Source organism: Trachypithecus francoisi, unplaced genomic scaffold (assembly GCF_009764315.1).
Source record: "Trachypithecus francoisi isolate TF-2019V2 unplaced genomic scaffold, Tfra_2.0 Lachesis_group2, whole genome shotgun sequence".
Lineage (NCBI taxonomy): Eukaryota > Metazoa > Chordata > Mammalia > Primates > Cercopithecidae > Trachypithecus > Trachypithecus francoisi.
The window spans coordinates 116111261-116252623 of NW_022681465.1; the positions used below are offsets into that span (position 1 = coordinate 116111261).

The following is a 141363-nucleotide window of genomic DNA, read 5'->3' on the forward strand; positions in this document are numbered from 1 at the left end:
GCTGGGACTATAGGTGCATGCCACCACACTCAGCTAATTTTTGTATCTTCAGAAGAGACGGGGTTTCACCATGTTGGCCGGGCTGGTCTTGAACTCCTGACTTCAAGTGATCTGCCCACCTTGGCCTCCCACAGTGCTGGGATTCCAGGTGTGAGCCGCGGCGCCTGGCCCTTGGTCCATGGTTTTAAATACACCAATGACACCTATAAATTGATGATTCCTACATTACATCTCTAGCCAAAACTGTTGGCCGATTTCTAGATTGTTCCCGTGCTTCCACAGCTTCTAATGCCACTGGTATGTCTGATGCCATCTGACATTTAAGGTCAAAAGGTTTCTGAAGCCACCACACAACTCACACCCAGATCCTCCCCCCGTGTTTTCCATCTCAGTCAAAGTAATATCCTTCCCGCCCTTCCCCACCCACCCCGCAATTTACCTGTTTCCCTGGCCCCAGTTTTTCTCAGTGTTCACATGAGCAAGACCAGCTGGTTTCATCTTCAAAATATATCCCGAACCTGTCTACAGTATTACCACCCTAGTCCAAGCAACCTGCAACCATTCCTATCTGGATTCTTCTAACTTTCTAACTGCTTCCTACCTGGCATCTCTGCTTCCACTCTTGCCCCTGCTCCCCCCATAACCTTTTTTTTTTTTTTTTTTTTTTTTTTTTTTTTTTTTTTTTTGAGACGGAGTCTCGGTCTGTCGCCCAGGCTGGAGTGCAGTGGCCGGATCTCAGCTCACTGCAAGCTCCGCCTCCCGGGTTTATGCCATTCTCTCGCCTCAGCCTCCCGCGTAGCTGGGACTACAGGCGCCCGCCACCTCGCCCGGCTAGTTTTTTGTATTTTTTTAGTAGAGACGGGGTTTCACCGTGTTAGCCAGGATGGTCTCGATCTCCTGACCTCGTGATCCGCCCGTCTCGGCCTCCCAAAGTGCTGGGATTACAGGCTTGAGCCACCGCGCCCGGCCTTTTTTTTTTTTTTTGAGACGGAGTCTTGCTTTGTCTCCCAGGCTGGAGTGCAGTGGCGCAATCTCTGCTCACTGCAAGCTCCGCCTCCCGGGTTCACGCCATTCTCCTGCCTCAGCCTCCTGAGAAGCTGGGACTACAGGCGCCCGCCACCATGCCCGGCTAATTTTTTTGTATTTTTAGTAGAGAAGGGGTTTCACCGTGTTCGCCAAGATGGTTTTCGATCTCCTGACCTCATGATCCACCTGCCTTGGCCTCCCAAAGTGCTGGGATTACAGGCTTGAGCCACCGCGCCCGGCCCCTGACTTCCTTTTCTAATGGTGGAGGCAGTTAGAGGTGAGCACCCTGTGGAGACTTGGGCCTTCTCTTATGTGGAGGGGAGGGGAGGAAAAGAGGGAGGGAGAGAGGGAAGAAAGGGAGAAAACACCAACAACTCAAAGAAGAATCACCATAGAAACAACCTGTGCCTGTCAGGAACATGCATCTTGCCTGCTATTATCTAACAGTTGAGATGTGAAGTGGACCCTCAAATTTGTGGGTTCTTGTTATGGAGAACTGACCTAGGTTGATCCTCATTCCTAGGTTGATATTAATTCCCTAGGTTGATACTCATTCTGCCGGATCCACTGGAATTTGTAGTTTCTGAAAAGACTTGTGTTATTTGGGCATCACTTACGTTCATGTACTTAGCCAAAGCCCTAGAAAAACTTTTTTAAGGCCGGGCGCGGTGGCTCATGCCTGTAATCCTGGCACTTTGGGAGGCCAAGGCAGGCAGATCACAACGTCAGAGGATGGAGACCATCTTGGCTAACACGGTGAAACCCCGTCTCTACTAAAAATACAAAAAAATTAGCCGGGCGTGGTGGCGGGCGCCTGTAGTCCCAGCAACTCTGGAGGCTGAGGCAGGAGAATGGCGTGAACCCGGGAGGCGGAGCTTGCAGTGAGCTGAGACTGCGCCACTGCACTCCAGCCTGGGAGACAGAGCGAGACTCCATCTCAAAAAAACCCCTGGGAGTCGGAGGTTGCAGTGAGCAGTCAGAGGAGACCCTAGAACAATAATTCCTGGAAATAACGGAAATTTCAGGGACAAATCCAGATCCTCAAAAACTGTGAAATTGAGGGAGCCTGAGCAGAGATCTCCAAGGAGCCAGTTGCCATCCGTGTGCCAGAGTGAGAGGACAGAAAACGGACCAGGTCTGTCTCTGACAGGTTGAGCAGGTGGAGTGGGAAGGAGGGATCTAGAAGGCCAGGAGGGTGAAGGGAACTGCAGGGGTGGGTGGTGGTGGGCAGGGCTGGGCTTTAGCCTCCTCCTCCCACTGCCCACCCACCCTTAGGAGCCCTTTGTGAGGGGGAGGCCCCAGCTCTGTGATGTGGGCCTGGGCCCCAATAAATACTTCCAGAGGGGATGCCCAGGGCTCAGTAGCCTGAGGACAGCAGTGCAGCTGACATGGATATTCTCTTTCCTCTGAGTGTTATTGATACAGAGCTGTGCCCCAGCCCCGTTCCCCAGATCATCCATCTCATCCTCTTCGTTGGGTTTAGCCTGGTGTTCCTCATCATCTTAAGCCCCTACTTTCCCAGGGAGCCATCCTCAGTGCCTCCCAGAGAGGAGAACAGCGAGAACGTAAGGAGCCCTCAGCCCACACCCAGCACAGAATGATTGTATTTTTCCTGCTCTCTTTTCCACTTTTCCAAATCAAGCAGAGGCGCTCATGTGATGGGAAGTCTCATCATCCCTCTAAGGACAGCAGGGCAGGCAGGGGTTGGAGTGGGCACAGGATTTCCATCCCAAGCTCCCAGACCATCTGTGGGGGTGCACGGGAGGCATCACAGCAAAAAGAAACCCCGGGACTCAGCGGCGAGGACCCGGTCATGAGGGGGGTGAGGTCGTTGTGGGAGGACAGGCCCTGAGCCCGGGCTCATCAGCCGCCTTCCCGGGCAGGTGCCTCGGGTTCCAGCCTCTGTGTGCGGTGCTCTGGGGCTGTGCTGAGCCCCTGAGAGCCCCCACCTGAGACTGGAGTTGCCTCTGGCCTCCTCGGAAGCAGAATCCTCCCTGCCAGCTCAGAGGCACCTGCAGACCCAAGTGTGTGTGTTTTACAAGCAGCGAAACAGGGACTAAGGATGCCCAGGACAGGCCTCACATAGAAAACCCCTCCATGCTTTTCAAAGAAGGAAACCAGAAAAGGTTATTATGCAGTTTAGAAACGAGTGAAAGGAAAGAGAAGCACGCAGGGCTCCGTGAGCTGAGTGGAGAAAGTGTGTCATTCACGAGCACTGTGGGTCTGCAGCTGTGGGGACAGGAGACTGAGACCTGGCCTGTGCCCTCACTCTTTCTTGTCTCTCAGGACCACGCTGAAGTGGGGGAATGGATAAGGATCAGAAATAGGTATATCACTTCGAAAGGTAAGGCTCTGAGGGTCCCCGAAGCCCCAGAGATCACAGCTTCACCTGTTCCTAGGGACAAGCACCAAATCTCCTAGGAAGTCATTTGCAGAGGCCTGATGGGGAAGCTCCTGCTAGGGCAATTGGAACCCAGGATCCATCTCTGATTCCCTGCTAGGATGAAGTCATAGGGTCCAGGGAGTGGGTATTGGCCAGGAGGGGACTATGTTGGGGAGGGGACCAGTGACTGCGTGGACCTGCAGGAGGGACCCCAGGTCCATGTGGGCAACTGTTTAACATGGCTGAGTCCTCTTTGAGACTCAGGAAGTACTTTGTAAATGACAAAGTGCTGCCTCCCGGGCACCTGGCTGTCACTCTTGGGGCCATGTGGCCTTGGACAGGGATGCTGGGGCTCCAGAGTCTAATCCCCGATCCTGGGGTCTCTCCTAAGGGTACATGGACTCAGCCTCCTATAAATCCCAGTTCCCTCCCTCACCACCATAACCCATCTCCTGCTTTCCAGATTACAGAATTCTCTTGAAAGAAGTGGAGAACCTTGAGATCTATGCTTTCCTGCTGAAAAAGTGAGGCTCTTTCCCCTTCTCTCCCATGTGCTTCTTCTACCAGGGCCTAGGATGCTGCCCCAGGGCCTGGGGCTAATCTGGGAGGGGAGATCACAGCTATGATGTCACTAAAGCCCCGTGGCAGGGGTAGGCAGAGTTTTGTGAAATCAGCATGGGGGACCCTGGAGGGGCCTGGACCACAGGTGTCCAGTGCTCCCAGCTGCAGTTTGTGCTCCTGTCTCCTGCAGGTGCCTGAAGGAGCTCCCTAGGGAGGGCAGCTCCCATCACCTGCCATGCCAAGACCACCTGGGGCCAGTGCACAAACAAGCAGCTGCTAGGAACCACCGTCCACGTGGGGGGCGTGGGAAAGCTTCTCCCACCAGCTTCCATGTGTCCCCACGGGCTCCCCCGGCTCCTCTGGCCTCCATGCCATCATCAGTCCCGAAGACCTCCGTAGGATGCTTTGAGTCTCTGTCATCCCTGAGCTCCTCCAAGCCACCAGAGCCTTTGCGTCCCCTGAAGCACCCTTCACACCGGCCATCTGCCAGCACCCTGTCACCAAACCCGACCACCTCCGTAGAATCCTTGGGGTCTCTGTCATCCCTGAGCTCCTCCCAGCGACCACAGCCCTTGCGTCCCCTGGAGCGTCCTTCATACAATCCATGTGGGCATTCCCCTCCCCGACGACAGAATCCTGGCTGGGTGTCCAGGACTGACTCCTCGCAGGCTGATTCCAAAACTGATGTGACAATATGCCCAATGTGCAACGCCCCTGAGTGCTCCTGTCTACACAGTTGGTGGGTGCCTTCTAGCCCTCGAGTGATCCAAGGCGTTGGTCGCTGCAGTGATCCTGACCTGGGCCTCTCCAGGAGGCAGGAGGTTGCTAGAGCCTGGTGCCTCTGCACCTCCACACAGTACCCATTCGGGCACCCTAATCTTCCCACCCACCCACTAAATGCTTCCTTCTAGGGATACCCCACATGCAGGCAGCTGGAGGCAGGGGTCCCACTTTCCTCAGCTTGGACGTGGCAATGCTGCTGGACGCACAAGACACCAAAATCCATGGACACAGCACATCCAACATCCACGAACAATTGGGAATCTCTTGAGGACAACTTGGAGGCACATTCCCTCATCCGGGCACCCCACAGATGCTGGAAACGCGTGTTCTAATGGATTGGGAGAGGCGGAGATGGAGCCCGTAAATCTCCTTGGGAGGCTTGGCCCCCACAGAGACCTTTTCCCACGAACAATTGGGAATCTCTTGAGGACAACTTGGAGGCACATTCCCTCATCCGGGCACCCCACAGATGCTGGAAACGCGTGTTCTAATGGATTGGGAGAGGCGGAGATGGAGCCCGTAAATCTCCTTGGGAGGCTTGGCCCCCACAGAGACCTTTTCCACAGTGCTGCACAGAGACCTCCCACTGCAAAGATCTCCCACCGACACCTCATGTCCATTCTTCCTAGAGGATCTGAACTCACTTAGAAAACTGCCAGCACAGGCCGGGCGCGGTGGCTCAAGCCTGTAATCCCAGCACTTTGGGAGGCCGAGACGGGCGGATCACGAGGTCAGGAGATCGAGACCATCCTGGCTAATACTGTGAAACCCCGTTTCTACTAAAAATACAAAAAAACTAGCCGGGCGACGTGGCGGGCGCCTATAGTCCCAGCCACTCGGAGGCTGAGGCAGGAGAATGTCGTGAACCCGGAAGGCGGAGCTTGCAGTGAGCTGAGATCCGGCCACTGCACTCCAGCCCGGGCGACAGAGCGAGACTCCGTCTCAAAACAAAAAACAAAAAACAAAAAACAAAAAAAACAAATGCCCTAAATACACAGTGCTAATCATTACAACACTAAATTTTTCATTTTTTCTTTTATTTTTTTGAGACAGGGTCTCACTCTGTCACACAGGCTCGAGTACAGTGGCAGAATCTTGGCTCACTGCAGCCTCAACCTCCCAAAAAGAAAAAAAAAAAAAAAAAAAGAAAACTGCCAGCACAGGAGGGATAACATCAGCTGTGCCCCCTACCGGACAACCCAGAAACTTTGGGTCATTGTCAACGTTGCAGGAAGATGCTCAGGATTGTTGCTCTTTTGCACTGCCATTCTCTCCTAACAGAACTGCAGATTCCATGTGTAGACCTGCAAACTTCTGTTCTCTACAGTTCCCTGATCCACAGTTTAGAGAATCATAATTTTTTTTTTTTTTTTTTTGAGACGGAGTCTCGCTCTGTCGCCGGGCTGGAGTGCAGTGGCCGGATCTCAGCTCACTGCAAGCTCCGCCTCCCGGGTTCACGCCATTCTCCTGCCTCAGCCTCCCGAGTAGCTGGGACTACAGGCCCCGCCACCTCGCCCGGCTAGTTTTTTGTATTTTTTAGTAGAGATGAGGTTTCACCATGTTAGCCAGGATGGTCTCGATCTTCTGACCTCGTGATCCGCCCGTCTCGGCCTCCCAAAGTGCTGGGATTACAGGCTTGAGCCACCGCGCCCAGCCAATTTTTTTTTTTTTTTTAATGGAATCTCACTCTTGCTCAGGCTGGACCGCAGTGGCACCATCTCGGCTCACTTCCGCCTCCCAGATTCAAGTCATTCTCCTGCCTCAGCTTCCCAAGTAGCTGTGATACACGCACGTGCCACCACACCCAGCTAATTTTTATAATTTTAGTTGAGAGAGGGTTTCACCATGTTGGCCAGGCTTGTCTTGGACTCCTGACCTTAAGATATCCGCCTGCCTCAGCCTCTCAAAAGTGCCGGGATTATAGGCCTGAGCCACCGCACCCAGCTGAATCATAAATTTTAAACCTGAATAAAATGCTGCCAACCTCCAATGAGAGTAAAATATCTCCTTTGTCCAATTTTAGTTATCGTCTAGTCAAATGCTATCAATGTCGTATTTTAAAATTTCATTGGCAACAAGGCCTGAACTAGAGATGGGTGACTTCCTTATTTTGGAAACATGATAAAGACCCATGGCAAATGGACTCTAGAAATAAACCACCAGAGGCATGTGGGCTCACACTGGCCTCCAGGAGCTGTGTAACTGGCACATTATTTTGCACATAACTTGTGTCAGATTTGTGAGGTCTGATTTTTAAAATGAAGCAACAATCTGAAAATATGTTTTTCAGTCATACAAATGAGTCAAATGTATGGCAGTATTTCTATATTATCCTATGGCAAAATAATCCTAATTTTAATATTATTTTGTTCCTTAAAATGTAATACCTTCGGCCGGGCGCGGTGGCTCAAGCCTGTAATCCCAGCACTTTGGGAGGCCGAGACGGGTGGATCACGAGGTCAGGAGATCGAGACCATCCTGGCTAACACGGTGAAAACCCGTCTCTACTAAAAATACAAAAAAACTAGCCGGGCGAGGTGGCGGGCGCCTGTAGTCCCAGCTACTCTGGAGGCTGAGGCAGGAGAATGGCGTAAACCCAGGAGGCGGAGCTTGCAGTGAGCTGAGATTCAGCCACTGCACTCCAGCCTGGGCGACAGAGCAAGACTCTGTCTCAAAAAAAAAAAAAAAAGTAATACCTTCAAATGATATTATCCATGTTTCCAAGATTTGACAAAGTCTTCATGTTCAGCCAACATGGCTTAAGCTGATGAACTACCTAGAAGGATTCTTTTTTTTTTTTTTGGAGACAGAGTCTCGCTCTGTCACCCAAACTGGAGTGCAGTGGCATGATCTTGGCTCACTGCAAACTCCACCTCCCGGGTTCAAGCAATTCTCCTGCCTCAGTCTCCCAAGTACCTGGGATTACTGACCTTGTGATCCGCCTGCCTCGGCCTCCCAAAGTGCCGGGATTACAGGCGTGAGCCACCATGCCGGCCAAAGGATTCATTTTTTAAATAATCCTAAGAAATGCACATTTTCCAAGACTCTTGGAGGTCAGGCTTCATTTTATATTCAGTAAAGGGTTAAAGGATGTGATACTTCAGATATTTGGAATCTTAGTAAATTTCTCACTGAATGTATGCTTGACATAGATACACAGCCCATTCAAGTACTGGGACGAAGCGTCTTAATATCTGAATTGAAGAAAGTGTCCATTTAGTCAACATGTATATTAGAATAACGAAAGTCCTCAGTACTTATATGCCCAGCACTTTCTGAAGGGTGCACTTTGGTGAGACTGTATATTTCTTGCTGCTCATAAGTAACACATTGTCGTTGGCTTGTTAAAGTCTGCTTTAATATCATCTGTTAAGCATGTGTCACTGGTGAAGTCTCTCAGACTATCCCTCAGGGTGAAAGCATCACACTCCTTTCTTCAAAAGGAGCAGAGTCAACACGAGGGCCTTGAAGCCCATTTGTTCCAAGAAGAATTTCCCTCCTATTCCTTATAATTACACGCTTATACCTATTATATTTTCTACTTTACTCCCTTTAATGTCATTGCATCATAAAATGATGAAATAGTGAGTATCCTCTAGTACACTATTGGCTTGTATTCTTTTTACGGTGCAACAGATGTTTAATCATCGAACAATGGACCAACTAGGAAAGATTTCCATACAGAAAATGCATTACAGAGTAGTGTACCCTTTTAAACTGACTTTTAAAACAGGGTTAAACTAAATGATCATATATTTTGACTTAAAGTTGTTTGGGGTAGCCACAATGTCTGAAAACAGACAACTGTCTATAACAGTTTATTGTTATGACATGTTTAATGTGCTGTCCCTCACTAGGTTGTGCAAAACTGCAATGCACAGTGTGCATTAAAGCAACGTTCCCATCATCTGCTGCACCTGCGTCCACCCCTATATTGCTGCAGATAATTTATGTGTCCAACTTCCAGGGTGTAAATTTATGCCTTTACCCCAGAAGAACTAAACAAGTGGGTTCAATCTATTACAAAAATACTGTCAATGTTTCCAGACTTCTTTTTTTTGGAGACAGGGCCTCACACCCAGGCTGGAGTGCAGTGGTGCGTCACAGCTCATTGTAGCCTTGACCTCTTGGGCTCAAACGATCCTCCTGCCTCAGTCTCCCAAGGAGCTGGGACAGACAGGTCTGTGCCACCAGGCCTGGCTAATTGCTCCCCCTCCTTTTTTTTTTTTTTTTTTTTTTGGTGAAGACTGTATTGCCAAGGTTGGTCTTGAACTCCCGGCCTCAAGTGATCCTCCCACCTCAGCCTCCCAGAGTGTGGGATTACAGGCATGAGCCACCATGTCTGGCCTTGGTTTTGAACTAGATTTTTATTTAAAATAGGTTTCACACCGGCCAGGTGCAGTGGCTCATGCCTATAATCCCAGCACTTTGAGAGGCCGAGGCGGGAGGATCACAAGGTCAGGAGATCGAGACCATCCTGGCTAACACGGTGAAACCCCTTCTCTACTAAAAATACAAAAAATTAGTCGGGCATGGTGGCGAGCACCTGTAGTCCCAGCTACTCAGGAGGCTGAGGCAGGAGAATGGCGTGAACTCGGGAGGCGGAGATTGCAGTGAGCTGAGATGGCGGCACTGCACTCCAGCCTGGGCAACAGAGCGACACTTCATCTGAAAAAAAAAAAAAAGGTTTCACACTGATTTCAATAAATCAGGCATTCCAGAACACAATGTTTAGGGTGGCAATTATATGTTGACTTCTTAATACTCACAAGAGATAAAGATCTTTTCCAAATAAGCAAAAAAAATAGTCATTGCGCAATATTAGCCTCTAAGAGCAATTTCCCTTTATAGACTACAATATTACTGACAGTTTCACGCATTCTTGCTTTATAAAGAACTCCACAGGAAGAAATCTCCCCCGTCTTTCCCAGTAGACACAGCTACGTTTTCTGTCACCTGCAAACCATTGTCGCAGTACAGCGTGTCCAGAGCCTGAGAACGAAGGGGTTTCACCATTGCTTCCCCATGTGTGCCATGAGCTTGGTCAGATTTGAAATCATTCCCGTGACAGGATCAAGCTTTATAATTGTGGCCCTGCCAGATGGATGGTTTGCATTTCCCAAACAGGAGAGAGTGTCCTGGGTTACTCAGAGATGTGCCATGGCGCCCTCCCTTGGCCGTTTTATAATAACCAGAACAGTCCATCTGCCCATGGACACACATTCCAAGCTCTCCACAGCCCGGTACCATCATTATGCAAAGGATATGGATGGAACTTACATTCAGAAAGCTAGAAAATAAGGCTGTGCCTGGCACAGCAGATGAGCAATGAGAAGATGCTAATGTCTTTTCTAGAAGCATGAGTGATCCAGCTCTTTGGTTCTGATCATTTCTGCGCTTTAGCGTTTCTCTCCCTCATTCACAGTAAAGACATCGGCAGTTCTTCCCTCCTCCTGAGATCAGAAACTGGAACGGCCACCACCTGCTCCCTGATGTTTTCATGATCTCTGCCGTTTGTTACAATGACCACTTAGCCAGACATCTCAGTGCACGGATCCCCCTTAACTGCAGAAACAAGACCAGCCCACCACCCTTTCTTTATATTCCTGCCATAATTTGATGCTAGTAACACTTTGCCTACCTACTTCCAATGGTAACAAATATTTTGTAGAATGTGCAAGTTTATTCTGTAGATTGTGGTCCCTGAAGTGAGAGAAACTCTCCACCTACCAGATCTGTGACTTAGGTGAGTCACTCAGTGTCTCCAAACTTAATTTCCTTGATGTGGAAAATGGGGATGGAAGTTAATAACATTGCAGGAAAGGGGACATGAGTTATAATATAAACTCTTTGCATGGTTCCTATTGGATCATTTTGCTATTATTATGGCTTGGATTTTTGTCACATTATAGCCAACTTAGTTTTACTTGTTAAAGTACACACAATGGGGTTTTCTTAAAGAATTAATCAATTTAGGCCGGGCGCGGTGGCTCAAGCCTGTAATCCCAGCACTTTGGGAGGCCGAGACGGGTGGATCACGAGGTCAGGAGATCGAGACCATCCTGGCTAACACTGTGAAACCCCGTCTCTACTAAAATATACAAAAAACTAGCCAGGTGAGGTGGCGGGCGCCTGGAGGCTGAGGCAGGAGAATGGCGTAAACCCGGGAGGCGGAGCTTGCAGTGAGATGAGATCCGGCCACTGCACTCCAGCCTCCGCGACAGAGCGAGACTCCGTCTCAAAAAAAAAAAAAAAAAAAAATAATTAATCAATTTAATTATTAGCACAAAAGCTAGTGTTAAAAATTGAGTCCAGGCGGGGCACGGTGGCTCACGCCTGTAATTGCAGCCCTTCGGGAGGCCGAGGCGGGCAGATCACTTGAGATCAGGAGTTTGAGACCAGCCTGGCCAACATGGTGAAACCGTTTCTACTTAAAATACAAAAAATAGCCGGGTGTGGTGGCTCGTGCCTGTAGTCCCAGCTACTCAGGAGGCTGAGACAGGAAAATTGCTTGAACTGGGAGGCAGGGTTGCAGTGAGCCAAGATGGCGCCACTGCATTCCAGCCTGGGCAACAGAGTGAGACTCTGTCTAAAAAAAAAAAAAAAAAAAAGGGTCCCATCTGAGAAAATAAACTGAATATTTAAGTAAATTTCAAATCTTTTTTGCCACGTGATATTTAGGGGTTTCTACTAACTGACTTGGATGTTAAAGGGCTGTTTTTGTGATCCCAAAGCCATTGCCACTTACTTTGAACAAGCTGGACTTCTGGGGTACTTCAGAGCCAACTGTTTTCTCCATGCAGCCTGCTCCTTGCTGCTGGTTCCAAGTCCCTGAATGAAATCTGGGATCTTCATGGCTTACCTACTTAACGTTCAGGAAAAAAAAGAAAAAAGAAAAAAAAAATCCTCCAGTCATCTCCAACAACAAGAGGTCTGATTTCAGTCATTAAACTGTGCAGTGTGATATCATAGCCAAATGGCCACACTGCATTGGAGAGCCAAGCTTCCTCTTCCAGAACAGCCTGCCTGGCCGTGGGCCACCATGCCCAGCTAATTTTTGTATTTGTAGTAGAGACGGGATTTCACCATGCTGGCCAGGCTGGTCTCAAACTCCTGACCTCATGATCCGCCTGCCTCGGCCTCCCAAAGTGCTGGGATTACAGGCATGAGCCATCCTGCCGGGCTGCTTTTCTTTTTCAAAAAAGGTTTTCTTTATTTTTGCAGTATCATTACTTGCGCTATTGACAAGTACCAAATGCACACTGTATAACTACATCAAATCCATCCACCTAACAGCCCAATTCAACGTATTCGACTGTTCAGAGCCCTGAATGACATCTTGATAAAGCACCAAAAGTTGTTTCCATAAAGATCTTCAAGGTGTTTGACTCTGAGCACATCTTGTCAGACGCCCATAAAGGAAGCTGACTCTCACCGGGTTCCAGGAATTACGTGGTTACATCCAGAACAGCCCATCTGACAAGTGGCAAACACCTGTGGAAAACCAATTAACCATGCTCCTCAGTTTACCCTGGAGGATGGTGGGGGATGACGCAATAAGTTTGCTTGGAGCCTGCTTCAAATTCCAACTTCCTTGGAGTTAGTCCTATTTACAATTTAAAACACGCAAAAATCCACGCTTGTGCATGAAATATGTGTTTCTTCGGACAATGAGGCTAAGATAACATGCATATGATGGGATGATGGGCTGTTCGCAGAGAAATCCCCGTCCAGGGCACACTCAGGCCTGGCGCCCGGCCTGCGCCTCACCTGACAGGAGGAAGGTTTCTCTGGGTGGTCCCAGGCGGCACAGGTGACCCACGGCGAGGAGCCTCTGGGGGGCTCAGCGAACCCAGCGTCCACTCAAGCTCGTCCTGCGCCTGCAATCCACGCGGTGCCGGGTGGGTGCGCGGGAGCCACATCACAGTACCCCCACCCCGCCAAGTCCCTGGGGCTCCCCGCTGCTTTCGAGGTCTACAGAGTGGGTTTCTTGCAAATCACATCCTTCAGCTGGAGGACCCCAGAAAGGCAGAGCTCCCTCCCGTCCGGAGTGTGCTGGTCCCGGACGCAGACCTGCTCCCAAATGCCCTGGGGTCGGGGCTTAAGGCCTGGGGATCGCAGGAGCCTGGTTTCCTCACCGCGGTGCTCACAGCCGCTGCCTCTTCCCCGTGCGCCCAGTCTGAGGCCGCCGGGTCTGTGGACGCGGATCCGAGGCGGAGCTTCCCGTGGGTGGTCTCCGCTCCAAAGTCACTCCTGAGGAGTCTTCTGCATCCTGCCCTTTGTCAGCGCCGGTCCTCATTCCACCGGCCCAGGGCCTTCAGGAGGGGCGGCACTCCCCGGCTGCGGGCGGCCCGGCGCTCGCCCCCCTTGGCCCCAAGTCCCCACTCGCCCCACTCGCCCCGCCTCGTCCCGCCTCGCCCCCATCGCGGTCCTCGGCCCCCTCGCAGTCCTCCGGCTTCCCGCCCCTCCCCGGGGCTCTGCGCTTGCGTCCGAGGCGCCCTCTCCGGGGACAACGGGCGGGTGCTCCGCAGGCCGCAGTCAGGGCTGACTTCACCGGGCGAGGACGGGCGAGCCGCTGGGCCGAGAGGTATGTTTGAAACGATTCGCGTATGTGAATCTACTTTTTGAATTGTAAATTGTATGAAACCTAAATACAAATTACGTATTTCTTATGAAAATTTCGTGTCTGAATTAGGAAGTGCTATCAATATAAAATATCAGATTTCAAAAACGTAGTGCAAAAATAGAAGGTGAAATATTTCATTAATGTTTATGTTGATAACATGACACTACTTTGGACATACTGAATTAAATATATTAAAATTCATTTCATTTATTTATTTATTTTGAGACGGAGTCTCGCTCTGTCGCCCAGGCTGGAGTGCAGTGGCCGGATCTCAGCTCACTGCAAGCTCCGCCTCCCGGGTTCCCGCCATTCTCCTGCCTCAGCCTCCCAGTAGCTGGGACTACAGGCGCCCGCCACAACGCCCGGCTCATTTTTGTGTTTTTAGTAGAGACGGGGTTTCACCGTGTTAGCCAGGATGGTCTCGATCTCCTGACCTCGTGACCCGCCCGTCTCGGCCTCCCAAAGTGCTGGTTCACATATTTATTTTTACTTTTTTAAGTGGCTACTACAAACATTAAGTCATATGTGTTCTTGCATTATATTTCTACTGGACAGTGTGCTCTACAAGAAAATAGAAAAAGTATAAAAATTATCCAGTTCAGGCCGGGCAGGGTGGCTCATGCCTGTAATCCCAGCACTTTGGGAGGCCAAGGCAGGTGGATGAGCTGGTCAGGAGATGGAGACTATCCTGGCTAATAGCGTGAAACTCCATCTCTACCAAAAATACAAAAAATTAACCGGGCATGGTGGCGGGCGCCTGTAGTCCCAGCTACTCAGGAGGCTGAGGCAGGGGAATGGCATGAACCCGGGAGAGTGGGAGCTTGCAGTGAGCCGAAATTGTTGCCACTGTACTCCAGCCTGGACAACAGAGCAAAACTCCGTCTCAAAAAAAAAAAAAAAAAATTATCCAGTTCATTTTATTAAAGTAGAATTTTTAATTCTCAAATCGGATAAGGTTAACATAAAAATAAAATTATAAAACCATTTTTTACTTATGATCACTGATATAAAACAAAATATAGCTAACAGAATCAAATAGTATATACATTAATTTATCATACTGTATTTAAGATTTTATTTCTCTAACATTCTTGGTCCTATCAAAGGACTTCAGTATACAAAATCAGAGAAAAACCATCATAATCTGTTTGCCAGTCATCACAATCGACATGATATAATTTTAAAAAATAAACTATCTTGCCCTGTAGATGTATATATACAGCAGTCCGTCTGTATCCACAGGGAATTAGTTCCAGGACTCTCCCCCCAAAATCCACAATGCTCAAGTCCCTTATATAAAATACAATTGTACAGTCAGTCCCCAATTTATGATGGCTTCCACTGGAATTTTTTGACTTGCCAATGGTGTGAAAGCAATGGGCATTCAGAACGCTTCTCATCTTACAACGGGGTCACATCTGGATAAACCCATTGTAAATTCAACTTGCCGTATCGTCAATCTGTATGATGGATGCATTTGGTTATAACCCCATCGTAAGTCAAGGAGCATCTGTATTTGGGTATAACCTATGTACATCCTCTGTATAATTTAAATCACCTCTAAATTATTTACACTACTACTTAATACAGTGTAAATGCTATGTAAATAGTTGCTGGGGCCGAGCACAGTGGCTTACTCCTGTAATCCCAACACTTTGGGAGGCTGAGGCTGGAGGATCACTGGAGCCCAGGAGTTCGAGACCAGCCTGTGGTCCCAGCTACTCAGGAGGCTGAAGTGGGAGACTCACTTGAGCTTGGGAGGTCGTGGCTGCACTGAACTATGATGGTGCCGCTGCACTCAGGCCTAGGCAACAAAGCAAGACTGTCTCAAAAAAAGTTGTTGTGGCCGGGCGCGGTGGCTCATGCCTGTAATCCCAGCACTTTGGGAGGCCGAGGTGGGCGGATCACAAGGTCAGGAGATCGAGACCACAGTGAAACCCCGTCTCTACTAAAAATACAAAAAATTAGCCGGGCGCGGTGGCAGGCGCCTGTAGTCCCAGCTACTCAGGAGGCTGAGGCAGGAGAATGGCGTGAACCCAGGAGGCGGAGCTTGCAGTGAGCCGAGATCGCGCCACTGCACTCCAGCCAGGGGGACAGAGCGAGACTCCGTCTCAAAAAAAAAAAAAAAAAAAAAGTTGTTGTATTGATTTTTTATTTGTGTAATTTTTTCTTGTCATCTTTTACTGCTTTTGTTTTTCAAATATTTTTGATCCGCGGTTGGTTGAAACCACAGATGTAAAACCCCAGGATACAAGGGGCCAACTGTATATAAAATCAAGTAAAACTTAGCTTAGGAATGTAAGAATTTTTCTTTTATATTATATGTGTATATATACATGTATATGTGTGTCTATATTGGTATATATGTGTGTATATATGTATATACACACATATATTTTCTTTTATTTTAATAGGGATGAGATCTCACTATGTTGCCCAGGCTGGTCTCCAACTCCTGAACTCAAGCGATCCTCCTGCTTCAGACTCTCAAAGTCCTGGGAAGAATTTTTCAACATCAAAAAAATCTATTAACGTGAGCTACCACATTAAAAAGAAAAAAATCATATAATTATCTCAGTCTATTCAGAAATAAATTGGATAGGATTCAAAGCCTACTTATGATTTTTTCCCTCTTAGCCAATTAAGCCTGGAAGAAACTTTCACAACTAGTAAATTTCATATACCAAAACCTTACATCAAAATTTTACTTGATAAAGAAAATTGCAGGCCGGGCGCGGTGGCTCAAGCCTGTAATCCCAGCACTTTGGGAGGCCGAGACGGGCGGATCACGAGGTCAGGAGATCGAGACCATCCTGGCTAACACGGTGAAACCCTGTCTCTACTAAAAATACAAAAAATTAGCTGGGCAAGGTGGCGGGCGCCTGTGGTCCCAGCTACTCAGGAGGCTGAGGCGGGAGAATGGTGAGAACCCGGGAGGCAGAGGTTGCAGTGAGCTGAGATCCGGCCACTGCACTCCAGCCTGGGTGACAGAGCAAGACTCCGTCTCAAAAAAAAAAAAAAAAAAGAAAATTGCAAAGATCCTTAATTAATTAATCTTTTAAGGTCATTATTAATTAGCACAAAAATACTCAGTAATCTCCTATGGTTTAACACAGAACTACATTGTCCTAGTCAATGCCCTAGGAAAGAAAGAGAAAGAAAAGATGTAAAGATTGGAAGGTGAGAATAAATTGCCATAATTTGAAGATGATATCACCATCTACCTAGAAAGAAACCGCTGGCTGGGCACGGTGGCTCATGCCTCTAATCCCAGCACTTTGGGAGGCAGAGGTGGAGGTCAGAAGTTTGAGATCAGCCTGGCCAACATAGTGAAACCCAGTCTCTTGCTACTAAAAATACAAAAATTAGCTGGGTGTGGTGCCGCATGCCTATAATCTCAGCTATTCAAGAGATGAGGCAGGAGAATCACTTGAACCTGGGAGGCAGAGGTTGCAGTGAGCTGAGATCATGCCACTGCACTCCAATCTGGGGGACAGAGTGAGACTCTCTCTCAAAAAAAAAAAAAGAGAAAGAAAGAAAGAAAAAAAGAAATGCCTGTAACCCCAGCACTTTGGGAGGCCGAGGTGGGCAGATCACTTGATGTCAGAAGTTCAAAACCAGCCTGGCCAACATGGTGAAATTCCGTCTCTACTAAAAATATTGTGAAAACTAGCTGGGCATGGCGGCAGGTGCCTGTAGTCCCAGCTACTCGGACGCTGAGGCAGGAGAATCGCTTGAACCGGGGAGGCGGAGGTTGCAGTGAGCCGAGATCAAGCCATTGCCCTCCAGCCTGGGCGACGAAGCGAGATTCTGTCTAAAAAAATTAATTAATTAATTAATTAAAACAAAATAGTCAAACTCACAGAAGCAGAAAGTACAATGTTGGTTTCCAGGGCTGAGGGGAGGAGGAGGTGGGGAGTTGCTGTTCAGTGGGTTGAAAGTTTCAGCTATGTGGCCGGGCGCGGTGGCTCAAGCCTGTAATCCCAGCACTTTGGGAGGCCGAGATGGGCGGATCACGAGGTCAGGAGATGGAGACCATAATGGCTAACCGGGTGAAACCCCGTCTCTACTGAAAAATACAAAAAAAAAAACTAGCCGGGAGAGGTGGCGAGCGCTTGTAGTCCCAGCTACTCGGGAGGCTGAGGCAGGAGAATGGCGTAACCCCGGGAGGCGGAGCTTGCAGTGAGCTGAGGTGCGGCCACTGCACTCCAGCTTGGGCGACAAAGCGAGACCCCGTCTCAACAAAAAAAAAAAAAAAAAAAAGAGAAAGTGTCAGCTATGCAGGATGAACGTATTCTAGAGATCTGCTGCACAACGTTGTGCCTGGAGTTCATAATACTGCATTGCATGCTTAATTTGTGAAGAGGGTAGATCCCATGTTAAATGTCCTTAGCACAAACTAAAAACAAAAAGAATCAGCCAATTAGAAATCCTTAATTTCAGTAATTTTTTATTTGAGATAAGTTATCTTCTGAGGTTTTAAAGTAAAGAAATAGGCCAGGTCCAGTGGCTCACACCTGTAATCCCAGCACTGTGGGAGGCCTGGGTGGGCAGACAGCTTGAGCTCAGGAGTTCAAGACCAGCCTGGGCCACATGGCAAAACCCCATCTCTACAAAAAATAAAAAAATTAGCCAAGCGTGGTGGTGTGCACCTGTGGTCCTAGCTACTTAGAAGGCTGAGGCGGGAGGATCTCTTGAGCCCAGGAGGCAGGGGTTACAGTGAGCCAAGATCATGTGTGCCAGTGCACTCCATCCTGGGAGACAGAGCAAGACCCTATCTCTAACAACAACAACAACAACAACAACAACAACAAAACAAAAAAACCCTTACACAATGTTGACTCCAGATTGGTGCAACTCACTGCATGCTAAAGTGAAAGCATGAAAGGATGGATGGAGGAAAGGAAGCGTGGGTAAATGAGGAGGGGCATGATAATGCAGTATAGCAAAGTGTTTACTCTAAAGCCTAGGTGGTTATAAGGGTGTTCATTCTGTAATTCTTTCAACTTTTCTGTATATTTTTCTGGACAAAATGTTAGAGGAAACACCAAAAACAAAACTATTTGTCATATAAGTCTGTGTCTGTAAGTAAATGCGAAGGAAACTGTCTATACGGATACCCAGAAAGGGAAGGGAAGGAATTGGGCAGGTGGGGGTGGGGCAGGTAAGGAGGTTTGGAGAACAGAAACTTGGACTTTTCCTTTTCCGTGTTTTGATTTTTTGCAATGAGAATATACTCATGTAGTTGCCAGGCATGGTGGTTCACACTTGTGATCCCAGCACTTTGGGAGGCCAAGGCAGGCGAATCAGGAGGTCAGGAGATGGAGAGAGACCATCCTGGCTAACATGGTGAAACCCCATCTCTACTAAAAATACAAAACAGTTAGCCGGGCGTGGTGGCGGGCGCCTGTGATCCCAGCTACTCGGGAAGCTGAGGCAGGAGAATGGCCTGAAGCCGGGAGGCGGAGCTTGCAGTGAGGGGAGATTGTGCCACAGCACTGGAGCCTGGGCGGCAGAGCAATACTCCAACTCAAAAAATTTAAAAAACATTAAAAAAAAAAAAAAAACTAAAAAAAAAGAGAATATACTCATGCAGTCATGTGCTATTTTTTTAGGTAAAAAGCTCAGCATGTGAGAGTCCCCACAAGCTCACAAGGCAGCATCACTCTTGTGCAGGAGAGGAATCCTAGAGCCAGACAGTCACAGGGGTCCACCAAGGTTACCCAGAGTCAGGAGCGACAGGGAGGACAGGAACGAGAGCCCAGCCTGTGCTCCTCTGGGGAAAGTGCCCTTCTCCAGCATCTGTGGTCTTCGACTACTTTGTGAAATCCCTGCTGCTTCTGCCTCCGTTCAGTCCTCATCTCTCACCCAGATGACTGTGGATAGTTTCCCAACCGTCTACAGGCCCTTGATTTCACCTGCCCTCGATCACCCCATCTGCCTCCAGATTCTCATTTCTGAAGCACAATTCTGAGCACATCCCTCCCCTACTTTGCAAGCTACACTGTCCCTGTTACTTATGAAGAATCAAGTCCACATGGGACACTCTAAGACCTGCACCCAGACCACTTTTCCAGATTCACCACCACCTACTGCGTCACTCAAAGCCATACACACCCCTTCCCCACAAGCACAGGTCCTGGCGCAGCTGCAGGGCTCCATGCCTTTTCTCTGGCTGGCTCCTCTGCCCAGTGCCCGCCCCCGCCCCAGCTCCACCATACAGGTGAGCAGCCGCTGCTCTTTCCAGGCTCAAGCCGTGTTAGCTTCTCTGTGAATCCTTTCCTACACCACCCACCACCACTGGAGAACTGACCCTGGCTCCTTCATGCATCAGGAGGGTCTATACTCAGCTGCCCCTTCCAACAAAGCCCCTCAGGGCACTCATTGCGTGTGGCTGCCTCACCAAGGTGGAAGTCATGAGCCTTGGTCACCTCTGGGTCTGGTTCCTCTTCTAGGTACATGGTGGGACTGCAGTTCCCCACACCTTTGAAGTTAGGTACGGCCATGTGTCCACTCTGACAACTGAAACATGAGCAAAAAGTAGCCCAGGTCACTTTGTGCCTTTTGGGACACGTCACTATCCCCTGTTCCCTTCCCCCTGCAGGGGGCATGAAGGAAGTTCCAGAGTGGGGAGGCTTGGCCAGCCAGGTCTCTAAATGAGAGAGATGTGGGGCAACAATGCTAAGCCACGGCGGCTGTGCAGGGTGAACATGTGATATGGTTTGGCTGTGTCCCCACCCAATTCTCACCTTGAGCTCCCACCTGTTGTGGGAGGGACCCAGTGGGAGGTAATTGAATAATGGGGGCAGGTCTTTCCTGTGCTATTCTCTTCATAGTTGATAAATCCCACTATCAAGATCTGATGGTTTTAAAAAGGGGAGTTTCCCTGCAAAAACACTCCTCTCTGGTCTGCCACCATGTGAGACTTGCCTTTAACCTTCTGCCATGATTGTGAGGCCTCCCCAGCCACGTGGAACTGTAAGTCCAAGAGACCTCCTTCTTTTGTAAATTGCCCAGTCTCAGGTATGTCTTTATCAGCAGCATAAAAACAGGCTAATACAACATGAAATGAATTTTTTTTGTTTAAAGTCACTAACATTAAGGGCAGTTTGTTATGAGCACTGGGATCCAGCTGTGAGCAACCCAGACAAGCTTTCTAGAGGAAATGTAGTTTTCTAGCTACATTCTGGGAGGGGAGGCAGACAATACCAAATAAAACTCCAACAGGAAAATACTGGGAAGTGATAAGAACGGCAAACAAATGAAAACTGTGCAAAATGGCACAGGGACTTGAGGTTGGGAGGGATGCCTATTTTAGAATGGCTAGAAAAAGTGTGTCTGAAAAGTTTAATTGAGCTTGGATATGAATGATGATGATAAAAAGCCAGACATGCCAAGACTAGGACAAAATCAGTCCAGAAAAAACAGTCCAGTTCTTTGCACATGCAAAGAACAGAGTTGGTGCGTTTAAGGAACAGAAAGAAATCATGGGAGGCTTAAATCCACAGATAATGATACAAAACGGGATCAGAAAGACTGGCAGGGGCCAGATCACTTAAGGCATGTAGGCCAGAACGGATGGATAGATGGGAGAATGGATATGGATGATGGATGTATTGAAAGATGCATAAACAGGCCGGGCACGGTGGCTCACACCTGTAATCCCAGCACTTTGGGAGGCCGAGGCAGGCGGATCACGAGGTCAGGAGATCGAGACCATCTTGGCTAACACGGTGAAACCCCGTCTCTACTAAAAATACAAAAATTAGCTGGGCGTGGTGGCAGGCGCCTGTAGTCCCAGCTACTCAGGAGGCTGAGGCAGGAGAATGGCGTGAACCCAGGAGGCGGAGCTTGCAGTGAGCTGAGATCGGGCCACTGCACTCTAGCCTGGGCGACAGAGCGAGACTCCGTCTCAAAAAAAAAAAAAAAAAAGAGATGCATAAACATAAGGGTGGAGGGTGGGAGGAGGGAGAGGATCAGGAAAAACAACTAATGGGTACTAGGCTTAATATCTGGGTGATGAAATAATATGTACAACACCCCCCCACCCCATGATACACGTTTACCCATGTAACAAACCTGCACATGTACCCCTGAACTTAAATAAAGGGTTTAAAAAGAAAAAAAGTGGATAAAGATAAATGGATGGAAGAATGGGAAGGTGGGTGGGTGGGTGGGTGGATGGATGGGTGGGTGTGTGGGTGGATGGATGGGTGGGTGTGTGGGTGGATGGTTGGGTGGGTGATGGGTGGGTGGGTGGATGATGGGTGGGTGGATGGGTGGATGGGAGGGTGGATAAGTGGGTGGAAGGGCAGATGGATGGATGGATGAATGGATACTGTCAAATTCCAGATAATTAGAAACCCAAATCCATTTTCGATCACTAGGTGGCAGCCAAACATTTAGAACTGTTAGGTAGTTGTGTCCGTCTTTATATTGGCTTTTTTTTTTTTTTTTTTTTTTGAAACAGAGTCTTGCTCTGTTGCCCAGGCTGGAGTGCAGGGGCTTCCCGGTTCAAGCAATTCTCCTGCCTCAGCCTCCTGAGTATCTGGGATTGCAGGCACCTGCCACCGTGCCTGGCTAATTTTTGTATTTTTAGTAGAGATGGGGTTTCACCATGTTGTCTAGGCTGGTCTGAACTCCTGACCTCAAATGATCTGCCTGCCTTGGCCTCACAAAGTGCTGGGATTACAGACATGAGCCACCTCACCCGGCCTGTACTGGCATAAATTTTAAAGAACTCATGATATTCGTCACTGAGAAGTCGATGAACTTTCATCTCTGTGCAGAGCAGAGCGGAGCATCTGGACTAGTGTGGCCACTGGGTTCTTAGCTATGCAGAGATACTATGCCCTTGGCCCAGAGATGAGCAGGTAAAATTCGGGGGAGCCAGACTTCCCAAGGGTTACCTCTGCAGCAAGCATTTACAATGCTGTGTTATACAACAAATAGTACCATGTGCCAGGTGGATCATAATGTGAAAAAGATTAGGAGGCACAGCTTCAGCGAGTGAGAATTTCTGGTCCTAATAAAGGAGTAAAAAGACCATAAAGTTTGAGAATATTGATTCAAGAAATGACTAGGAAGAGCCACCTACCCTAGAAAAGTAAAGAATCCTCCTGGACTCTCCAGTGGAAAAACAGTTTGCATATGGAATTAAATCATATCACTCTTTCCTTCAAAACAGACTTAATGAGTGCAATGCTTTGAATATGGTTTGAGTAGGGTTTGCACAGGGTTTGCATAGGGTTTGAATATGGTTTGAATAAGGTTGGAATGTGGTTGGAATAGGGTTTGAAGATGGTTTGCATATGGTTTGCATAGGGCTTGAATAGGGTTGGAATAGGGTTGGAATATGGTTGAAATAGGGTTTGAATTGGGTTAGAAGATGGTTTGCATAAGGTTTGAATAGGGTTGGAATAGCGTTTGAAGATGGTTTGCATATGGTTTGCATAGGGCTTGAATATGGTTTGAAGATGGTTTGCATATGGTTTGAATAGGGTTGGAATAGGATTGGAATAGGGTTTGAAGATGGTTTGCATATGTTTTGCATAGGGCTTGAATAGGATCGGAATAGGGTTGGAATAGGGTTTGCGTAGGATTTATATAGTGCTTGAATGTGGTTTGAATAGGGTTTGAATAGGGCACGAAGATGGTTTGAATATGTTTTCCACGTGATTTGAATAAGCTTTGAATAGGGTTGAAATAGGGTTGGAATAGGGTTTCAAGAGGGTTTGAATAGGGTTGGAATAGGGTAGGAAAAGGGTTTGAATAGGGTTTGAAGATGATTTGAATGGGTTTGAATAGGGTTGGAATAGGGTTCCCGCCAAAGGTCATGTTGAAACTCAGTCCCCAAGGTGACAGTATTGAGAGGTGGGGCCTTTAAGGGGTGATTGGATCACGAGGGCTCTATTCCCACAGATGAATGGATTCCTGGAAAATTAACTGCTTTTTTTTTTTTTACAACCTTGCTCTGTTACCCAGGCTGGAGTGTGGTGGCACGATCTTGGCTCACTGTAACCTCCACAATTCTCGTGCCTCAGCCTCCCAAGTGGCTGGGATTACAGGCATTCACCAAGCCCAGCTAATTGTTGTAGTTTTAGTAGAGACAGGGCTTCACCATGTTGGCCAGGTTGGCGTCGAACTCCTGACCTCAAGTGATCCACCCACCTCAGCTTCCCAAAGTGTTGGGAAGACAGGTGTGAGCCACGGAGCCCGGCCAGAACTGGCCGCTTTATATGAAGAGGAAGAGAGGTCAGAACTGGCGGCTATATAAGAAGAGGAAGAGAGAGCTAAGCGAGCATGTGAGCACGCTCAGCTCCTTACCATGTGATGCCCTGCATCACCCTCTGAACTCTGCAGAGTTCCCGCCAGCAAGAAGGTCCTCATCAGATGTGGCCTCTCAATCTTGGACTTCCTAATTGAAATACATAAATTCCTTTTCTTTATAAATTAGGTATATCTAGTTTCAGTTTCAGGTATTCTCTCATAAGCAATAGAAACCAGACTCAGGTCGTGAGCACTCACTCTGTATTCATTCTGCAACACAGAAGTGGGAGTAATCGTCAGGTGGTTCCTTATCCCAGGGAGCTCCCCCTATAGAGAGGAGTCAGAGATACAAACGAAGGACTATCATACGGCATCCAAACTGATGCTCAGCCAGCCTGGTTCATCATTCAGGAGCACTTTCAGCGGCAACTAGGAGAGTTACTGTGGCTTAAATAGGGTCATTTACCTTGACCATTCCCTCATGCTTGTCATCTTATGATGGCAGAAAGGCTGCCCTAGCTCCAGCTATCACATGTACAGTCAAAACAGGAAGAAAAGAAAAAGGACATGGATCATTAGCTATATTTTTCCATATACTGAGGAAAGCAAAAGACTTCCCAGAAGCACCAACACATTTGGTTACAGCGCATTGGTTAGAACTATGCCACATGGCACCCCAGGCTGCCAGGGAGGTTGCAAACATGGGTATCTCACCTAGGCTAAGCCAACGAACAAAATCAAGGTTCCATTAGTACAACAGGTACTGGATATTGAGTATGCAGTTAACAGTGTGTCAAAGAAATGCAAATGTGGCCAGGTACATTGGCTTATGCCTGTGATCCCAGTGCTTTGGGAGGCTGATGCAGGAGGATCACTTGAGGCCAGGAGTTGACGAGCCTGGGCAATGTACCAAGACCCCCATCTCCACAAAAAAATTTTAAGAAATAAAAACATAGCCAGCACTTTGGGAGGCCGAGGCGGGTGGATCACCTGAGGTCAGGAGTTTGAGACCAGCCTGGCCAACATGGTGAAACCCCGTCTCTGCTAAAACTACAAAAATTAGCCAGGCATGGTGGCAGGCACCTGTAATCCCAGCTACTCAGGAGGCTGAGACAGGAGAATCACTTGAACCAAGGAGGTGGAGGTTGAAATGAGCCGAGATTGCACCAGTGCACCCCAGCCTGACGACAGAGCGAAACTCCGTCTCAAAAAAAAAAAAAAAGAAAAGAAAAGAAAAGAATATCACCCCACTCCGCGCCTGGGACGATTTCTTCCCGAGCTCTGATCGCTTTGCCTGGCCGGACTTCAGGGACATTTGCAAACGGAACAACCACGTGGTGAGCAACCTGCTCTATTGCCAGACCAACTACCTGGTAGTGGCTGCCATGGTGATTTCCGTCGTGGGGTTTCTGAATCCCTTCAACATGATCCTGGGAGGAATCGTGGTGGTGCTGGTGTTCACAGTGCTTGTGTGAGCAGCCAACAATAAAGACGTCCTTCGCTGGATGAAGAAGCGCCACCCCACGACGTTCCTTATGGTGGTCATGTTCACCAGCTATTTCCTTATATCCAAGTTTGGAGGAGTCATGGTCTTTGTGTTTGGCATCACTTCTTTTGGTTGTTGATGTTTATCCGTGCATCGTTGAGACTGTGGAACCTCAGGAACGCACTGGAGAATAAAATGGAAGGAATATGTTTGAAGAGGACACCAATGGGCATTGTCCTGGATGCCCTGCAACCGCAGGAGGAAGGCCTCAACAGACTCACTGACTATCAGCAAAGTGAAGGAAGAAACATAACTGAGCTGAGATGGGGTTGCAGCAGAAATTGAGTTGCAGTTTGCCCTTGTCCGGACCCTACTTTCTGCTTGTGTTTTTGAAATAGGAGGTGCAGGTACCACCCAATTATCTATGGCAGCATGCGTGTATAGGCCGAATGCTCTGATGTTTCAGAGAGAAGGCCTCAGAAACTGAAAAAAAAACCGCCATCCACCTATTACGTCTGAAGTTTCACGTGTGTTTATGAAATCTAATGGGAAATGGATCACACTATTTCTTTAAGGGAATACAAAATAAATAAATAAATAAATAAAAGAAGTACGGCTTTTACAGCAACAATACTGTTATAGGAATAAAAAAATCATTGTAAAGTATCAAGACAATACAAGTAAATGAAAAGGCTGTTAAAGTAGATGACATTATGTATTATTCTGTTCCTAATCCCCTAGAATTGTAATGTGTGGGATATAAATTAGTTTTTATTATTCTCCTTTAAAAATCAAAGATGATCTCTATCACTTTGCCACCTGTTTGATGAGGCGTGGAAACTGGTTAAGCCAGTTGTTTATACTTCATTTACAAATATAAAGATAGCTGTTTAGGATATTTTGTTAAATTTTTGAAATGATAGTAATGTGTTTCCACCAGCAAGTATTTGTTGCAAACCTAATGTCATTTTCCTTAAGATGGTTATAGCTATTTAACCTGTAGTATTCTGGACAAACTTGTTAAAAAATAAACAGACAAAAAGAAAAATAAAACTTGAGTTATGTTTATCTTGCACATTTTTTGTTGTTACAGTGAAAACAAAAATGGCCCAAGAAAATGTTTCCCTTTTTTTTATTTTTTAGTTTATAACTGGAACATTTAGAAAGAAGGAAATGAATGTGCATTTTATCAATTTCGTAGGGGCACAAGGAGGACGATAATAGTAGATCTTTTGAAATTTGAACAACATCTTTAGATAACCAAGCAAATACTTTAAAAAATTGTAATGAAAATGGAATACAGCTACTGTAGCTCATAAAAATTTTAGATAGCGAGTTGGATCGGTAGCGGGAGCGGAGAGCGGACCCCAGAGAGCCCTGAGCAGCCCCACCGCCGCCGCTGGCCTACTTACCATGACACCCCGGGAGGAGCCGCAGCTGCCGCAGCCGGCCCCAGTCACCATCACCGCAACCATGAGCAGCGAGGCCAAGACCCAGCAGCCGCCCGCCGCCCCCGCCCTCAGCGCCGCCGACACCAAGCCCGGCACTAACTGGCAGCAGCGCAGGGAGCGGTGGCCCCGGCGGCCTCACATCGGAGGTGCCTGCCGGCGGGGACAAGAAGGTCATCGCAACGAAGGTTTTGGGAACAGTAAAATGGTTCAATGTAAGGAATGGATATGGTTTCATCAACAGGAATGACACCAAGGAAGATGTATTTGTACTCCAGACTGCCATAAAGAAGAATAACCCCAGGAAGTACCTTAGCAGTGTAGGAGATGGAGAGACTGTGGAGTTTGATGTTGTTGAAGGAGAAAAGGGTGCGGAGGCAGCAAATGTTACAGGTCCTGGTGGTGTTCCAGTTCAAGGCAGTAAATATGCAGCAGACCTTAACCATTATAGACGCTATCCACGTCGTAGGGGGTCCTCCACGCAATTACCAGCAAAATTACCAGAATAGTGAGAGTGGGGAAAAGAACGAGGGATCGGAGAGTGCTCCCGACGGCCAAGCCCAACAACGCCCGCCCTACCGCAGGCGAAGGTTCCCACCTTACTACATGCGGAGACCCTATGGGCGTGGACCACAGTATTCCAACCCTCCTGTGCAGGGAGAAGTGATGGAGGGTGCTGACAACCAGGGTGCAGGAGAACAAGGTAGACCAGTGAGGCAGAATATGTATAGGGGATATAGACCACGATTCCGCAGGGGCCCTCCTCGCCAAAGACAACCTAGAGAGGACGGCAATGAAGAAGATAAAGAAAATCAAGGAGATGAGACCCAAGGTCAGCAGCCACCTCAACGTTGGTCGGTACCGCCGCAACTTCAATTACCGACGCAGACGCCCAGAAAACCCTAAACCACAAGATGGCAAAGAGACAAAAGCAGCCCATCCACCAGCTGAGAATTCGTCCGCTCCCGAGGCTGAGCAGGGCTGGCTGAGTAAATGCCGGCTTACCATCTCTACCATCATCCGGTTTAGTCATCCAACAAGAAGAAATACGAAATTCCAGCAATAAGAAATGAACAAAAGATTGGAGCTGAAGACCTTAAGTGCTTGCTTTTTGCCCGTTGACCAGATAACTAGAACTATCTGCATTATCTATGCAGCATGGGGTTTTTATTATTTTTACCTAGAGACGTCTCTTTTTGGTAATAACAAACGTGTTTTTTAAAAAAGCCTGGTGGTTTTTTTAAATACGCCTTTAAAGGTTTTTAAATTTTTTCATATCTGGTCAAGTTGAGATTTTTAAGAACTTCATTTTTAATTTGTAATAAAAGTTTACAACTTGATTTTTTCAAAAAAGTCATCAAACTGCAAGCACCTGTTAATAAAGGTCTTGAATAATTGTCAAAAAATAATTTAGATAGCTATTGCTACAACCATATGCTTTTATAGCTAGACATTAAAATTATGATAGCATGAGTTCATACATTCGATTACTTTTCCTCCCTTTCTCTTGTTTTTTTTTTGAGACAGAGTCTCGCTCTGTTGCCCAGGCTGGAGTGCAGTGGCATGATCTCATCTCACTGCAACCTCCATCTCCCGGGTTCAAGCAATTCTCCCACCTCAGCCTCCCCAGTAGCTGGGACTACAGGTGCTCACCACCATGCCTGGCTAATTTTGTTTTTTTATTTTTAGTAGAGATGGCATTTCACCGTGTTAGCCAGGATGGTCTTGATCTTCTGACCTTATGATCCGCCCGCCTCAGCCTCCCAAAGTGCTGTGATTACAGGCGTAAGCCACCACGCCCGGCCTTTTTGTTTGTTTTTTTGAGACAGAGTCTCACTTTATCGCCCAAGCTGGAGTGCAGTGGCGTGATCTCGGCTCACTGCAACCTCCACCTCCTGGGTTCAAGTGATTATCCTACCTCAGCCTGCCGGGTAACTGGGAGTACAGGCGCTCACTACCACTGCTTAGGCTGGTCTCGAACTCCTGGCCTCAAGTGATCCCTTGGCCCCGGCCTCCCAAAATGCTGGGATTACAGGCATGAGCCACTGGCTAATTTTTTTTTTTTTCCTGTCAGGCTCAAGCAGTCCTTCTGCCTCAATCTCCCTGTAGCTGGGACCACAGACATACACCACCATGCCTGACTAATTTTTGTATTTTCTGTAGAGATGGGGTTTGCTGTGTTGCCCAGGCTGGTCTCGGACTCTTGGCCTCAAGTGATCCACCTGCCTTAGCCCCCATCCTTAAAAAAATAAAATAAAGGACATGAATTCGATTGTGTCACTGTGCTGCTTGAGCCTTCAGTGGTTGTCCTCCAAGTAGAATCTGCTCCCTGCCTGTCCAGCCTGGAGGCTACTGCTCCAGGCCCTTGGCCTCTTAGCCTCAAAGCCTGCTTCCCTCTGCCTGACCAGGCCCTATCACCTGCCAAATCCCAGGTTATGCATCACTTTCTCAGCAACTCTCCCCAACTCCCAAATAGTTCCCAGTTAGGGGCTCTCACTGTAGTGCATAGCACTTGCTGAAACTTGTAGCTGTGGACTGTATTGTAAAATTATTCATTTTTCTTCATCTCCCTGCTAGATTCGAAGCTTCTCCAGGAAAGGGATCTTTTCTCCTCTGGTCATCCCAGGACAAGGCAAATGGAATGTACTTGAACATTCACCGGATGGACAAATGCGTGAAATGAAGACACAAATGTGGAGCTGGTAAGCAGTGGGCCAAGCATCCTTCCAAACGGAGAATGAAATTATGAAGACTCGGGCTGGGCACGGTGGCTCACACCTGTAATCCCAGCACTTAGGGACGCTGATGTGGGCGGATCACGAGGTCAGGAGTTCGAAACCAGCGTGGCCAACATGGTGAAACCCAGTCACTGAGAAAAATACAAAAATTAGCTGGGCGTGGTGGGGCAGTAATCCCAGTTACTTGGGAAGCTGAGGTGGGAGAATCACTTGAACGCTGGAGGCAGAGGCTGTAGTAAGCCGAGATTGTGCCACTGCACTCCAGCCTGGGCAACAGAGCAAGACTCTGTCTCAAAAAAAAAAAAAAAAAAGCCGGGCGTGGTGGCTCATGCCTGTAATCCCAACACTTTGGGAGGCTGAGGCGGGCGGATTACCTGATATCAGGAGTTCAAGACCAGCCTGGCCAACATGGTGAAACCCCATCTCTACTAAAAAGACAAAATTTAGCCGGCGCGGTGGCTCACGCCTGTAATCCCAGCACTTTGGGAGGCCGAGGTGGGCGGATCACGAGGTCAAGAGATTGAGATCATCCTGGTCAACATGGTGAAACCCTGTCTCTACTAAAAATACAAAAAATTAGCCGGGCTTGGTGGCGGGAGCCTGTAGTCCCAGCTACTCGGGAGGCTGAGGCAGGAGAATCGCTTGAACCCGGGAGGTGGAGATTGCAGTGAGCCAAGATCGTGCCACTGCACTCCAGCCTGGAGACAGAGCGAGACTCGGTCTCAAACAAACAAACAAACAAAAAATTAGCCGGGTGTGGTGGGGCGGTAATCCCACCTACTCGGGAAGCTGAGGTGGGAGAATCACTGGAACCTGGAGGCGGAGGCTGCAGTGAGCGAGATCGCGCCACTGCCCTCTAGCCCGGGCAACAAGAGCGAGACTCCGTATCAAAAAAAAAAAAAAAAAATTAGCCGGCAGTACGTTTTGAAGATTTGATTTGGCTGAAGACAGTGAGTGACTTGGCTGAAGCCTTGGGAGGTTCGCACCCAGAAAGTTCAAAACAGACCGTCAGTTGTCGGCCTGCAGGAGGCGCGCGGCGTGAGCGGGAGGGCGCGCGCTCGGTCCCTCCCCGGCTCTGCGTCGGGCGGACCCTTCTCCTCAGCGGGCGGCGGGACACTGTGGGGACGCCTTTGTTTCTGCCGCTCGTGGTGTCTGAACCCACAATTTGTTTACGGGGTTGTGGAGCCGGACTCCGCGTCGGAAGGGCGGTCTCTTTCAACACAACAGTGGGGCTCCAGGAAAGGCCGAGAGACGCGGGGATCCCCGCCGGAAGGGCGGCCCGCGCTGCCTGGCCATGGCGGGGGAGAGGGTGGTACCCCATACCCGGGCTCCAACCGAGATGCCCTTTTCTTTTTTTTTTTTTTTTTTTTTTTTTGTTGAGACGGAGTCTCGCTCTAGCCCGGGCTGGAGTGCAGTGGCCGGATCTCAGCTCACTGCAAGCTCCGCCTCCCGGGTTTACGCCATTCTCCTGCCTCAGCCTCCCGAGTAGCTGGGACTACAGGCGCCCGCCACCTCGCCCGGCTAGCTTTTTTGTATTTTTTAGTAGAGACGGGGTTTCACCGTGTTAGCCAGGATGGTCTCGATCTCCTGACCTCGTGATCCGCCCGTCTCGGCCTCCCAAAGTACTGGGATTACAGGCTTGAGCCACCGCGCCCGGCCTGAGATGCCCTTTTCTTAAGGGCAGCTTGGAGTGTACCACCCGAGCAGGTCCCGGAGGCGGCCGATGCTGTTTATCACTCAGAAATTTAAAGTTTGTTTGTTTTGAGACAGGTCTCCCCACTTTGCCTAGGTTGGAGTTAAGGGGCGCGATCTCAGCTCAGTGCAGCCTTCACCTCCTGGGCTCAAGCGATTCTCCCACCTCAGTCTCCTGAGTAGCTGGAACTACAGGCATGTGCCACCAGGCCTGGCTAATATTTAAATTTTTTTTTCTTTTTGAGACTGAAGTCTCGCCCTTGTTGCCCAGGCTGGAGTGCAGTGGCGCGATCTCGGCTCACCGCAACATCCGCCTTTTGACTTCAAGCAATTCTCCTGCCTCAGCCTCCCGAGTAGCTGGGATTACAACCCTGCGCCACTGCACCCAGCTAATTTTTTGTATTTTTAGTAGAGGTGGGGTTTCACCATGTTGGCCAGGCTGGTCTTGAACTCCCGATCTCAGGTAATTTGCCTGCCTGGGCCTCCCAAAGTGCTGGGATTACAGGCGTGAGCCACCGCGCCCAGCATGTTTTTAAATGTTTGTAGAAATAGGGTCTCAATATGTTGTCCAGGATGGTCTGGAACTCCTGACCTCAGGTGATGTGCCTGCCTTGGCCTCCCAAAGTACTGGGATCATTGGCGTGAGCTATCACACGGAACCTAGATCATTTTTTCTCAACTTTTTTTTCATGATCACCATCTTAAAGATCCTTTCTAGATCTTTTTTCCTAGTTCCCCACCACATGACATTTTAATAACATAGAGATACTGTAACGTATGTCTTTTTATGTCCTGTGGCCCTTTGGAAGGCAACAAACCATTGTGTTACCTAAGATTTGTTTCCTTCCCCCTCATAGCCTCCCCATCCCACTACCCCATGCACTCGTACCACAATTTATTCCATACTTCATTAGACATTAAGCTGTTTTCTAAAGCTTCCCTATTTCATGCTGCCATGAACAATCTTGTAATTAAATCAGTGCAAAAGTAGGAATGGAATGAATGTTTTAATGAAGTGTATGTATTTATACTGCAAATAGCCCTAAGCGAGAGGATGTACCAATTTACACTCCAACCACAATGTACCTCGATGACATCTCCCTGCATCCTTTCCAGCTGTCTTAATTACTCTTTTAAATGATCACTAATTTGAAAATTAGTTGCAAAGGCTTTGCGTTATTTTATTTAATTAGCATTTCTTTGGTTACCACTCAAAGGGACACCTCTCAAGCCTATGGATCATCTGCATATTTTCTTTTCTTTTTCTTTTTTTTGAGACGGAGTCTCACTCTGTAGCCCAGGCTGGAGTGCAGTGGCTGGATCTCAGCTCACTGAAAGCTCCACCTCCCAGGTTCAGGCCATTCTCCTGCCTCAGCCTCCCTAGTAGCTGGGACTACAGGCGCCCGCCACCTCGCCCTGGCTAGTTTTTTGTATTTTTAGTAGAGACGGGGTTTCAACGTGTTGGCCACGATGGTCTCGATCTCCCGACCTCGTGATCCGCCCGTCTTGGTCTCCCAAAGTGCTGGGATTACAGGCTTGAGCCACCGCGCCCGGCCTCTTTTTCTTTTATTTATTTTTTTGAGACAGAAATTCGCTCTTGTTGCCCAGGCTGGAGTGCAATGGTGTGATCTCGGTTCAACACAACCTCCGCCTCCCAGGTTCAAGCAATTATCTTGCCTCAGCCGCCCGAGTAGCTGGGATTACAGGCATGTGCCACCATGCCCCACTAATTTTGTATTTTTAGTAGAGATGGGGTCTCTTCATATTGGTCAGGCTGGTCTTGAACTCCCCACCTTGGGTGATCCGCCCACCTCAGCCTCCTAAGGTGCTGGGATTATGGGAGTGAACCACTGCGCCCAGCTGTTTTTTTTTTTTTTTTTTTTTTGAGAAGGAGTTTTGCTCTTGTTGCCCAGGCTGGAGTGCAATGACATGATCTCAGCTCACCACAACTGCCACCTCCTAGGTTCAAGCGATTCTCCTGCCTCAGCCTCTTGAGTAGCTGGGATTACAGGCATGTGCTACCACGGCCGGTTAATTTTTTGTATTTTCAGTAGAGACAGGGTTTCTCTATGTTGGTCAAGCTGGTCTTGAACTCCTGACCTCAGGTAATCCACGACCTTGGCCTCCCAAAGTGTTGAGATTACAGGCGTCAGCCTGGTCATCTGCATATTTTCTTTTGCAAACCTCAGGGTTCTGTTTTTCTGTTTGTTTTGTTTTGTTTTGAGACAGAGGCTCGTTCTGTCACCCAGGCTCGAGTGCAGTGGCGTGATCTAGGCTCACCACAACCTCCGCCTCCCAGGTTCAAGTGATTCTCCTGCCTCAACCTCCAAGTAGCTGGGATTACAGGCACGTGCCACCATGCCTGGCTAATTTTTATATATTTTTTAGGAGAGACGGAGTTTCACCATGTTGGCCAGGCTGGTCTCCAACTCTTGATATCAGGTGATCCGCCTGCTTTGGCCTCCAAAAGTGCTGGGATTACAGGTGTAGCCACCACCACGCCTGGCTTTTTTTTTTTTTTTTGAGACCGAGTCTTGCTCTGTCATCCAGGTTGGAGTGCAGTGGCAAAATCTAGGCTCACTGCAAGCTCTGCCTTCTGGGTTCTCGCCATTCTCTTGCCTCAGCCTCCCGAGTAGCTGGGACTATAGGTGCCTGCCACCATGCCCGGCTAATTTTTTGTCTTTTTAGTAGAGACGGGGTATCACCATGTTAGCCAGGATGGTCTCGATCTCCTGACCTCGTGATCCGCCCACCTCGGCCTCCCAAAGTGCTGGAATTACAGGCATGAGCTACCGTGCCCAGCCCAAGGTTCTGTTTCTTGAGGGCTGTATGGTGAGTGGTGGTTTCCGGATCCTAGCCGACTAGCAGGTCAATCATGGCAGTGTTTACCAGTTGTGCACCTACCTGGAGCAAATAATTACTCTAACCTCTCTTTGTAAAATTTGCAAAATGTACTAAATAATAGTACTCATCTCCCATTGGGTTATTTTGGGAATTAGCTGAGATACCAGTAAGCATTTTATTTTTTTTGAGACAGAGTCTGGCTCTGTCACCTAGGCTGGACTGCAGTGGTGCGATCTTGGCTCACTGCAACCTCTGCCTCCCGGGTTTAAGTGATTCTCCTGCCTCAGCCTCCCGAGTAACTGGGATTACAGGTGCCTACCACCACACCTGGCCAATTTTTGTATTTTAGTGGAGACAGGGTTTCACCATGTTGACCAGGTCTTTTTTTTTTTTTTTTTTTTGAGATCGAGTCTTGCTCTATTGCCCAGGCTGGAGTGCAGTGGCGCAATCTTGGCTCACTGCAACCTCTGCCTCCCAGGTTCAAGTGATTCTCTTGCCTCAGCCTCCCAAGTAGCTAGGATTACAGGTACCTGCCAGCACACCTGACTAATTTTTGTATTTTTAGTAGAAATAGGGTTTCACTATGTTGGCCAGGCTGGTTTTGAACTCCTGACCTCAGGTGATCTGCCCACCTCGGCCTCCTAAAGTGCTGGGATTACAGGCGTGAGCCACTGTGCCCAGCCTACTTCACATTATTAAGAAATCCATGAAAATATAATTTTTTTTTTTTTGAGGCGGAGTCTCGCTCTGTCGTCTGGACTGGAGTGCAGTGGCCGGATCTCAGCTCACTGCAAGCTCTGCCTCCCGGGATTATGCCATTCTCCTGCCTCAGCCTCCCGAGTAGCTGGGACTACAGGCGCCCGCCACCTCGCCCGGCTAGTTTTTTTTTTTGTATTGTTTTTAGTAGAGACGGGGCTCCTGACCTCGTGATCCGCCCGTCTCGGCCTCCCAAAGTGCTGGGATTACAGGCTTGAGCCACCACGCCTGGCCGAAAATGTAACTTTAATGGCTGTAACATGTCATCACACAAAATAATTGGAGTATAACAGTTTCCATCAAATCTAAAATATCATCAATTTTAAGTCCCACCATTATTTTCTGCACTACTACAAACAAATTCTGGCCTGGCATGGTGGCTTGTAATCCCAGCGCTTTGGGAGGCCGAGGCAGTCAGATCACCTGAGTTCAGGAGTTCCAGACCAGCCTGGTCAACCTGTCTCTACTAAAAATACAAAAATTAGCCTGGCGTAGTGGCATGTGCCTAGAGTCCCAGCTACTTGTTGGGAGGCTGAGGCAGGAGGATCACCTGAGCCTGGGTGGGGGAGGTTGCAGTGAGCCAAGATCGTGCCACTGCACTCCAGCCTGAGCGACAGAGCAAGACTCCATCTCAAAATAATAATAATAATAATAATACTATGTCGCCCTTATGTATATAATAATATTATTATTATTATTATTACATACATATTAGTAGAGACGGGGTTTCACCGTGTTAGCCAGGATGGTCTCTATCTCCTGACCTCGTGATCCGCCCGCCTCGGCCTCCCAAAGTCCTGGGATTACAGGCGTGAGCCACTGCGCCTGACTGTATTATTATTTTTTGAGATGGTCTCACTTTGTCACTGTGCCCGGCTAATTTTTGTATTTTTGTAGAGATGGGTTTTGACCATGTTGCCCAGGCTTGCTTCAAACGCCTCAACTGAAGCAATCTGCCTTCCTCGGCCGCGCAAAGTGCTAGCATTACACATGTGAGCCACCACGCCCAGCCGTGTTATTTATGATTGCATTTCTTTTCTTTTCTTTGAGGCAGAGTCTCGCTCTGTCACCTAGTCTGGAGTGCAGTGGTGTGATCTTGGCTCACTGCAACCTCTGCCTCCGGGGTTCAAGCCATCCTCCCACCTCAGGCTCTTGTGTAGCTGGGATTACAGGTGTGTGCCACCACACCCGGTTAATTTATCTTTTTTACTACACTTGATCTTTGCTCAAAGGATGAGATGTGACAATTTAGTAGAGATGGGGTTTCACCATGTTGGCCAGGTGGGTCTGGAATGCTTGACCTCAAGTGATCAGCCCACCATGGCCTCCCAAAGAGCTAGGATTACAGGGTGAGCCACCACGCCCAGCTGATATCATTGGTTTTTTAAAATTTTTTTTTAATTTTTGAGGCGGAGTCTCGCTCTGTCGCCCAGACTGGAGTGCAGTGGCGCAATCTCGGCTCACTGCAAGCTCCGCCTCCCGGGTTCACGCCATTCTCCTGCCTCAGCCTCCCAAGTAGCTGGGACTACAGGCGCCCGCCACCTCGCCCGGCTAGTTTTTTGTATTTTTAGTAGAGACGGGGTTTCACCATGTTAGCCAGGATGGTCTCGATCTCCTGACCTCGTGATCCGCCCGTCTCGGCCTCCCAAAGTGCTGGGATTACAGGCTTGAGCCACCGCGCCCGGCAATATCATTGGTTTTAAAACACATTCCTGGCCAGGTGAGGTGATTCATGCCTATAATCCCAGCAATTTGGGAGGCTGAGGTGGGTGGATCACCTGAGGTCAACATGGCGATACCCTGTCTCTACTAAAAACACAAAAATTAGCTGGGCGTGATGGCGGACGCCTATAATCCCAGCTACTCTGGAGGCTGAGGTAGGAGAATTGCTTGGATCTGGGAGGTGGAGGTTGCAGTGAGCCGAGATTACGCCATTGCACTCCAGCCTGGGTGACAAAGCAAGACTCCATCCCCCCCCAACAAAAAAAAGCAAAAGAAAATAAATAAAGCACATTCCTATCTCATTAAGGCTAAGCTGTACAAAATGTGTCTTATAAATGATACCAAAGATAACAAATATGTGTTTAATCTCTGGATGGGAAAAGGCTTTCTAAACTTAAAGACAAACCTCAAAGGAACATATCCATGGCTTTGACATCAAGAAATGTAAACATTTTATATGTCCAAATATTAAAAAGCAATCATAGGCTGGGTGCAGTGGCTCACACCTGTAATTCCAGCACTTTGGGAGGCTGAGGTGGGTGGATCACTTGAGGTCTGGAGTTCCAGACCAGCCTGGCCAACATGGTGAAACCCCATCTCTACTAAAAATACAAAAATTAGCTGGGTGTGATGGTGCATGCCTGTAATCCCAGCGATTTGGTACTTTTTTCCTTCTTTTTCTGAGATGGAGTCTCCCTCTCTTGCCCAGGTTGGAGTACACTGGCAGGATCTCTGCTCACTGCAACCTCCACCTCCTGGGTTCAAGTGATTCTCCTGCCTCAGCCTCCCAAGTAGCTGGGATTACAGGAGCCCGCCACCACGCCTGGCTAATTTTGTATTTTTAGTAGAGACAGGGTTTCACCATTTTGGCCAAGCTGTCTCAAACTCCTGACATCAGGAGATCCACCCACCTCGGCCTCCCAAAGTGCTGGGATTACAAGTGTGAGCCAGTGAGCCACTGCGCCTGGCGTATCCCAGCAACTTGGGAGGTTGAGGCACAAAAATTGCTTGAACCCGGGAGGTGGAAGTTGCAGTGAGCCGAGATCACATACCTGCACTCCAACCTGAGTGACAAAGTGAGATCCTGTCTTTAAAAAAAAAAAGCAATCATAAATCAGGGCCGAGCATCATGGCTCACATGTAGAATAATTCCAGTGCTTTGAGAGGCCAAGGTGGGAGAATTGCTTGACGCCAGGAATTCAGGACTAGCCTGGGCAACATAGTGAGACCCCCATCACCACGAAACAATACAATTAGTCAGGCCTGGTTGAAAGTGCCTGTAGCCCCAGCTACTCAGGAGGCTGAGTGTGGAGGATGGCTTGAGCCCAGGAGTTCAAGGCTGCAGTGAGCTATGATTGTGTCACGGCACAGAACAAGACATTGTCTGTAAAACAAACAAAAAATACCACCACAAAACCACAAAAATAATTAAAAGGTAGGCAAACTGAGAAGAATGTTTGGGGCAACTATCCTAAGGGCTAACAGCCTTAACAAAGAGCTCTGTAAACTATAACAAGTATACCAAGACATAAAGACCACTGAGGCAAGATGGTGAATTTTTTTTGTTTTTTTCAGATGGAGTCTCGCTCTGTGGCCCAGGCTGGAGTGCAGTGGTACAATCTCTGCTCACTGCAACCTCCACTTCCCAGGTTCAAGTGAGTCTCCTGCCTCAGCCTCCTGAGTAGCTGGGATTACAGGCGCCTGCCACCACACCCGGCTACGTTTTGTATTTTTAGTAGAGACGGAGTTTCACCATGTTGGTCAGGCTGGTCTCGAACTCCTGACCTCGTGATCCACTGGCCTTGGCCTCCCAAAGTGGTGGGATTACAGGCATGAGCCACCTCGCCTGGGCTGATGATGAACTTTTTATTTTAAAAAACCTTTGGCTGAGCGTGGTGGCTCATGCTTGTAATCTCAGTACTTTGGGAGGCTGAGGCAGGCAGGTCACTTGAGGTCAGGAGTTCCAGACCAGGCCAACGTGGCAAAACCCCATCTCAACTAAAAATTAAAAAAAAGTAGGTGTGGTGGCACACACCTGTAATCCCTCTAGACTTGGGAAGCTGAGGCACGAGAATTCCTTGAACCTGGAAGGCAGAGGTTGCAGTGAGCCAGATTGCACCACTGTACTCCAGCCTGGGTGACAGAGTGAGACTGTCTCAAAAACAAAACCAAACAAAAAAACCTTCTTTCATTGCCAGACATGGTGGCTGACACCTGTAATCCCAGCACTTTCTCTGGGCGGCTGAGGTGGGATGATTCCTTGAGTGCAGGAATTCAAGACCAGCTTGGGCAACAAAATAAGACCCCATTGCTACAAAAAGAAAAATAAAAAAGTTATCTGAGCAAGGTGGCACATGCCTGTGGTCCTACCTACTCAGGAGGTTGAGGCAGGAGGATTGTTTGAGCCCAGGAGGTACAGGCTGTGGTGAGCCATGTTTGCACCACTGCACTCCAGCCTGGGTGACAGTGAGGCCGTTTCTCAAAAGTAAATAAATAAATAAATAATAAATATTTAAAAACCTTGTTTTAATATAAGTTGGACAATTTATATATAAGAGCATTGGCTATAAATGTATGAAATTTATTCTACCTCACTACTATTCTTTTCTTTTTGAGATGGAGTTTCGCTCTTGTTGCCCAGGCTGGAGTGCAATGGCATGATCTCAGCTGACTGCAACCGCTGCCTCCTGGGTTTAAGCAATTCTCCTGCCTCAGTCTCGCCAAGTGGTTGGGATTACATGTATATGCCACCATGTCTGGCTAATTTTTTTTTTTTTTTGAGAGGGAGTCTTTCTCTGTTGCCCAGGCTGGAGGACAGTGGTGTGATCTCCGCTCACTGCTTCCTCTGCCTCCTGGGTTCAGGCGATTCTCCTGCTTCAGCTTCCAGAATAGCTGGGGTTACAGGCGTGCGCCACCATGCCCAGCTAATTTTTGTACCTTTAGTAGAGATGGTGTTTCACCATGTTGGCCAAGTTGGTCTCAAACTCCTGACCTCAAGTGATCTGCCTGCCTCGGCCTCCCAAAGTGCTGGTATTAGAGGCGTGAACCACCGCACCTGGCCAGTCTCTCTTCTTGATTACCATCGCCAAAGTGTTTTCTGAAATGGTACCACAGCTGTGTGCTTCCAGTCCCGTTTGTAGTAGAGGGCATGGCATGTACCGTCATTCACCCTGCCTGCTCCATCTGCATCCCCTTCACATCCAGCAAGCTTTCCTTTACATAGGGCTTATTGCTCCCCTGCTGATCACCTGCCAAAGCCTTCTCTTGGAGTTAACATCCTTGCCAAGGCCTAAGTGGCTTTTGAAGATCAGGCCCTGCTTAGCTCTGGGCTCCTGTCTTTCTTTTGATGTCCTCTCTACTTTTCTCAAACCTGTCAAAACTGGATTCGGACTCCGTGGCCCTGGGGTTGGAAACATGCTTTGTCTGCATCTTCCCAGGGTGGCACTTAGGCCTGCACTAGCTAAGGTAGCCCTGCGGCAGGGTCCAACACTACCTTATTGTTAATTTGTTTATTGTCTGTGTCCACTAGAGCTGGGGTGAGGAGGGCAGCCAGATCAGACCTGGGGAGGCCTGGGAGGCTACGGCATCTTCGGTGTTGGGCAGTGCTGTTAGAAACCACGAACATTACTCATCTGGCAGCATGTGTGCACATGGGGTGAGCCGGGGGCCTCCTCGAATGCGGCGTCTCCGCCTGGGGATTGGACGCACTGTTACCAATTCTGTCCTGGGAGATTCAGCGGTAACCTACCCAGCAGAGGCCGGCGCGCACCCGTGGAGGAGCCCGCGCTCGCGATTCCTCCTCGTGCCAGGGCCCCAGGGCATGCAAGGCCCGCCGACCGTGCGGCGGGTCAAGGGGTACACAGGGTGCGAGTTCGTTAGGCAAAAACTCGGTACAGGCGCGAGCCACAGGCACGGGAACCTCGCGCCGACCGGGGCCCTAGGCCCGACGACCGCAGGTAAGGGGAAGTGGAGGCACACATGGCTGGGACGTGCCCCAGGCACCATCCGGGTGGCTTCGGGCGCGGGACGTCCGCAGCCCCGCAGCTCCCAGGAGGCTCGACCATCTGCGGCTGATCAGCTTCGGCCGGTTTGGGGATAAAGGGGAGACAGGCGGCGCGGGGAGTGGGAACGCCTGAAGGCCGCGCCCCTCCTTTCAGGTCGGCCAGGAGCGGAACGGTAAGAGCCAGGGGGCAAGGGGTAGAAAGACGCCCACCTCTTCAACCCAGAGCTCGGGACTCCTATACAGTCCCATAGGGAACAGGAGGCCGCCATTCCCCTCCCCCACGCTGGCGGGTAAGGCTAGAGCATGGTTTCGAGGAAGACGCATGCGCATGAAACAATTATAAACCGCTAAGACTCCCCAAGTTCAATATTCGCGGGAAGGCGCATGCGCAATAAAAAGCCCGGCGGGTTTATGGGTGGGGGTGCTGCGCCCAAAACCCAAGCGTGTAATAATCCGCCGGCGGACGGTGGGCTGGCTCTTGAAACTACGCATGCGCTAGAGCTCTTTGTGACGCAACGGGGCGGTGCGGGCACCTGGCTGCGCGTGCGCAGAACTCGCACAAAGGGCCTTATTTAGGTTGCGCAGGCGCCCGCTGGCCATTTCGTCTTAGCCACGCAGGAGTCAGGTTTCTCGGTGACTCTTGGTGAGTCCTCGCTTGCAGTTCAGCGACCACCGTGGGTGCCGTTTTTGCGAGGATTGTTCGTCCTCATACCTCTGGGAGGGCCACGGGGATCTTGGCGAGCTGCGGGCTGCCATGGAGAGCCGCGAGTGGTTCGCTGAATGTCGGCACCGCAGCTGAGGCCTGCAGGCCGCGCCGACTCTATTGTGTGAGAAGTCGGAGGAGGCGGAGCGGAAGCGGCCGCCGCCATTTCCTTTTCTCCACGCTGGCTTTCGGCCCGGGTCCCCACGGTTCGGGGCGCCGAGAGTTGCTGGTCAGAACAGCTTTTGGGGGTCTGGCTGCCGGACGAGGAGGTGTTGGGTATTGGAGCCGCCGGGGTGGGTGCATCCGCCCGGTTTTTGCTTCGTCGGGGGGCCGGTGCGGGCCCGGGGGCGCCTCGGAGGCGGAGGACGGCTTAATTGGCGCTCTCAGGTCTGGTTCTCCTCCCTGCCTTGCAGTTTGTTTCGACGCCGGACCGCGTAAGAGACGATGATGTTGGGCACCGAAGGCGGAGAGGGATTCGTGGTGAAGGTCCGAGGCTTGCCCTGGTCTTGCTCGGCCGATGAAGTGCAGAGGTTTTTTTCTGGTGAGTTAGAACTAGGACGCGGGAGTTCGAGTTCGAGGCCGGGCCGGCGGGCGGGCTGGCGGGCAGCCGGGCTGGGGCGGGGCGGGCCGGGCGGGACCCGGGGCGCCCCCTGGCGAGGCGCGGGCGACTACACTCACCGCTGTGTGGCTCGCGCCCGGCCGGCCGCTGTTACGCAGTGGAATTTTCGAAAGCCCCGCCCGTCCTCCTGGCCCTTGGGGGTGTGCGACAGATCTGGCAGACTTGTTGATTTCTTTACTACCTTTGAACACCAACTTTTCTTTTATGGGTGTCGTTTTCTCTCTTTCCTTTGTGTTGGGAGTCTCTGTCACCCAGGCTGGAGTGCAGTGGCGCGATCTCGGCTCACTGCAACCTCCGCCTACTGGGTTCAAGCGAGTCTCCTGCCTCGGTCTCCCGAGTAGCTGGGACTAGAGGCGCGCACCACCACGTCCGGCTAATTTTTGTTTTTTTAGTAGAGACGGGCTGGTCTCGAACTTCTGACCTCAGGTGATCAGCCCATCTCGGTTTCCCAAAATCCTGGGATTACAGGCGTGAGCCACCGCGCCTGGCCCGAGTGTCTTTTTGCGAAAAGATAAATTGGCAAAAGTGGGTTTCCGCCTCAATCTCGAGAAAATCGCCGAGTAATTAGACAAATAATAGTAATGTTTTTCAATATCTTGAAGTGTAACCTCTTGTTTCCAGTTTTGGTGTTTCCTTGAAAAGGAACATTCTTCGGAAAGTTAAAATGTCATGTCTTAATTTCAGTTTTCCTAATCAAGATTTGGTAATTGAAGAGTGTTTGCTCATCTAGTTCTTAATTTGGCTCACTATACAATTGAAAACACTGAAATCCAGGGAAGTGTTTTTGCAGTCCCTAGGTTTCCTGAATATTTTCTATCAGAATGTCCTTGTTCCCATTATTAGACTGGGAAAAATTAAGAGTGATAAAATTCTATTTGTATGAAATTGACAGCTTTTGGCAAGACGTTTGTAGTGTTGACTTACTATTTGAATTTAGCATTGGTAACGGAAAACGACCTGTAAAACAAGAACCAAGTACACTGGAAGCCACCTTGCAGGGGGCAACACTGGGTTTGGCTTCAGCTGTGCAACTTGGAGCATTTTAGCTTGGTAACACTGATCCCCTTTCAGGTGAGTATTGGGCCTGTAATTTGGGTTTGAATCAGAAACCATAATGTGGCTGCTGGTAAGGTAAAACTGACAAATGCGCCAGACCAAAACAACTCGCAAGGAAGTATGTTTGCCATAAAGTCACAAAGTCCAGGCTTGATAATTGATAAAATTATCAAGAAATTGATTAAAGATGTGTGATGTGGACATAAGTAGTAGGGACTTGAGAGAAATTCATTCTGAAACTGCTTTGAATATTGTATGTTGTTGATGGGTTGGAAATACATCACCTTGGGAATGAGGTTTTTTTTTATTGGAGTTCCAGGAGTTGGTAATATCGTCATTATATGAAGGCTTCACAAGTTATGTAATTTGTAGTGGGGACATGGAATAGACGTTTCATCTGTGTCACCCAGAGGTGGTTTTAGGTTTTAAATTCCATATTAACGGTTGTTTTCTTTCCAGACTGCAAAATTCAAAATGGGGCTCAAGGTATTCGTTTCATCTACACCAGAGAAGGCAGACCAAGTGGCGAGGCTTTTGTTGAACTTGAATCAGAAGATGAAGTCAAATTGGCCCTGAAAAAAGACAGAGAAACTATGGGACACAGATATGTTGAAGGTTTGATTTACATTGCCCTAGTTCCAGTAAATAAAGCATTAAACAATAGAGGTCTTACCCCTTCTGAATTTTAGGTATTTGACTGCATGGAAATGGTCATCTAAGGGAGTTTGTGGCAGCTCTTCCTAGCTTATCTAAAGACCCAGGAAGTCTGAACTTTGTTACCTAGTTTTCCAAAAGTGACTAATTCTAAGCACCTTTTTCAGTATTCAAGTCAAACAACGTTGAAATGGATTGGGTGTTGAAGCATACTGGTCCAAATAGTCCTGACACGGCCAATGATGGCTTTGTACGGCTTAGAGGACTTCCCTTTGGATGTAGCAAGGAAGAAATTGTTCAGTTCTTCTCAGGTATGTAGTCATGTTTGTTGATGAGCAGTGAGTTTTGGCTAGCTTCTGCAAGGTGATTTAATAGACTTTAAAGTTGAGTAGCTTAGGTATTTGAATAGGTTGTAAATTGCCAATGAATTAATGTTTTCTTCCTAGAGACCTTCAAATAATTTAAGCCCATCTTAAAGGTGGAAATGAAGTACTTCCAAAATGTTAACTTTGCCTGTATTTAGTATTATAGTTCAGAGTAGATCTTTCATTGAGGATTGCCCTCAACAGCTTAACTGCTTTTCCTCACATTGGTGTCCAGCTAAGTACCTCACGTTAAAGGTAAGATCCCTTAACATCAGATTAGTGTGATGAATTAGGTTGTTGTAAATTATGGAAAGTGTCTGTATTGTTGCAAGAGACACATATTTGGGTCATGTGACCAGAATGGTCTAATTCTCTTTAATACAGAAGTCGATTTATGAAAGACTTGGTTTTACCAGTGTGATATAAACTTACTGAAAATCAGATGTAGTGAGAGTAGTTTGAATGCTTTGTAGTCTCAGTATCTGAAATAACGTGTTTTGAAATTGTTCCTGGGCCTAAAGTATTTGAATGTTTTTATGCTGAAGAGCTGATAAGATTGCATGTTCAACAATGTTAGATATCGTATATTTTAAATATTAATATTTATGATGTGATACACTGGAAGCAAGAAATCCTTTCATGGTTTAGTGTAGTATGTTAAAAATTTATATATGTATCAAGTCCTAATGTCAGAATTCTAAAAATCAAGTCTTGTTTTGTTTTCACTCTAAATTGGTGAGAATTGAATGCTATCTGTCAACGTTAAATATGAACATAATTTCATATCTTCTAGGAAAGTGCTTTAAGTCCTTTTTGTAAGCTTGGGAATGTATCCACGGAAAGGATTTTTCATAGACGGAATTTCCAGAAGTGAATCATAACTACTGTTAGAGCATAAGCATGCATAATTGTGCTGTGTAGATCAGTTTTGTTGAAAGTTTAGATTGTTGTTTGTCAATTATAATTTAATGTTTTAGTTTTTATATGAAATGTTTAAATGTATACCTTTTTAAAGACTTGAAGTTCCAATAACTTAAAGCATTGAAATATAAAATGAGGTAAAAGGTGTTTTGAATTTAGTAAAACTGTTATTTAATGCTTAAAACTTAATTGAATTCTTGTATAATTCTCAACATTAAGTTGCATAGATATGTGTTCTTAAGTTGTTGAATTCTTAATGCATCCTGTGTTCAGCAAGTTTTTTGTTTTAATATATACTGTACCACGGGTGTGTTAAGAATAGTTACACTTCGTAATAATGGAACTTCATATTATTGCAATGCATATTTAAAGAGTACTTGTTGAAAGCATACCATTCACCTAAAGTTAAAAATTCTGGTTTATTTAAAGCTATAAGAAGAATCATTTCTGGGCTTGTGATGTTAATATTGCCCCCCTACTGGGGTTATTTGTCCTTGGGTTGAAGGGTTGGAAATCGTGCCAAATGGGATAACATTGCCGGTGGACTTCCAGGGGAGGAGTACGGGGGAGGCCTTCGTGCAGTTTGCTTCACAGGAAATAGCTGAAAAGGCTCTAAAGAAACACAAGGAAAGAATAGGGCACAGGTGGGGATGGATGGTTGGTTGGATATGTCACTTTTCTTATGGTAAACAGTTAAATCCATATTCTCTCTGCTTAAAAGAAGAAATTAATGTTTTGTAGTCCTAGGTAATTGATGTTTTGCCATGATTTCCAAACTTTTCTTGTGTCAGTCCCATGTTACACGCAAACCAAATTTTAGGTTTAAAATTTGTCCCTAGTTAATTGGTCTACTTGACAATTTTGTGAGTCTTATTAACCCCAATCAATAGAGTTGAGAGACTATGGCTTTAAAAAATTAATGCAAACCTGGCTTTAGCTGTAATAACACCTACCTAGAGTAAATTAATATTACCATAAGAAAATGTGATACTTTCTGATCTTGTTTTTAAAGTTGAAATGCAACAAACTTTTTCTTGCTGTATATAAATATTCTGCATAGTATTAATAAGCATAGCTTTCAAGAAATTGTCACAAAAGGTTTTATTCTCTTTGCTTGTGACTATTTTTCATTGAAGCATGCGCTTACCTATGCTGATTCTTACTAAAAGCATAGGCTGGGGTATTTATTGGCGAAAGGAAATGTGTAGTGTGGGCTAGACTGTTGGTGGAGGCTGGCTTTTTAGCCCACTTGCTATACATGCTGCCAATGGATTTAAGACTTGAAATGTTGAAAGTTGAGTGGAATTATTTCCCTCCTAAAACATTTATTTACAGTACTCCTCTCTACCCCTAAGGTTGGGCTCTGCCTCAAGAGGAGTGAGTGTTTTTTTCTGTAAAGTTTACATTGTCTTACTGTTTATTGAGTGAATTTCTGGTCATTGCCTATGCAAATATAAGAAATCTGGCTTTAAATATTAGTCAGTTTCATGGCTATGACTAGATTGTATTTCTTGTATAACTAAATACCTGTATAAAATGAACTAATGTTTTCTCTCCCCTCCCTACCCCTTCCTTACGAACGATGCTTTAGGTATATTGAGATCTTTAAGAGCAGTAGAGCTGAAGTTAGAACTCATTATGATCCACCACGAAAGCTTATGGCCATGCAGCGGCCAGGTCCCTATGACAGACCTGGGGCTGGCAGAGGGTATAACAGCATTGGCAGAGGAGCTGGCTTTGAGAGGATGAGGCGCGGTGCTTATGGTGGAGGTATGTGAGGATTTGCAAGGTTTGGCAAGTAGTCCGTTCCTTTGTTTAGGTGTTTTGTTTGATGGATTGTACTTTGTCTTTCAGGCTATGGAGGCTATGACGATTACAATGGCTATAATGATGGCTATGGATTTGGGTCAGATAGATTTGGAAGAGGTAAGGTAAGAATTGAATTTCTCAGTTGAAGGATGCTTACACTCTTGTCCATCTAGACCTCAATTACTGTTTTTCAGGAATGTCTGATCACAGATACGGGGATGGTGGCTCTACTTTCCAGAGCACAACAGGACACTGTGTACACATGCGTGGATTACCTTACAGAGCTACTGAGAATGACATTTATAATGTAAGTGTAGGATGAACTCGCAAGTCAGTATTTCAGTATGGCAGTAAAAGTCTGAGCCTTACTCTATAAATGTGAGCACTGTGTTAGAAATTGTAGTTTTATTTTGTAACATTAGAAAGTTGATTTAATTCTTTTTTTTTTTTTTTGAGACGGAGTCTCGCTCTGTCGCCCAGGCTGGAGTGCAGTGGCCAGATCTCAGCTCACTGCAAGCTCTGCCTCTCGGGTTTACGCCATTCTCCTGCCTCAGCCTCCCGAGTAGCTGGGACTACAGGCGCCCGCCACCTCGCCCGGCTAGTTTTTTGTATTTTTAATAGAGACGGGGTTTCACCATGTTAGCCAGGATGGTCTCGATCTCCTGACCTCGTGATCCGCCCGTCTCGGCCTCCCAAAGTGCTGGGATTACAGGCTTGAGCCACCGCGCCCGGCTGATTTAATTCTTTGAAATGCCTTGTGTTGTAGTTTTTTTCACCACTCAATCCTGTGAGAGTACACATTGAAATTGGTCCTGATGGCAGAGTAACTGGTGAAGCAGATGTCGAGTTTGCAACTCATGAAGATGCCGTGGCAGCTATGTCAAAAGACAAAGCAAATATGCGTAAGTGTGATGGAGCGTTTGTGGGCTCTTAACAGGTGATTGCATGACTAACATTTACAATAGAGAAATGGAAAAATAAGGATATATGAGAAGTTTCCTCTCCAGTAATAGATTAATTATTGGGGAATGGGGGGCAGTGTGTTGAAGAAGCTTTGGGTTTTAAAAATTAGTATAATGGATTTGTGATACCCACATCTTGAAGTGTATATCCTTAATTGACAATATAGATGAATGTGTAAAGGCTAGATATTGGAGTTAAAGTAGATCACCTAAGAGAAGTAGCTAGAATTTTCTTTGCCAAAGTATTTGAAGTTCACAGATCTACTTGTTTAAAAGCTTTATAAAAGTGCTTATCCTGTTTTGTTTCACCAACAAACATTTTCAAACTTTTTTTTTCTCATTTCAGAACACAGATATGTAGAACTCTTCTTGAATTCTACAGCAGGAGCAAGCGGTGGTGCTTACGGTAGCCAAATGCTAGGAGGCATGGGTTTGTGTAAATATCACTTTAGTGTCTTTTTTTTTAAGCTAACCTTGTATGCCTTTTCTCTCATTTCAGAACACAGATATGTAGAACTCTTCTTGAATTCTACAGCAGGAGCAAGCGGTGGTGCTTATGGTAGCCAAATGATGGGAGGCATGGGCTTGTGTAAATATCGTTAGTTTTTTTAAAAACCAAAACGTTTATATCTGTATAAGTCAATTATAAGTTGTTAATCTATTTAATAAGTTTAGCATAACAAACTTAGGCAAAGAAAGCAGTTTCTTGATACTTGAATTTTGTATCTGGCTTACTTAAATCCTTGTGTTACGAAGTTCCTTAGGATAGATAATTCACATTAGATTTAAGTACTCTTGGGGGAGGGGACTACGGAGTGAAACTACTTAAATTTTCTGAGTATAAAGTTTAAAGTAGCAAAATAGGATTAAGATAAATGTGGGCATAATTAGGTGTATTGACATGCCTTTGGTATATCTAAGGGGGAACCCCACTAAATCCAGTCAAGCAGTTTCATAAGATCTTCACAAAATGCCTCTACTTAGGGAATCTTGTGGATTTTAGTCCTGCTGATGTATATACCATTAGCACTTTGGTTTATAAATATTTGAGTAGCTCAGATGATGGATAGAAGGGTAGCCCGGTTATAGACAGTAGGCAGAAGGAGGCAGAGGGTTATAGTAATAAAAGATCAAGACTGGAAAATGTAGATATAGAATTACAAGCCGGGTACCACCAGGTACCACATTACATAAGGAACAAGGTTCTAAAGTTTTCTTAACTTAACAGCAAACCAGTCCAGTTACGGTGGCCCAGCCAGCCAGCAGCTGAGTGGTGGTTATGGAGGCGGCTATGGTGGCCAGAGCAGCATGAGTGGATACGGTAAGCCTGTTTTTTTAATATACTTAGAATTAAGTTTTAGGCAGGTTTCTTTAGTTGGGAAGATGGAGGCTCCTTTTTGGTGAAACTGGGTTATTAAATGTATGCTTTCAATCCAAATGTAACTGTTTTTACTAGCTTAATTTTCAGAAACAATCATTGGGAGGGGGAAGTGTTCTGTGAATAAAAAACTAGTCATTGCAACTTTGGAATACTGTCGAGCCAGAAAATATTTGCCTCCATGTATTAAAACATTAAATAAAGTTGTTCGGTTTTTTGTCTTTTGGTTAGCATTACATCAATTTTAGATGGAGGGAGAATTTGGAATAGTAGAATGGTGGTTGGGTTCAGGACCGTATTTATTAGTCAGTTAACCTAGGATTGGTTTTATTTATTTTTTTTCAATTGGTCTAAAGAATGGTGATTTTGGTATTATAGTCTTACCCTACAAAATCCTTTTGCAGACCAAGTTTTACAGGAAAACTCCAGTGATTTTCAATCAAACATTGCATAGGTAAATATTTTCTCAAAAAATATAATTTAAATTCCCAATAGCAAATACTGATACGTTGTAATAATACTTTCTATAGCAGTCAATGCTTCTGACTTAACTCCATGGAGGCTGCCATTTGGGCACAGTGAGTTGCCTTTAGTCCACCTTGGTTGTCTCACTTCCTGCCCACCATGAATAGGAAAAGCAAGAGACTTCCCCTGTGCTCCCTTTTCTCAAATGCCATTTGAGGGACACATTGTGAATGTTTATGGTAAATTTTTTTAAAAAATGCCTTGTGTAGCTTAAAAATACGAAGTAATTTTGCAATTTTTGAAAAACACTAGTTTTCCTTTAAACTTAATTTTTCATGTTGGATCCATAACGGATCCTGAAGAATCCGTTAAAATGGTAGCACAAGAGTCTGGCAAGTTGGTACTGCAGAGAAAAGGGGTTAATTGAGGCTTGTTTGGAGTCGGGATTCCCCTTTCCCAAACATGCGTCTTGCCACTTGGACAGCAGCCATTTGTACTCGTATACTTTTTAAACTATTTCTTGGAATACTATATTTTATTTGACTGGTAGTCTGACATTACTCCTAACTTGTCAAATTGATCTCTCTACAGGTAACCAAGGAGCAATGAACAGCAGCTACTACAGTAGTGGAAGCCGTGCATCTATGGGCATGAACGGAATGGGAGGGATGTCTAGCATGTCCAGTATGAGTGGTGGATGGGGAATGTAATTGATCTATCCTGATCACTGACTCTTGGTCAACTTTTTTTTTTTTTTTAAAGAAAAAAAACTTCAGTTTAACAGTTTCTGCAATACAAGCTTGTGATTTATGCTTACTCTAAGTGGAAATCAGGATTGTTATGAAGACTTAAGGCCCAGTATTTTTGAATACAATACTCAATCTAGGATGTAACAGTGAAGCTGAGTAAACTATAACTGTTAAACTTAAGTTCCAGCTTTTCTCAAGTTAGTTATAGGATGTACTTAAGCAGTAAGCGTATTTAGGTAAAAGCAGTTGAATTATGTTAAATGTTGCCCTTTGCCACGTTACATTGAACACTGTTTGGATGCATGTTGAAAGACATGCTTTTATTTTTTTGTAAAACTCAATATAGGAGCTATGTCTACAATTAAAAGTGAAACATTTTTGCATGTTCGTTAATTCTAGTTTCATTTAATAACCTGTAAGGCACGTAAGTTTAAGCTTTTCTTTCTTTCCTTTTTTTTTTTTTTAAGTTAATGGGAAAATTTTGAGACGCAATACCAGTACTTTAGGATTTTGGTCTTGGTGTTTGTATGAAATTCTGAGGCCTTGATTTAAATCTTTCATTGTATTGTGATTTCCTTTTAGGTATATTGCGCTAAGTGAAACTTGTCAAATAAATCCTCCTTTTAAAAACTGCACTCTGTCTTGTCTGTGCTTCAGTGTCATGTGGACTGAGTCTTGGTGCTCTGTGCCCACCTGGGGCCTGGGGCCACATCTCTGGCTGTGGCAGAGAGGCTTGGCAGTTGAGGCTGTTGTGTAGATGTCTTCAGACTTCCCTCCAGTGCAACTGAAGGTAAACTCGTCTTTGGGGCCCTTGTGGAAGGGCTGTATGTCATTTGGCTGCACAGGACCTGATCTGAACTTGTCTATAACTTGTTAAGCACTTGCACAAAGCAAAGGGGGAGGTGCCAGTGCCCTGACTGCATGGCCTGCATGTCTATGAGGCCTTCATGCTTGGCTGGGAAGGTGCTGGAGGCAAGGGAGGTAATGATGTGTATGTGGGTTTCTTCTAGCTCACGGGTGGGGGGGGGGGGGGGGGGTTTTTTTTTTTTTTGAGGCGGAGTCTTAGTCGTCTCAGGCTGGATTGCAGTGGTGTGATCTCGGCTCACCTGCAACCTCCACCTTGCAGACTGAAGCCATTCTCCTGCCTCAGCCTCCCAAGTAGCTGGGGTTACAGGTGCCCGCCACCACTCCAGGCTAATTTTTTTTGCATTTCTAGTAGACAACGGGGTTTCACAATGTTGGCCAGTCTGGTCTCCAACTCCTGACCTCATGTGATCTGCCCACCTCAGCCTCCCAAAGTGCTGGGATTATAGGCTTGAGCCACTGTTCCCAGCCTTCACAGATGGTTTTTCAACTTGAGGTTTTGAACTTTTATATTTTTGGCTCATTCCTAAAAATCAGTTCCACTTGGAAGCAGAATTACATGTAATTGCCTGAGATAGAGTGATAGGTAGTGATTGAGAGCTAATGTGACTAGTTTAAATGAACTCTAAATATATCCCCATTTTGGTAGTTCAGAGCTCCAACATGATGCTAGGAAGTATTCAAGCTGCTTTAAAGTGTAAGTGTACCTGAGTGCCACACTTTGAGATGAATTCAGGAGTCCTTTATTAGCCCGCGACCGGAGAGACCACTAAGGCACGAAATTCTCTCCGAAGGGGCTAGATTTTCTTTGATACTTTGTTTAGAGATGGGAGGGGGATTCTAGCTGTAGCAATCTTACAGAAGAAAAACAGACAAAAAAGTTGAAAAGACAAATGGTTACAGGAAAACAGTTCCAGGTGCAGGGGCTTTAAATTCATCACAGGGTGATAGGCGTGGGGGCTCTGGCATTACCTATGGGACAAACGGGGCTTTATGGTACCATCTCCGAGTAAATTGCTGGGAACTGCTTGCCTCAGCACCTTATCGGTTAATTGCACTCTGATATGCTGAGAGCTTGCACAAGTTAAGTCCTTGAGGAAGCGGGTGGGTGAGGAACCCTTGATATCTCGTAAATGAAGGAGCCAAATGGAGGCCGTCCGGCTTTCTCAGCTAAGGGAGAGTCTGTTCATATTAAAAACAAGATTAGGTGTCTAAGGGAGAGTCTGTTCACTCAATACAAGGTTGGGTATTAGAAAAGCAGTCCTGGAAAGGACGGTCCCAGAGTTCCTTCAGTAGATGCTTAGGGGCCCGGCAGCTACTCTCATCCCATTAGATTCAAGTCCCTGATAATGAAATGAGAATAAATGTAGCATCTGAGCTAGGCTGTCAGATAGGCTTGTGCCCTTTAAAGCAAAGTGTAGATAAGTTTTCTCTTGAGTTTGTTGTTGGGGTAGGGCTAGGTAGGTTGGACAGAGTGGCTTAGTATCGGTCATTTCTAACCATCTGCCCACAGGAGCAGTGCATGCAGGAGACATGGAGGGAGGGCTTTGCAGATCCTACCTTGCTTGCCCTACCAGGTTGCCCCATCAGGACTGGACACTAGCAGAGGGAAGGATCTGGAGTATGTATTGTTGGTTTTGTCTTCGGCAGGTCTAGAGAGAGCAGCAGTTGGCGGGGGAGGCAGTGTTGAGAGTTGCTGAGCTGTGTTCTAAGCCTGGTTACTGCCCTTGAGATCTTAATAGTTTGGTACTGAGGCCCAGTATTGAGAAGGATTGAGGGTTCCTTCTCTGGCTCCTGAGTTAACTGTGGTACATTTAGGGATAAAGCTTGCCCTGTTAGAGAAGGGGCTAGAACTAGGAACTTGGAGTAAGGTTAAACTAAATCCAGAGCCATATGGTTAGTCTAGGCCAGGGGCGGTGGCTGACGCCTGTAATTTCAACACTTTGGGAGGCTGAGGTGGGCGGATCACCTGAGGTCAGGAGTTCGAGACCAGCCTGGCCAACATGGGGAAACCCTGTCTATACTAAAAAATACAAAAATTAGCTGGGCGTGTTGGTACACACCTGCAATACTAGCTACTGAGTCAGGGGAGAATTGCTTGAACCGGGGAGGCAGAGGTTGCTGTGAGCCAAGATCACGTCGTCATACTGTAGTCTGGGTGACGAGAGAAATTCCTGTTTCAAAAAGAAGTCTACACGCATTATGGTTCTTTGGAATCTTGTGCTCCATAGCTTGTTTGCAGTGACTTAATTAACCTCCTGACATTGTCAGTTGGAATCTGCATTTTAAACAAAATCCTGACCACTCACCTCTACCTCAGTTGACTTGGGAAGTGCTGCCTTAGAACATCTGTCCTTCGCTTTTCAGGCTGGGTAAAGGTGGTATGGTACCAGACCAGGGACTGGAGATGCCAGAGTTAGGGCTTAGAATGTGTTTGAATTTGTGAGTAGGGAAGTTATCTTGACCAAATATTGCCAACTTTGAAAATGGGTGTGATAAATGTCACTTAAACACAAGTGTCAGGCACAGAGGTGGGAACCTCCTGCATGTTTTTATACTGAGCTGCCAGAACTGACTTGAAGTAGGGGAGGGATGGATTACTCTGCTTTTGTGTGTGCAGATGAAAGCTAAGACTCAAATGAACCGACTTGCCTAAGGCTGCCCAGCAAGTTAGGGGTCCACACTGGGTGTATTGAAAAGGCACAGATGTCATATATGCCAGTTAGGGGTAGTGAGTGAGAGGCAGTTTTTTTCTCAAAGTTTGGCCCTGTATGAGATGGCAGCTGCTATGGTGAGGTGAGGGAAGTGGGGGAGGGCTGCCACTGTGCTTCCCTAATAGGGTTGGAAACCTGCTAGGACATGGCTTTGGAGCAGGGCAGACCTCGTCTTGAAGTCTGGCCGCACAGTCCTAAGCTGTATAGGATGGTGGGTGAATTCTTGAGCCTTGCCCAAGCTCCCACCTTTTCCATCTTGAGAGCGGTTCGAGGGAGGGAGCGGCAGAGGAGGAAACTCAGTTGAGGGTGCCATGCAAGCATCTACCAGGGCTGACCAGGTCGGGGAGCCCAGAAGAGGGATGGGATCCTGAGGCCTGGATTTGGTGAGGGTAGGGAGCCTGTGGGAAGGGAAGGTAGGGTCCTGGACAAGGTGTATGTATAGAAAGTGAAGGATGAGGTCTGGAAGACTGACTGTTGGCTGTCTGGACTTGACCGGAAGAGAGCCCCAGGCCATTGGCTGTTTGGGGGTGGGGGCCTCCAAGGGAGGGACTGGAAGCCAGTCTTAGCACTGCATTTGAAATGTAAAAAATGACTGTCTGCCAAGTGCCTTTCCACAGGTGTCTCCATCTGTAACCTATCAAACTCCCAATTATGTATGTGAACTACTCTTGCACTTTGGTGACAGGCTTGGGGTCAATTCCTCTGCCTGTTGGTGGCAGGCTGCCCCTGCAAACTGCCCTTGGGCTCACCAGGCACAGCCCTGCAGGCTCTGGGGCAGCACCAACAGCCTCCTGCTCACACTGGGCTCGGGCACGAGGGGTGCTGAGGCCTCCTCCGGTACGGTACGGTGGGCTCTTTGGAAGTTGACATGAGCTTCTGCATGTGCCAGAGTGAAAAATAAATGATTTTATTGCTGGACCAACGATAGGTAGTCACAAGGGCATGAAATGGCAGATTTCTTGACTGAAGCAGAGAAGGCACACTGACAGACCCCATGTTTGTCAAACGCTGTACACAAGTCAGGTTTTTAGAAGGGAGGTGGGAGAGGGAAACTACTCACTAGCAGAACTGAACTGCTGTAAAACAGGTTAAATTCTTTGAAAAGTGAAAAATGATAGTAGCAAAATCACGAAGTTGTATCTGAACCAGAGCCGTGATATAACCAAGTAAGATGGACGCTTCCATCCAGAGGAGTTAATTCCGAATGAATCATGGCCAGGTGAGAGCAGCTGGTTCTGGCACGCTGTCCTCTGGAGTGCCAGTGGCCGGGCGAGAAATTGGATTCTTTCCTTCGATTCTCTTGGGAAAGAACACATTTCCCAAGCCCCTGGAGACCCACAGGGTTTGGCGCTGTCCGCGAGGCTGTGCTCATGAGGATGGACGCTCAGGAGGCCGTGGAGGAGCAGCGCTGCAGGAGCAGGGTGTGGCAGCCGTCGCACACTCGCACCGGCTTGGGGTAGGAGGGCAGGGCCAGCTCGTTGCTGGAGCAGGTGTTGCAGAAGATGTGGCCACAGTTGCGGCAGTGGTGCTAGAGGACGGGAAGAAGGCAGTCACAGGACACCCAGGGAAAAGCCATCCACACACCCTCCCTGCTTCCTAACCCAGAAGTACGTCGTTTGTTTGGAATGGGTTTTTTTTTTTTCTTGAGACGGAGTCTCGCTTTGTTGCCCAGGCTGGAGTGCAGTGGCACGATCTGGGCTCACTGCAAGCTCCGCCTCCGGGTTCACGCCATTCTCCTGCCTCGGCCTCCCGAGTAGCTGGGACTACAGGTGCCCGCCACCACGCCTGGCTAATTTTTGTATTTTTAGTAGAGACGGGGTTTCACCGTGTTAGCCAGGATGGTCTCCATCTCCTGACCTTGTGATCCGCCCGTCTCAGCCTCCCAAAGTGCTGGGATTACAGGCATGAGCCACCGTGCCCAGCCTGGAATGGGTTCTTACGTTTCTGTGGAGTGGTGAGGGCTGGGTGCAAATAGGTTTGTTTTATTTTATTTGAGACAGTCTCACTCTGTCACCCAGGCTAGAGTGCAGTGGCACGATCTGGGCTCACTGCAAGCTCCACCTCCCGGGTTCACACCATTCTCCTGCCTCAGCCTCCCGAGTAGCTGGGACTACAGGTGCCCGCCATCACGCCCGGTGCCTTTTGTATTTTTAGTAGAGACGGGGTTTCACCGTGTTAGCCAGGATGGTCTCGATCTCCTGACCTTGTGATCCGCCCACCTTGGCCTCCCAAAGTGCTGAGATTACAGGCGTGAGCCACTGCGCCCGGCTTTTTTTTTTTTTGAGTCTGTTGCCCAGGCTGGGGTGCAGTGGCATAATCTCGGCTCACTGCAACCTCTGCCTCGGGTTCAAGCGATTCTCCTGCCTCAGCCTCTCAAGTAGCTGGGATTACAGGCGTCCACCACCATGCCCAATTAGTTTTTGTATTTTTTTTAGTAGAGATGGGGTTTCACCATCTTGGCCATACTGGTCTTGAACTCCTGACCTTGTGATCCACCCGCCTCAGTCTCCCACCGTGCTGGGATTACAGGCGTTAGCCACCGTGCCCGGCCTAAGGGTCTTAAGACAAAAAGTTTACTTTTGCTGTACTTCATCATTAAGCCAGCCAGCTATGGGAAGAGTCTGGTTTGTTCTCTTTGCTGCATTCCAGGGGGTGGGAGTGGGTCTTCCCCTTTCTAAACAGGTTCCCTAGGTGCCTGATAAGACACGGAGATGAGCACCTGTGCAGCCTCTGCTTCTGTGGTTCCACAGATGGGAACAGCCAGGCCTTGTAGACACACGTGATCTCAGGCAGCCTCAGGCCGTGGTTTCTAGCTCTGAGCTCACTGCAAGGCACTGCCTGAAACTCGGGGTGGGGCGTCGGGGGTGGCTGTGGCTTCCTCTTTTCCAGAGCTAGGCTGTTGATGGAACAGACAGAACATGGCGGTGGCAGTGTTTCCTTTAGCTCCCAGTTTTGCTTACATCCAACTCTTCCCCTACCCAGCTGGTCTTGGTGAGACTATTAATAAGGCCCTGTTAACCCTAGACCCCAGGGTGAGCCTAGGACCTTGTTTCCAGAAACTAGAAGACGGGGACAAGCACCCTGCCTAGATCACCGGTGATTTTTGGTGACCTCCTGCCCTGTAGGTTCCCCATAGATTCTGTTTTTGCCTAAGTTGGGCCAGATTTTGGTCCTGCCGCACACAGAGAATTTTCAATGACAATCCCCTAGAGCAGCTTGGCACAAGGAGCCCTATCTCCCCCAAAATCATTGTCAATTACTGAAAGGATGTGCTGGAGACCAGGGGCCTCTGACTGGCCAAGGCTTCCCAGAAAGAGGGTGCCAGGATGGAAAGCCATCTGCAGAGGCAAGCAGGAGAGGCGGGGCTGCCCATCTGCCAGCCAGTGAGCACAGTCAGGTCAGTGGGCCTGGTCTGATGCAGGCTTCTGGAACCAGAGAAAGGGGAATCTCAGCGGGCAATGACCCAGGGCACTGGGAGGGTGGGTGGAGCCCCCACACACATACCTTTCTCCGGGAAATGGAGAACTCCTTCTCACACTGCCTACAGTGTGTCGCTTCGTCATCTTTCAGCCAGGCGTGGCCCTGAGGAGGAAAGGACATTCTAGAATCTACTTTCTGTCTAAGCCCCTGATGAGTGCGTAGCTGTGTTCCGGCTGCATCCATTGTCCCTCACAGCACCTGTTTCCTAGTGAGGCACTGTTTCTTCTCCATCAGATGTGGCCTCACAGGACTGTCATCAACGGGCCCTTTCCCGGTCTGGCTGCAGCCAGGATTCCTGCGTCCTAGCTCCACGCTCCACCTGGCTCTGCAGGCTGCCCTGGGGCCTCAAGGCAGTCTCCAGCATCCGCTCACTCAGGCACAACCCCACTTTCCATCAGTTCCCTTTGGCTGAAGTAAGCAGAGCGAGCTTCTGGTGCCTGCAACCCTAGACCCTGCCTGAGACACTGGTCGAAGGGACTAGCTGAACTGGCAGGCGTGGCGGAAGGGCCAAATCTGAGTGAGACTGGAACACTTGCTGACACTGATCGCTGTGGAGAGACAGAAGGTGATGGACAGCGGGCACTGCATCCCACAGGCCTGAGGAAGCGCTTCTCCTTGCGGGCCAAAGCCCTGATTCTTGAACAGCCCTGGGGAGCAGATGGACTCCATTCCACAGGGGAGGCGGCTGAGGCTTTGAAAGGTGGCTCTTGGGAGGGCTTTCTCAGGGAGAGGCAGCACCTGTGATTTATTCAGGCTTAGGGACTGGGTGTTCCAGGAGTCAAAGGCATGAGGTACTTTTCTGGCCTGTTAGCATCTGCTGGATGTGATTTTCTTGCTGACAAACAGATCCTCATAGGCCGAGCTAGAGTCACACACCCTTAGGGCTGCCAGTGTGTGCCCAGGACGTTCATCCTGACATCAAAGAGCTCTGGCGGCTCTAGAGTCCTGTTTTATGATTTTTATCCTCCCTGATACTGTGAAACTGATATTACCTAGCAGTCCAGGCTGCTGTTAATTGCTGCCCCTGACCTGACACTTGGAAGTTAGATGCCCAGAGACATTAGGGTCCCTGCTCTGCACCACGTGGGAGAGTGTGGAAAGGGACTGCTTTTGCATCGCTGCCACGGCACAGCTGAGGCCGATGGCTGGATGCTCCTGCAGGGAAGGCCATCTTGCAGGCCAGGCTGCCGTGCCCCTGAATGTCTGCCTCCTCTCCCACGCTCTCCGCCCTGCAGCTCAGCCTGGCACCTGCACCTGCACCTGCACCAGGCCACCTGCAAGCTCCTGCTCTTCAGTGGAATGTGTTATTCTGCCCTCCCCACAAGGGTGTGGAAACCTGGCCCAACTCAGGGCTTGGCTTGAGTGGTCCTTAGCAATGGCACAGGGCACTGCAGTGGGGCTGGCTGGCCTCTGGCCCTTCACTTCAACAGAAGGGCCTGTTTTTCACTGTTTAAAGATGCCCGCGGGTCTCTCCTCTCTGCCACCTGCTTCCCCCTTTAGGAAGACCCATCAGGCCTATTTTCAAAGCACAGCTGAAGGCAGAAGAACTGGAGTCAGAAGGCCTAGGTTCAGCTTTGGCCCTGCCACCTGTCAGCATCCCTCAGCTGAGGGACATGTTTCTGAGCAGCATCTGGCTTCTCTAAATACGTCATCACCACCACTGCCTCGACCACACACTTTCACCTGACTGTTGGGATACTTAAACGTACGAGCACACAGGCCATCAGCACAAGCTGATGGCGAAGAAGTGGTTCTTAGCAAGCCAGTACCTTCAGTGCCTGGTTCACTTCTTTTATATCTTCCATCTTCAGCTTGGACCTAAGGAAGAAAAGGCCATTTGACAGCAGTGAGAGAGAGGCGCTGACTCCCTAACACAGCTGGCTCTCATGACTAGCTTTGTGAAGATACCGGACTTGTGAGGAGACCCAGAACATGGGTTGTTAAAATGTCTTCTGCCTCTGTACAATCCCAGAGTCGCCTCATCACACTGGCTCCCGTCTGCTGGGGGCTGAGGCTGAGCCTGGGATTGCATCTGCTTAGCCTGCAGGGGCTCAAAACGACTTCGAGGGAGGCTGAGGCGAGAGGATGGCCTGAGGCCAGAAGTCCAAGACCTGGCCCTGTTCTGCGCTAGTCTCTACTGCTCTCCCCAGCAGGAACCTGAGTCTGCAGGCTTCTCCCTGGCCTCCAATCTGCTGCCTGCTGTCTGGAACGGGCAGGCTCAGAGGGCACAGCCATTTGTTCTTGTTCCATTCTTGTTAGTGTCAGAACAATTCCTTTGTTTATGTAAGAGACAGGACTGAACACAGATTAAATTGGCAGAACTAAACCAAATAAAATGAGGCAGTTTGTGTGATGTGGGGAAAATTTTTTTTTTTTTTTTTTTTTTTTTGAGACAGGGTCTTGCTATATTGCTCAGGCTGGAGTGCAGTGATGCAATCATGGCTCACTGCAGCCTTGACCTCCTGGGCTCAAGTGATTCTCCCAAGTAGCTGGGACTACAGGTGCAAGCCATCATGCCTGGCTAATTTTTGTATTTTTTTGTAGAGGTGGGGTTTTGCCGTGTTGCCCAGGCTGGTCTTGAACTCCTGACCTCAAGTGATCTGCCTGCCTTAGCCTCCCAAAGTGCTGGGATTATAGGCCTGAGCGTTTCTTTTTCTTTTTCTTTTTTTTTTGAGATGGAGTCTTGCTGAGTCGCCCAGGCTGCAGTGCAGTGGTGTGATCTCGGCTCACTGCAACCTCTGCTTGCTGGGTTCAAGCGATTCTCCTACCTCAGCTTCCCAAGTAAATGGGATGACAGGCGCCTGACACCATGCCCAGCTTATTTTCTTGTACTTTTACTGCAGACGGGGTTCACCATATTGGCCTGGCTGGTCTTGAACTCCTGATCTCAAGCGATCCACCTGCCTCGGCCTCCCAAAGTGCTGGGATTACAGGCGTGAGCCCCCACGCCAGCCTGGTCTGAGCCTTTCTTAAAAACTGAGAGCAGTCTGAACTATCATCAGATTAGACTAATCAAAGTGAGAAAATGGCAGGTCTCTGGGAAACACAGGCTAGACTTAGAAAACAGCATCAGGGCATTTAGAAAAATCCCTGTGGCTTTTACTAAAGATTGGGAGGCAGCTCCTTCCCTTCCTGGTCCGGCTGCAGAAACAGGAAATAGGCCAGCAGATTGACAGGATCAGAAGAGGCTGCCCAGATGGACAGACCTTAGGAAGCCAGGTCAAGATGGCAAACTGAACATACAAGAACTCTGGGAAACACAATTTAGGAAGAATCCAGATGTTCCCAAGATAATGAAACTGGAAAACTGTTCCTGTAGCTAATGTAGCGTCTGCGAAGAGGCTTTGCCATCTCTGTCATCCGGCATAGGCTTGCAAGAGGAAGAAGGGAAGAGGAGAGAGAGCACAAAAGCAACTCCTCAGGTAGCCCCGTCTGGGTTTGCATACACCTGATGCTGTCACATGCACAGCACTTGCTGGGAGGGAGTGGTGGCCAGGCAGCTCACACTGGAATTCGGAAGCTAGGGTAGCCGGTAATGCCAGGCAGCCACAAAGTGCAACAATACATTTTTTTGTTTGTTTTTGAGACAGAGTTTCACTCTTGTTGCCCAGGCTGGAGCGCAATGGTGCGATCTCGGCTCCCTGCAACCTCTGCCTCCCAGGTTCAAGCGATTCTCCTGCCTCAGCCTCCTGAGTAGCTGGGATTACAGGCACATTCCAGCACGCCTGGCTAATTTTATATTTTTAGTAGAGACGGGGCTTCTCCACGTTGGTCAGGCTGGTCTCGAACTCCCAACCTCAGGTGATACGCCCACCTCAGCCTCCCAAAATGCTGGGATTACAGGCATGAGCCACCACACCCGGCCACAAAGATACATTTTAAAGATCAGAGACCATCCACAGTTTCGAGGTCTATGGTCCACTAGGAGGGGACCTGTGACACTGCCTTGCCATCCATCCAATGTAAAGAGGAAAACACTGGCTGCAAACCCCAAAAGCCAGCTCCACGCCAGCCTCTGTTCCATGTCTGCTTCTGGTGAGTGCTCTTGGGATGCCCTCACAGCTGGCCTGTGCTCTTGAGCATAGGGATAGACACTGGGCCTTGTGTCGCTCAAGGACCTCCCTGGGGGTTGGGGAGGAACAGGGGCCAGAGCATGGCAAGTTGACAGGCCAGACGAGAGCAGCACAGGGCACTCAGCTGAGTGGGTGGCAGGCAGGGCGGAGGGTGGGAGAGGAGGGAGCAGCGGCCATGGGCTGATATAGAAAGGTAAGGGGCACAGGAGAGATGGCGAGTGGCCAACACCTGCATTTGGGAGTGGGCAGACCGCATTCCCACCACAGACATCAGATTCTTGACCAGCTATTTTTTTTTTTTTTTTTTTGAGATGGATCCTCACTTTTGTCACCCAGACTGGAGTGCAGTGGCACAATCGCGGCTTACTGCAACCTCTGCCCCCTGGGTTCAAGTGATTCTATTGTCTCGGCCTCCCGAGTAGCTGGGATTACAGGCGCCCGCCACCATGCCTGGCTAATATTTGTATTTTTAGTAGAGACGGGGTTTCACCATGTTGGCCAGGCTGGCCTCGAACTCCTGACCTCAGGTGATCTGCCCACTTTGGTCTCCCAAAGTGCTGGGATTACAGGCATGAGCCACCACACCCGGCCTATTTTCTTAATAGTACTAGACTACACATTTCCAGACTGCAAGAAAAATTCTAAGGCTGCACACATCTATACACTAGTGTGTTTCAAGCTGATTCTCATTTTGATCTCCATATTGGACCTTTTCTGGTCAAATATATGCAGTGCTGGACCTGAGCCCAGGAGAGCGCCATCTCCTTGGTCATGGTGCTTACGTCAGGCATGGGTACTTGGGAACAGAGTCAACCTTGGGTGATCTTGGGAGCTATGCAGAAAGAAGAGGGACTTTGTTCCTCTGACAGATGGCCTTGCTGAGTGCTGTTTTGCCCCTGAAGGGTCCAGACCCACCTGTGAGGTAGACAGGATAGCAGAGGTAGGAAACAGAGACCGATTCCTGATGGCTTCTTTTGCTTAAGCCACTTTGAGTTGGATTTCTGTTACTTGCAACCATGAGTCCTGACTCGAGAAGAAAAGGCTACCCACTGTGTTGAAAATGCAAAATCATCACACAAATGGACAAGTTCCACAATCCGAAGTGTGATCCACCCCAAGGCCCAGGTGTCCACAGCAACGTGTCCAGACTGGGACACCAAGGAGGGGAGCTGTCAAGTCAGAGGAGAGCAGAACTACCAAGATCTGCACCCATCAGCATCTGTAGCAGACAGACAGACTCTGTTGGATGCAGTGGCCAGTTCCCCGAAAGGAAGGGGGCTGTGCTGTGCAAGGCCGGTGAGCGCACCTCTATCGTGCCAGGCTTCCATTCTCTTTTTTTTTTTTTTTTTTTTTTTTTTTTTTTTTTTTTTTTTTTTTTTTTTGTTGAGACGGAGTCTCGCTGTGTCGCCCAGGCTGGAGTGCAGTGGCCGGATCTCAGCTCACTGCAAGCTCCGCCTCCCGGTTTTACGCCATTCTCTCGCCTCAGCCTCCCGAGTAGCTGGACTACAGGCGCCCGCCATCTCGCCCGGCTAATTTTTTGTATTTTTTTAGTAGAGACGGGGTTTCACCGTGTTAGCCAGGATGGTCTCGATCTCCTGACCTCGTGATCCGCCCGTCTCGGCCTCCCAAAGTGCTGGGATTACAGGCTTGAGCCACCGCGCCCGGCCCAGGCTTCCATTCTCAAACCCGCCACGCTCCCTCTGGCCTGACTGTAGACTGACCAAGCAATCCTCTCATTGCCCATCTGTTCCCTAAGGCCCTGGATATGAAGCTAAGGAATAAGAGTGTCCTGGTCACTAGGAATGAGTGTGCTTGATGAATTAACTAAGAGCTGACTGACATCCCCAGGGGGTTAGCAGGAATCAGTGCTTGGTCCCTCTGAGGCCTGGCTTCCTGAGAGCTCATCTGTGAACAGCAGACTGGGCTCCTAAATGGCACCCCCTCCTTTCGTCAAAAGGAAGTAGGTTTGGGGCCTGAGGGGTGTGGGGGGTAGACTGGTATGCCTGCAGCGGCAGATGAGGGGAGTGGGGTTCTTACTGGCTGAGGTGCAGGCCCATTTCCTGGAGGGCTTGTTCCTGCTCCTCGCAGATCTTCTGCAGCTCTGCCTTCTCGTCCTGAAGCTCCCGCAACTCCTAAAATGAATAAACCAACCAGACGCTGGACAGAGGATTCACGGGCCTTTTTAAAAATTTTATTATTTTTTTTGAGACAGAGTCTCGCTCTCTCGCCAGGCTGGAGTGCAGTGGCACCATCTTGGCTCACTGTAGCCTCTGCCTCCTGGGTTCAAGTGATTCTCCTGCCTCAGCCTCCCAAGTAGCTGGAACTACAGGTGCACACCACCATGCCCTGCTAATTTTTGTATTTTTAGTAGAGCTAGGGTTTCACCATGTTAGCCAGGATAGCCTTGAACTCCTGACCTTGTGATCTACCTGCCTTGGCCTCCCAAAGTGCTGGGATTACAGGTGTGAGCCACTGCACCGGCCGGTTTTTTTTTTTTTTTTTTAAAGATTTAGCAACCAGAGCAACAAGCAGATCAGAATGTTTTTCAAGAGCAAAAGGCGGCCGGGCACAGTGGCTCATGCCTGTACTTCCAGCACTTTGGGAGGCCGAGACAGGTGGATTACCTGAGGTCAGGAGTTTGAGGCCAACATGGTGCAAACCTGTCTCCACTAAAAATACAGAAATTAGCTGGGTGTGGTGGGCACCTGTAATCCCAGCTACTTGGGAGACTGAAGCAGAAGAATTGCTTGAACCTGGGAGGCGGAGGTTGTGGTGAGCCGAGATCGTGCTACTATACTCCAGCCTGGGCGACAGAGTGAGACTCCATCTCAAAAAAAAAAGCAAAATGCAGTCCTGTATTAATGTCATTCAAGATTATTTCTTGCTAGCTTACTCTCGACACTGGGCAGCTCGAAGGCAGGCACTCTACGAGGGCTCTGCAGCTGGGGACAGAGACATGGGACAGGATAGTTACATTCATCAGCCACTAAAAACAGTTTCCCTCGGCCGGGCACAGGGGCTCATACCTGTAATCCCAGCACTGGGAGGCTGAGGTGGGCGATCACCTGAGGTCAGGCAGTCAAAATCAGCCTGGCCAACATGGCGAAACCCCTCCTTTAGTAAAAACACAAAACTTAGCAGGGCATGGTGGCACATGCCTGTAATCCCAGCTAGTCGGGAGGCTGAGGCAGGAGAATCGCTTGAACTGGGGAGGCGGAGGTTGCAGTGAGCTGAGATCGCTCCACTGCACTCCAACCTGGGCAACAGAGTCTGTCTCAAAAAAAAAAGTTACCCTCATAGGACAAATGAGGCTTTGCCTATTTGAGCTTCTTTTTAAAATATAAACTTTTTACAAAACAGATTGCTGCCAGGCGCGGTGGCTCAAGCCTGTAATCCCAGCACTTTGGGAGGCCGAGACGGGCAGATCACGAGGTCAGGAGATCGAGACCATCCTGGCTAACACGGTGAAACCCCGTCTCTACTAAAAAATACAAAAAACTAGCCGGGCAAGGTGGCAGGTGCCTGTAGTCCCAGCTACTCGGGAGGCTGAGGCAGGAGAATGGCGTGAACCCAGGAGGCGGAGCTTGCAGTGAGCTGAGGTCCGGCCACTACACTCCAGCCCGGGCGACAGAGCGAGACTCCGTCTCAAAAAAAAAAAAAAAAAAAAAAAAAAAACCAGATTGCTATCTCAAAAACTCTATAGAAGAACTGTGCACAAAAATCACACTTTGCATCAGCAAAGACTAGTTTGAAAGGTGTTTCCTGTTCAACTCTGAAAAAGCTGTTTTGGAAAGCACTGGTCAAGGATGATGAAGGCAGTAACTTGGGACCTCATTTCATGGCTAGACCACCCGGAGGCTGGCTGGACCACGAGGAGCCCTGCACGGAGCAGACTTCCCAGGGGACAACGGCACTGACACCTGCGGCCAGTGCACCTTGAGCCAGTCTGGTAAGGCCAGGATGGAGACCCAGAAAGTAACTGGGGTTTCTGGGACCACAGGGAACAGCGGTGGTGCTTAGGCCCGAGTGGCGGGGTAGCTCCCCGCACACCCCGTGCTGCAGCTTCTGCTTCTGTGTACATGCTTGCAAGGCACGCTGTGGCTTAACTGGGGATACTAGACATTGTTTTGTTCCTATTGTTGGGGCGGGCTGTCATTGTGTAATTCGAATCTTTTGACCAAAGCATTTTGAAGCAGAATAAAGGAGGTATGCCCCGTGACGAGGCAGAACTTTCTACAAGTCCTCTTCTGCCCTGCACTTCCTCCCTTCCACTCTCCAAGCCTGACCTGGCTCGTGAGGAAGCTCTCCCTTCCCCAACAACTCCAGGCACTTTCCGACGGAAATCAAAAGCGCCTTTCCTGACTCCCTCGGATCGTGCAGTGGTGTCCATTACCGTGTTCAACGCCACAAAATCCAGGTCCAGAAGCCACCCCAGCCCTGAAGGCCCCTCCTGGGAAGCTGCTGAGGGAAGCCTGCTTTGGGCTCAGCTGCGCTGCAGTGCTCGGTAGTGCAGGGGCCTGAGAAGAGGGCACACCATCCCCACACGGGAGGAGCCCCTCACAGCGCCCCAGGCTGCAGTCAGCCCGTCCAGGACTGCAGAGCCTCCTCTCTGGGAAAAGTCAATGATTTTACATTAAGGCGAATGTTCCACATGGCCTCGGAGTTTCCTGGAGGTCTAGTTCCACAGCCAGACAGTGAAGGCCTGCCGGACCCCACTTCTCTCGCCCTCTGAAGCCCACTGCATCCAGGCCATGCTTCCAAGTAAGAGGGGCCTCTGGGGACTGAGGTGATGGGGAAGTGGAGGGCTGGGGTCAGTCTGCTTCCCAGGGATGACCTGACCCTGGGCACAGTGGCTGAGGTAACGACTGCCATGTGGTGGGAGATGTTGACTGGTTCCTCCCAGCTTCCTCTCCTGCAAGCCTACTACCCACTCTCCACACAAGAACCAATGACCGTCCGCAAACGAAATGGATCCTGTCCCTCCACCAGCTTCCCACTGTGCTCAAAACAAAACCCACGTTCCTTCCGCTGGCTCCCAGGGCCCATGAAGGGCTTCCTGCTGCCTGCCGCCGAGGCCTCCCCTTTGCTCCTCACACTCCTGGCTGCTCCTGCAGCCTCTGCCCAAGCGGTGCTTTGCAGGGCCTAACTCACTGGAGCCTCTGCTCACCGGTCGCTCCCTCCCCAGGCCCCTGCACACGGGTGAGGACACTGTTCTGCTTTATTCTCTTCATGGCACTCACCTTTATCTGAGCTGGCCAGCAGGCTTAGTGATTTATGATTTGTCTTTGCTCCTAAAACAGGAGCCCCCTAACAGCCTCCCCACACCCTGGAGCCGCCTGGCCCCCACACAAACGGTGCGGGGAGAGGAGCCTGCCAGGGGCTTCTGGAGGCTGCCAGAGGCTCTCCTGCCCCAGGATGGCCCACCTCACCTTTTTCAATCCTTCCACTTGTTGTAGCTCCGTCCTGAGTAGAGAGGAAGTGTCTCTTTCGTGCTGTAATTCGCACTGAAGAGCCTGTCTGTGCTCTTTTTCTGATTTCAGTTCTTTCTCTAGACTTGAGCTGTTTCCATAAAACGAACTTGAGTTAGTCTTGTGGGAGATCTTCATGGAGGACCGACAACCCTACTCACTGCCCAGGAAACGGGGAGCTCTCTGAATTGCCACTTGAGCACTGAAACCCTTCGGCAAGGCTTTCCTCTCCCCCAGGGTCACCTGCCCTTCCATAAGAAAGAGCAGGAACCAGGGGGTGAAAAGCCTGCAGGGCCATACTCGACTCTTATGCAGGAGAGAAGGGAGAGCTCTGGAACACTTAGGACCACAGAGGCAGAACGCGCCCGACACGGAGACCTGAGGAAAGGAAGTTCAAAATTCCTTCTTTTCTTTTTCTGAGACAGGGTCTAGCTCTGTCACCCCAGCTGGAGCGCAGTGGCGCAACCTCAGCTCACTGCAGCCTCAACCTCCTGGGCTCGAGTGATCCTCCCACCTCAGCTTCCCGAGGTGCAGAGATTACAGGCATGAGCCACAGCACTGGCCAATTCATTCTGCTTTCTTTTTGTTTTTTTGAGATGGAGTCTTGCTCTGTCGCCCAGGCTGGAGTACAGTGGTGTGATCTCGGCTCACTGCAATCTCTGCCTCCCAGGTTCAAGCGATTCTCCTGCCTCGGTCTCCCGAGTAGCTGGGATTATAGGCATATGCCACCATGCCCAGCTAATTTTTTGTATTTCTACTAGAGATGGCATTTCACCATGTTGGCCAGGCTGGTCTTGAACTCCTGACCTCGTGATCTCCCTGCCCCGGCCTCCCAGATGCTGGGAATACAGGCATGAGCCACCGTGCCTGGCCTCATTCTGCTTTCTATAACCTGTGGCCAGACTCACGATGGAGAACCCTGGAGGGAGAAGAGGCCAGGAGTGAGCTCCGGCCTGAACCTGACTCCTCCCTTCTGCCAGCTGAGTGGCCCTGGGGGCACTGCTGGACCCCCTGGAGTCTGCTCTCTCTCTGTAGGAATAAAGATGTCTCTTTTCTCTCTTCTCTCAACATCAGGCTTTTAATCTGGCATATATACTATCTCAAAAAATCTATAGGCCAGGCACGGTGGCTCACACTTGTAATCCCAGCACTTTGGGAGGCCGAGACGGGTGGATCACTTGAGGCCAGAAGATTGAGACCAGCCTGGCCAACATGGCAAAACCCTGTCTCTAGTAAAAATACAAAAATTAGGCCAGGTGCAGTGGCTCACGCCTGTAATCCCAACACTCTGGGAGGCTGAGGTGGGCGGATCATGAGGTCAGGAGATCGAGACCATCCTGGCTAACATGGTGAAACCCCGTCTCTATTAAAAATACAAAAAATTAGCCAGGCATGGTGGCGGGCGCCTGTCGTCCCAGCTACTCAGGGGGCTGAGACAGGAGAATAGCGTGAACCCGGGAGGCGGAGCTTGCAGTGAGCTGAGATCCGGCCACTGCACTCCAGCCTGGGCGACAGAGCGAGACTCCGTTTCAAAAATAAATAAATAAATACATAAATAAATGAAAAGTAAAAAATCTGTAGACGAACTGTGCACAAAATTATACGAAGCTTGCATCAGCAAAGGGTAGGTGAAAGGTGGCTTTCTGCTCAACACTGACACACGGTTGTTTCTTTTTAGAAAGGGTGGTTAGGGCCGGGCGCGGTGGCTCAAGCCTGTAATCCCAGCACTTTGGGAGGCCGAGACGGGCGGATCACGAGGTCAGGAGATCGAGACCATCCTGGCTAACATGGTGAAACCCCGTCTCTACTAAAATATACAAAAAATTAGCCGGGCGAGATGGCGGGCACCTGTAGTCCCAGCTACTCGGGAGGCTGAGGCGAGAGAATGGCGTAAACCCGGGAGGCGGAGCTTGCAGTGAGCTGAGATCCGGCCACTGCACTCCAGCCTGGGCGACAGAGGGAGACTCCGTCTCAAAAAAAAAAAAAAAAAAAAAAAAAGAAAGGGTGGTTAAGGGCGATAAAGGCTGTGACCTGGGACCACGGTCTGAGCGTGGCCAGACCTTCTGGGGGTGAGCTGGACCGCGTGAGTCGTCCTGCGGGGAGGGAGCTCCCTAGGGATAACATACGAACCCTGCAGGGGTGAGTGCTGAAGCAGGACACTACTTGCCCCCAGTTCTTCCCAGTCCCTCCTGAGCCACACCCAGCCCAGGCTCCCTGCAGGGCCCCTACCATTGCTCATGGAGCTGGGAGAGCTGCCGCTGCAGGGCGCTGATCCTCCCGCCCAGCTCCTGCTGTAGCTTGTGGCTCCGCTCCTCGGCCCCCTGCCTCGCCCGCTCCGAGTGCTGCAACCTGGATGCGACACCAGCAAGAGCACAAATGAAGCAAATCTTTGTAAGGAAAGGATGACTTTTGCTGGCTGAAATTCTTTCTTAAAACTAACATACAGTAAAATTAGCTCTTGTGAGTTTTAACACGTGGAGAGTCAGCTCCACCACACTCAGGATATAGGACAGTCCCACCACTCCCAAAACTCCCCAGTGCTGCCATCCGGAGCCACACGATCTCCCCACCTCAGCCCCTGGCAACCACTCATCTGTTCTGCAACAATGGCTTTGGCTTTTTGAGAATGTAATGTAAATGTGATTATACATTATATAACCTTGAGACTGGCTTTTTCTCAGAATAATGTCGTTGAGATCAATCCAAGTTTCCGTGTACGTCAGTGGTTCATTCCTTTTGTTTCCTCTCTGAACATTCTCAAAGGGCAGTGGTTCATTCCTTTGTATGGCTGAGCTGTATTTCACTGCACAGATGACGGCTGAGCTGTCTCACTGCACAGATTACCACTTTCTTTATCCATTCACCCAATGCAGAACACTGGGACTGCTTCTAGTTTTTGGCAGTTATGAACACAGCTGCTATAAATATATGTACTGGTCTTGGTGTAGACATAAGTTTCGTTTCTATTTGGATTATATGGTAAGAGGACGTTTAGCTTCTTGAGAAACTGTTTTCCTAAGTGGTTGCACCATTTTGCATTCCTACCAATAATGTATGAGAGATCCATTAACTCCGTGTCCTCATCAGCACTTGGTGTTGTCATTAAAGAAACTGTAGCTGGCCAGGCGCGGTGGCTCACGCCTGTAATCCCAGCACTTTGGGAGGCCAGGGCGGGCAGATTACCTGAGGTCGGGAGTTCGAGACCAGCCCCATCAACATGGAGAAACCCCATCTCTACAAAAATACAAAATTAGCCGGGTGTGGTGGCACATGCCTGTAATCCCAGCTACTCGGGAGGCTGAGGCAGGAGAACTGCTTGAATCTGGGAGGTGGAGACTGTGGTGAGCTGAGATCGTGCCACTGCACTCCAGCCTGGGCAACAAGAGCGAAATTCTGGCTCAAAAAAATTAAAAAAACACACACAAAACAAAACAAAACAAGAAACCACAGCTGTCCTAACAGATGTGCGGTGGGATTGTGCCACTCATTTCTCTGATGGTTCATGGTCTGAATATCATCTCATGTACTCTTCTGCTGTCCAAATGTTCTCTGTGATGAAGTATTCAAGTCTTTTGCCCCGCAATGTTTTTTGGTTTGTTTTGAGATGAAGTTTCTTTCTTGTTGCCCTGGCATGGAGTGGAGGCATGATCTTGGCTCACTGCAACTTCCGCCTCCCGGGTTCAAGCGATTCTTCTGCCACAGGCTCCCAAGCAGCTGGGATTACAGGCATGCACCACTACACCTGGCAAATGCTTGTATTTTTAGTGGAGATGGGGTTTCACCATGTTGGCCAGGCTGGTCTTGAACGCCTGGCCTCAGGCAATCCACCCGCCTCGGCCTCCCAAAGTGCTGGGATTACAGGTGTGAGCCACTGCGCCAAGCTTGTGCCCATTTTTCAATTGGATTGATTGTTTACTGCTGAGCTTTGAGAGTTTTTTTTTTTTTTTTTTTTTTGAGACAGAGTCTTGCTCTGTCGCCCAGGCTGGAGTGCAATGGCGTGATCTCGGCTCACTGCAACCTCCCCCTCCCAGGTTCAAGCAATTCTCCTGCCTCAGCCTCCCGAGTAGCTGGAACTACAGGTGCATGCCACCACACCTGGCTAATTTTTTGTATTTTTAGTAGAGACGGGGTTTAACGGTGTTAGCCAGGATGGTCTTAATCTCCTGACCTTGTGATCTGCCTGCCTCGGCCTCCCAAAGTGCTGGGATTATAGGCGTGAGCCACCGCGCCTGGCCTTTTTTTTTTTTTTTTTTTGAGACAGAGTCTCTTCCTGTTGGCCAGGCTGGAGTGCAATGGCACGATCTCAGCTCATTGCAACCTCTGCCTCCTGGGTTCAAGCAATTCTCTTGCCTCAGCCTCCCAAGAAGCTGGGATTATAGGCGTGTGCCACCAAGCCTGGCTAATTTTTTGTATTTTTAGTAGAGACAGGGTTTCACCATGTTGGCCAGCCTGGTCTTGAACTCCTGACCTCAAGTGATATACCGGCCTCGGCCTCCCAAAGTGTTGGGATTACAGGCGTGAGCCACCGCGCCCAGCCTCTGCCCTGCACTTTGGAGAGGGAGCCTGAATAAGTTTCCAGGCCCAGGGAATGCTTGGCACCTTCCAGAGAATATCTGCCAGGGGGAAGTGATTACCTTTCTTCCATTTGTTTCATGCTGGACATAACTTGGTTGGTTTTTCCTTCAAAGGATGTGATGGCTTCATTCTTCTGCTGCAAACTGCTCTCTGCATTCTACAAAAGCAAGGGAGGGGTTCATACTCTGCCTGTCCCGCATCCTTGCGCCTGCTCGGGATTACAAACGGGGCTTATTTGTTAACCTTGTACCTTTGTGACACTTTCAACAGTATTCTGCTAATTGCTGCTCGTCCCCAGAGCCCTGGAAGACAAACTGACTCAAAGGCTCTCAGCTTTGTCAGCAGAAGGAAAGGCAGAGAGGGAAGTCCTGGAGTCTTTGCTCATGTTTGACAGCGTATTCCAGAGTCGGGTCAGACTCAGTGTTCCCCAGCTGTCCCCACATGCCAGGCACATCCACTGGTTCATTTGAGCCCTGACGATTCTCAAGGAAGATGCGGTCACCCCACTTTTCCCACTGAGAAACTCAGAAGAAAGTGACTGATGAAGGTTAAGGGCAAATGAGGGGTGGAACTGGGTTCGCACCCACATCTGTGTGGTTTTCTCTAAGTACACCTTTTAGCCATGACAGACACAGAGCGGCCAGGAGCGGGCACTGTGTGTTCCTGTGTGTTTACAAGAGACACCCTTAAAAAGCCAGAAGACAGGCCGGACGTGGTGGCTCACGCCTGTAATCCCAGCACTTTGGGAGGCCAAGGAGGGCAGATTACCTGAGGTCAGGAGTTCGAGACCAGCCTGGCCAACATTGTGAAACCCCATCTCTACTAAATATACAAAACTTAGCTAGGCATGGTGGCAGATGCCTATAATCCCAGCTACTTCGGAGGCTGAGGCAGGAGAATTGCTTGAGCCCAGGAGACAGAGGTTGCAGTGAGACTAGATTGTGCCACTGCACTCCAGCCTGGCCAACAGCGTGAGACTCTGTCTCAAAAAAAAAAAAAAAAAAAGCCTGCAGACAAAAGTCCTAATAAATTCATGAAAAATAACATACAGAGGCCGGGCACATGTGGCTCACACCTGTAATCCCAGCACTTTGGGAGGCCAGGTGGGCAGATCATGAGGTCAGGAGATCGAGACCATTCTGGCTAACACAGTGAAACCCCATCTCTACTAAAAATACAAAAAATTAGCCGGGCGTGGTGGCGGGCGCCTGTAGTCCCAGCTACTCAGGAGGCTGAGGCAGGAGAATGGTGTGAACCCGGGAGGTGGAGCTTGCAGTGAGCTGAGATCGCGCCACTGCACTCCAGCCTGGGCGACAGAGCAAGGCTCCGTCTCAAAAAACAAACAAACAAACAAACAAACAAAAAACCCATACAGACTGTATTCTCTGACCTTAATGTAATAAAATCAGACAGCTAACAAAAGAACAGCTAGAAACACCTCGTATCTGGAAACTAAATAGCATATTACTAGAAACGATTGAGCTAAAAAAAGGGAAATTATGGGCCGGGTGCAGTGGCTCTCGCCTGTAATCCCAGCACTTTGGGAGGCCAAGGCAGGTAGGTGGATCACGAGTTCAGGAGATCGAGACCATCCTGACCAATGTGATGAAACTCCATCTCCACTAAAAATACAAAAATTAGCCGGGTGTGGTGGGTGGTGGCGGGCGCCTGTAGTACCAGCTACTCACAAGGCTGAGACAGGAGAATCGCCTGAACCCGGGAGGCAGAGGTTTCAGTGAGCCAAGATTGCGCCACTGCACTCCAGCCTGGCGACAGAGAGTCCGTCTCAAAAAAAAAAAAAAAAAAAGGGAAATTATGAAATACTTAGAGCTAAAAGACAATGCAAACACCATATGATATTTCACTGCACTGAACATGCCACTGAGTCTAGGAAACACCATTTCATACACCACTGAGAAAGGAAAAAGTTGCTGATTGAAACAGGATATACCATCTTGACTAAAAGCTGCATCTCAATTTCCAACACGCTAAAATGGGGAAAATGGGCTTCTGCAATGATGACATACTTCAGTCACAATTTGGGAGACGCAGCTAAACTAGTTCTTGTGGGCAATTTTCAACTTTAAATAAATTTTTTAAGGAAACGGTGACAAAACTAATGCAATAAGTATGCATTTCAGAAGCTGAAAATGAGCTACAGAGCAAACCCAAAAAAAAGCAAGTAGAACACAAAGGTGAGGGTGAGCTGTTCCAGGCACATTACTGACACCAGCTGTGTGGGTTTTCCACACCAACCAATTCTGACACTAACTGGATGTCCTACAATTCAATTCTGATACTACTGTAATTACTCAGGGTCAGTGTAGAATCCACAGTTAGGAAGGGCTCAGTCCCACAAGACTGCCCCCGCTGAGCCACCAGCTGGGAGCCTCCTCAGATGGCCACTGTATTTCTGACCAGGCAGCTATACACTGGGGCTTCCCACGAGCCCCTCCTCAGCTTTGCTAGAACGGCTTACAGAGCTCAGGAAGGCACTTGACTTACAATTACTGGTTTATTATAAAGGAATGGTTAAATGGAAGAGACGCACAGGGTAAGGGATGGGGGAAGGGGTGCAGAGCTTCCGCACCCTCTTTGGATGTACCACCCTCCCAGCACCTTGCTGGGCTTGTCAGGCCAGCAGCTCTCCGAACCCTGTGGTTTGGGGTTTTTAGGGAGGTCTCATTATGGAGTCACGACTGATGAAATCATTGATCACTGGTGATTAGCTCAGTCTCCAGTCCGTCTCCCCTACCTCCTGGGGTGGGGCTGAAAAGTTCTAGGTCTGTAATCATGCTTTGTCTTTCAGGGGACCATGACTATCCTAACGTTACCCAGAAGCCCCCAGCTACCAGCTGTCAGCATACAAAAGACAGTCTTTCACTCTAGAGCATCCAAGTGTTTAGGAAGCTGCGTACCAGGAACCAGGGGCAGAGACCAAACACGTATTTCTTGTTATGCCACAGTAGAAATCAATTAAGTATGGAACAACAGTAAAGCATATTAGAATAGGCCAGGCGCTGTGGCTCACGCCTATAATACCAGCACTTTGGGAGGGCAAGGCGGGTGGATCACCTGAGGTCAGGAGTTCAAGACTAGCCTGACCAACATGGTGAAACCCCATCTCCACTAAAATACAAAAAGTAGCCGGGTGTGGTGGTACACACCTGTAATCCCACCTACTCGGCAGGCTGAGGCAGGAGAATTGCTTGAACCCGGGGGTTGGAGGTTGCAGTGAGCTGAGATCATGCCACTGCACTCTAGCCTGGGTGACAGAGCAAGACTCTGTCTCAAAAACAAAAAACAAAAAACAAAAACAAAATCAAAAACAAAAAAACATTAGGATAAAAAAGTTGTTTTGGGGGGAAGTTTTTGTTTGTTTGTTTTTTGAGACGAAGTCTCACTCTATCGCCCAGGCTGGAGTGCAATGGCGCGATCTCGGCTGACTGTAACCTCCACCTCCCAGGTTCAAGCAATTCTCCTGCCTCGGCCTCCCGAGTAGCTGGGATTACAGACATGCAGCACCATGTCCGGCTAATTTTTGTATTTTTAGTAGAGATGGGGGTTTCACCATGTTGGCCAGGCTGGTCTCGAACTCCTGACCTCGTGATCTGCCAGCCTCGGCCTCCCAAAGTATTGGGATTACAAGCATGAGCCACCATGGCTGGCCGGGAAGATTATTAAAAGAGACATACCTTTGGTAAGACTCAGTAAGGAAGAAAGGCAGAAAATGCAACTAAAAATGCTGAATGAAAGAGATTTAAAAATTTTGTAAAAGAATGTTACAGTCTGGGCTCGGAGGCTCATGCCTTTAATCTCAGCACTTTGAGAGGACAAGGTGGGAGAATCGCTTGAGCTCAGGAGTTTGAGACCAGCCTGGGCAACATGGTGAGACTCCAGTCTCTACTGAAAAAAAGGCTGGGCACGGTGGCTCATGTCTGCAATCCCAGCACTATGGGAGACCGAGGAGGGCAGATCACCTGAGCTCAGGAGTTTGAGACCAGCCTGGGCAACACAGTGACACTCCAGTCTCTATTGGAAAAAAAAAAAAAAAAAAGGCTGGGCATGGTGGCTCATGTCTGTAATCCCAGCACTATGGGAGACCGAGGAGGGCAGATCACCTGAGGTCAGGAGTTAGAGACTAGCCTGGCTAACACAGTGAAACCCCATCTCTACCAAAAATACAAAAATTAGCTGGGCATGGTGGCGTATGCCTGTAATCCTAGCTACTCAGGAGGCTGAGGCACGAGAATCCTTCAACCTGGGAGGCGGAGGTTGCAGTGAGCCCAGATCGCACCATTGCACTCTAGCCTGGGAGACAAGAGTGAAACTCCGTCTTAAAAAAAAAAAGAGATTATGACTGACTCAATCATCTACATTGGAAGCCCAATGGGGAAAAGGGGTTTGAAGTGAAAACAAGATGATACGAGCCTAGCAGTACGAGAGGGTCTCTTGGTGTGTGGTGCTTCCCAAATGAAAACCCACCACATTGGGCCAGGTGTGGCAGTTCCCACCTGTAATCACAGTACTTTGGGAGGCTGAGGCAGGCAGACTGCATGAGCCCAGGAGTTCAAGATCAGCCCGGGAAACATGGCAAAATCCTGTCTCCACCAAAAATACAAAAATTAGCCGGGCGTGGTGGCACGTGCCTATGGTCCCAGCTACATGGGAGGCTGAAGCAGGACAACTGCTTGAACCTGGGAGGCAGAGGTTACAGTGAGTTGAGATCCCACCACTGTACTCCAGCCTGGGCGACAAAGCCAGACCCTGTCTCAAAATAAATAAATAAATAAAAAATAAAAAATAAAAAATAAAAAATAAAACTGACCATATGCGGCACTGACTTGGGAGGCAGGGGTGGGTGTTGTCAAAGTAGATACTAGCAGCTGGAAAGCTGGTGATCCCTGTTAGCTATGGCAAAGCGCTGGGTACAACTGTCACTTGCCTAAGCTTGGCAAACAGCACAGGCCAGCAGTGCCAGCAATGCATGGAAAGAGCTGCAGGAGTCAGTCTAGTGAACGTTGGCTATCCTGCTGTCCGAACAAGGCGCTGTGAGGAAGGGCCGTGCGCGGGTGGAAGTCAGCTGCCTAGCACAGAGAGACGCACAGGAATAAAGAGGCCAAAGGTAGGGACTTCACAGAACCAGAAACGTCAACTGCTTTTGGACCCTAAAATAGACAAGACTAAGAATAGCAACGAAGGTGCTACAGAACAGCCCTGCAGCGAAGATCAGATCAAAGGTGCTTCTCTCACACCTAAATCTGTTGTTTCGGATGATTGGTCATTAAAGTGACAGAGGGAGGGGGAGAAAGGAAGAGACATACATACACAGACACACACAGACACACACACACACATCCCCCCAAAGAAGCAAAAGCAGTAAGGCAGGAACAAGAACTGAGTTGAGTTCAGGGAGGAACTCTGGTCACTGACACACAGACCAAGGGGAAATAAACTGAAAAGAGACTGCGACTGAGGCAACTGCCTTGTCAAAGACATCAAGTCTGATCTGAAAAACACCTTGACCGATGCCCACTACAACCGCCAGGCTGGCCAAGAGACACCTGGAAGAAGCTGGTCGAAAAAGCTGCACAGGCTCTGAGGAGGGCATGCTCCGAGCCCCCTTCAGATGTGGCCATGGATGATGGCGGACCTCTGAGGGGCTGTGGGGTCAGCTAATCAAGAAATTCCTGCAAAGGCAGAACCAGTGTGGCCAGGCATGCTAAGAAATGGGGCCGGCGACTGCTGTGTGTCTCCCTTTTCCACACGGGCACTTCCACTATATACGTCCTGTTTTTCCTCCACCGTTTCATGCTGGGGGTGACAGGCTAATGTGAGGAAGACGCTGGCCTTCTGGGCCACAGGTCCCGTGGGCTGCTGGAGAGGGCTACACATCAGCCAGGGACTGCAGACTTGAGGAGGATGCAGGGTCCAGCCGGGATGTCACGCAGTTCCCGTGGGCCAACTCTGGTAGAGACAAAGATCTGTCTACCAACATCTCTCCTCCCCTTCAGTGGGCTTGTAGCTCCGGAAAAAAGGAGCTCCCAGGTCCCCCTCGGACCAATGTGTGCCACTGGTGACAACCCCTTCCTATGGAACTGACTGGAAGCACTGTGTGCAACTTCCGTCTCACTGCCTGAGAGGAGGTCCCGGCTCTGGACTCTGCTTTTTCCCCACCTTGCAATGGCAGGAATGGTGACAACTAGAGTAGCCTGGAGAGCTGGGGCCCTAAATGACTGCAGGGAACAAAACTGCTAGCCTGAAATGCCCATCTTGCAACCATTACATAATAGAAATACAAATTCCCATATAAATTCCCATATACATCACACACCCATATATATATATATATATATATATATGTGTGTGTGTGCGTGTGTGTGTTTTTCTTTTTTCATCGCCTTCAAGAATAGAATCAAATTCCCATACTTTTAAGCTACTCTATTTTGGGGTCTGCTAAATTCTCACAGCAGATTAGTTTCCCCTAAGGAACACATTTTTTTTTTTTTTTTTGAGACGGAGTCTCGCTCTGTCGCCTGGGATCTCAGCTCACTGCAAGCTCCACCTCCTGGGTTCACACCATTCTCCTGCCTCAGCCTCCCAAGTAGCTGGGACTACAGGCGCCCGCCACCTTGCCCGGCTAGATTTTTGTATTTTTTAGTAGAGACGGGGTTTCACTGTGTTAGGCAGGATGGTCTCGATCTCCTGACCTCGTGATCCCCCCGTCTTGGCCTCCCAAAGTGCTGGGATTACAGGCTTGAGCCACCGCACCCGGCCAACGAACACATATTTACGTTATGTCTATTTACTAACCAACATCAGAAGAAAACATTAAAAAATTAAAATAGATGGCCAGGTGTGGCGGCTCACGCCTGAAATCTCGGCACTTTGGGTGGCCGAGGTAGGCAGATCACGAGGTCAGGAGATTGAGACCAGCCTGGCCAACGCAGTGAAACTGCGTCTCTACTAAAAATACAAAAATTCAGCTGGGCGTGGTGGCTCAAGCCTGTAATCCCAGCACTTTGGGAGGCAGAGACGGGCGGATCACGAGGTCAGGAGATCGAGACCATCGTGGCTAACACGGTGAAACCATGTCTCTACTAAAAAACACAAAAAACTAGCTGGGCGAGGTGGCAGGCACCTGTAGTCCCAGCTACTTGGGAGGCTGAGGCAGGAGAATGGCATGAACCCGGGAGGCGGAGCTTGCTGTGAGCTGAGATCTGGCCACTGCACCCCAGCCTGGGTGACAGAGCGAGACTCCGTCTCAAGGAAAAAAAAACAAAAAAAAACACAAAAATTAGCTGGGCATGGTGTTGCGTGCCTGTGGTCCTAGCTACTCAGGAGGCTGAGGCAGGAGAATCGCTTGAACCTGGGACACAGAGGTTGCAGTGAGCCGAGCGCCACTGCACTCCAGCCTGGGTGACAGAGTGAGACTCCATCTCAGAAAAAAAAAAAAAAAAGATGATTTATCAGGAGGGTGAAACTATTTTCTTCCTATTTTTTCCTTGCTTTTTTTTCTTTTGAGTCTTGCTCTGTCACCAGGCTGGAGTGTAAGTAGCACAATCTCGGCTCACTGCAACCTCTGACTCCCTGGTTCAAGCGATTCCCCCACTTGGGACTCCTGAGTAGCTGGGATTGCAGGCACACGCCACCATACCCAGCTAATTTTTTGTATTTTTAATAGAGACGAGGTTTCACCATGTTGGCCAGGATGGTCTCGATCTCCCTGACCTTGTGATCTGCCTGCCTTGGCCTCCCAAAGTGCTGAGATTACAGGTGTGAGCCACCGTGCCTGGCCTTTCTTCCTTCCTTTAATTTTTTTTTGTAATTACTGGGGAAGAGATGCAAATTCTTCCTTTCTTCTTTTGTTTTACTTCAATTGTTATTGTTACTATTATAACCTTAATATTTTTTTTTTTTTTTTTTGAGCCAGAGTCTCGCTCTGTCACCCAGGCTGGAGTGCAGTGGCACGAGCCACAACCTCCACCTCCCAGGTTCAAGGGATTCTCCTGCCTCAGCCTCCTGAGTAGCTGGGATTACAGGCATGCACCACCATGCCTGGCTAAATTTTGTATTTTGAGTAGAGATGGGGTTTTTCCATGTTGGACAGGCTGGTCTCAAACTCCCAACCTCAGGTGATCCGCCCGCCTGGCCTCCCAAAGTGCTGGGATTACAGGTGTGAGCCACCACACCCGACTGATTAATAGTTTTAAAAAGATAGGAAAAAATAACAGTTTATTATTGCTGTCTCATACTATCTGTGACACAGATGTTACAGGAAGTAAGAGTGAAGCTATATCCATGGAAAATGAAATGGGACTGTTTTGGCAAGAAAATAGGAACCAGAATGTCAAAAGTTTTGAGAAAGATGCAGAATGGTCCCCTTCTGAGGAGCTTCTGGGCAATAAAAGCTTTCTAATTTTTAGATACTGTTTTTCTTTTCCTTTTTTTTTTTTTTTTTTTGAGACGGAATCTCGCTCTGTCAACCAGGCTGGAGTGCAGTGGTGCAACCTCGACTCACTGCAACCTCTGTCTCCCAGGTTTAAGGGATTCTCCTGCCTCAGCCTCCCAAGTAGCCAGGATGACAGGCACCCGCCACCACCCCCAGCTAATTTTTTGTATTTTTAGTAGAGATGGGTTTTCACTATGTTGACCAGACTGGTCTCGAACACCTGATCTCGTGATCTGCCTGCCTTGGCCTCCCAAAGTGCTGGGATTACAGGCGTGAGCCACTGTGCCTGGCCTAGATGCTGTTTTTCAAACTCTGGCATGATTGGTTCTGTCTGGGACAGTTCCCCTGGACCACCCTGAAATGACAGAGGAGAGGCAACCAGCTACCTATGTGGCCCAGAACACTCAGAAAGATTAACTTAATGGCAAAGTTTGAAAAGACAATACTAAATAACTTTTTTTTTTTTTTGAGTCGGAGTCTTGCTCTGTCATCCAGGCTGGAGTGCAATGGCATGATTTCGGCTCACTGCAACCTGTCTCCTGGGTTCAAGCAATTTTCCTGCCTCAGCATTCTGAGTGTCTGGGATTAGAGGTGCGTGCCACAATGCCTGGCTAATTTTTGTACTTTTAGTAGAGACAGGATTTCACCATGCTGGCTAGGCTGGTCTCGAACTCCTGACGTCGTGATCTGCCCGCCTCGGCCTCCCAAAGTGCTGGGATTACAGGCGTGAGCCATCGTGCCCAGCCCTAAATGACATCTTTAATTCACTCCTCCATGCTTGGTGTAAACAGTAAATCGTTGAAATAGAAGGAAACAGACAGTGTAGAGACAGTGAAGATGGATGTACAAAGTTTGGGTTTGGGTTAAAAAGACCCACGTCTCCCCTTATGAGCTGCCACCAGGGGCATGTGATTTAGTGACTTGGCTCTGCCTTGTCACTTACATTTCCCCCCATTTCTCAGGGACTGCCATGAGGATCAAAATCATCATACGAGCAGGTCTGACACATACGAGGGGCTCCATGTGTCTCCTCGCTCATTCTGTAAGAAGAATGACACAAGACTGACGAGCAGCAGAAACCAGGATGTGCTACGCACACAAAGCCAACTCCCACCTGAGCTTTGTGAAACATCTGTAAATTAATCGCTTTGACTTCTTCCAGCTGCTGGCGGAGGGCAACTAGTGTGTCCTGCTTCTCGTGGGTGTCCTTTTCCAGCAACTTCATTGCAATTTCCATTTCGGTTTTCATTCCAATTTGTAACTCCAGTTCTTTTTCCAGTTCCTTAAAAGGATATTTACAAGGAAAACATTATTAAAATAGATCACAGAAATGTATTTAACTGGGGTTGAATCTCAAGTAGTGCTTAAAATACAAACTGAAGCCTGGGCGTGGTGGCTCATGGCTGTAATCCTCAGCACTTTCGGAGGCTGAGGTGGGCGGATCATTTGAGGCCAGGAGTTCGAGAGCAGCCTGGCTAACATGGTGAAACCCCGTCTCTACTAAAAATACAAAAATTAGCTGGGTGTGGTGGCGTGCACCTGTAATCCCAGCTACTAAGGAGGCTGAGGCAGGAGGATTGCTTGAATCTGGGAGGCAGAGATTGCAGTGAGCCGAGATCACACCACCATCGTACTCCAGCCTGGGTGACAGGGTAAGATTGTCTTAAAGAAAAAAACCAAACCAAAACAAAACAAACAAGGTGAGAATAAGTTAGGGAGACTGAAAAGAGTCTGTCTGGAGCAGGATTAGATGCTGTTTCCCCTGTTCCTCACTGTACAGTTAAAGCTGGCTCCACATCAAGTCAACAGAAAGCTGGTCAGTGGCAGGATGAGCCTAGGTTCCAGCAACCATGTTTTCCATACCCACAGATCAGAATGCATGTTCTCAAAGAATATCTGTCTCATCTGAGTGCTGGAAGGGACCTGATAGTGCAATGTTAGAATTTCTAGAATGATTTGCTAGTTTATAGCAACGAAAGTGCAACCATTTTGAAATGGTTCCGTCCTGACTCAGGACATGTCTCTTTGTATTCATGCAAAAAAGCAAAGAAATAAAGCAGGCACAAGAACAGTGTTTACAAGTAACCTGGTCACTGATGCACAGGTTGAGTGGAAATAAATAGGTCAGAGGTTATGACTGAGAGAATTGTATTGTCAAATAAACCATCAATCTGGTCTCATAGCAATCCCTGTAAAAGATTCATAAAATGGCTGGGCACAGTGGCTCACACCTGTAATTCCAGCACTTTGGAAGGCTGAGGCAGGAGTTCAAGACCAGCCTGACCAAGATGGTGAAACCCCGTTTCTACTAAAAATACAAAAAACTGGCCGGGCACGGTGGCTCAGGCCTGTAATTGCAGCACTTTGGGAGGCTGAGGCTGGAGGATCACAAAGCCAGGAGATGGAGAACATCTTGGCCAACATGGTGAAATCCCGTCTCTACTAAAAATACAAATATCAGCCGGGCATGGTAGTGTGTGCCTGTAGTCCCAGCTACTCTGGAGGCCGAGGCAGGAGAATTGCTTGAACCTGGGAGGCGGAGGTTGCAGTGAGCCGAGATCGTGCCACTGCACTCTAATCTGGGTGAAAAGAGTGAAATTCTGTCTCAAAAAAAAACCAAACACCAAAAAACTAGTTGGGCGTGGTGGTAGGCGCCTGCACTCCCAGCTACTCGGGAGGCTGAGGCAGAGAACTGCGTGAACCCAGGAGGCAGAGGTTGCAGTGGGCCGAGATTGCGCCACTGCACTCCAGCGTGGGAGACACAGTGAGACTCCGTCTTGAAAAAAAACAAAAAAACAAACAAACAAAAATAAAGATTTATAAAACGGGAAAATATATGAGTGACAATGCACAACTGAGTTGTAACCATAGGCTTAAAATAACTTTTTAAAAAATGAACAGCTTCTGACTTTCCATAAGCATCAGGATGGTTAAGCATATCTTTGAAAAGTGTTGACAGAATTAACTTAGAGGGCTACTGGGAAACTCTAAAGACACTCAGTCTTGCACACTCACCAACCGGACTTTCTTCTCCTCTTTTAGCTGCTTCCACACATCACTATACATTTCATCCAGACCTTGTCGAGTTTGCTTGTAAGTGTCCAGCTCAACTTTGGTATCCTGTTTTGTTATCTGTATCAAACAAGGACACCAAGAGGAATTGTTTGCTTGTGGAAAGCAAGCTAATTATGAAGTACTTAAAAATATACCACAATTTAAAAAAATGTAAAGTAATTTTTATTTTTTAAGCAAGATAGAAAAAGGTAAAAATTTGGCCCGGCGCAGTGGCTCACGCCTGTAATCCCAGCACTGTGGGAGGCTGAGGTGGGCAAGTCACGAGCTCAGGAGATCGAGACTATCCTGGCTAACACGGTGAAACCCCATCTCTACTAAAACTACAAAAAATTAGCCTGGCATGGTGGTGGGTGCCTGCAGTCTCAGCTACTCGGGAGGCTGAGGCAGGAGAATGGCGTGAACCCAGGAGGCGGAGCTTGCAGTGAGCTGAGATTGTGCCACTGTACTCCAGCCTGGGCAACAGAGCGAGACTCCGTTTCAAAAAAAAAAAAGAATGAGAGTAAGTCCATAGATATTTGAAAGGTTAAGTTCATAGGCTGGGTGTGGTGGCTCATGCCTGTAATCTCAGCATTTTGGGAGGCTGAGGCGGGAGGATCACTTGAGGTCAGGAGTTTGATACAAGCCTGGCCAACATGGTGAAACCTCGTCTCTACCAAAAACATAAAAATTAGCTGGGCATGGTGGCATGCACCCATAATTCCAGCTACTTGGGAGGCTGAGGCAGGAAAATCGCTTGGATCTGGGAGGTGGAGGTTGCAGTGAGCTGAGATTGCACCACTGCATTCCAGCCTGGGTGACAGAGAGCAAGACTCTGTTTCCAAAAAAAAAAAGTGACTTTCATAAAGCAATTTAAATTCAGTGTTCTTTAAAACAGAACAAGACTTGGCCAGGTACAGTGGCTCATGCCTGTAATCCCAGCACTTTGGGAGGCCCAGGTGGGTGGATCACGAGGTCAGGAGATCGAGACTATCCTGGCTAACACGGTGAAACCCCGTCTCCACTAAAAATACCAAAAAAATCAGCCGGGCGAGGTGGCGGGTGCCTTTAGTTCCAGCTACTCGGGAGGCTGAGGCAGGAGAATGGTGTGAACCCGGAAGGCAGAGCTTGCAGTGAGCCGAGATCGCGCCACTCACTCCAGCCTGGGTGACAGAGCGAGACTTCGTCTCAAGAAAACAACAACAACAACAAAAAAACAGAACAAGACTTCATTAGCAGGAAAAGCCCTCATTCAGCCCATCATCCAGTACTTATGAACATGTTTTTAGCACTGAGTGAATTTATAAGTGAATCAGATATGGTCTTTTTTTTTTTTTTGAGACGGAGTCTCGCTCTGTCGCCCAGGCTGGAGTGCAGTGGCGCGATCTCAGCTCACTGCAAGCTCCGCCCCCTGGGTTCACACCATTCTCCTGCCTCATCCTCCTGGGTAGCTGGGACTACAGGCGCCCGCCACCACACCCGGCTACTTTTTGTATTTTTAGTAAGGATATGGTTTCACCGTGTTAGCCAGGATGGTCTCGATCTCCTGACCTCGTGATCTGCCTGCCTTGGCCTCCCAACATGCTGGCATTACAGGCGCCTGCCACCACGCCCGGCTAATTTTTTTGTATTTTTAGTAGAGGGGTGGTTTCACCGTGTTAGCTAGGATGGTCTCGATCTCCTGACCTCGTGATCCACCCGCCTCGGCCTCCCAAAGTGCTGGGATTACAGGCGTGAGCCACCGCGCCTGGCCCAGGCGTGGTTTCTAGCAACGGGAATGCGGGAGGATGGCCCATGACTGCCCATGGCCCCCGGGACGACATCACGGAGGACATGGCAGGTGAGTGGATGCTGAAGAACGAGTAGGAACTTTGGCATGCAAAGGCCCACAGGTCAGGCAGGGAGTCACCGTCCAAGTGATCCAGGTGGTCTTAGAGTGATGTGGGCAGGGAAGATGGTGAGAGGCACTTTCTGACATTAAGCAAGGCACCTTTGCATTCTGAAGACGGGCTTGTTCTTAAGCTATGAGCTTGAGATTGACAATGGCTGTGTCTGAGGAAGGAACACGCTGCCCAGCTGTAAGGTCAATTTCTCACCTCTACACTCTTTTCACTTCTCTCTCGAATTAATTCATTTTGTTCTCTTAACTGCTGCTGTTCTTCTTGAAGTGAACAAATTCGGTCTGTTGCAGCTGAAAGCTGATTAAGGAAAATTTTTACAGTTCTTAACATCAAAATTCATCTTATTGTTCAAATTAAAAACATTAATTTGGCATCTTCACAGTTGACAACGTTCACAGGTTTGATATTTTATTTCCTTGTTTTCAACAGGTAATAATACATGGTTCCAAATTCCAAAGACATGAAAATATATGTAGTAAAATCTCTCCTCCGCCCTTGCCCCTAGCCATCTCTGCCCTCTCCAGATTTTCTCCCTCTACAAAAATGATAGCATACTGCTTAATGTGGACAAAGATTTACAGACACAAAAAATAAGAAACAGCCTGAATGTTCACTATTAGGGAAATAGTTAAATCATAGTGGAAGCATAAAATAAATATGTCGTCAATAAAATGTTTACAAAAGCTTTTAATCACTTGAGAACATACTTAAGATATAATACTAATAGGGAAAAAAGGTCATATGGTATGCTGTCACCTGTACTAAAAAAAATCAACTAGGTTAAAAATGCTTAAGAAAAGATGGAGTGGCCGGGTACAGTGGCTCACACCTGTAATTCCAGCACTTTGGGAGGCTGAGGCTTGAACCCAGGAGTTTGAGACCAGCCTGGGCAACATGGTGAAACCCCATCTCTACAAAAAACACAAAAATCAGCCAGGCATGATGTCTCACGCCTGTAATCCCAGCTACATAGGAGGCTGAGGTGGGAGGATGGCTTGAACCCAGAAGGCAGAGGTTGCAGTGAGCTGAGATCACACCACTGCACTCCAGCCTGGGTGACCAGAGCCTGTCTCAAAAAAGAAAAAAGAAAAGATGGGAACAACACATATCAAATAATAAAATGGTAAGAACAGCTGTCACTTAGTGAAGGCCTTACGGGCTTTTGTCCTGACTCTTCTTTCTTTCCAGTTTTTCAGGCTAATGATCAGTAAAAGTATATTTCAATCACTAGAGGGAGGATTAAAGAATTTGCAGGGAGGAATAAAAAACAAATCATTGGAGTTATGCCCGAGAGGACCTCTTCTTCCCCTGGAAGGACTTCTCATGGCTGAGGGAAAAGCATAGAGAAGCAGGACGCTGTCAGGGACCTGCCTAAGGAGAGGTTGTCTCAAGAGGCAAGGCAGATGAGTAAACACACAAACCAGCCCCTCCTCATTCCAGCCTCATCACCCAGCTTGCAGAGAGGAAGGTGCAGCTGAGGAGAAAGAAGTAAGATCTCTGTCCTTGGTGCTTTGCTGGCTCTCAGCATCATTCGCTAGTGGAGGGACTCAAAGCACTAACTCCTCACCTTCTCTGTCAACAGTGTCTAAAACTCCTGAGAATTACTTTCCACTTAGACTCAGAACCCGGCCTGGGGTTTTTACACATAACTGCTGTGCCCAAAAAAACAAACATCAAGGCTTCAAAGGGCGTGTTAGTTGCTCAAAGGGAAGAAGCAGGCAAAAACCATAAGCTAATTCCCATTCTACTCTCTGGAGATGCAGAGAGCACACCCTGAAGAGGGCGATGCTTTTCACTAAGCACATTTCTTTGTTTTGTAATTGAGACAGGGTGTTACTCTGTCTCACTGCAGCCTCTAACTCCTAGGCTCAAGTGATCCTCTCATCTCAGCCTCCCGAGTAGCTGGGAGTACAGGTGTGTGTCACCACACCTAATTTTTAAATTTTTTGTAGAGACAGAGTGTTGCCACGTTGCCCAGGCTGATCTCAAACTCCTGGGCTCAAGCAAGTCTTCTACCTTGGCCTCCCAAAGAGCTGGGATTTACAGGCATGAGCCACCACACCTGGCTGAAGCACATTTTCCATTACAATCATTTGCCTTTAAAGAAAACATAACCTGGCCGGGCGCGGTGGCTCACGCCTGTAATCCCAGCACTTTGGGAGGCCGAGGCAGGCAGATCACAAGGTCAGGAGATTGAGACCATCCTGGCTAACACGGTGAAACACCATCTCTAATAAAAATACAAAAAAAAAAAAATTAGCTGGGTGTGGTGGTGGGCGTCTGTAGTCCCAGCTACGCAGGAGGCTGAGGCAGGAGAATAGCATGAACCTGGGAGGCGGAGCTTGCAGTGAGCCGAGATCATGTCACTACTGTACTCCAGCCTGGGCGACAGAGCAAGACTCTGTCTCAAAAAAGGAAAAAAAAAAAAAGAAAAAAAGAAAACATAACTGAAGCTGGGCTCAGCGACTCACGTCTGTAATCCCAGCACTTTGGGAGGCCAAGGTGGGTGGGTCACTTTAGCCTAGGAGTTTGAGACCAGCCTCAGCAACAAAGTGAGATCCTGTCTCTACAAAAAGTTAAAAAATCAGCCGGGTGTTGGTGGTATGTACCTGTAGTCCCAGCTACTGGGAGGTTGAGGCAGGAGGGTCTCTTGAGCCCAGGAGTCTGAGGTTACAGTAAGCTACGATTGCACCACTGCACTCCAGCCTGCGTGACAGAGTGAGACCCTGTCTGAAAAAGCAGAAAACCCCACATAACTCTGTTTAGTTTCAAAAGCTAAATCGGACCTTCATCAAAGCACGCCATCTTGACTGAGAAGTAGTGAATCTGCTTGTGCTAAAATCAAACAACTCGAGTGCTCCCATGTGGCAAGCGTTGCCCTAAGATATGAGTCTTAATCTTTGCAACAGTATTGTAAAGTATGTATTATTACCTAATTTGGAGGTGAGAAAAGTGAGCTCAACCACCGACCTACCTAGCCTGAGGCTCAAAGGCCTGCCTACCAAGGTGACTGTGAAGCCTCCAATCCTAAGTTCCATGAAGTTTCCCCCATGACACCCCCATCTAAGACGCTGTCTTGAATTTCCTTCTCCTCACACCAATCTGAGCTCCTTTCTTGAAAGCCTGTTAGGGCCGGTGCCTCAGGAGGGAGCAGTCAGCTTTAAGGAGCCTTACACGGCGTCCCTCATGACAGAGGTGGGCTCTGAGGCTCTCCTTTCTGCTGTGACCCACCTCCATGCCGGGGAGGTGTTCCTTCTCAAGCCCCTCTCAGCCCTCGTCCTTCTAGGTGGGAGGCCTGGGCAGCCGGGGACTGCCGCCTGTGGAGAGCCTCAGAAGGGCTGAGCACCCCCTCCTGCTAACAGGAGACAAGATGTGTCCACCAAGGAGCCTGCCGGGGAGCTGGCAGCAAGCTCTCTTCCTCGGCTCAGCCCTCCTTTGTCCTGTCCTTTCCTTCTCTCTTCCTAGTGAGAAAGCAGAGCAAGACCGCACTGTGGGGAGGCTGGCTGCATGCTCCTGAGGCCGAAGCAGAAGGGGTGGGCGAGGATACTTATTCCTTACGACAAGAGTCCGTGCTTTCTGGGGCAGCAGGGAGGCACACGGCATCACAGGAAGGGAAGAAAGAGGAAGACGCGGCTCTTCCACAACAGAAGCTGGGCTTTTCCAAAGAGCAATTTCCTTCTATGGGATGACTCTGAGGTGATAAAATCTAAGTCACTTAGAACTGGCTTGTGATCAGCTGCAGTGTCTCACTGGGAGCCTCAGACAGGGCAGAACACAGACATTCCCCTGTCCTATGTGGGGCAATTGGAGGTTAGCAAGCCCCCTTCCTACCAGCAAGAAGCTCTGCTTCCATAGACCGACTACACCATTTCTCTAACCTTGGGTCATTCTGTTTTGTCTAAAAATTTCAATAAAACTTACAAACCTCTTCTTGAAGCTTTGAATTAGTCTTTTCCAAGCCATCTATCTTGGTTTGAAGATCCCCAACTGTACAGCTGTAGAAAATAATAATATTAGGTAAACATAAACTTACAAAAGCTGACTGTTTTCTCAAACTGGAAACAGTAAGACAGATTCCTAGATTTCCTGTATGAAATGGAAAAGCAAAGGGTCTCCAATTAACTCAGAGAAGATGAGAATTCTAAATACACATTTGCAACATGTTTTTCAATAAGTTTTATCCCTAAAATTTAATCTTTCTTGGCCGGGCACGGTGGCTCACGCCTGTAATCCCAGCACGTTGGGAGGCCAAGACGGGCGGATCACAAGGTCAGGAGATCAAGACCATCCTGGCTAACACGGTGAAACCCCGTCTCTACTAAAAATACAAAAAATTAGCCAGGCGTGGTGGCGGGCACCTGTAGTCCCAGCTACTCAGGAGGCTGAGGCAAGAGAATGGCATGAACCCGGGAGGCGGAGCTTGCAGTGAGCCGAGATTGCGCCACTGCACCCCAGCCTGGGTGACACAGCGAGACTCTGTCTCAAAAAAAAAAAAAAAAAAAAAAGGAATCTTTTTTTTTGAGGCAAAGTCTCACCCTGTCACCCAGGCTGGGGTGCAGTGGCGCAATCTCGGCTCACTGCAACCTCTGCCTTCTGGGTTGAAGCGATTCTCCAGCCTCAGCGTCCCAAATAGCCTAGATTACAGGTGTGTGCCACTGTACCTGGCTAATTTTTTCATATTTTTAGTAGAGATGAGGTTTTACCATGTTGGCCAGGCTAGTCTCAAACCCCTAACCTCAGGTGAGGCTGCACACCTTGGCCTTCGAAAGTGCTGGGATTACAGGCATGAACCACTGTGACCAGCCTATTTCTTTTTTAGTCATCTGGAAAGAGAATATTTTTCTCCCAACACAAAAGGTGATAGAAACCAAAATATGTTGGCATTCATATACCTAAAGTAAAATTCATTAACATGGTATTGTTATTTTTGGGCAGAAGGATCCAAGGTGTTATTTTTGTTTGTTTGTTTTGGTTTTTTTTTTGAGAGAGTCTCGCTCTGTCGCCTAGGCTGGAGTGCAGTGGTGCGATCTCTGCTCACTGCAAGCTCCGCCTCCCGGGTTCATGCCATTCTCCTTCCTCAGCTTCCTGAGTAGTTGGGACTACAGGCACTCGCCACCATGCCTGGCTATTTTTTTGTATTTTCACTAGAGACGGGGTTTCACCGTGTTAGCTAGGATGGTCTCGATCTCCTGACCTCGTGATCCACTCGCCTTAGCCTCCCAAAGTGCAGGGATAACAGGCGTGAGCCACCACACCCGGCCCCAACATGTTTTTAAAATCCCTTTTACACATTCCCCATTTAAAAAATACTCCTTAATAATATGTACTACTTTTTTTTGTTCTTTGTTTTTGAAACAGGGTCTTGCTCTGTTGCCCAGGCTGGAGTGCAGTGGTGTGATCGTGGCTCACTGCAGCCTCGACCTCCAAGGCTCATGATCCTCCCACCTTGGCCTCTCACTGTGCCACCAGGCCCAGCTAATATTTGTATTTTTTTTTTTTTTGTAGAGGTGGGGTTTCACTATGTTGCCCAGGCTGATCTTGAACTCCTGGGCTCAGGTGATCCTCCTCCCGCCCCAGCCTCCCAACCTGCTGAGATTACAGGTGTGAGCTTCCACACCTGGCCTCTAAGCACTTTAAATGCATCAACTCATTTAATCTTCCCCACAATTCAATGAGGTAGATCCTATTGTCAGCCTGTTTGACAGACAAGGCAGCCATAATTTTATATAAAAGAATTCACTCAAGTTCACACATCTACAACGGGGTGCTGGCTTCTGAACCCAGGGAATCTGGCTTTAGAGCCTGCACGTCTGGGTGACAGGCCATGCTGCCAAACACCAGTCCCTGTTGCCAGTGAGTGGGGCACAAAGAAAGAAACTTGGCAAGGCTGATGAACCAAGGCTTAGGAACCAGGGGGCAAATATAAAAATGCAAAGACACAAAATGAAAAAGGGAAAAAAACCAAAAGATACAGAGGGAGTGAAAAGTTTAAAGAGTATATAATTGCCAATTCTGTGCCAACTTGGTAATTCAGAAAATACCCCCAAATTTTATATTTTTCTTAAAAATATAAATGACCGGCCGGGCACGGTGGCTCACACCTGTAATCCCAGCACTTTGGAAGGCTAAGGCGGGTGGATCACGAGGTCAGGAGACAGAGACCATCCTGGCTAACAGAGTGAAACCCCATCTCTACCAAAAATACAAAAAATTAGCCGGGTGTGGTGGCGGCACCTGTAGTCCCAGTTACTTGGGAGGCTGAGGCAGGAGAATGGCGTGAACCCGGGAGGAGGAGCTTGCAGTGAGCAGAGATCGCGCCACTGCACTCCAGCCTGGGTGACAGAGAGAGACTCCATCTAAAAAAATATATTTGATATATTTATATATTTTTTTGATGAACAACTAAGTAAAAACTGAAAAGCTAGCAACGTATTGCCTCATAAACACTCTGAGCTTCATAAATTCTTTTTTTTTTTTTGAGATGGAGTCTCTGTCACCCAGGATGGAGTGCAGTGGCACAATCTCGGCTCACTACAACCTCTGCCTCCCAGGTTCAAGTGATTCTCCTGCCTCAGCCTCGAGTAGCTGGGACTACCGGTGCCCGCCACCACACCTGGCTAATTTTTGTATTTTTAGTAGAGATGGCCACCATGTTGGCCAGATTGATCTTGAACTCCTGACCTCAGGTGATTCGCCTGCCTCGGCCTCCCAAAGTGCTGGGATTACAATCGCCTGGCTGCTTCATATTCGCAAGGGGCAAATAATGCCCATGATCTAGAAGCCAGCTGTTCACAGGCATGAGGAAAAGCTCACTAATTTGTTTTGCAACGCTATATAACCCTGACATGAGGGCGGAGAAAGAAAACTATGAAATTCCCAGCAAGTCAGGTTACGTTTTTTTTCTTTGAGATGGAGTTTCGCTCTTGTTGCCTAGGCTGAATGCAATGGTGCAGTCTCAGCTCACCGCAACCTCCGTCTCCTGGGTTAAAGCGATTCTCCTGCCTCAGCCTCCTGAGTAACTGGGATTACAGGCGTGTGCTACCATGCCTGCCTAATTTTGTATTTTTAGTAGAGATGGGGTTTCTCCATGTTGGTCTCGAACTCCCAACCTCAGGTGATCCACCCGCCTCGGCCTCCCAAAGTGTTGGGATTACAGGTGTGAGCCACTGCACCCAGCCAGGTTACATATGAAAAGGATAATTGAATTATTAAAACTATATCCTGGCTGGGCAAGGTGGCTCACGCCTATAACCCAGCAGTTGGGAGGCTAACCAGGGAGGATCGCTTGAGGCCAAGAGTTTGAGACCACCTTGGGCAACAAAGTGAGACCCTGTCGCTACAAAAAACACAAAAAATTAGCCAGGTGTAGTGGTGCATGCCTATGGTTCCTGCTACTTGGGAGGTTGAGGTGGGCAAATCACCTGAGCCCCGGGAGGTGGAGGCTGCAGCGAGCCATGATTATACCACTGCACTCCAGCCTGGGTGACAGAGTAAGACCTTGTCTCAAAAAATCCTAATAAAAATAATATGATCAAGTGGTGTTTATCCCTGTGACACAGGAATGGTCCAGTATGAAGAAGTCTATGAATAAAATACACCACATCAGTAGATTAAGGGATACAAACCATGATTATTTTAATGGACACTAAAAGGCATTTGATACAATTCAATATCTATTTCTTATAAATACTCTCAATAAACTAGGAATTGATCAAAAAACTTTCAAAAAACAGCCAACATCACAGTTAAGCAGAGCCCCAGGCTGGGTGTGGTGGCTCACACCTGTAATTCTAGCACTTTGGGTGGCTGAGGTGGGAGGATTGCTTGAGCCCAGGTGAGACCAGTCTGGGCAACATGGCAAAGCGCTGACTCTATAAAAAGTACAGAAACCAGCCAGGAGGGGTGGCGTGCGCCTGTAGTCCCAGCTACTTAGGAGGCTGAGGTGGGAGAATCAATTGGCCGAGCCTGGGAATTCGAGGCTCCAGTGAGCCGAGATCACGCCGCTACACTTCAGCCTGGGCAACAGAGTGAGACCCTGTCAAAAAAAAAAAAACAAAACAAAAGTGAAAAAAGCCCCAGAGCGATATGCCCCTGACTACACTGGGAGGAACATGCCAGCTTCCTCACCTGGCTTTTGGGGCCAGAGAGGATGCCCCTGTGGAGAACTGTCATGTGCAATGTACCCTCTAACATGTCTCTCCACATTCCCCACGAATACCTCCAAGGATTAGTGTTTCATGAAACACATCCACAGATCTCCAGCAAAGATAAAAAAAAAAAAAGATAAAGATGCTTGTGATCACTAGTACATTGCTCTGGAGGGCCTAGCCCAGTGGTTTTCAACTCTCTTTCCTGGCCTAACGCACTGGGTACTGTGTGCTGATTCCAGCAGCAACAGTGCTTGCCATGAAGGGATTTCCAGCCACGTGGCTGTGGGGTGAGGAGTGGAGAGTCAAGGTTTAATGTAGTTACCTCTCTGTATTATATAACTGCAGAAAGCACAGAATAAAGATTTCCCAAGAGTTTATCAAGAAGAAATCATACTTCTCCAGTTTGTACAAATAAATGTTGCCTGAATGATGACCCTTTTGTCTTGGTTTGGAAACAAGCTATTTGTAAGTATGTGGCAACTCAAAGAGGTTCCATGAAACAATGACAGGATACCACGCATGTAACTGTCACATTGAAAAAAAGGAGTCTTACCTCAAGTGCCGGTTAAGTTCTTCCACATAATTTTTTTGATCAAGGACATCAGTAATTCTTTCATGCCTTTTAAAAGGAGCATAAAAAGGGAGAACTTTTTTTTATTAATGATTAATACTTTGTAACTGTTCCCCAACCTTCCAATCACCTTGTAGAAGTACCAGTGTCTTCAAGAAACCAAGAGACAGCCAGAGCTTAGTAACATCCACAGTCTCAGAGTACAGAGAGCAAAGCTGGCCTGGGGCACGGTAGCCAGCGTCTCCAGGGCGAGGCTGCCAGGGGAGTGGGCTCCCTGCAGACCAAGGTTTCAGGATCAGCAAGCAAGGTGAAAATACCAACCTGCCACATGCAAATGGCTTTGACACAACCCTTATTATACTGAAGGAAACGAGCCCACGGGACTTACAAACAAAAGAACTGGCCGGGCGCGGTGGCTGGAACGCTGAGGGGGGTAGATCACGAAATCAGGAGATGGAGACCATCCTGGCTAACACAGTGAAACCCCGTCTCTACTAAAAATACAAAAAATTAGCCAGCGCGGTGGCGGGCGCCTGTAGTCCCAGCTACTCGGGAGGCTGAGGCAGGAGAACTGCTTGAATCTGGGAGGTGGAGGTTGCAGTGAGCCGAGATCGCACCACTGCACTCCAGCCTCGGCAACAAGAACGAAACTCTGTCTCAAAAAAAAAAAAAAAAAAGGGAATATATTTTGTTCCTTTGAAGTATTTGGTCTAATATGAAATAAAAGAATATATTTTGTTAAATTTCAAGTGGGTGAGCCCTTGTACTTAGGATGCATGAAGCTTTAGTGTGGTTCCTGCTGGTCCATTCTTTGGTAAGGTGCACTGCCAGGCACTGAGACCGGGAGAGTCCTCGGGAAGACATGGAAGGGCAGGTGACATATGTGCGAGGTGAAATATTCAAATGCAATCGCAGGTTTTACAGTGAAAAACCCCTCCCATGCCTGCCTCCACAGGCAACCACTACTGTGAGGCTGATATGCCACTCTAGAAATGTTCCATGAATACATATGGAAGTAAAACATATGTATGTATATCCTTTTTTATTATAACATAAATGGGGCCAGGCGCAGTGGCTCATGCCTGTAATCCCAGCACTTTGGGAGGCTGAGGTGGGCGGATCATCTGAGGTCAGAAGTTCGAGACCAGCCTGACCAACATGGAGAAACCCCATGTCTACTAAAAATACAAAATTAGCCTTGCATGGTGGTGCATGCCTGTAATCCCAGCTACTCAGGAAGGCTGAGGCAGGAGAATCGCTTGAACACGAGAGGTGGAGGTTGTGGTGAGCCAAGATCATGCCACCACACTCTAGCCTGGTCAACAAGAGCGAAACTCAGTCTCGGGAAAAAAAAAAAAAAAAAAAAAAAAAATATATATATATATATATATATAAAAATGGCAGTATGTTATATATAGTTGTTATTATTATTATTTTTTCTCCTGGGTAACTTATTTTAAAAGAATACCCTTGTTAACAAGGGTGAGGGAGAGCTTCATAATGGCATAAAAAGACATTTAGGCCCGGCGCGGTGGCTCACACCTGTAATCCCAGCACTTTGGGAGGCCAAGGCAGGCGGATCACCTGAGGCCAGGAGTTTGAGATCAGCCTGGCCAACATGGTGAAACCCCGTCTCTAGTAAAAATACAAAAAAAATTAGCTGGGTGTGATGGTGAATGCCTATAATCCCAGCTACTCGGGAGGCTGAGGCGGAAGAATAGCTTGAACCGGGGAGGCAGAGGTTGTAGTGAGCAGAGATTGCACCACTGCACTCCAGCCTGGGTGACAGAGCGAGACCCCGTCTCAAACAAAACAAAACAAAAATCTAAAACACTATGATTAAAGAACAAGTCCAAGGGCAACTTATATACTACTATCCCATTTATATTTGAACAAATGGTAAAGCAAAATACACGACTAACAAACAAATACCTGCAAGGCATTAAACAGTTTTCCTCTGAGGGGAAGAATGGGATTGACATGGAGGCAAGCGGACAGTGTGAATGGGGAAATTTCACCTGTACACTCTATTCTTCTGCAGAGCCAAATTCCTTAAACAATGAGAATAATGCATTGCTTCTGTACTTAAAATAACTAAACAAAATCTAAAATCTCAAAGCAAAAACAAGAAAAGTGTTCTTTGCCAAATATTTTTTTTTTTTTTTTTTTTTTGCTGCAGAGAAGAGCCTCATTACCCGTTCTGCAGGCGGGGAACACCACCCAGGGTGCACACCTCCAGCCCCAGCGCTCCTACCGCCTCCGCCGGCCCCACTGCCAGTGTGGAGAGAGGCCACACCTAACCTGCCCAGCCCACCCCCACCGGGCCCAAGAAGTTCCCCACCCCCACCCTCCCCTCCTGCCCCACCACTCCTGGCTTCGGGGCCTCCACTAGTCTTCGGCAATTTCCGTCCGGAGACCTGGTGCTCGGCTAGGCCAGAAGACGCGCCTTTGCCAGAATTTTATTAAAAATGTGACGTGGCCGAGCGCGGTGGCTCACGCCTGTAATCCCAGCACTTTGGGAGGCCTAGGCGGGCAGATCACGAGGTCAGGAGTTTGAGACCAGCCTGGCCAATACGGTGAAACCCCGTCTCTACTAAAAATACAAAAATTAGCTAGGCGTGGTGGTGCGCACCTATAGTCCCAGCTACTCAGGAGGCTGAGGCAGGAGAATCGCTTGAACCCCGGAGGTGGAGGTTGCGCTGAGTGGAGATTGTGCCACTGGACTCCAGCCTGGGCAACAGAGCCAGACTCCATCTCAAAAAAAAAAAAAAAAAAAAAAAGTGAGGTACAACGCAGTACTTACTCCTTCCCACCATCAAGATCCTGCACATCCTTAAGGTAGAGGGAAAAATCTATTACTCCAACCTAAATGAAATAAAATGCACAAGTTTAAATAAAGTGTCCTATTTTTCATAAACCTTACAACCTTTGAAATTCAGGGTATTTACATTCTTATCTCTTTCCTAGGAACATTTAATTAGGCCAACCAGCTCTATGAAGTGGCAATCAATTGAACAAACCAAAAAAACCTAACCCTACCACCTTTTAGAAGAAAAACTGACTAAGTATCAGATTTCAGAGACTATTCTGAAATTTCACGACCTAGTTTAGTTTTCTGTTTATTCAATAATCACATTGTTTACAACAATCAACAAAATTATTTGTGTACAAAGTAATTATAATAAAAAAAGATGTGGATCTCTAAACTGGTGACTTTAACTGACATTTCTGAGTCTTTCTTCCCCCAGATCTTGGTAAAATGGTCTAATCAGTATTTCAGGAAAATTCTCCACCCCTTAGGTACAAGGCAGAACCAAGACCCCTTACATATCTGAACACCAATGGCTTTGCAAAGAAATAAAGCACTTGAAAATGAATAAGTGAGGTCATTCTTATGTGAAATACAGGAAAATTGGGTGCACCCTAAATGTTCATCAATAAAGTTGAAATAAATCATGTTACAGCCATATCACAGAACCGATGCAACTATAACAAAGAATGCAGTCGATACGTTTGCAGTAATATAGAAAAGCTGGGCCCAGTGGCTCATGCCTATAATCCCAGCACTTTGGGAGTCTGAGGCAGGTGGATGGCTTGGACTCAGGAGTTCAAGACCAGCCTGGGCAACACAGTGAGACCCTGTGTCCACAAAAATACAAAAATTAGCTGGGTGGAGTGGTACATGCCTGTAGTCCCAGCTACTTGGGAGGCTGAGGTGAGAGGATTGCTTGAGCCCAGGAGGTTGAGGCTGCAGTGAGCTGAGATCATGCCACTGCACTCTAGCCTGGGTGACAGAGAGAGACAGTGCCTTAAAAAACCAACCAACCAACCAACCAACCAACCAACCAAAAAACCCAACAAAACTACATGATACAATTTCAAGTTAAAGAATAATATGTACAATCTCATTATAACAATCCTACTTATGTTGCAACCAAGGCTATGTGTAATGGTCCTAACACATGTCTGCAACCTCTGACACACCCACCAAAAGGAATCTATATTTCCAGCCTTCAACTCTGGGAGGTCTTAGTACCTGTCTTGATGAGTAAAATGCAGTAGAAATGATGCCGTGTGACTTCTGCAGGTAGGTTAAAAAGGGCAATACAGCTTCCACCCAGCTCTTTCTCGAGGCATATGCGTTTGAAGTTCTGAGCTTTCATGTAAAAAGTCTTGACTTCCCTGAAGCCACAATGCTGGAGACCATGTACACAGAGAGATGTCCAAGAAACCCCTGCCATTCCAGCCCCCAGCTCCTTGGTCTCAGCACGGCAGACAGACACGGGAGAGAGCAAGCCTTCAGGTGATTCCAGCTCCAGCCACCCCGACTGTAATCACATGCGCTCTGGAACAAGAACCAACCAGCTGAACCCAGTCCGCCCCCAGCTGTGAAAGACACCATGATTGTTACGGCTGAAGTGCTGTTGCTGACTTGTTACACAGTAACAGAAGATCAGAAAAGATTTAATTTAAAACAAAACCTATGTGAACATAAATGTGTAGAAAAAGTAGAAAAGCTTCTAGAAAAATTTCCCCCAGAATCTTTACCATTACCTGTGGGAAAGGGAGAAGGACTGGGGCTGGGATGGGGGATTGGGTGAGGAGGTCCAACATCTCTTTTCACATCATGTACTTTGGTATTGCCTAACTTTTTTCAATAAGCAAGTATTTCTTTTATAATAAAAAAAAATCATAAAAAAATGCAGCCGGAAAAAAACCAACAACAGAAAGATGAGAAAGAATTAATACCCAAAGCAAAAATTAATAGATTAGAAAGCAAATAAAGCCCTACTCCCAAAGTAGAATTGATAAATAAGAGAGCTGGTTTGTCAAAGTTCAACCAAGTAGACAAATTTCTACTAAGTGTGATCCATATTTAGAAGACACATTATAAATGAGAACAGTGAGATTTTTCAAAAGCTGTAAGAGAATACCTTCATACAACTCTAGCTTAACAGATCTGAATGAAATGGTTTCTAAAAAAATTATAAATGACTTTAAAAATTGTTTTAAGACTTAGGAAACCCATAAATTGATCAAAACTATGCTAAAAGTTAAAGTGATCAAAGAACAAAGACCAAAAAAGGCATAAGGGTGAAGTGCTCATACCAGTAAGTTCTAGCAAGCCTGCACAGAAAAAATAATTCCTGATCTAATCAACTGTGGTAGAAAACAAGAAAAGAAAGGCTATTTTCAAGTTTATTTTAGTTTTATGTTTTTTTTTTTTTTTTGAGACGGAGTTTTGCTCTGTTGCCCAGAGTGGAGTGCAATGGCGCGATCTCAGCTCACTGCAGCCTCTGCCTCCCAGGTTCCAGCGATTCTTCTGCCTCAGCCTTCTGGGTAGCCCGGATTACAGGCACACACCACCATGCCCAGCTAATTTTTGTATTTTTGGTAGAGATGGGGTTTCACCATGTTGGTCAGGGTGGTCTCGACCTCCTGATCTTGTGATCTGCCCACTTCAGCCTCCCAAAGTGCTGGGATTATAGGTGTGAGCCACTGTACCCAGCCTTCTAATTTATGAGGCTAATATAATTCTGACACCGAAAGGTGGCAAAGGCAGTATAGAAAATTCAGAATAGTTTCACTTACAAGCAGAGACACAAAAATTCCAAACAATAAACATATGAAATCCAGGAGTTTACAATGATCAAGTGGGGATTATTTTAGAAATTCAGGGATAGTATTCAATAAGAAACCTATGGATTAATTCAATTATAATTATGGGTTAAAAACAGGTATGACATGTTGATAGATCCAGAAAAAGTATTTGACCACATTTAACATTCATCTCTAATAAAAACACAAAGTAGGCCAGGCACGGTGGCTCATGCCTGTAATCCCAGCACTTTGGGAGGCTGAAGTGGGCAGATCACGAGGTCAGGAGTTCAAGACCAGCCTGGCCAACATAGTGAAACCCCATCTCTACTAAAAATACGAAAAATTAGCCGGGCGTGTTGCTAGGCACCTGTAATCCCAGCTACTCGGGAGGCTGAGGCAGGAGAATCACTTGAACGCGGGAGGCGGAGGTTGCAGTGAGTGGAGATTGCGCCATTGCACTCCAACCTGGGCAATAGAGTGAGACTCCATCCCAAAGAAAAGAAAAAACAAAACAACAACAACAAAACACAAAGTAAACTGGAGTGGAATAGCACTCTCTAAACGTGAGACATAGCATCCCTCAGACATCGGCAGCAAACATGTATACTTTATGGCAACACACTATAGGCACTGTCATTCAAGACAGCACTAGACCAGAATGCTCACCACGTCCATTAATTAATTAAAATCTCAATGGAGTTTTTATTCTGGAATTTGACAAAATGTTCAAGTTCATCTGGCAGAACGGATGGCCCAGAAATATCTGCAACAAAACTACAGTAGAGTAGGCAGGTACTTAACTACCAGAGTCTAGAATATACTATGTGGCTCCAGTCATTAAAACAATGTGCCACTGGCATAGGAACAGAGATTCAGATTTCCAACAGAAGAGTCCAGAAGTAAATGAATGCATATTATGGATATTTCACATATGATAAAAGTGGAATTTCAAATTAGTAGGAAAAAAATACATTACATGATGATATTGCGAAAACTGGTTAACTATTTATAAAAGATATTTAGATTCCTACTTCACACTATGCCAAAACAAATGGCAAAAATGTGTAAAATTTACAAATTTTTTACACATAAAGTGTGTAAAAAATTACCCAGGTGGAAGCAGAAGGCCTTGGCCTAGCCCTCCAGGGTCCCAGACTGTGGAGATTGGAGGGGCAGGTCTGGCCTTTTCTGGGTCAGCACAGGGTACCCAGGTAGAGGTACAAGCTCACTATCCATTGGCCAGCCTAGTTCCAGTATTCAAGGAATACTGAGGAAGTATCCCTGGTCATCCACATTGGGCTTCACTGTTGCTACCAGGCTTCCAGCCAGTGAGACAAACTTCCCCGTGTTCGACCACGCACTGGAAGGCCTGGCCCCGCCGCAGAGCCTCAGCCATGAAGCACCCCACAGGCAAATCAGTAGCAGTTATCTGGCAAAGGTCACCCTTGCCATCGATGATAAAAAGGCAGGGTAGGAACACCCTCATGGGTTTTCAGCACACCGTAATCCTCAGACAAGCTTCCCATCATGTCAGCAGGTGGGAGATGCTTGGGAGCCCAGGGCTGCCTACTTCTGGGGGCTGTTGATCCAAGTCAGGTGGGTGAACTAAGTCCACCGAGACACCCAGCACTTCGCAGCCCAGCTTGTGGAAATCCTCGGCAAGGTCACTGAAAGCGATGCTCTCTGTGGGCCATAGAAAAGTGAAGTCGAGAGGGCACAAAAAGAGGACGACGTACTTTCCTTCGTAGCCCACAGCTTCACCTCCTGGAAGGCGCCACCCACCAGGGCAGTGGCCTTGAAGTCAGGGGCTGGCTTTCCGAGCTGTGACTGACCGGAGGCCATGACTGAAAGCTGTGGGGGTAAAGGCTGGACAGACGGACAAACACACGCGTGGACCCGCGTTCCGGTGCCCCACATTTGATTGTAAAAGTTAGGGTAATCTTTAGATAGGGAAGGACCTTCACAGCACAATCCCTTAGAAGGTATAAAGGAAACACCTGCTCAATCTGGTTGCCAAAAATTAAAAATAAAAAATGTACAGGGCACACCACCCCTGAGAAACCAGAAAAACAAAAAATTATAACAAATAATTCTGAAGAAAGGTCAATGTGCTTAGTCTTTAATAAAGAAGCAGAGAAAGAAAACTCAAAAACGGACCAAGTATGAAAAGATGATCACAAATGCTAAACCCCCAATGGCAAATAAAACACAAAAATACTTGTAAATTCGAGATGATGAGTTGTTTCGTCCATGAGACTGAAAAAGACCAAGAATGCTCACCACATCCAGTGTCGGGAGGAAATGGGCTCCCGCGCTGCTGGTGGGTGGATATCACAAAGACCTTTCCGGAGGCCGGTTTTACATTATCCAGCAAAATGTAGGCTGTATACTTTGACACAACAACCCCAAATGTATGCTAAGGAAATAAATGGACAAGAGTACAGAGAACTTTAAGGATGTCTATAATATTGGTGGTTTTTTTTTTTCCAGACAGAGTCTGGCTCTGTTGCCCAGACTGGAGTGTACGGTAGTGGCATGATTATAGCTCACTGCAGCCTTGATCTCCCAGGCTCAAGCAATCCTCCTGCCTCAGTCTCCAGAGTAGCTGGGATGACAGGCAGCACACCACCATGCCTGGCTAATTCTTTTTATTTTTGGTAGAGACAAGATCTCACTATGTTGTCTGGGCTGGACTCAAATTCCTGGGCTCCAGTGATCCTCCTACCTTAGCCTCCCGAAGTGTTGGAATTACAGGTGTGAGCCATGTGCCCAGCAATAATACTGTCACAATAAGGAAACGATCTAAATTAATAAGGTACTGGTTACATAATGGTACATTAAAAAATGAAAACTACATAGTCATCTAAAATGGTTTATATCTCTTGTTATTGAGAACTGTGTAGAACATATTGTTACATTTTTAAAAATTACAAAATGGTGTGCTTAAAATAATCATAGTTTGGTTTCACAAAAAAAAGAAACCCTCCAAACATCTCACTCTAAAATACACAAACATACACACACACACATGCATGCACACACCTTTATTCATGTGCTGGAAGGATGTATACCACAACGTAACCCTGAATTATCTGTCTCAGAGTAATGAGAATATGTGTGATGTTTAGTGGCTTTTCAAAAATACTTCTCTGAATTCAAAAAAAGATATTTTTCAACATGCAAAGACAAACTTTTTTTTTTTTTTTAAGGGAGGAGAGGTTACAAAAAAACATTGACCTGCACACGGAGGGATCAGGGAATCTTTAGATTCATCAAACACAATACAGGAAAAAGGCTGGGAATTTTGCTAGACAGTGTTAAATAATCTCTTTTTTTCTTAGCAGTGGCCCAGCCACAGCTGCAGATGCCCTGAAGAGGGGGTGGAAGTGAGGAATGGGTTAGTGTGCCTATTCCCCCTCACACATTTACAGTCCCAGCCACCAGGAGTTTAGGCCCTGGTTCTGGTTACCAGCTCCCATGCAGGAAGAAAGCCCATCCCAAGACGGCTGTCCTTCCCATAGAGCACTCTACACCTTACTGGTTACCCTCATTAGCGCCATTTTATCAACCTGACTTCCCAATCTCTCCTGACTCTATCTTCCTACTCCCCATCCAGCCTTGTGGGACTTCTAGACTAGACTCAAGGCTTTTTTTTGAGACAGTCTTGCTCTGTCGCCCAGGCTAGAGTGCAGTGGTGTGATCTCGGCTCACTGCAAGCTCCACCTCCAGGGTTCACGCCATTCTCCTGCCTCAGCCTCCCGAGTAGCCAGGACTACAGGTGCCCACCATCACGACTGGCTAGCTTTTTGTATTTTTAGTAGAGACAGGGTTTCACTGTGTTAGCCAGGATGGTCTCGATCTCCTGACCTCGTCATCCACCTGCCTTGGCCTCCCAAAGTGCTGGGATTACAGGCGTGAGCCACCGTGCCCGACCTCAAGTCTTTTGCTATATCTATTCCTGGCCACTTCTAACTCATAACCTGAGTGGCTGCTAGATTGAGCTTTCTCAAACCCAGGCATGATCATTTCAGTTACTTCTTAAAAACCTCCAACAGCTTCCCAAAGCTCAGGATAAAGGGGGATAAAAGCTACACCCTTCAGGCCAGGTACGGTGGCTCACACCTGTAATCCCAGCACTTTGGGAGGCTGAGGTGAACGGATCACAAGGTCAGGAGATTGAGACCATCCTGGCTAACATGGTGAAATGCCATCTCTACTAAAAAAAACAAAAAAAAAAACCCCAAAATAAATTAGTCAGGCATGGTGGCGGGTGCCTGTAGTCCCAGCTATTCGTGAGGCTGAGGCAGGAGAATGGCGCCAACCTGGGAGGCGGAGCTTGCAGTCAGCCGAGATCGCACCACTGCACTCCAGCTACACCCTTCAGCATAGCACCCATGACCTCACAACCAGGCCCAGCCTCCACTTTCACCTCAGCCACAGAGCGTCCTCTGCTCCAGCCACGGAGAGCTGTCTGCCTGTTCCCACACCTGCCAAGCTTTCCAAGTGTACCTCTGGCTATGCAACTTCTTCACCCTTCTGAGACCTTCCCCGCTGCTTCCCCACCTGCCCCTGGCCGGTCCTCTACCAGTGGGCTCTTTGCCATCTGCCCTTCTTTGGGTTTAGTACCTGCCTGCAGATCATAGGTAAAGTCCCTGGCTAATGAGTGTTCTGTCTAGAGCCAAAATTCCATTTTACCTGAGAATCCAAGTCTTCTCCTTTTAAGCAGAGATTGGCATCGAGAACATTGAGTCCCACCAGCAGACCGACAATCACCATCCCTTCTTCCTCCATCATTAAAGCCTCAGGCTCATAGAACTCGCTACAAGAGATGGACAGGACAGCGGGATGCTCAGAAACAGCTTCACCATCCCCACTCCTTCCCCACCCTGAACTGCCTTTTCAACTGTGCCCTGGAGCCAGAAGATACTGCTGTGGATTTCCTCCCTCCCTTTCATTTCCCTTCACTGCTTCAACGGCTGCTTTTTCTCCCGTCCTCTCTTCTCTTCCTGTGGCTTAGAACGGGCTCATCCCTCCTGCTGTCTGAAGTGAACTCCTCCATGCAGACCCTGGACCCCAGTTCTCCTCATCTCCTCTTGACTCCTGTCACTCTCCCCTCCTGTGTCTCCACTGGCTCCTCGTCTGTGTTGATATGAACTACTTCTCCACTTATGTCCATATAAACAGGAAATGGGATCCCACATCCAAGCATAACACTTCTCCTTCTTGCGTCTCACGGAGCAACATCTGCTGCTTTACTTCTTTATTGCCCAGTCATCGTGACCATTTGCCGGGGCGGGGGGGGGGTCCATCCCCTGCCTGATACTGCTCTGGTCAGCGATGACTTGCTCATGTACCAAATCCAGTGGCATCCAGGCCACTGTGTGTGTGTGCATAAGAACTTTTCCCTTAAGAATTAGTTCATTAGTAAAGTAAGGAATATGGTAATTACCGATTTGATCATTATATAGTGTATACATGCACACAGTATCCCACAAATATGTATAATTTTGTATCGATTATAAAAAATTAATTGAAAAAGAATTAGTTCATTAGAACAAAATCTGTAACTCAAACTTACTCAGTGTAACTGTACTCAGAGTACGTGAAATATTGTAAATCAGTATTTGTCGTGTAAAGATATGTTCAATAATGAGCCATGCCTTGAAAACACTGAAAAGCTTGGGTTTTAGGCTATGCTGTAAAATATGTTTCTCAATTACAACAGAGGTTTAACTCTGGAAAGAGTCCTCCCTCGTAAATCACCATAGTCTAGAGAAAATTCCTTTTATAATGATGTTTGCTTAGTTATAAATATGAAAAATGAACCAGTCATAAATTTCTGTAAATATTATATACTTACTTTTTTATTTTGAGACAGAGTCTCGCTCTGTTGCCCAGGCTGGAGGTGCAGTGGTGTGGTATTGGCTCACTGCAACCTCTGCTTCCTGGGTTCAAGCAATCCTCCTGCCTCAGCCTCCCAAGTAGCTGGGATTATAGGCATATGCCACCATGCCCAGCTAATTTCACATTTTTAGCAGAGATGGGGTTTTACCATGTTGTCCAGGTTGTTTTTGAACTTCTGACCTCAAGTGATCAGCCTGCCTTGGCCTCCCAAAGTGCTGGGATTACAGGCATGAGCCACCACACTTGGCTGATACACTTATTTTAGTTCAAAATGATCTACAGAACTATGTTCTAATTATTATTTTTTTGAGGAGGAATCTCACTCTGTCACCCAGGCTGGAGTGCAATGGCGCAATCTTGGCTCATTGCAAATTCCGCCTCCCAGGTTCATGTGATTCTCCTATCTCAGCCTCCCGAGTAGCTGGGATTATAGGCATGCATCACTACGCCCACCTAATTTTTGTATTTTTAGTAGAGACAGAGGTTCACCATGTTGGCCAGGCTGGTCTTGAACTCCTGACCTTGCGATCTGCCCACCTCGGCTTCCCAAAGTGCTGGGTTTACAGGTGTGATCCACTGCGCTCGGCCTATTATTATTTATTTTTAGATGGAGTCTTCCTCTGTCGTCCAGGCGGGAGTGCAGTGGCGCGATGTTGGCTGTCTGCAACCTCCGCCTCCTGGGTTCAAGCGATTCTCCTGCCTTAGCCTTCTGAGTAGCTAGGATTATAGACACCCGCCACCATATCTGGCTAATTTTTGTATTTTTAGTAGAGACGAGATTTCACCATGTTGGCCATGGTGGTCTTAAACTCGAGACCTCAAGCAATCCACCTGCCTTGGCCTCCCAAAGTGCTGGGATTACAGGCGTTGAGCCACCACACCCGGCCTATGTTCTAATTATTTACCAAGCAAAAGATAAGCAAACCTAGTTGATGAAATACCTTAAGAGATGTTTATTGTCTATAAGCACTTTCAGATAATCTGCCAGTTTCTTTTGCATGAGTGCAAGATAAAGCCAAGCTCGGCCTCTTCCCACAGCTGTCCTAGAATTCAAACAGAGCATCAAACTATTGTAACAACAACAACAAACACAGAAAAGAAACCTGACTTAGCTAGGGAGATACATAGGAAGCACACCCTTGTAAATGCAGAGGATACTCTAAAGAATGGCTGTTTGGGGTTGGGGAGGGAGGCACGTGGCCTGGGCAGGCATCGAAAATGGCTCACTGCACACCTTTGAGTATTATTACAAATAGTTAGATAATGCTTTGCTTATAGTCATAAAATATCACAGGAAAATATCAGGTTAGATTTGTGTAATGGATAAACATTCTTTCAAAAGACTAACAGAGAACTTAGTGCTTACTAAAGTGTTGAAACTTATAAAATCTCCAAGGGGTTAGCTCAAAGGTACAATTTTTTTCTTTTTTTTTTTCTGAGATAGTCTTGCTCTGTCACCCAGGCTGGAGTGCAGTGGTGCAATCTCAGCTCACTGCAACCTCCGCCTCTTGGGTTCAAGCAATTCTCGTGGCTCAGCCTCCCGAGCAGCTGGGATTACAGGCGTGCGTCACCACGTCTGGCTAATTTTTGTGTTTTCAGTAGAGATAGGGCTTTGTCATGTTAGCCAGGCTGGTCTCAAATTCCTGGCCTCAAGTGATCAGACTGCCTTGGCCTCCCAAAGTGTTGGGATTACAGGCATGAGCAACTGCACCTGGCCTTAAAGGTACAATTTTATGTTTTATTATTAATTGTGGTAAAATACACAGAACATAAAATTTACCATCTTAACCATTTTTAATCTTACAGTTAAGTAGTGTTAAGTACATTCACAATGTTGTGGAACCAATTTTTTTTTTTTTTTTGAGATGGAGTCTCACTCTGTCACCCAGGTTGGAGTGCAGTGGCACAATCCTGGCTCACCATTGTGATCTCAGCTCATTGCATCCTCTACCTCAAGGGATCAAGCAATTCTCCTGCCTTAGCCTCCCGAGTAGCTGGGATTACAGGCACCTGCCACCATGCCCAGCTAATTCTTGTATTTTTAGTAGAGATGGGGTTTCTACCATCTACCATGTTGGCCAGGCTAGTCTCCAACGCCTGACCTCAAGTGATCTGCCCACCTTAGCCTCCCAAAGTGCTGGGATTACAGGCGTGAGGCACTGTGCCCAGCCCCAATCTTGAAGGTGTAATTTTTCTGTATTCTAGCATTATCTCCAGAGAAGCAGAAAAGAAAGAAGAGGAAAAAAAAGAAAAGAAAGAAACAACAGGCCTGCATTAAACATTAAAAGAATAAAGGCCTCTCAAGTGCTGCTTGGTGAGACTGTAAACTTTACAACTTCCTTTTTTTTTTTTGGAGATAGGGTCTTGCTCAGTCATCCATGCTGCTGTGCAATGGCATGATCATGGCTCCCTGCAGCCTGGAACTCCCAGGCTCAAGTGATAATCCTGTGTTAAGCCTCAGGAGTAGCTGAGACCATAGGCACACGCTACCACACTCAACTAATGTTTTTTTTTTTTTTTGTAGAGATGGAGTTTCGCCATGTTGTCCAGGCTGGTTTCAAACTCCTGGGCTCAAGCATTCTTCCCGCCTCAGCCTCTCAAAGTGCTGGGATTATAGGCGTGAGCCACTGTGCCTGGTCAACTGTGCAACTTTCTAGTGGCAATTTGATGACAACAGGTTACCAAAAATTCTACATTTAGTAATTATATCCTAGAGAAATAACTGAAAATGGACACAAAGATGTATGTTTCGGGATGGTCACATCATTATCACGGTTTGTGGTAACAAGAATTTGAAGACAGCCACAAGGGGGGTTAAACAAAATTAGATATACAACAGAATACTATTTGGCCATTTAAAAAATGATATTGTAGGCCGGGCGCGGTAGCTCACGCCTGTAATCCCAGCACTTTGGGAAGCCAAGAGGGGTGGATCACCTGAGGTCAAGAGTTTGAGACTAGCCTGGCCAATATGGTAAAACTTCATCTCAACGAAAAATGCAAAACATAGCTGGGTATGGTGGCTCATGCCTGTAATCCCAGCTATTCAAGAAGCTGGGGCGTGAGAATCACTTGAACCCAGGAGGTAGAGGCTGCAGTGGGCCAAGACTGCGCCACTGCACTCCAGCCTGGCCGATAGAGTGAGACTCTGTCTCAAAAAAAAAAAGAAGAAGAAAAAAAGGTCATCAAATAAACATTTGAAAGGTTGACAGGTGCAAAAGACTTTAAATATATGCGATGTAGGCCGGGCAGGCAGAATTTGCATAGAAGACTTAAATCTAATCTTGAGAAAAATGCACAGGACTTGGCAGCAATGGAGTTTCATGGGATTTAGAGGGTTTCAGGGCCTAACAGACCTGTGTCTTCTTCCTGCTCCATCACTCACCTGCTGAGGCACCTTGGGCAAGTTACTTAGCACTCTAATCAGTTCCCACACTTGTAGATGAGGACACTAACAGCTATCCTAGAGGACAGTTGTGAAGGATTAAATGAGATCATGAAAAGGAATGTTCTCAGCACAATGCCTGTCATAGAGCAGGCCCTGAGGGCAGTGACTGTTATTATTCTCTGAAAATGGAATAGGCTGGCTCCCTAGAAGAAGGGTCAAATAAACGCTGAACAGTCCAGTCCCCTCTGGGAAACTGTGCAGAGGGCTCTTTTGCATTGGCTCAAGGATCCCTAAGACCCTTTCTAGATACCAAATTCCATGAAGATGACTTACTGGTGTTTTGATTTTGAGCCTAAGCATAGCGATCCCAAGGACAAATCCAGACATGGCAAATAATTCGTTAGTCCCACTCTAACAAATTACAAATGTCCCTTGGCCTGGAATCTACAATCTGGCCCAAAATGTATTATTCAGAAAACTGCCCACCTGTACCTGAAGCAGTGATTCCAGGAGTGTACCAGGAGTTCCTTTTCCTCCTGTGAGTGCCCTTTGGTTGACAACACCTTTTCAACCTATTTGGCTTGTGTGGCAAGCAGGAATCACTGTCCCCATTTTAACGAAAAGGAAACTGAGGCTCAGAGAGAGTCAAATCCTGCTCGAGATCATGTGGATAATGAGCAGTAGAGCTCTTTCCAATTAGAAAGGGCTTCATCAGCAAGGAATTGAGAAATGAGTAAATACGAGGGAGTTTTTAAAATCATCAAATCGGCATAACTACTTCTCACTCACTTTAATTCTGGAAGATTTCTGACACTAGTCGCTATATCTGACGCTTCTGGACAAAGTTTCTCCACCAGCTCCAAAGGACCAAAGAAAGATTTATTTTGGCCAATAAAACTCTTCTTAACTAAAAGGAAAAACAAAAGTGTTATTCATAAGAACAGGTTGCAAAATTTCTTCAGGGACCCACAGCCTCTCCCCCAAAAGCCAAGTGAAAGTGAAAGCTGCTCAACTTCACTGCTTAATCCTTTTTTTTTTTTTTTTTTTTGAGATGGAGTCTCGCTCTATCGCCCAGGCTAGAGTGCAGTGGGCCATCTCAGCTCACTACAGCCTCTGCCTCCCGGGTTCAAGCAATTCTCTGCCTCAGCCTCCTGAGTAGCTGGGATTACAGGTCCCACCACAACACCAGGCTAATTTTTGTATTTTTAGTAGAGACGGGGTTTCACCATGTTGGTCGGGCTGGTCTCGATCTCCTGATCTCGTGATCCGCCCGCCTCGGCCTCCCAAAGTGCTGGAATTACAGGCGTGAGCCACGGCGCCCGGCCTCATCTAACACTATTAAAGAAACTTGGCTACTAGAAATTTTAAAATTGCCTATGTAGCTTGCATGATATTTCTATTGTCCAGCGCTGCTCTAGAAAGTCGCTTCTGAGGACAGGAACCTTGTCTGTTCTGTACACTGCTGGCATTTCAGCACCTAGAAGGATGTCTGGCACTGATGAAAAAATGCTGAGCAAACACCCAGCCCAAACTTCCACGCTCCCAAACGCCCCCTCAGGCTCACCTTTCAGCCCGTGTTTGAGGCAGTGCTCCATCACCACAAAGAACTGCTGCAAGGGCGCATGCTCCGCATCCAGGCTGCGGCCCAGGCTCAGAGCCGATTGCAGCAAGACCTTGATGCTGAGTTTCATCATGTGCATTAGGTTGGCACGCTCCTCCATCATCTGGCACTTAGACGCTGTGGGGCAGGCGCAGGGATAGCTTCGTTAGTCGACTCAGTGTGCGGAGGTCAGACTCCGGGCCACAGTGAGAAGACGGGTCAGGCAAGAGGCCAGGCGGTCTGCTTAGGGAACGGACGTGCTGGCGGGCGGATAACCGGGATTCGCAGATAAGTAGTCCCTGATCCCTAGAGGCCACAGCCCGCCAGCTGGCCAACGGGGCCTCGGGTCAGAAGAGCCACTCGGCCTCCTGCTCCAGAGGCCTCTCCCAGGCGGCTCCGCGCGTTGCTACGGCGACGGCTCCAGCAAGACTCGCCGCATTTGGCTTCTCCCGCAACCTCCGTTCCATTTTCGACCAATGGAAGGGCGCTACCTACAGGAAGCCCTGCCCCAAGCTCTTAGAGGGCGTGCTGGGAAAGCGTCCCGCCCCCAGACATTCCTATTGGGCAAGTCCAGCCCAAGGCCACGCCTACGGAGGTAGTGGGCGCCATTTTGCATCCTCTGGCCCGCACGGGGGCGGATGCACACCCCGCCCAGAAGGCTCTTGCCGGATAGTGCCAGCCGGGTGCCTGCAGGCAAGCATCTTCCCCTCAGTTCCAGGCTCAAATTATTGTTGCCTATCTTTCGTCCGCTACTAGTGGACAATTTTAGGTTTTACGCACACTTTCTTTTTTTGGTAAGGAAAAGCGTTGGAGTCAAATGAATTCAGAGAGTTCCATTTCAACTCCCATTATCTTGTCGCACTGTTTTGAGGGTATAATACTGTCTGCAGTTATCAGATATTTATATGTGCTGGCCAAACGTTCTCTTAAACCCAGTAAGCTGGTATCCTAGAAACGAAGAGTTTAGAGTAAGAGTCCTGGCAGGAAAACCCCAGGTTCAAAGAGTCCCAAAATAAGAGTCCTGGCAGGAAAACCCCAGGTGCAAAGCGCGGCCCTCACCCGGGAGCGCGGTTACATTGTGTTCGAAATATTTACCAATTGGATTGGGGGCGGGGGATCGTATTGTTTTTGGTTTGCAGCTGTCCAATTACTACTGAGGTTAAATAACTTCTCTTTATTGTCTCCTAATATTTCTTCTGTGAATTGCTTGCCTTTGTGTTACTGACCTGCATATTTTGGATATTAAGCCTTTGTTTACCTATTTTATTTCACCAGGATTGATTAATATGGACAATTAAAGAGCATATTTATACGTACTACATTTTTATAGTTAACTAGTTAAATCTAAAAGAACGATAATATTATGGCCGTGAACTTGTAGTAAAGGCCTTAAATAAATATTGAGTCATCCTGGGACTAAAAATTCAAAATTATCTCAGCAAAACCCAAGAAGGTAGGGGGAGAGCTGACGGGCAAGAAGAAACAGTCTAAGCATTTCACCTTGGTTGTGGAGAGGGTCAAAAGTGGGTTAAGTAAAGCATTTGGTTGGAGGTGGTATAATTTTTTTTTTTTTTGAGATGGAGTTTCACTCTTGTTGCCCAAGCTGGAGTGCAATGGCGTGATCTTGGCTCACTGCAACCTTCGCCTCCTGAGCTCAAGCGATTCTCTTGCTTCAGCCTCCTGAGTAGCTGGGATTACAGGTGTGTGCCACCACGCCCGGCTAATTTTGTATTTTTAGTAAAGACGGGGTTTCTTCATGTCGGTCAGGCTGGTCTTGAACTCCTAACCTCAGGTGATCCACCCGCCTCGGTGTTCCAAAGTGCTAAGATTACAGGTGCGAGCCACCGCATCAGGCCAGTATAATTATTTTTATACTTCGAGAGAAGCCTATGTATTACATTTATAAATTTTAAAACTTTAATGGATGATTGGCAAAGGAAATAAAAGTTGTAAAACTTCATCAAGAGAAGGGAGAAACTCTGAAGAGAGCAATAACCATAAAAGCAATTTGTAAAGATCTATCCTTAAAGACACCAAGCCCAGTTCTATAATCTAGTGGTCTTGAAACTGGAATACATATACAGCAGTCTTGCCAAAGCTAGGTATGCCCAGATGTTTTAAGGAACTCAATTTCCAGATTTTCAAGTTTCACAGGCACTCTTTCTCCTCCCTCTAAAGAAGGCCAACTCACTCCATAACCTGTCTTCCTCTTGATACAATGACCTGGGGTGCACTAGGTTCCACACACCGAATGGAGAGGGAGTCGCCCTTGATGATTAAGTAACCGAAAATGTGAAGACCGATCTTTTACTGCTTTATGGTATTTAGTTAAGCTTGGGCTTGGGGCAGAGGGGTGGTCTCTAACCCTCTGCTTGGGTATCCTGAATTTAGAAAGTTAAATTTTTCTCCCCACAAATCTATGTAATTATGTTCAACCAGTCGCTATCCACAACCCTAAGATGTGCCATTAGCTTGATGGCCATTTTCCATAAATTAAACGAGTGCAAACTGCAGCTAAGTTTTTGATGAAAATGGATTTGAAATACATGATAAACTAAAAGTATTTTTGTCAAAAAGTATTGTATTGGCAAAGGTGAATGAAATAAGCAATATTCAGATGTCTGCAACCATTCTGAGTATTCTGGGTTAAACAAAGTGCCTAAGTGAAAGAATAAGAAGTGAAATGATCCCTTGATAAGTCTTTTTTTTTTCTTTTTTTTTTTTTGAGACGGACTTTTGCTTTTGTTGCCCAGGATGGAGTGCAATGGTGCGATCTTGGCTCACTGCAACCTCCGCCTCCTGGGTTCAAGAGATTCTTCTGCCTCAGCCTCCCCAGTAGCTGGGATTACAGGCGCCTGCCACCATGCCTGGCTAATTTTTTGTATTTTTAGTGGAGACGGGGTTTCACTATGTTGGCCAGGGTGGTCTTGAACTCCTGACCTCAGGCGATCCACCCACCTCAGCCTCCCAAAGTGCTAGGATTATAGGCGTGAGCCACCGTGCCTGGCTCACACTTGATAAGTCTTGGTAAAATTTTTTTTTTGGTAACTCCCAAAAGTTGAGAAATTTCCTTAATATGATTAGGCTGCAGGTCAGGCAATTTTCAGTTATTTGCTTTGAATGAAAATAAGGGAACAAAAAATAATTTTTGGCATAGATCAGTGTGATTTGGGGCATATAACTTGGAAAGAGTTCAGAGATGACCAACATTACTAAAACAAACAAAAAACAGGACTAAAACTGATGCTGAATTCTATCACACTTTAGCAGTAAATCATATGTATTTGTCTACAGATATATGCTAATAACAAAAACCAACACCATTCATCTCATTAAGAGATGCAATTCATTGGCTGGGCGTGGTGGCTCACGCCTGTAATCCCAGCACTTTGGGAGGCTGAGGCAGGTGGATCACAAGGTCAGGAGTTCGAGATCAGCCTGGACAACATGGTAAAACCCTGTCTCTACTAAAAATACAAAAATTAGCTAGGCGTGCTGGCACACACCTGTAGTCCCAGTTACTGGGGAGGCTGAGGTGGGAGAATCGCTTGAACCCAGGAGGCGTAGCTTGCAGTGAGCCGAGATTGCGCCACTGCACTCCAGGCTGGGCAACAGAATGAGACCCTGTCTCAAAAAAAAATGCAATTCAAGAAAAATTTATGTATAATTCTTTATAAAAATTATATTTATGTTCCTGTTACCAATGTAGCATTACTAATAAACTTAATGATAATTCACTCCAGAAGAAAAATTTTTATACACTTAGAGCTTTAGTCATAATAAAAATTTATTAAACTTTAACTTATTTACATCCTTTTTGCTGAGACTTATAGGATGACCAATAACACTTTTAAAAACATACAAATCTATTACATTAATTCTATGGCAGAAATGGAATGGAAATTCAAGTTCAATGAATAAAAGGAAAATGTAAAATTTTCAAATATTAAATAACTTCCTATTTTAAAGATGGATGGTGGTAATTATCAATTCATTAAGGTATTTACATACCACTTGACACATTTCAAAACACAATGTAACAGTTTTATTTTAAAAAGTCAATATTTACACTATGCCAGAAAATGAATTCTGAGCACCTTTAAAATATGATGAAGAATCTTCTACGTTAACTTTAAAAGTTGGAGTTTTCAGCTGAGAGCAGTGTCTCATGCCTGTAATCCCAGCACTTTGGGAGGCCAAGGTGGGCATATCACTTGAGGCAGGCAGGTCACTTGAGGTCAGGAGTTCGAGACCAGCCTGGCCAACATGGTGAAACCCTGTCTCTACTAAAAATACAAAAACTTATCTGGGCGTGGTGGTGCATGCTTGTAGTCCCAGCTACTTGGGAGGCTGAGGCAGGAGAATCACTTGAACCTGGGAAGCAGAGGTTGCAGTGAACCGAGATCTCACCACTGCACTCCAGCCTGGGTGACAAGAGCGAAACTCTGGCTCAAAAAAAAAAAAAAAACAGGCAGTTTTCTTAGGGGGTTACATGAGCAAAAAATGTTAACACCAGTGTTCCAGGCAATCAGCGCTGAGTGGTGCTGTCTCTGGAAGTGCTGCTGGCAGTATTTTGCCATCTCATGCATCTTCTACTGTGGGTGAACTGTTCCCATTAGTACTCAAGTTAGAGGCATGGAAAATTAAACCCGGAATGATCTTTTAGCGGTTCCATCTCTCAATTTATGGCTTTATGACCTTGGCCAAACCATTCACATCTCTAAGTTTCATTAATAATAGTTCAACATGACACACAGAATATCACGAAGTTCTATACCTACTGAATTGCTAAATAAATTGCCAGGCCAGTCTCTTGACTGGCAATAAGTGACAAGCCCATTGCTTGCCTGGGCTCAAGCAATCCTCTCTCGTTGGCCTTTCAAAGTACTGGGATTACAGGCGTGAGCCACCTGCACCCTGCCAGCATGTTAATTCTTAAAACATGCATGTTTGTTACTCATCCTTTAGGAAGCATTTCTCTGAAAAGCAAGATGTATTCCTTGTGGGTACATCCTATTGTTTGTGTGGAAACAGCCAGTGTTGAGAGAGGAAAGCACATGTGTGATGTGCAGAAAAGCTCAAAGATACAATGGTACTGCGGAAAATTTCTGGGAAGGAGGATTTAGTATTTGCCCTTTTTTTTTTTTTTTGAGACAGAGTTTCACTCTCGTTGTCCAGGCTGGAGCGCAGTGGCACGATCTTGGCTCACTGCAACTTCTGCCTCCTGGTTTCAAGCAATTTTCCTGCCTCAGTCTCTCGAGTAGCTAGGATTACAGGTGTGTGCCACCATGCCCATCTAATTTTTGTATTTTTAGTAGAGATGGGGTTTCACCATGATGGCCAGGCTGGTCTCGAACTCCTGACCTCAAGTGATCCACCTGCCTCGGCCTCCCAAAGTGCTGGGATTACAGGCATGAGCTACCACGCCTGTCCGAATATGCTTTTGTATGGTTTGATTTTTTAAAATCATGTTCACTTATTACCTTAAAAAAAAATCCCTCAGAACCAAACAGGACACCTATGGACAATGCAATCACATACCAGACCCCACATGGGACAACCTTTTTTTTTTTTTTTGAGACGGAGTTTCACTCTTGTTGCTTAGGCTGGAGTGCAATGGCGCGATCTTGGCTCACTGCAACCTCCACCTCCCGGGTTCAAGAGATTCTCCTGCCTCAGCCTCCTGAGTAGCTGGGATGACAGGCATGCGCCACCACACCTGGCTAATTTTGTATTTTTAGCAGACATGGGGTTTCTCCATGTTGGTCAGGCTGGTCTCAAACTCCCGACCTCAGGTGATCCACCCACCTCGGCCTCCCAAAGTGCTGGTATTACAGGCGTGAGCTACTGTGCCTGACCGGGACATTTTAAAACAAGTATTCAAAACATTCTGCAGCATTTCCTTTAGCTTCTACCATTGAAAAAATATTATCCAGCAAGAGTGCTGCTCACATTCAATCTCTGCTCCTAAACTGCTCCCTCTGAAAGTCCTGCCTATCCACAGTGCTTGTGTAGGCAGATCAGTGGGGAAATAGACCATGAGTCAGCCTTGGGCCTGGGCCTGGCTGAAGTGGTGTCACTGTCTTTCTCCCAACCTGTTTTTCTTATGTCGCTGCAGAGCATACCGCCCTTGGCCCATTTCCTTTCCCCACCTCTGCTCCTGTCCTACCTGATGGCTTCAAATCCTGGTGACCTTCGGGACCAGCCACATGGCTCTACCCAGCAGTTCCCCAGATTTCATCTCTTTTTAAGCCATGGTCACCATTTTTGCTAGAGTGAGTGGCAGTTATTAATACTTTCCTTAAATCGAGTTAATTATTATTATTTTTTGAGACAGTCTTGCAGTAGAATGGTCTTGGCTTACTGCAAACTCCACCTCCCAGGTTCAAGCAATTCTCCTGCCTCAGCCTCCTGAGTAACTGGGATTACAGGTGCGCACCACCATGCCCGGCTAATTTTTGTATTTTTTTTTTTAGTAGAGATGGGGTTTCACCATGTTGGCCAGGTTGGTCTCGAACTCCTGACCTCAGGTGATCCACCCGCCTTGGCCTCCCAAAATGCTGGGATTACAAGCGTGAGCTACCATGCCCGGCCTAGTTTTTTAAAATCCATATGGGGCATATATATTGACATTTTGCAGTTGATGAAGTTACTTCTCTTCAATTCAGTTTACCTCTTTATAAAACAGGGATAATAATGGTACTCATCACTCTGTGCCATCTGCATAATTTACAAGGCTCAGTGCAAAATTCCTGGCCTGGAGCAGAGTGCGGAAGTCAGACTCCCCCTTACTACAGCCCTAATGGATTGCAACTTCCCTGCAGGGATTGGGCGGGTGAGAGGCCCTGCCCACTTGTCTGCCTAATGTGCTGTGGCACCCACAACCCTGCCCTGAGATTCAGAGGGTACAATCCCAACGCTGCCTGGGCAAGAGTGGGATCAGGGAGGCTAGGGAGAAGCCCCAGGGCAGCTCTAGGGGGCCAGGGCAGCTGAGAACCTGTCCCATTGGCCTTCACTTAAAAAACACAAATTCAAAGATAAAATTAAGAATTTCAAGCATGGGATACTTCTGAGTGCCTGGCCCTTTCCACCAGAGTGATCAAAGCCTGCATTGACCATACACCCATGAAGCTAGTCCTGCTATCACATAGGGTTGTTGTGAGGAATAAATGAATACTTGTAAGACTAATGCCTGGCACCTTTGAAGGACAATATAAGTGTTGGCTATTGTTTATATCACTTCCATAGATGGAAAACAGGTATTTTTCAAATATGCATTTGTTCAGCAAACACTTACTATTCTGTGCCAGGTACTGACACATACCATTTTATCTTTTTGTTTCCTTGATTCTGCATTAAAGGAAAGAAATTCTGTCAGGGAAGAATTAACATTTATTATTTGCTTACTCCTGCCACGAAATATCTAAGAGGCCTCCAGGGGATGCCATGCCTTGACTTTCAGTATTGACTGTCAACGAGTATGCAATTCAGCATCCACTGATGTGTGGAAATCTCCGGAAAAGGTGTCAAGCTAGAGGGAAGTAGATTCCCGGGCTGCACAGGCTCGCATCACCCTCTAATACTACTTTCCACTGCCAGGATCTCAAAACCAGTCAGCCTTTCAACTTTACTCATTAATCCTTCTTGACCACTGGAAATCTCACAATTCACTACCTGGGGGTCAGTGCATCTACAGCAAAGGTACCAGTGGATGGGGAGGAATCAGGAGGCCTCAAGGGTGTGCTATAATGCTCCCTGGAAGGCACCACCACCTTTCCTCAGCTCTGTCCCAGCATTTTCTATGAAGTTGGCAATGTTCTATGCTATGCTCTCTCATATAGTAGCCACTGGCCACACACAGGCTACTGAGCACTTAAAACGTGGCCGCTGTAATCGAGGAACTCCGGGTTTTTTTTTTTTTTTTGAGACGGAGTCTCGCTCTGTCAGGCAGGCTGGAGTGTAGCGGTGCGATCTCGGCTCACTGCAACCTCCGCCTCCCGGGTTCAAGCGATTCTCCTGCCTCAGCCTCCTGAGTAGCTGGGACTACAGGTGCATGCCACCACGCCCAGCCAATTTTTTGTATTTTTAGTAGAGACGGGGTTTCACCGTGTTGGCCAAGATGGTCTCGATCTCTTCACCTCGTGATCCGCCCGCCTCGGCCTCCCAAAGTGCTGGGATTACAGGCGTGAACCACCGCTCCCGGCCCAGGAACTCAATTTTTAATTCAATTTAAAAGTACTCAGTTTCAATTTGATTCAGTTAGAAATTGAGGAATTCGGCTGCGGGCGGTGGCTCAAGCCTGCAGTCCCAGCATTTTGGGAGGCCGAGGCAGGTGTATCACGAAGTCAGGAGTTCAAGACCAGCCTTGCCAAGATGGTGAAACCCCGTTTCTACCAAAAATACGGGGCCGGGGGGTGGCTCATGCCGAGCATGGTGGTGGGCGCCTGTAGTCCCAGCTACTCGGGAGGCTGAGGCGGGAGGACAGCTTGAACCCAGGAGGCAGGGGTGTCAGTGAGCCGAGATCACACCACTGCACTCCAGCCTGGGCAGCAGAGCAAGACTCGGTCTCAAAAAAAAAAAAATAATAAATAAATAAAAACAAAAAAAACACACACAAAAACATATGCGTGCTGCTGTATTGGATAGCACAGCTCTAGATGTCTGGCGTTGGAGGGCTAAGTTAAAATCTTACTATCACTGATATGCTGGCACTCTATTCATTACAAGGGCTGAAAAGTCCTTCAGAGATCATCGGGTGACTGTAAAATCTCCATCTCACAGGCAGAGGTGAGCCGAGGCGCCCCTGGTCCGCTGCGCACAGGGCCCGCGCCCTCCCGACACCCGCCAGCACTCCACTCCCGCACTGAGCCGCTGAAAAGCAGAACAGTGCTGGCTCCGTGCCGCGTGTGGAGTTACTACAGAGTTTCGAAACCAGGACACGCACACTTCCGTCACCTAGTTAGTGGGAGAGCATAGAGGCGCCGGAGCCGGAGCGCGCTCAGGCACGCGGGGCTGCCGGGGGCGGTCTCGGCTGGGCCGCCGGAGTAAAGACCCACGCGCAGCCGGGCGCCGTCCGCCGGCCAACAAACAGCTCGCCTAACCTCCCCGACTAGCCAGCGCCCTCCCAGCCCGGCCCCCACCGCGCCCGCGCCAGCGGCCAGCGGGGACACGCGGGTCCGCCGCGGGACAGACCCGGCCCGAGCCTACCTGCGCGCGCCGTGCCGTCCCCGCTGTCCCCGCCGCCCAGCCCCGCGGCCGCGCGCAGCGCGCTCCCGCAGCTCGCCGACAGGTTCCCGGTGGCCCTGCGTGCCAGGGTCAGGATGGGCGCCGACCAGCCCTCCGCCGCCCGCGGCCTCGTTGCGTTCCGTAGGTCGCCCGGGCCGGGCAGCGGGCTTCGGTCCACAATCTCAAACTCTTCTCCCGGCTCCAACTCTGACCCAGGCCCCTGCCCCGGCTCCGGCTCCAGCTCCCGCCCCGCAGCGTAGCCGCCTTCCTCGTCGGCCATCTTGGCCGTGTCACGTGACCCAGCGGGCGGGCGCGGGGTGGGCGCGGCCGGGCACCGCCTTTCCCTTCGGTAGACGAGATTTTTCTTCTCTTCACTGCCCGCCTCGCCTTCCTTCAGCTTCGAAAGGTTCGGGAAGGTCCAATAACATAAAAAGTGCATATTCCCTGCCGCCGGCAGGACGTGTTCGCGGGAAAGTTCCCCTTGAACTTTCTCCCAGGACCGTTGTGCCCCCTGCGGCGCTTCGCGGGGGGGGGGGGGGGGGGGGTCCCGTGGCCGTCGTTTTCTTTGTGACACCATTCCTCTTTTACATTTTCATTTCATGTTCTGTATTTTCCACTTCGTCATTTTTCTGCAGCACTCATCAGAACAAGCCCCGAAAGGGCAACTAAGGAAACGCACAGGCGAGGCAGGAAAGCGGGAATTTTTTTTTTTTTTTAATGACTACGACGGCTTGGCAAGAAAGAGTGCACGTTAGTGGACCGGAAATCAGAGCTGGCTTCTCCTATTAATTAGTTAAGTGGGATAACAAAAAGCCGACCTCATTATTAACCAAGATTTGCAGTAAGGACTACATGGCAGATGTTAGCGATTGTGACTACTATCTCTAGTATCCAACTATGTGGCCTGGCTAAGTCACTATACACTCAGTCTGTTTCCTCACTTGGAAAAGAAGGGAATTTCACTAAATACAAAGGAAAATTTTGGACGGGTGCGGTGGCTCACGCCTGTAATCCCAGCACTTTGGAAGGCCCAGGCGGTCGGATCACTTGACACCAGGAGTTCAGACCAGCTTGGCCAACAGGAGGAAACCCCATCTCTACTAAAATACCAAAAAAAAAAAAAAAAAGCCGGACATTGTGGCGGGGCAGCTGCACTCCTAGCTCCCTGGGGGGCTGAGACGTGGGAGGATCGCTTGAGCCTAGGAGGTGGAGCCCATAGTGAGCGGAGATCATGGCCACTACACTCCAGGCTGGGCCACAAAGTGAGACCCTGTCTCAAAAAAACACTAAAATTTCACTAGCACTTAACACTTTGCAAAGTGAGGCAACATGAGCCACACCAAACCAGCAGAACTGTTTTGATTCCCAGAATGTTTAAAAATCTTAAAAGTTGTTGCCGATATGTAGAAATCAAAAGATTTCACATAAGAATCTGGATTTTAGCTTTCTCTGGAATCACTGGAAGGTTTGGTAAGTCATGGTATATTCCCTGATGGCAACAAATTTGGGAATGAACTGTGCTGCCCCTTTAGAAGCCCACCTGCTCCCTGGACCTGTCTTGGTCCAGCCCAGTTCACTAGGTTGCATGGTATGTCTGTTCCCTGAAAGGCCAGTTCTCAGTGAAGGGATACCACTTCATCTAGGAGTGTTTTGGGAATTTGTGGAATGGCACAATCTCAGCTCACTGCAACCTCTGCCTCCCGGTTCAAGCGATTCTCCAGCGTCAGCCCGTAAGCTGGGACTACAGGCATCTGCCGCCACACTTGGAATTTTTGTATTTTTAATAGAGACAGGGTTTCGCCATGTTGACCAGGCTGGTCACAAACTCCTAGCCTCAAGTGATCCGCCCACCTCAACCTCCCAAAGTGCTAGGATTGCAGGTGTCAGCCACCATGCCCGGCCAGTGAAATCATTTTCTGAACGATGCGATATGAAGTTTTCTTGCCAAAAATGTTTGCCTAGGCTGGGCATGGTGGCTCACGCCTGTAGTCTCAGGACTTTGGGAGGTCGTGATGGACAGATTGCTTTGAGTCAGGAGTAGAGACCAGCCTGGGCAACATGGTGAAACTCTGTCTCTACAAAAAACAAAAACTAGCCAGGCGTGGTGGCTGGCACCTGTGATCCCAGCTACTTGGGAGGCTGAGGCTGGAGGATTGCTTGAGTCCGGGAAGTGGAGGTTGAAGTGAGCCAAGATCGTGCCACTGCACTCCTGCCTGGGTTACAGAGCGAGACTCCGTCTCAAAAAAAAAAAAAAAAAAGTTTGCTTAAAAACACATCGGATATCAGGAGCAGCACTGTCCAGCAGAACCTTCTGAGGTGATGGGAATGTTCTCCCTCTGCACTGTCCAGTATGACAGCCAGTGGCCACAAGCAGCTACTGAGCACTTGAAATGTGGTTTGCCTGACTGAGGAGCTGAATTTCACTTCAGTTCAGTTAATTTAAATTTATATGTGGCTAGTGACTACCGTACTGGCCAGCACAGCTTGAGATCTAGCTTTTAGTTTGCAGAAAATGTAGAGGAGAAAGGAGGAAGTTAAAACAGCACCTATTGTAAACCCCAAGAACAACCCTGATGAGATCAGAGCAATCTGCTGGGAAAGACATTTTTTTAGTTGGGGAACTTTGAATATGGACTAGATATTCTAGATAATATTATGGAATTACTGTAAATTCTGTTAAATGTGATAATGGATTATGCTTACGTAGGAAAATGCCCTTTTTCTTTTTTTTTTTTTTTTAAGACGGAGTCTCGCTCTGTCGCCCAGACTGAAGTGCAGTGGAGTGATCTTGGTTCACTGCAAGCTCCACCTCCCGGGTTCATGCCATTCTCCTGCCTCAGCCTCCCGAGTAGCTGGGACTACAGGCGCCCACCACCATGCCGGCTAATTTTTTGTATTTTTAGTAGAGACAGGGTTTCACTGTGTTAGCCAGGATGGTCTGGCTCTCCTGACCTCGTGATCCACCCACCTTAGCCTCCCAGAATGCTGGGATTACAGGCATGAGCCACTGCGCCTGGACTGAACTGGATAATTTTTATACGTTTTCCATTTTCTTGTACAGCACACGGTCCAGTAGAAATATAATGCAAGAACACACATGATTGTTTGTAGTAGCCACTTAAAAAAGAGAAATATGTGCAATGAATTTTAATAATATATTTAATTCAATATGTCCTAAGTAGTGTCATTTCAACATGTATCAACATAAACATGAATGAAATATTTCACCTATTTTTGCACTACGTTTTTGAAATCTGATATTTTATATTGATAGCACTTCCTAATTCAGACACGAAATTTTCATAAAAAATACATGATTTGTATTTAGGTTTCATACAATTTACAATTCAAAAAGTAGATTCACATACGCGAATCGTTTCAAACATACCTCTCGGCCCAGCGTCTCGCCCGTCCTCGCCCGGTGAAGTCAGCCCTGACTGCAGCCTGTGGAGCACCGGCCCGTTGTCCCCGGAGAGGGCGCCTCGGACGCAAGCGCAGAGCCCCGGGGAGGGGCGGGAAGCCGAGGACGGCGAGGGGGCCGAGGACGGCGATGGGGGCAAGGCGGGACGAGAGGGGCGAGTGGGGACCTGGGGCCGAGCGCCGGGCAGCCCGCAGCCGGGGAGTGCCGACCCTCCTGAAGGCCCTGGGCCGGTGGAATGAGGACCGGCGCTGACAAAGGGCAGGATGCAGAAGACTCCTCAGGAGTGACTTTGGAGCGGAGACCATCCTCGGGAAGCTCCGCCTCGGATCCGCGTCCACAGACCCGGCGGCCTCAGACTGGGCGCCCGGGGAAGAGGCAGCGGCTGTGAGCACCGCGGTGAGGAAAACAGGCTCCTGCGATCCCCAGGCCTTAAGCCCCGACCCCAGGGCATTTGGGAGCAAGTCTGCGTCCGGGACCAGCACACTCCGGACGGGAGCTCTGCCTTTCTGGGGTCCTCCAGCTGAAGGATGTGATTTGCAAGAAACCCACTCTGTAGACCTCGAAAGCAGCGGGGAGCCCCAGGCACTTGGCGGGGTTGGGGGACTTTGCTGTGGCTCCCGCGCACCCACCCGGCACCGCGTGGATTGCAGGCGCAGGACGAGCTTGAGTGGACGCTGGGTTCGCTGAGCCCCCCAGAGGCTCCTCGCCGTGGGTCACCTGTGCCGCCTGGGACCACCCAGAGAAACCTTCCTCCTGTCAGGTGAGGGGCAGGCCAGGCGCCAGGCCTGAGTGTGCCCTGGACGGGGATTTCTCTGCGAACAGCCCATCATCCCATCATATGCATGTTATCTTAGCCTCATGTTCTGAAGAAACACATATTTCATGCACAAGCGTGGATTTTTGCGTGTTTTAAATTGTAAATAGGACTAACTCCAAGGAAGCTGGAACTTGAAGCAGGCTCCAAGCAAACTTATTGCGTCATCCCCCACCATCCTCCAGGGTAAACTGAGGAGCATGGTTAATTGGTTTTCCACAGGTGTTTGCCACTTGTCAGATGGGCTGTTCTGGATGTAACCACGTAATTCCTGGAACCCGGTGAGAGTCAGCTTCCTTTATGGGCGTCTGACAAGATGTGCTCAGAGTCAAACACCTTGAAGATCTTTATGGAAACAACTTTTGGTGCTTTATCAAGATGTCATTCAGGGCTCTGAACAGTCGAATACGTTGAATTGGGCTGTTAGGTGGATGGGTTTGATGTAGTTATACAGTGTGCATTTGGTACTTGTCAATAGCGCAAGTAATGATATTGCAAAAATAAAGAAAACCTTTTTTGAAAAAGAAAAGCAGCCCGGCAGGATGGCTCATGCCTGTAATCCCAGCACTTTGGGAGGCCGAGGCGGGCGGATCATGAGGTCAGGAGTTTGAGACCAGCCTGGCCAGCATGGTGAAACCCTGTCTCTACTACAAATACAAAAATTAGCCGGGCATAGTGGCCCACGGCCAGGCAGGCTGTTCTGGAAGAGGAAGCTTGGCTCTCCAATGCAGTGTGGCCATTTGGCTATGATATCACACTGCACAGTTTAATGACTGAAATCAGACCTCTTATTGTTGGAGATGACTGGAGGATTTTTTTTTCTTTTTTTTCCTGAACGTAAGTAGGTAAGCCATGAAGATCCCAGATTTCATTCAGGGACTTGGAACCAGCAGCAAGGAGCAGGCTGCATGGAGAAAACAGTTGGCTCTGAAGTACCCCAGAAGTCCAGCTTGTTCAAAGTAAGTGGCAATGGCTTTGGGATCACAAAAACAGCCCTTTAACATCCAAGTCAGTTAGTAGAAACCCCTAAATATCACGTGGCAAAAAAGATTTGAAATTTACTTAAATATTCAGTTTATTTTCTCAGATGGGACTCTTTTTTTTTTTTTTTTTTTTTTTAGACAGAGTCTCACTCTGTTGCCCAGGCTGGAGTGCAGTAGCGCCATCTTGGCTCACTGCAACCTCTGCCTCCCAGTTCAAGCAATTTTCCTGTCTCAGCCTCCTGAGTAGCTGGGACTACAGGCACGAGCCACCACACCCGGCTATTTTTTGTATTTTAAGTAGAAACGGTTTCACCATGTTGGCCAGGCTGGTCTCAAACTCCTGATCTCAAGTGATCTGCCCGCCTCGACCTCCCAAAGGGCCGGGATTACAGGCGTGAGCCACCGTGCCCCGCCTGGACTCAATTTTTAACACACATTTTTAACACTAGCTTTTGTGCTAATAAATTAAATTATGGATGGAAACTGAGGCCTTCAGAGATGCCGTCGGCCTTGATCCCTTGCTCCTATTCAAAGATCTCGACATTACCGGAGATTCCTTGGGGCAGCCGGACATTCCCGTGTTGAGGAAGCATCCACTCACGCGCCGTGGGAACTTTGTAGATTTTACTGTGATGCAAACAACTCCCTATGAGGCCCCCGGTGCCCAGGGTCCATTGTTGGCTGCTTTTGAGGGTGGGAGGCGGAGGCGTTTCCATTTTGCTTGGGGGATCAGCCTCACCCTTTCTTTCTCCTTTTCCTCCGGGCTGGTGCTCAGATGGTGAGAGCACAGTGCTGATGAGGTGGGCTCTGGGGTGGAACCCATGGCCCTCTCTGACTCCCAGAGACCTGGCCAGCTGCAGCGGCGCCCGTGGACCAGCAGAGGGACAAGAGAGGAGCTGACGTGGAGGAGCCGAGGCCCACTGGGGGCTCCTGGAGAGTCCGTCTGCCTGTGGACAGCAGCTCAGGGCTTCAGCTGCTTCAGTAGAGGAAATACCTCTCCCTAGACTGAGGCATCGTTCTGGTGAAAAAAAAAAAAAGTTGATTTTTTTCACCTTCGTGTAAATTTTTGTTTGTAACAATATGTTAGTTGTGACAGTTACCCCTATTTTTTTTTTTTTTTTTAACATTTTTGAAATTATTTTTAGAGATGGGCTTTCGCTATGTTGCCCAGGCTGGTCTCAGACTCCTGGCCTCAGTGGTCCTCCCACCTTGGCCTCCCAAAGTGCTACAAAGGGACTACAGGTGTGAGCCGTGGCACCCGGCCTGTTTTTCTTTATTACCACAGATGTTATCTGAAGCTTTAAAGCCTCCTGGAGTGAGAGCTAGTTCATAACCACGCTGTTTGGAGAGAAGAGAACTCCCTGGAATTCTTGTTCTCCAAAGATGTGGAATTACTATCCTAACAACAGCCGTCCCTCACTCTGTCCTGAGGACCCTCAGGTGTGGCCCATCCATTCCCTTAGCGTTTCCCTCTGTTTTGGAGATCCTCAGGTATGATCAATCCTATTAGTGTGGTCCTTGTACTGGGGATGCTCAGGTGTGATCCATCCATCTTCTTAGTGTTTTACGTCTTTCCTAGAGACCCTCAGGTGCCATCCATCATCCCATTAGTGTTTACCTTGGTCCTGGAGACCCTCAGGTGTGGTCAATCCATCCCATTAGTGTTTTTCCGTGATCCTCGAGACTCTCAGGTGTGGTCTATCCATCCCATTAGTGTTTACATCGATCCTGGGAACCCTCAGGTGTGGTCCATCCATTTCCTTAGCGTTTACCTCTGCCTTGGGACCCTCAGATGTGGTCGATCCCCAAAGTGTTTGATCTCTATTCTGGGGACTCTCCGTTGTGGTTCATCCATCCTCTTAGTGTTTTACCTCCATCCTCGAGACCCTCAGGTATGTCTATTAATTCCAGGTATGCTGGGGACTCTTAGGTTTTGTCTATCCCAATAGTTTTTATGTGTGCCCTGGGAACTCTCAGGTGTGGCCCATCCACCCCCTCAGTGTTTCCCTCTGTCCTGGGGACCCTCAGCTGTGGTCCATCCACCCCCTCAGTGTTTTACCTCCCACGTTCTCTCTGTTTTGTTTCCAATCTTCCCACACAGGTGGAGAGAGGAGGGGATCTCATTGCCTGTGAGGAGGACACGGCTGCTGGGTGGGCCCTGCAGATTGTGAAGTTCAAGTCACAGCTCCTGGGAAGGTCTCTGTGTGTCAAGATCGTGGGGGCGAGACAGATGCAGGGACCACATTCTGCCCTGCTCTGTACCTCTGAGTGTTGATCTAGCTGCCTTGTGACCAGGAAACTTAGAAGAACCGTAGATCCTGCAAGAGGGCAGGTTTGGAGAGCGAGGTGGGCATGCTTGAGGGATTATAGTGTAACTTCAACTACTGCCTTGCAAACTGCGTGAGGGCAGGCAGGTGTGTGTCTGTCTGTGTGTGTGCTGGGAGGATGTTTAGCAGCCTCATGGAGGGGTAACTGACATACAAGAGAACAAGGCTGGGCATGGTGGCTCATGCTTGTAATTCCAGCACTTTGGGAGGCCGAGGTGGGTGAATCACACTCAGGAGTTTGAGATTAGCCTGACCAACATGGTGAAACCCCATCTCTACTAAAACTACAAAAAATTAGCCAGGCGTGGTGGTGGGTGCCTGCCGAGATTGTGCCACTGCACTCCAGCCTGGGCAACAGGAGTGAAACTCCGTCTGAAAAAAAATTTTTGTTTTGATCAATTTTGACACACGTACGCACCGGCAAAACCATGACAATAGTCAAGACCAGGAGCAGCACGACTCCCAAAGCTTCCTCATGCTTCTTTGGAATCCCTCCCTACAGCCCCTCCCACTCCACCCCATCCCAAGCAGCCACTGATTTGCTTTCTGTCACAGTCAGTAGATTTGCAATTTCCTTACATACCATTTCTGAGCCCAGGAGGCAAATAGTTTCTTTTTATTGGATGGACCTTTCATGGCATATTTAAGCTTTTGAATTCAGAGGATGAGAGAATGAGAAAGAAAAGGCTGGTCTGGGTCACTCCTGGGAGGCCTGGCCCTAACCACAGTGTGGCTCACATGCCCTGGAGCCCCTGTGCACAGGACAGCCCTGCTGCCCTTCTACAAGCTTTGTAGCTCCCCCATTACTTTTCCTGGACCAGCTGGTACAATCTCAAACTTTTCACCAATTCTGACATCTGAACAACTCATGCCAGAGACAGGCGCTGTGGAACCAGCAGGTGTGACCTCACCTCCGGTCCCTGTAACACTGAGCTATTAAACGAAAGGTGCATCCTTCTTTCTCCCTTCCCAGGGAGAATGCTCTGCTCTTCTTCCTGCTGGATCCCTCCTCTACCTGCTTCTCTCCCACCTCCTGCAGCGCCTGCCTGGAGCCCCATGGCGATGCAGGCAGACTCATCTGTACCCTCATTCTGTTTGCAGAACCACATCTCTGAGCTGGCTCTGCCCAAGGACACCACACCTTCTCCATTCCTCATGCTCTGTCCCTGTGGGGTGCAGGTGAGGCTGGGATGGGGCACCCGCCTGGCCCACGATGGCATCAAGCCCACTCTCTCTAATACAGGAAGGGTTTCAGATGCCGGGAGCCGTGGAAATTGTCCTCATCCTGATCATCTCCTGGCTTGGCAAATGATGATGAAGACAGTTTTCCCTCAAGATAGACGTAGCCTCTGGGACAGTGCCTTGTTTATTTTCTAGCACAAAATAGGCATTAGAACAGTGGGACTTTGCAGGCATATGGAGATTTTTAAGGCTTCTTAGGAGGCAGGTAAAATTTTCCTCAATAAGACAAAACACTATCCCCAAAGAAAATGATTGCTACATTGGGTGATAGTAAAATTAAGAATTTTTTCATCATTAAGAGAGTAAAAAGATGGGGCCGGGTGTGGTGGTTCATGCTGTAATCCCAGCACTTTGGGAGGCCAAGGTGGGAGGATCACTTGAGGTCAGGAGTTAGAGAACAGCCTGAGCAACTTAACAAGATCTTGTCTCTACAAAAAGTGAAAAATTAGCTGGGTGTGGTGGTGCATGCCTGTGGTTCCAGATACCTGGGAGGCTGAGGCAGTAGGATCACTTGAGCCTGGGAGGTTGAAGCTGCAGTGAGCCATGATTGTACCACTGCACTCCAGCCGGGGTGACAGGGTGAGACTCTTGTCTCTTAAAAAAAAGAGGCGGAAATGGAGGAGGGTGAATCACAGGTAGAGTATAAAGAGAATTCCTGTACATTAATAAGAAAAATGCATGCTGGGCTTAATACCTAGGTGATGGGTTGGCAAGTGCAGCAAACCACCATGGCACATGTTTACCTATGCAACAAACCTGCACGTTCTGTACATGTATTCCAGAACTTAAAGTAAAATAAAATTTTTTAAAAATTAAGAAAAAAGCTGGCAGACCAATAGGTGAAAGAAATGAAGAGGAACAAAAAAGGGAATGAGGAGGGAGGAAGAGAAAGGAAAGAACAAATGAACATCCCAGTGGCCAAAAAGCATATAAAACATGCTCAACCTCGTAAGCCATCAAATTCAAACCACAGTGAGAAACCAATGTTACACCTACCAGAATGGCTAAAATTAAAAACACTTGATACCAAGTTTGGGCAAGAATGTGGAGTAACTGAAACTTCATATACTACTTTTGGGAATGTAAAATAGCACAACCACTTTGGAAAACCCTTGGGTAATACCTACTAAAGGAGACCACACCTGTGATCCCCACATTCCACTCCTATGCATAGACCCAAAAGAACTGTGCACTGTACGTGTGTTCACCAAATGATGTGCACTAGAATGTTTGTATCAGCACAATTCACAATAGCCCCAACTTCCAACAGGAGAATGGATAAGTACCTCTCAGTGTATTTATAGAGTAAAATTCTTACAGCACTGAAAATGGATTAACAGCTGCCATGCACAGTTGGTGAATCTCAGCAACATAATGCTGAGCAGAAGAAGCCAGACACAAATGAATGCGTACTGCACGATTCTGTTTCTGTGAAGCTCTAAAACAAGCAAAAGAAACATCTGGTGAGAAGTCAGGATAGCAATTATCTTAGTGCTCTGGGGGAGGGTGGCTCTGGTAATATTCTGTTTCTTGATCTGAGGGCTGGTGTCCAGATGTATTCACTCTACGATAATCTACCAAGCTGCCCACTGGGGATTGGTGGCTTCTCTGTATGAATATTATGCTTCAATAAAAAAAATAGCCAACAACAAAAACCTAACAATCAAATTAAGAAATTAGCAAGGCGAGGCGCAGTCGCTCACACGTGTAATCCCAGCATTTTGGGAGGCTGAGGCAGGCAGATCACCTGAGGTCAGGAGTTCAAGACCAGCCTGGCCAACATGGTGAAACTCCATCTCTACTAAAAATACCAAAAAGCAGCTGGGCGTGGTGGCGCATGCCTGTAGTCTCAGCTACTTGGGAGGCTGAGGCAGGAGAATCACTTCAACCCGGGAGGTTGAGGTTGCGTGAGCCGAGATCTGTCTTAAAAAAAAAAAAAATGAGCAAAGGACTTGAATAGACATTTCTTAGCATCACTAATCATTAGGGAGATGGAAATGACAACAAGATACCATTTCACTCCTACTACATTGACTAGTATCAAAGAAAACCCGGAAAATAATGAATATTGGTGAAGATGTGGAGAAATTGGAACAGTTGTGCACTGCTGGTGGAATGTAAAATAGTGCCGCCCCTCTAGGAAACAGTATGGCAGTTCCTCGAGAAATTTTACCGCTCTAGCAATTCCACTTCTGGGCATATATCCCCCCAAAATTGAAAGCAAGGAAATAAAAGAGACACTCGCCCATCCCTGTTGATAGCGGTGTTATTCACAATAGATAAAAGGTGGGAGCGGCTCGGCCGGGCGTGATGGCTCACGCCTGTAATCCCAGCACTTTGGAAGGCTGAAACGGGCAGATCACGAGGTCAGGAGTTTGAGACCAGTCTGACCAACATGGTGAAACCCCATCTCTACTAAAAATACAAAAAAATGTCCAGGCGCAGTGGCTCATGCCTGTAATCCCAACACTTTGGGGGGCCAAGGCAGGCAGATCACCTGAGGTCAGGAGTTTGAGACCAGCCTGGCCAGCATGGTAAAACCCTCTCTCTACTAAAAATACAAAAAAAATTAGCTGGGCGTGGTGGTGGGAACCTGTAATCCAAGCTACTTGGGAGGCTGAGGCAGGAAAATCATTTGAAAGCAGAAAATCGTTTGAAAGAAAGTGGAGGTTGAAGTGAGCGCAGATTGCGCCATTGCACTCCAGCCTGGACAACAAAAGTGATACTCTGTCTCAACAGAAAACAAACAAACAAACAAAAAAAATTAGCCAGGTGTGGGGGCACATGCCTGTAATCCCAGGTACTCAAGAGGCTGAGGCAGGAGAACCACTTGAAGCCAGGAGGCAGAGTTTGCAGTGAGCAGGGATCATGCAACTGCACTCTAACCTAGGTGACAGAGCGAAACTCTGTCTCAAAAAAAAAAAAATTCTGGTTTGTTGCTTAGTGTGTGTGTATACATATATGCACATATGTGCGCACACACACATATAAAACAGTGTGTTAAAATAAATTATTTCATATGAATGCAGGAAAATCATAATTTTTTTTTTTTTTTTGAGACAGAGTCTCGCTCTGTCGCCCGGGCTGGAGTGCAGTGGCCGGATCTCAGCTCACTGCAAGCTCCGCCTCCCGGGTTTACGCCATTCTCCTGCCTCAGCCTCCCGAGTAGCTGGGACTACAGGTGCCCGCCACCTCGCCCAGCTAGATTTTTTTTTGTATTTTTTAGTAGAGACGGGGTTTCACCGTGTTAGCCAGGATGGTATTTTTTTTTTTTTTTTTTTTTTTTTGAGACAGTCTTGCTCTGTCGCCCAGGCCAGAGTGCAGTGGTGCGATCTTGACTCACTGCAAACTCCGCCTCCCAGGTTCACACCATTCTCCTGCCTCAGTCTCCTGAGTAGCTGGGTCTACAGGCGCCTGCCACCACGCCCGGCTAATTTTTTGTGTGTGTTTTTAGTAGAGACAGGGTTTCACTGTGTTAGCCAGGATGGTCTCAATCTCCTGACCTTGTGATCCGCCCGCCTCGGCCTCCCAAAGTGCTGCGATTATAGGTGTGAGTCACTGCACCCGGCCAGGAAAATCATAATTGTTTTGGTAAATTGACCACTTTGCAAAGCATGTGAATTCAGACCATTACAGGAAGGTATTAACATAAATTAAGAGGGTAACGGTTAACTCTGTTTTTGTAAATGTGATTTTTTTTAGGCTTGCCACAGAATTCTGAAGGAATGCTACTCACTAAATTCATTTTTCCTCTACTTCAAATAGTGCTATTAATATCCATGTGGAAATTACAGTGTGAAGGGGATAACCGAATCGAGAATGGTAATATTCTGTACTCCCGAATAATTGATGTCATCAGTCCTTTAGAGCCATATTCTTAGCCCAAGAAACTCGCAAATTATGCTTTGAAATGGCAGTGGGATAATTAAGGAATCAGAGAGAACGAGGGGTTGAGGAGGAATTATTTAATTATTCAGGTGCAGCCACCCAGTCGGATTAACATCCAAAGGACTGAGCCCTGAACAAAGAGTCGAGTTACCTTTTAAGCATTTCGTGGGGCGGCAGGGAGCTCTGCTTCTTAAGCATTTCGTGGGGCAGGGGGAGATCTATGCAGGGGGAAGCACGTTACAGAAGCGAGAAACAAAGACAGTTATTCAATTGAGACATGCATTACATAATTTTTTACTTTTCAAGGAACAACATGTTTTATGACTTATCTGTCTAGGGCCCTTGCAGCTGCACAGCTGGAGAAACAGGGTCTTCACAATGCCTGGGATAGGGAGAGAGAAGGCTCAGTAGCCACAGACAGAAAAACAGGCAGTTAATTTTTAGAGGGCTCCACTTCTTTCTCTTCCTCAGGGGGAATTGGGTTTTCTTACACACAACGGAGTTTTTGTTTACACGTTCTTTAATTTCTATTCTTTCCTGTTTCATTTCCCCCCTTTGGTGCTTTTTATAACAAAGGTGTTAATAGAAAGCACCACTATTTGCCACCTCTTCGTGGAGCTGAGCTGCTGCTTTTACTGGCAGTGGCTGATATTTGGTTAATGCCATCCATGGTGTGGTAGTGTGTTGGGTTACGGCTGCCTCTATAGTTGACTGAATACTCCTAATACACAGGGGTAAAAGGCAAGGGAGGATGAGGCAGGTGCCAAGAATAAGAAAAAACCTACCAATGAGGGTTTGAATCCTCCAAAGGTTGAGAACCATCCTCCAAACAAGGAATCCGGGGACCATCCGGACCAAGTCTAAACTGGAACTTGGGCCGACTTGCGTATTCTAGCTGTGATTATGCTGCTTCTAGTTTTTTTATTTTTATCATAAATTGGATACCCTGAGAGTTCCCCTTGGTTTAGAGGAAGTAAAAAGAAGGATGGCTTGATTGTTTCTAACACACATGTCCTTGTCCATTTAGCCGGCAGTTGCCGATATGCCCGTGTTCCACATATCCAATATAGGCCAGAGGGTGCTTTCCAAGCATCTGGAGCCTCTAGCTGATGCCAAGAGTGGCTTAGAGTAGAGAATCGAGAGAAAGGATTTGGATCTGGTAAGTAGGAGTGGTTCTGGGTGTTTCTCCGTTGAGTTTTGTTTTTGGCTCATTGTAATACGCTGCCCTAGGCAGGTGGTTTCTCCTACTGCCTCTGTGAAAGTCTTTCCTTAATGGGAGATACAGTATTTTCCAATTATGGAGGTTTTTAACAACCAAACACTTACTGAGGCGGTAGGTTCACTGGCAGGGTTAGGCGAAGCGAAGTTATCTTGTAGCATTAATTTCTTTGCCTCTCCCGGCCACTGGTTCCCCATATCAGTTCCTCCACATACGAAGCATAAGGAAATTCCTAAGCTGCCAGCTATGTTTTCAGCTAGTTGAGTACGTTTTTGGTTGATGGGAAAGCTCAGGCACTGACTGATCAAAATGCTTATTGAATGACTTATGGACCCAAAAATTGTGGGGTTGGACACATTTGAGTCTTTTTAGTCTATTTGACAATTAGTAGTGGAACTTCAAGGCCTGCTTCTTGTCTATTAACTCCTAATAGTGCTGTCTGTCCTGTAGACCAAAAAGGTAGCTCTGGCTTTAAGATAGTAAATTTTAAAGGATTGCATGTTCTTGTCTTACAATTTGGTTTGGTTGACATACTACTTAGAGCAGTCCTTCCTGAATATGTGTTGGAGCTGTGTTAGCATAGACCACTGAATGTTACGGTCTGGGCATCCGATTTGTGGTTCTCTGTACAGATACTTAGGGCTGCTTCTGCTAAGCCTCTCTTGTGTTAAACCATTGCAGACTGTTTCTGGTTGTATGTGTAGGTTCCTAACTTGGTTCTTGTACACTTATAGTACGTATGGTACACTAGAGTTTTAACTATCCTATGTTTTTACCCAGTTAGTGTGTACACAGTGTGGGCATCCTTCTAAAGGTTTCTCCTTTTCTAGTACAGGCGGAAATGGTAACAACATCAGTGTATGTAATAGAAACATGCTAACACTACACATGGGCGTAGCAAACCTTCTTCTGGGCATAGACATTTGCAGCATTTGCAGTAATAACATAACAACAGAACAATCAGTATTGACAGAATTATAACTAGGCTTATAAATTGTATCCACATTTACTTATCCGGAGATGGTCCTCTTAGCTTCAGCTGTGCATAGACTAGTCAGCTTCCGGGATGTGACTAGAGCAGATCTTACAGGATCCTCAAGCTTCAGCCATGCATAGACTGACCAGCCTCCGGTGTGGTCAGAGCAGGGCAGTTGTCCTTCTTACCGCTGGGCGTAGGACTATTCGGGTGGGGAGATCTGGGTCTTATTGGTTAATCCACTGGTCATGATCGGGAGTCACTGCTGCCGCTGGTTTCAGCCGGCTGGGATGAATCCAAGGTGTGATACCTGCAACTTTCACAGCAGTGGAAGTAGACATGATTACAATATGAGGCCTATCCTATATGGGTCCTAGAGTGGTTGGATTCCATTTTTTTTTTTTTAGCTTAAACAAAATCCTTAGGTTTGAAAGGGTGTACTGGGTCTGTTAGACTTACAGTCATTTTTCTATACCTAGCCATGCATTTTTACATGGCCATACTTAAAGTCTGCATTTGCTTTCTTAAAGTTAGTTGTTCTCGTTTATAGAAATTACCCTTAATCTGACTTACGACGGGGGTGGGGGTGGCCGGCCAAACAAAATCTCATAGGGCAAATACCCAGTTTGTTTGGTGGAGGTGCACCCGACTCAGAGGAGGACCGTGGGTAAGACCTGATCCTACCTCTGGTGAGTTTCTTGACACAATTTCTTCAGTAGCTGTTTGAATGTCCGGTTCATGCGTGATTTGTTTTTCTAAGACCACCAAAGCGGGCACAAAAGAACCAGCGAGTAGGCAAGTGTAGGAGCAAAACTGCAAGTTTATTTTGGTCACCTAAGGTGTGGGGAAGAGGTCTGTCGGCCTCCAGCAAAGAAGGCCGACAGAGTCCCCCGGTGGGGCTCTCAGGCGGAGTTCCTGATGCAGTCCCGACATCCCAACAGGAGTGGGGCTGGGAAGTCCGCACGTGGCATCCGTCTGGAGCGGCTTTTCTAGGAGTGGGAGGGCAATAGGCGGGGCACGGGCGTGTCAGGGGGCGTTCCGCAGGTGCGACCAGGTAAATCTTGGTCTCTTCGGATTGACGTCACCTGGCACATGCCCAGTTGGCCTGCACCCTCCCTGGGCACTGGCTGCATTTTCGCGCGTGCGAGAAGGGAAAAGTTGGTGAAGAAGAACCCGGAAGTGCACCATCTTGCCTCCGTTCGTCCAAACAATGCGTTCCACCTTCCCTTAACTCTGTGGTCGGTAGGCTGTGTGCAGTTTCTATTTGATCTTTAAAATTGAGTCAGCTGTTGTACAACTTCTGCCACAAATGCAGGACCATTGTCTGATCCTAGGGTTAGAGGCGATCCAAACCTTGGTATGATGTCCTTCAGTAGCACCTTTGTCACCCCTCGTGCCTTTTCAGTTCTGGTGGGGAAGGCCTCAACCCACCCCGAGTAGGTGCAAACAAACACTAGCATATACCGGTAACCCCCTGCTCGAGGCAACTCAGTAAAGTCTACAAGCAGGTTCTCACAGGGCACAGCTCCCACTTCCTGAATTCCTGGAGGTCGAGTAGGTCCTTGTTTTGGATTATTCTGGGCACAGGATAGACATTGTTCACAAACAGCACGGTGATGGCAGAGGGCCGTGGCACACAGAAATGCCGACCTATTAAAGTCTCTAGGGCCATCCTTCCAACGTGTGTTCCTTGATGGATCTTCTTCACAAACCTTGGGGCTACTGTTTCTGGGATGGCTAGCCTCCCATCAGAGAACAGCCACCATCCACCTTTAATATATTTTCCTGTTTCCTGACCAAACCAAGCTTTTTCACTTGAGAGTAATTGGGTACCTCCGGTAAAGGGGGCTCTATAAGGAGAGGCATTGCTAGAGTTCTTTCTTCAGGTGAAGCCTTGTTCCTTGCTGCCCGCCTAGTCTCCTGATCTGCCTTTCTGTTGCCTTGTGCCTCACAGCTTTTCCTGATTTGGTGTCCTTTGCAATGAATGACAGCCACCTTCTTTGGAGCTTATGTGGCTTCTAATAATTGCAAAATTTCCTCTTTATTTTTTTTTCTTTCTTTTCCTTCAGTAGTCAAAAGTCCTCTCTCTTTGCATACTGCCTCATGGGCTTGCAGGGTTGCAGAAGCATATCGTGAATCAGTATATATGTTTACTTTCTTCCCCTTGGCCAATAACAGTGCTCTGGTTAATGCTATTAATTCAGCCTTCTGAGCAGAAGTGCCAGAAGGTAAGGCTTGAGCCTCGACTACCGAGTGTTGGATCAGTACTGCACACCCCGCATATCGCACCCCATCTGTTATGAAACTACTACCATCAGTGAAGTATTTAACATCTGGGCTTTCCAAGGGGGTATCTCTGAGATCTTCCTGGCTCGAGAACACTTGGTCCACCATATTTATGCAACAGTGGGGAAGCTCCTACCAGCACTGAGGCAATCCATGGTCCTTCCAATCGGGTTCCTCCACAGGCAGCAGGGTAGCTGGGTTCAAGCTATTTACAGTCTCCAGTGTTACCTGGGGATTTTCACACAGAAGCCCTTGATAGTTTAGCATTCTACAGTTGGACAGCCAACGATGTCCTCCTTGCTCCATTAAGGTGACTACAGCATGTGGCACCTGGACTATTATCTTCTGACCTAGGGCCAGCTTGTTGGCATCTTCTATGAGGACTGCAGTAGCTGCCAACACCCTGAGGCAGTGGGGCCAACCTAAAGCCACCAAGTCTAGTCTTTTGTATAAGTATGTTACTGGCCAGTGCCAAGAGCCTAACAACTGAGTTAAGACTCCGACTGCCATCACTTTCGTTTATCCACATACAAAAAGAAGGGCTTTTAAAAAATCTGGCAACCTTAGCGCCGGGGCTTGAATGAGAGCTTCCTTTATACCTTTGACGGCCTTTTTTTGTTCCTTTTCCCATAGAAGGCGCTCTCTTTCTTTTCCTTTGGTAGCGCCATATAAGGGCCTTGCTATAAGGGAGAAGTTTGGAATCCAGGTTTGGCAGAATCCCACCACACTGACCTGCTGCCTTGTAACTGGGGTGGGCAACGCACACCCAGCCTCCTTGTGTGCACTTCCAAGCCTGCACTGGCCTTGGGATACTATGAATCCTAGATATCCAACCTCCTGAAAACAGACTTCTGCCTTGTCCTTGGACACCTTGTAAACTGGCCTGTATTCACCATTTGGCTTGCACACAGGCAGCAGAGGAGTATTGCAGGAGGACTTGCATTTTACTATAATCCCATGTTTATAGGGCCGATTGAAATGTTTTGTTATGCCATCAGTTGCCTCTCTGGGTAGGGGGTATTGACGGACTCATGCTGGGGCAGCATGAGGGTTAAGCTCTACTACCACCGGGGGTCTGTTTGCAGCAAGTCCAGGGGATTGTCCTCAGCCCATACACCTGGTACCTTGAAAAGCATTCCCCACATATTGTGTAGGTCCGGCTGTGGTAGCCTGCTGGCACACAGTTCATAGAGCCGCCATTCCTCAGTTCTCCAGACAGTTAGAGTCAATACCATTGCCTTAGTCTTTTCAAACTCCAGTGTCATATTCCCTTTAGATGTAAAGGAAATTTGTGCCTGCAGTTTCTGGAGTGAGTCTCTTCCCAAACAAGGGCACTGGACAGTTTGGCATATATAGGAACTCATGCTGCGCTTCTTGTCCTCCAATAACACATCTCCTGGATTTGCAAAAAGGTCTCTTTTCTTTGGCCCCAGCAACCCCTACAATAGTAGCACAGTTCTTTGTTGAGGGGCTAACTGGGTGAGTTACCACAGAGAAATCAGCACCAGTATCGACCAAAAAACCCATTAATCGGCCCTCTACTTCCGTAGAGACCATAGGCTCCCCAGGGCCTAAAAGGAGGGAGCCCAGTCTGTCTCAGTCCTCTAAATTCTCGGCCCCTGCTAAGCGGATCAGATCAGGATCTGCCTTACAATTGCTGATCCACATGCGCTGACGAACCTTCACAAAGTCTTTCTTCAAACTCATTGGTGCTTTTGTCTGCACCCCAGAGCACCTCTGAGATTTTTTTTTATTTTTTGGTTGCCTTTTTCTTTTACCATCCTTTAGACTTTGCAGAAGTGCTTCTCAGCACTTTTGTAGGTGCTGAAGCTGGACTGCATCACCTGGGTCCTAGTGGGGGTCCTTTTGTCCTCTTAAGAGGCATAAGCAGCCGGGCGCGGTGGCTCAAGCCTGTAATCCCACCACTTTGGGAGGCTGAGACGGGCGGATCACGAGGTCAGGAGATCGAGACCATCCTGGCTAACACGGTGAAACCCCGTCTCTACTAAAAATACAAAAAACTAGCGGGGTGAGGTGGCGGGCGCCTGTAGTCCCAGCTACTCCGAAGGCTGAGGCAGGAGAATGGCATGAACCCGGGAGGCGGAGCTTGCAGTGAGCTGAGATCAGGCCACTGCACTCCAGCCCGGGCGACAGAGCAGGACTCCGTCTCAAAAAAAAAAAAAAAAAAAAAAAAAAAAGAGGCATAAGCATAATTTGGGCATGGCCAGACCTGAGACAGCCTGCCTGACTTTTCCAGCCTTTCACTTTAACTTCCCGGAGCTCTGATTTCTGCTTCTTGGGTGATACTGGGAGCCTGTATCTCTTAACCCCTTAGGGGCAGTTAGCCTTGGTAAAGGGGGGAAGATTGGAATGTAGGGAGGAGGGGTCTCTATTCCCTCCTGTGGTTCTTGCAAAACTGGTTTTCTCTTTCCTGAGACTTTTCTTTTGTTTCCATAGCTGCCTGGGCAGCTGATTTTTACTTCCACTTTTGGTTTTTACTTTTCACTTTTTACTGTTGGAGTTACAAGCCTCTGTGACTTTCCCTTTAACTCTGTAGCTGCCAGCGCAGCTGGTTTATCTTGGCATGAGCTGCGAGCATTCTACAATAAACTGCTAGGCAGGGCTGCATTTATTTAGCCATGAATCAATATAAAGACTAGGTCTGAATGCCCTGGCTGTCCTTCGACCCTAGTCACCACCTTAAAACACATGGCCAAGTTCTCTATATTGCTTTCGGCCAGCCATCCAACACTAAAAGCGGGCGGTTCTAATTCACAGAATGTCCTTAACTTTTGAGCATCCAGTTTCATCCCACAATCACCTCTAAATCCTTTTTAAAACCTTTTTTTAACATGCACTCCAAAGGAGTTGGTTTTGATGCTTTTCCTCCCATTTCCTTCCTTGTGGCACACTTTCAGTCTCGGGTCTACCAGATCAGGTCCTATTATGAGAGTTTCGGATGCTGCTTAGCCAGGAATGTGCCTTCCCCTCTCACAGCCTGCTGCAGACGTGGAGCTGGTCCTATCAGCCGTATGCAATGCCCTAGGTCTGATTTCCCCTGCACTCAACTCGGAGCACACAGCCCACACTAAGGGATCTGTGCCTCCCCACGTCACTCCCTGCATTGGCCTCTCCCATACCATCTCTTTCACACACCTCCTCTGCCCCAGGACTCCTCATCAGATGAAACTGGCCTCTCCTGTGTCCCAGGTGAACCTAGTTAGGCTCCCACATTCACACACATACATATACCACTGCTACCCCAGGACTCCTCATTGGACGAAATGAGCTCCTCTCATGTCCCTGGTAGCTTCATACACACCCACACACTCCCAGTTCACATGCACCCACACACTCCCATTTGGGGTGGCAAACCACTCTTGCCACCCTGCCAGCAAGCTCTTTCTTGCTGCACTTGCCACTCTGTTGGCCTGTTTTCTTCCTTCCACCTTATTAGTGGGGACATAAGGTTCATCCAAATTGGCAGGCTACTCCTGCCACCCCCAGCCACTCTGGGTTGGATTAGTGGTCGGTCCCTGGGAGGTGATCAAGCTCCGCTTTGACCCTATGGGACGGGCTTTCCTGCCTTGGGCCTTTCTCCTTACAGCAGTTCCTGAAGTGCTGCTATCGTCCTGCAGCCCTGTCTCTGGTTCCACTGCACTGTCGGGCAGGGCACCAGGACACAGGGAGAGCCGGTCTCCATCCGGTATTTTTAGTAGAGACGGGGTTCACTGTGTTAGCCAGGATGGTCTCCATCTCCTGATCTTGTGATCCGCCTGCCTCAGTCTCCCAAAGTGCTGGGATTACAGGTGTGAGCCACTGCGCCTGGCCTGGCCTCCTGCCTTTTAATTTAACATGGTGCAGATGACAATGTTCACTAAAAGCTGTAATCCATCATGACTACTGACTCATGAATATATAACAACTACAAAAAGAACCCAAACAAATAAGAAAGAGGCTTGACCTACAGGGCTAAAGCCAAGGAGCACTGTAGGAGGAATGAGGAGGTTGTTGTCAGAGCCCTGTGGAATGGCCCACAGCCCCAGAGTCCACTCCGAGCTGCAGCCTCACAAGGCCATGATGTAGATGAGCACAACACAGAGCAAGGGCTGGTCCTAACTGAGTAGCTGTGACCATGGCCCTCCAGCTCAGAGTGGGAGCTCCCACACCTTCAGCTCAGTGTGAACGTGAGGTGTGCCAACCTTGATTTGAGCATACTTTCACTTGCCAGCCAGCATCCAAGAAAGGAAGTCTGGATTCTCAGGGCTCAGAGTTTCCAGGGAAATAATCTGTCTGCCTGTCTGTTTGCTAGTTTGCTTGTACTGTTTTGTTTCTGAAGGGATTTAGGGTGTGTTAGTCAGGATAGGCCCGGTTTGCTGCAATAACAATTCCAAATCTCAGTGGCTTCACATGACAAGGTTTATTTCTCACAGCTCATACTACAGGAGGTGAATGACGCCTCTGCCATCTGGATTCATCACTATGGCTCTTAAAGGCTTTTGCCCAGAAGTGACACACATTCCTTCTGCCAACATTTCATTAGTCATATAAGTCACATGGCCAAACCTTTCCTCAAGATGCCAGGAATGAAAAACCTTCCCATAGGCCTAGAAGGAAAAGAATCAGAAATATCAGTGAACTACAGGAAAGACCACCCTTGGCAGTGTGTCTGTGTTTATGTTATATACACATTGAAAAAATATATATTTATACACATTGAAGACAAAATGCCTCTTGCACTAAAAATAGAGCACCTTCTTGGTAGCACAGCTAAATTTCATTTAGCCTTTGAACCATTTACCTTGGTCCATCCTCACCTAATCAATCAGTCAGGAGGTGATGGCAGTGTACCAGAGAGCTGGGCCTCCTCAGTGACACCCAAATACACCAAAGCCCTTGCCCTTCTCCCCTTCCACACCTTTCCTCCAGGGTTTCCCCCACTCACCGCTGTGTCTATTGACTGACAAGACCTACACTTTTGGTCCTGAAATTTGACAGATAACTATTTTATTTTATTTTAATTATTTTTTAGAAATGGGATCTTGCTGTGTCACCCAGGCTGGAGTCCAGTGGCACAATCATAGTTCACTGGAGCCTCCAACTCCTGGGCCCAAGCTCTCCTCCCATCTCAACTTCCCAACAGGCCGGGACCACAAGTGGGTGCCACCACAC

At 47.8% G+C, this 141363-nt stretch overlaps 3 protein-coding genes and 4 pseudogenes across 34 annotated transcripts in view; 4 read left to right on the top strand and 3 right to left on the bottom strand.

Annotated features, from left to right (window-relative positions):
• The first annotated feature begins 1877 nt into the window (after nt 1-1877).
• On the top strand, nt 1878-5023 carry CUNH5orf60 (chromosome unknown C5orf60 homolog). The gene is made up of 3 exons (XM_033178540.1): nt 1878-3370; nt 3873-3933; nt 4161-5023. Exons 1-3 carry the CDS (start codon nt 3124-3126, stop codon nt 4879-4881), a joined length of 1029 nt encoding a protein of 342 aa, XP_033034431.1. The 5' UTR covers nt 1878-3123; the 3' UTR covers nt 4882-5023.
• A 4941-nt stretch (nt 5024-9964) lies between these two features.
• Nucleotides 9965-25699, top strand: LOC117066087 (annotated as a pseudogene).
• A 774-nt stretch (nt 25700-26473) lies between these two features.
• Nucleotides 26474-27709, top strand: LOC117064368 (annotated as a pseudogene). Its single transcript, XR_004429406.1, has one exon. The product of XR_004429406.1 is annotated as a Y-box-binding protein 1-like (transcript).
• A 12233-nt stretch (nt 27710-39942) lies between these two features.
• On the top strand, nt 39943-50653 carry HNRNPH1 (heterogeneous nuclear ribonucleoprotein H1). 27 transcript variants are annotated; one of them, XM_033178565.1, is made up of 15 exons: nt 40006-40290; nt 40492-40627; nt 41454-41581; nt 43175-43330; nt 43537-43680; nt 45161-45299; nt 46247-46425; nt 46510-46581; nt 46638-46771; nt 47231-47366; nt 47773-47832; nt 47926-48015; nt 48655-48747; nt 49209-49258; nt 49861-50653. In XM_033178565.1, the coding sequence occupies exons 3-14, from the start codon at nt 41485-41487 to the stop codon at nt 49256-49258; spliced, it is 1350 nt and encodes a 449-aa protein (XP_033034456.1). In that variant the 5' UTR covers nt 40006-40290; nt 40492-40627; nt 41454-41484; the 3' UTR covers nt 49861-50653. The 27 variants fall into 27 exon arrangements, with proteins under 27 accessions (XP_033034447.1, XP_033034441.1, XP_033034437.1 ...); XM_033178556.1 differs by lacking the exon at nt 49209-49258 and having other exon boundaries at nt 39943-40290; XM_033178563.1 differs by lacking the exon at nt 40492-40627.
• A 3828-nt stretch (nt 50654-54481) lies between these two features.
• On the bottom strand, nt 54482-119344 carry RUFY1 (RUN and FYVE domain containing 1). Of its 4 annotated transcripts, XR_004429402.1 has the most exons (19): nt 119018-119343; nt 109775-109948; nt 109000-109117; nt 105764-105865; nt 103614-103737; nt 96121-96182; nt 93300-93365; nt 88522-88591; nt 84792-84893; nt 82660-82776; nt 80759-80926; nt 71252-71349; nt 68847-68966; nt 66579-66708; nt 63187-63281; nt 58846-58894; nt 57101-57178; nt 56316-56492; nt 54488-55124 (listed from the first exon to the last, which is right to left on the bottom strand). XR_004429402.1 is itself a non-coding variant. In XM_033178541.1 (18 exons), the coding sequence occupies exons 1-18, from the start codon at nt 119313-119315 to the stop codon at nt 54981-54983; spliced, it is 2115 nt and encodes a 704-aa protein (XP_033034432.1). In that variant the 5' UTR covers nt 119316-119343; the 3' UTR covers nt 54482-54980. The 4 variants fall into 4 exon arrangements, 2 of the variants coding, with proteins under 2 accessions (XP_033034432.1, XP_033034433.1); XM_033178541.1 differs by lacking the exon at nt 56316-56492 and having other exon boundaries at nt 54482-55124; XM_033178542.1 differs by lacking the exons at nt 56316-56492; nt 105764-105865.
• On the bottom strand, nt 99382-101450 carry LOC117064369 (annotated as a pseudogene).
• A 21255-nt stretch (nt 119345-140599) lies between the features above and the next one.
• Nucleotides 140600-141363, bottom strand: part of LOC117064371 — a 25153-nt pseudogene continuing 24389 nt past the window's right edge. The window contains exon 2 of the transcript XR_004429407.1: nt 140600-140798. The product of XR_004429407.1 is annotated as a protein chibby homolog 3-like (transcript). The remainder of the gene's footprint in view (nt 140799-141363) is intronic.

Bases quoted from the DNA above. Each gene is read 5' to 3' on its own strand.
- CUNH5orf60 (XM_033178540.1), top strand. From the start codon at position 3,124: ATGCTTTTCAAAGAAGGAAACCAGAAAAGGTTATTATGCAGTTTAGAA. The intron at 3,371-3,872 runs GTAAGGCTCTGA...CCTGCTTTCCAG, and splicing joins TAGGTATATCACTTCGAAAG to ATTACAGAATTCTCTTGAAA. The intron at 3,934-4,160 runs GTGAGGCTCTTT...TGTCTCCTGCAG, and splicing joins TATGCTTTCCTGCTGAAAAA to GTGCCTGAAGGAGCTCCCTA.
- HNRNPH1 (XM_033178546.1), top strand. From the start codon at position 41,485: ATGATGTTGGGCACCGAAGGCGGAGAGGGATTCGTGGTGAAGGTCCGA. The intron at 41,582-43,174 runs GTGAGTTAGAAC...TTTTCTTTCCAG, and splicing joins AGTGCAGAGGTTTTTTTCTG to ACTGCAAAATTCAAAATGGG. The intron at 47,367-47,772 runs GTAAGTGTGATG...TTCTCATTTCAG, and splicing joins AAAAGACAAAGCAAATATGC to AACACAGATATGTAGAACTC.
- RUFY1 (XM_033178541.1), bottom strand. From the start codon at position 119,315: ATGGCCGACGAGGAAGGCGGCTACGCTGCGGGGCGGGAGCTGGAGCCG. The intron at 96,183-103,613 runs GTAAAATGGAAT...TATTTCATTTAG, and splicing joins GAGAAGACTTGGATTCTCAG to GTTGGAGTAATAGATTTTTC. The intron at 63,282-66,578 runs GTGAGGTGGGCC...TATTCATTTTAG, and splicing joins AAGTGGAAGGATTGAAAAAG to GAGTTGCGGGAGCTTCAGGA.